The sequence below is a fragment of the Helianthus annuus genome, chromosome 3 (assembly GCF_002127325.2).
Source record: "Helianthus annuus cultivar XRQ/B chromosome 3, HanXRQr2.0-SUNRISE, whole genome shotgun sequence".
Classification (NCBI taxonomy): Eukaryota; Viridiplantae; Streptophyta; class Magnoliopsida; order Asterales; family Asteraceae; genus Helianthus; species Helianthus annuus.
This window is the reverse complement of record NC_035435.2, coordinates 109,933,863-110,067,238: the sequence shown is the minus strand read 5'-3', so window position 1 is coordinate 110,067,238 and position 133,376 is coordinate 109,933,863. Positions and strand designations below refer to the sequence as shown.

The following is a 133,376-nucleotide window of genomic DNA, read 5'->3' as shown; positions in this document are numbered from 1 at the left end:
CAACAACATACTACCATTATTTCATCTAGATTTCATCTTATTTCATCATCATGTTAGCTTTATGTTCAAGACTTATGTTTATGATCTTTTAGTGTTCTTGAGATTTCATCATAATATAATTATTAACCACCATAAACATGAAGTAATTAAGGATCAAAGAAGCTTACTACTAGCTTTTAAGCTAGGGAAGATCAAGCTTGGAATTGTAGAGGATAAAAGCAGTCCTTGATGATCCGTGAGTTCCACACTTTGTGATTCACCTTTGTGCACCTTGTATTAACCTTGGAATACTTGAACAAAAATCGAAAATGGTGGTGGTGTCAAGGGGAGTTTCGGCCGAGCTTTTTGTAAGGGAGGAAGAAGAAATTGTGTTGATGAAGATGGAGAGATAAGGTTATTTATAAAATTTAAATCCAATGTCCAATGGTCCATGTGTCGTCATAAGTACAAGACAAATCTTCATTAACTCCAAGAGAAGATTATTAGGAAGATTTAGGAAGCTTGTAAAATCTTATGGTGGGGCCTCTTGGTGCCGTAAATTTGTAGGGGGGGGGGTAAATGAAAAATGTTGTGGCAAGTGGTGATTAATTAGGGGTTAAGATGTAAAGTCTAATGTGTAGTGGGTACTATGTATTATGTAGTGTGTTTAAGTGTTCGGGAACCAAGACTAGCTCAGAAAAAGTGAAACAATGTGTTTAACAATATTTTTGTGTTCCGGGTAATGTCCGATTGTCCGGCTGGATACCGTTCCGTTAAAGTGCTAAGTGATATCGTAAAGTGTCATTTATGTATCTTTTAGTGACCCTTTTAATTCCTAACACTTAGGAAAGCATACAGGACCATTTTGCCATATTTTTGCAAGTGACTAGCATATTTAAATGCTGAATTTTGTTAATAAATGCAGAATTTTGCATTTTAAGCGGGTTTTAGGCACTTTCCGGCACCTAAGCTATCACCTAGTGACGCAGTTTCATGGTCCTTACTTCCCTACACTCCCTACTAGTGTAGTACCTTGTCCCTGGCTTATACTGGGCCTCAATATATAGTCTGTCTATGTGCTGGCATTGTCAGCATGTTTCTGAGTTATCCGCTCACCGTGCTAACTGTGCTTTGTGCATCAAGTTTGTCACTAAGGTTGTATGTAATAAATGGAGTGACAGTATGAAATGTGATGCATATGTATGTATGATGCAAAAATCATAAAGCAGTTTAATCATCAGTTGGAATTAAGCACAAATTTAATATTAATTAATTGTATGGATACATGTAATTGTGAGGGTTGTCACAGCAATGGCCAGAAAACATAAAGAAATGTGTTATTTCTAAAACGCAATAGCCTAAAAACTCAAAAGAAAGTGTAGTTTCTAAAACGCAATGGACTGAAAACACATAAAAATGTGTTTTACCTAAAATGCAATGCACCAAAAACAAAAACACATGTCTTATTTCTAAAACGCAATGGCCAGAAAACACTTAAAATGTCTGTTTTCTAAAACGCAATGGACTGAAAACACATAAAAATGTGTTTTACCTAAAATGCAATGCACCAAAAACACAAAGAAAAGTCTTATTTATAAAACGCAATGGCCAGAAATCACTTAAAAATGTCTCATTTCTAAAACGAAATGGCCGAAAAAAAACAAAAGAAAGTGTTCTCTGTAAAACGCAATGGACTGAAAACACCTAAAAATGTGTTTTACCTAAAACGCAATGACTAAAAACAGTTCAAAAATGTGTGACCAGAAAACGCATAAAAATGTCTTAGTTTTAAAACGCAATGGCATAAAAACACCAAAGAAAGTGTTCTTTTTAAAACGCATTGAACCAGGACAATAGTTGTCTGTGAATTGTCTGAACCAGGAATGCAGTTCTAAAACGCAATGGCATAAAACTGTCTACGGATGCAGTTTTCCAAAGACAAATTTATAGAAAATTATTTTTTCTCATGCATTTTTATTAAAGCAATTTAATCGAAAAAAAAATTTCCGAGCTGACCTGGCCAGGGGCTCTGCCCCTTGGACCCCGCCAGGGGCTGCCGCCCCTGGGACCCTGCTACAAGGGGCTGCCACCCCCAGACCCTCGCCAAGATCGTAAAACGCAATGACTAAATCAAAAACCCAGATCGTGAAAATGAAATTAAAGAATTTCTTACATGGATCGAAGCCAATTTTTTCATCGATTGACGAAATTTGAATGATAGAAACACTTATCAACGATTGAATTGAACGGATCAAGTGATTATCTTCAAAATCACGGGAAAAAAACGAGATTTTGAATGAAATTAAACTGGGTTTTCTTCAAAAAAAAAAGCTGAAGAACACGTTGATCGGGTGTTTGAATCATTGATTGATGACGAAAATCGCACTATAATGTAGTGATTATTGAGATAGCAAGTGAAGAAAAGGTTGGAGATGATGTGTTTTGAAAATGGTGGGTTTTGAAGTAACTAGGGAGAAGAATGAAGAAGAAAGGATGGGATTGACTAAAATACCTTTTCTCTTTATTTTAAAATTTGCCACAGGTCATAATCCTATTGCTTCCTATCCTTCATAGCCAAAATAAACTTATTATTTGATCCCCACCCTTAAAACAATAAGATACATATCTAAAGTGGTGGATGTAAAATGAAGCCAACGGTTGAAAAGGAGTTTATTATACATTACCAGTTTACCACATATAAATAGGAAACATTTTGTTGCTTTTGTTGTTATACTATATAGATATAGAGTGTTTAAAAAAAATTGATTTTTTAGTTTCAATCCAAAGGTTTTTATCTTTTTATTTTGATCCTTTTAGGTTTTTAACTTTTAACTCAAAGTTTTCATTATTTGTAATTTAATTAAAACACTTTTTTTAATTTTCAACTTTGATCGCCTATACTTTTTATCTTTTGCAAATTTTTCGTTTTACATTGCATTTAAAATTTCACGAGTCAACACGCCACAACTGTGTGTATCTGTGGTTCAACGTTTTTTTGTCTGTTTTTCCCGTTTGATAGACCCATCGCAACACGTCTATTATTCTACGTTTGACAAGTTCGTTCCAATGCGCGGGGCCCTAAATCAACTTAGTTTTTCTTTCTACGTTTTACGTTTCGATCTAATTTCTTCACATTAACACACCGCAACGGGTGTGCGTGATTCAACGATTTTACGTATGTTTTTCATTAAGTGTTATTTTTTCTTTTTTTTTACTTATTTTATTTTATGAGCTCTTCTGTTGTTGGTTGTATGCCATTGGGGATACTTGGCACGATTTTACAAGCGTATTTAAGCTATTAATTTTTTTACTAAAAATAATTTGTTTCGAGTTCATCCCTATACCTCCTTAACTTAAACTAGCAATAAGACCTGCGCGCGTTGCAGCGCGGGTACGTCGCAAACATCGAATGGATTAGTCCAAATGTTATGTGATGCGTTAATCATATAAAACACGTGTTTCGACGTTTCCCGATTGAACTCAATGTAACCTGTATAAGCATTGCGATTGGATCAAAACATAAAGTAGATCAAATTTATATCGTACAATCATAATGTATTATATGTGACCCGACTTATACATAGAAAACGTAACACATATAACGGAAAAGTTGACATGTATAAATTAAAAGAGATTTATTAGAACTTTAAAAAAAAAGGAAAAAAGAAACCCCGATTTGACTCCACTCAATTCGAAACAAATTTTACCAAACATTCATAAACTAAGCACAAAAACATATTATATTTGACCTGACTTGTTTCCCAAAAACGTTTATGTCGAAACATACACCAACTTGAATGTATACCGAAACGTACATAAAAATGGTTTTTTATACGAAAACGTATTATATTTGACCTATCTCATTTTTAGAAAAAGTTTATGTCGAAATATAGAGCAAATCGAATTCATACCGACAAATACATAAAAATATGCACGTAAAAAATAGTTTTTTTTTTAAGTAAAGGAGATATAGGGGTAAACTCGAAACAAATTATTAGTAAAAAACTTAATAGGTTAAATACATTTGTAAAATCGTGCCAAGTAGCACCAATGGCACACCACTGCCAGCGACTACCAGTATCAGGAAAGCTCGTAAAAATAAAATAAATAAAAAAGGAATAAATAACACCGAATGAAAAAACATACGTAAAATTGTTGAACCACGCACGCCCGTTGCGTCATGTTAATGCGAAAAATTAGACCGTAACGTAAAACGTAGAAAAGAATAACTAAGTCGATCTAGGACCCGCACGTTGCGATGAACTTCTCAAACGGAGAAAAATAGACGCATTGCAATGGGCCTGTCAAACGGAAAAAAATAGATAAAAAACATTGAACCCCACACGCACATTGCGGCGTGTTGACTCGCAAATTTCGAACGAAACATAAAACGAAAAATTTACGAAAGATAAAAGTATGAGGGACTAAAGTTGAACATAAAAAAGTGTCTGTGTTAAATTCCAAAAGATGAAAACTTTTGGATTAAAAGTAAAAAAATATCAAAGGGGTTAAAATGTAAAAGATAAAAGACTTTTAGGTGGAAAGTAAAAAATCATTTTTTTTAAAAACACCCTATGCATAGGGTACAACCATATGAAGCAAGAACATCTTGCTTGCTTATTTATAATGAGGTAATAAACCTATTTTTACGTGCATATTTTTATGTACGTGTCGGTATGAATTCGATTTGCTCTACGTTTTGACATAAACTTTTTTCTGGAAACGAGTTAGATCAAATATAATACTTTTTGTTTAAAAAAACATCTTTTATGTGCATACTTTATGTACGTTTAGGTATAAATTCGAGTTTGCGTATGTTTCAACGTAAACTTTTTTTTGGGAAATGAGTGAGGTCAAACATAATTTGTTTCCGTGCTTATTTTATAAATGTTTCGTTAATTTTTTTTCGAACCGAGTGGAGTCAAAGTGTGGTTTCTTTTTTTCAAAAGTTCTAATTAATCTATTTTGATTATACGTGTCAGCTTTTCCGTTATACCCGTTACGTTTTCTATGCATGAGTCGGATCCTATATAATACGTTATAATTCTTCGGTATAAATTTGATTTACTTTATGTTTTGATCTAATCGCAATGCTTATATAGGTTACATTGAGTTCGATCAGATATGTCGAAATACACGTTTTCATATGATTAACGCATCACATAACGTTTAGACTAATCCATTCGATGTTTGCAATGTAACCGCGCCGCAACGCGCCTAGGTGTTATTCCTAGTTATACAATTAAATCAAAATGCAAGCTTAAACCATCTATTTTAACTTTTTTTAGAATGTTGTACTTACACACTCATTAATATTACTTATAAAATGACACCTTTATCCACTACGGAACTAGAACCCTCAATTGTCACATTACATTTTGGTGACCCTTTTATCACGTTATATTTGGATGGTCTTTACAGCTTAAACTTACCTTAAATTAAGCTATAGATAATAGACACAAACTTTTGGCTTCAAATGTAAACCAACATTGGTTCACCGGAACCTATGGTGAACTCGTAACAAATTTGGATGACGACCCTAGCTACATACTTACATGTAAATACCTATTCGATCCCAATGTCACAATTTTCTTAATCGTTTTACACAATATGTTTGAGTAAACATCTATAATGAATATAAATGTGTTTGTGCAACATCCCCACCTCACGCTCACTCCTATCGCGATCTTAATATTCAAAAATCCAACTTATATACCTAATAAACTTGGTATTTTTTTGTTAATACTTACACAACCATTATTTCATACATTATAACTATGTTGTGAGGTTCAAAATGCAAATACCTCTTCTCTCAAAGATCATACTTTTCAATCTAAGACACGGCACGCATGTAAACTTCCACGCACTAACTCATGAAGATCTTGTCTTCGTGATTAAATTTGAGATTCTTCATCTCCAAAAATATGTTAACTTACAACTCAAATGAAATACTTGCAACGTTTACTACTCTTCATTCAACTCGTGAATGTTAAGTGAATATTAAAGTGTTGAAGCACACTTGTGAGGTTCATTGGACTCAAATGTGAAGTACAAAGCCTTCAAACCTATAGAAGATTTTTATTGAACTCAATTAGGAAGGTCAAAGCCTTCAATTACACTTACTTACCTATATAAATAACCATTAACTACCACAATCACCCTTAATGAGTTATTTTTGTGTACTTGGATAAACGATGCAATTTGACTCATTAAACAAACAAAATATATATGTGGAACTCCTACCGATTTAACTTGCACGACACATATAGGTATGTAGTGCAACTTAGTATAGATTAACTATTTAATCAGTTAATGGACCATTAAACCATAATTATGCAGTTTTAGTGTGTTTCGGGCACTTTCTGGCACTTAAAACGTCACTCGGAAGGCAGTTTTATAGTTACTACTTTCCTACATACTATTCTAATGTAACTCTTGGTTCCGGGGCTCATTCTGTGTCTTAACATCATCTCTGTCTGAGTACTGAACTCCCGTCAGTACTTCTAGTTTGTCTGATAATTGTGCTAACTTTATTCTGTGCACTAATTGAACCACACTGTGTTGCATGTAATAATGATAAAAAAATCTCGCAACATGTAATGCATTTATATGTATATGACAATATTCAGGAAATCATTCGTCTTGTTAATTCAATCATGCACAGTCATCAAGGTACAATTTACTGTTTATTATTGTATGAAATACATGGAAAAGTGCCATTTGTCACATAAAAGGCTGGGGCGGTTTGGGGACTTGCATGTGGGCCGAAAGTATGGTCATATTGGGCTGGAATTTATGGTGGGGTTTAGGCTGATTATGTTCACAAAACGTAGATGAGTGGAGGGTGTAAATGGCAGCGATTTGTTGTTTATGTATATATATATATATATATATATATATATGTATTTTAAAACATATAACCACTTAACTATAAAATTATAAATACTCAACTCAGCTAATATAAAGTGTAATAATCAAGTTATGGTTCGGGCCTCATAAGTTTCGAGTTACACGAGTTATGCCATGGTACTTCAAATGGTTCAGGTCGGTTAATCACGATATGGAATTAACTTCGGGTACTCGTTTGTACGTTATAAACTACATAAGTATAACTCTAATACATCTAATAGATAAGTCTATAAATTGATTTACAAAGCGAACTAATGGTTTTTACCTCAGAATAATCTCAAATCTTGAAGGAAGATTACAAAAGTTAGTGTCTAAGTTATAACTAGAAAATTGTGTTGTTTATAGTGAAGTGAAACAAAAGTTCTAGAGTAACGTCGTTTGAGTGTTGCCTAGTCTGTCAGTTCTCTTGATATTCACATTAGTTTGCTACCAAGTGCGAGTCGGTTTGGTTGCAAGTTTGGTGACATCAGTTTGGTTTGGTTCAGATAACATGTATAGAGCTGAAATCGAACTGAAAAAGTCGGTTTTCAGAAATTAGTATAACCGAACCGTCGATTTTTCTTTTAATTTGCGTAGGCTATTTTGGTTCGGTTATTTGTGTTCCAATGTGGCTATTATTTTGTTACTCACCCCAAAATGAAGGGGTCTAGGGTGCGCAATGGCGCATGGGTCAGTTTTGCACTCAAATCAAACTAGGAACTGAAAGTTTGGGTATTGGATTTTTTATGAAACTATTTGGTTTTGGTTACAATTTCATTCCTTGAGGTTTACACCTAATCGCATGTTTAGCCCTCATTTGAAAAAATTCAACAGTCCGGTCTCTATGATTGTCAATTGCTGGCAATTAAGTCCCTCCCACAAATTTATGTTAGTCAACTATTAGTTGACTTGGTTATTTGTGTCTTTTTACTTAGAAAATCAAGGGTAAAATTGTCTTTTCGTCGTGTATAACCTTAAACAGCAAGCATACTCTTCTCCATAACCCCACCTCCACCCTCCACCGCCTCCACCTTTCACCACCACCACCATCCACCTTTAAACCCGTAATTTCAATTTCTTGAACTCAATTCTCAAAGTTATCAAATCTTTATCCAATTTTTCACTAAAATCTCACACCTTTAAACTTGAGTCTTCAATTTCTTGAACTCAATTCTCAAAAAAATCCAATTTTTCACAAAAATTTCATACTTTTCAACTTGGGTTTTCAGTTTCTTGAACAAAATTCTCAAAAAGATCCAATTTTCTACCTTTAAACCTGGGTTTTCAGTTTCTTAGACTAAATTCTCATAAAATCCATCCTGGTATCTCAAATTCATTCCAAAAATGGGTGTATACATCAGCAAAAGCAAGAATTCATCAAGAACTAAAGTGTGTATTACTTACAATCATAGAGTTGATGAACCAAACATTGTGTACACCAAATCACCAGCTCCAGCAGACCAAATTCCACCCAAGAAATCACCACCACCCAGCCCTAAAAGGGTATTCAAATCAGACACAATTCTTAACAAACCATTTGAAGATGTTAAGGATCACTAGACTATGGGTAAAGAACTGGGTAGGGGTTAGTTTGGTGTAACATATTCATGTACACAGAATTCAACTGGTGCTACATATGCTTGTAAGTCTATATCTAAAAAGAAGTTGATTAGACCATCCGTAGTGGGGGCTTTTGGGCGTTTTTCCCAAAAAAAAAAACGCCCCACAACGCCCAAGGACCGCCCATAGGGGCGTTTTTTTCAAAAAAAATCCTCCAAGGCGTGCTTTTATCAACGCCTTTCTTCAAATTGTTTGGTCAATGAGATCATTTCAAATCAAATATCATTAGTTTTAAATTAAAAAATAAGAAAATAATAATTGGGTAATCATTGATAGGGCATTATTGGGCATTATCCTACTACGCCCATTTGTGAAAAACGCCCCATAATGCCCCTTTCCTGACTAGGATGACACGTGTCGCACAATGCCCATGGGTGAGGGCATTATTCATGTGTACCACTACACTTGGTCTTAGACCATGTGTAGTGGGGCGTTTTTTTTTAAATTAAAAAAAAACGCCCGAAAACGCCCATGCCCCATTACATAGGGCGTTATTTTTAAAAAAAAATCAAAAAAAGCCCATTTAGCGTTGTTTTAAAAACGCCTTCCCCCACTTTTATCTGCCAATCATCTTTCACCTCCTTGTCCAATAAGATTTTTTAGGTTTTTTTTTCTTTATTTTATTTAATGCCCTAATAATGCCCAATAATGTCCCATCCCCACTACACCCATTTTAGAAAACGCCCAATAACGCCCCTCTGCTGACTGGACCGCCACATGGCGTAAAATACCCTAGGGTGGGGGCATTATTTTCCCCTTCCACTACACATGGTCTTACAAATAGTGATAAGGAGGATATGAGAGAGATTCAGATTATGCACCATTTGAGTGGTCAAAATAATATTGTTGAGTTTAAAGGGGCTTACGAGGATTACCAATCTGTGCGTTTGGTTATGGAGGTGTGTGAAGGTGGAGAGCTTTTTGATAGGATTATTGTTAAAGGTCATTATAGTGAGAGTGTTACTGGAGGTGTTTGGGTTCTTTATAAAGAAGACAAGACTATTTCGATTTGCACTTTCAGTCCCTAAGGGACATTAAGGTCATTTAACATAAATGCCAACGTTAAACTAACAGGCGTTTGTTCCAGGGACTTGATTGCTAGAAATTGACAATCACAGGGACTGACTGTTGATTATTTTTCAAATAAGGGCTAAATCTGCAATTGGGTGTAAACCCCAGAGACTGAAACTATGCTTTGTTTTCCTGATTGAGTTTGGTTTGTTTTTAAGTTTTGTCATTTTAGCTTGAATTTTTGGGCCGGAAAAAATTGGCCCATAACAAGCATTAACAGTTAAGTAAAAAATAAATCATATGGTAAAAATAATGAAAACGATACTACTGTTATAAACCAGACATTTTCGGCCCAACTCATTACTTATGGGCTTTAGGGTTTATAGTTATGTTTATCTATATATTGTAATGTTGAATAGAATGAAGGATGTGAATTCAGTTTATCTCTATTTCTCTTTAATTGTTTTCAACTACCATTTTTTCTCAAGTCTTCAATTATTTTAGTACACAATGTCGCATACTCGTACTTGTTAATTTAAGTTGTACATGAGTTCATTAGTCATCTCAATTTAGTCAATGGACTAATTTAAGTCTACTAAAATTAGTTAGCGGGTCAAGATGGACAAAAGTTATAAATCTTGCTAACTTGATGAGATGTAAATTACCATCTTCTGCATGGGGTCATGCTATTTTGCATGCCGCTGCACTGATTAGATTGAGACCAACTGCTGATCACGAATACTCTCCATTGCAACTGGCCTCCGGACGAGAACCAAGTTTGTCCCACCTTAGAATTTTTGGTTGTGCGGTATATGTACCAATACCGCCACCACAACGTACTACAATGGGACCCCAAAGAAGACTGGGTATCTATATTGGTTTTAACTCCCCGTCCATAATTAAATATTTAGAACCAATGACGGGAAACATGTTTACAGCACGGTATGCTGATTGTCATTTCTGATGAAACAATGTTCCCAGTCTTAGGGGGAGATAAGGACAAAGAAAGACTGGTACCAAAAGAAATAACGTGGAATGCATCATCGCTATCAAATCTCGACCCCCGAAGTGGTCAATGCGAAAATGAAGTCCAAAAGATTATACATTTGCAAAGAATAGCGAATGAATTACTAGATGCATTCACAGACACGAATAGAGTAACAAAGTCACATGTACCAGCTCAAATGCACCTGCTCAAATTGAAGTAATCCCAGAAGCGATTACTATACAACTAAAGCGTGGGAGACCAATCGGTTCCAAAGACAAAAACCCACGGAAATGAAAAGAGCAAAGTAATGCAGTTGGTGAAAATTCACAAAAGATTATAAATGAAACCCCGGTAGAGGTAAATGTCCCAGAAGAGACAACTATGAATCCAGAGGAAAATGAAGTTTCAGAAGAAACACCGGTACCAAACGAAAATGAGATCTCTATAATTTATGTACAAAATAGTACAATATGGAACCGAAATGAAACACGTGTTGATGATATATTTGCATATGCTATAGCAACGGATGTAATCAATGAAACTGATTATGTACCTAAAACTCTAGAAGAGTGCATGCACAGAATTGATTGGCCAAAATGTCAAGAGGTCGTAAAGGCTGAGTTAGGTTCGCTTGAAAAGCGAAATGTTTTCGGACCTGTAGTCCGGACACCCATAGACGTCAAACCAGTTGGTTATAAATGGGTGTTTGCTATAAAAATAAACGAAAAGAATGAGATTGTACGATATAAGGCACGCCTTGTAGCACAAGGGTTTTCCCAAATCCCAAGAGTTGATTATAAGGAAACGTATTCCCCTGTAGTGGATGCGATAACCCTTAGATTTCTAATTGGCCTTGCAATCTCAGAAGGACTTCAAATGAGACTTATGGATGTAATCACTGCATACTTGTATGGGATACTAGAAAATGACATCTATATGAAAATCCCTAAAGGATTAAAATTGCCTGAAACATTAAAATCAACACCTCGAGATATGTGTTCTATAAAGCTCCAGAGATCTTTATATGGTCTCAAACAATCTAGTCGTATGTGGTACAATCGACTTAGTGAATATCTAGAAAAAGAAGGATACAAGTCTGATGTAATCAACCCATGTGTTTTTATAAAAAGAACACTCTCAAATTTCACTATAATAGCAGTGTATGTTGATGATATCAACATCATCAGATCTCCTGAAGAGATAGAGAAAGTTGCTCAATTGTTAAAGAAGGAATTTGAGATGAAAAATCTTGGTATGACAAAAATATGCATCGGACTACAATTTGAGTATCTGTGCAATGGCACATTTGTCCATCAATCAAACCACATCCAGAAGATGTTAGTACGTTTCAATATGGACAAAGCACATCCGTTTAGTGTACCTATGGTTGTCCGAACGCTAGATCCACAAAAGGATCCTTATCGCCCTCAAGAAGAAGGCGAAGAAGTACTTGGTCCAGAAGTACCGTACTTAAGCGCGGTCGGTGCTCTTATGTATCTCGCAAATAACACAAGACCTGACATTGCATTTGCAGTACATGTACTAGCGAGATACAGTTCGAATCCAACATGTAGACACTGGAATGGTGTAAAACATATATTCCAGTATATTTGCGGGACACAAGACTTAGGTCTTTTCTATCAGAAAGATCAAAAGTCCCATCTTGTTGGGTATGGTGATGCCGGATATCTATCAGATCCTCACAAAGCAAAATCTCAGACAGGTTATGTATTCACATACGGCGGCACAACAATTTCTTGGAAGATAACTAAGCAAACGCTTACAGCAACATCATCAAATCATGCCGAATTGATAACACTATATGATGCTGGTCGAGAATGCGTGTGGTTGAGATCAATGATTAATCACATACAAGAAGCATGCGGATTAGAATAGATCAAGAAGGAGCCGACAATTATTTATGAAGACAATGTTGTTTGCATAGTTCAGATCAGAGAAGGTTATATCAAGGGTGATCGAACAAAGCACATCTCACCAAAATTTTTCTCAACATATGACTTGCAAAAAGAAGGGGAAATTGATGTTCAAGTGAAAATCTAGCTGACATGTTCACGAAATCTTTACCTAGAAGCAGTTTCGAGCAGCTATCACACAAGATCGGTCTTCGTAGATTGAAAGATGTTTGTTGAATTCAGGGGGAGAATTATACACGCTGTACTCTTTTTCCCTTAACTAAGTTTTGTCCCACTGGGTTTTCTTAATAAGGTTTTTAATGAGGCAGCATAGCTGATCCAGTAGTATCAGTTTATTTATTCAGGTCCTGAAGTACCTATTTAACATCATCCTGAAGTATGTTGTTAAACTGTGTATAATTCTAAATGTCTGAGGGGGAGTGTTATAAACCAGACATTTTAGGCCCAACCCATTACTTATGGGCTTTAGGGTTTATAGTTATGTTTATCTATATATTGTAATGTTGAATAGAATGAAGGATGTGAATTCAGTTTATCTCTATTTCTCTTTAGTTTTTATCAACTACCATTTTTTCTCACGTCTTCAATTATTTTAGTACACAATGTCGCATACTCGTACTTGTTAATTTAAGTTGTACATGAGTTCACTAGTCATCTTAATTTAGTCAATGGACTAATTTAAGTCTACTAAAATTAGTTAGCGGGTCAAGAGGGACAAAATTTATAAATCTTGCTAACTTGAAAAGAGTCTAAATGGGTTAGCACCACCCATGACCATTGTTTGCCTCTACCACATAGCTCGTTGCACCGACACTGTCGCAACCCCTGTCCCCTAATAAACCCGGGAACGGGCGGCCGCGGCCAGTTTGGGTGGTATCTGTTTTTATCCATTTTGGCAGCGGAAATTTCATCAGGACCGTAGTTAGGAAATATTTTATTAGAGTAAAATACCACACTTTTATAATATTAAACATGTGGGAATAATCCCAAGTTTTAAGTACACACATTTTCATAGGGGTAAACGCTATTTTATTTAATAAAACATCTCTTTATTTTTAGGTAACTTTACTGCCACTTTTCCAAGCCTTCAGTGTTATCCAGCTGGCTTCTAATTGGCTTTCACATTTTGTTACCTAAAACGCGTTTAAAAACATTTTGTCAGTGGGAAATACTGGTGAGTGAATCCCAGTTTAATCAAGTTTAATAAAGACCATTGTACAGTATTGAGGGCGGTCGCGCAATTACATTTGTTTCCATCTATTCAATTACCACCCACGGTACTGTCAACCCGACTTGTGGTCATGTTACTCCTCGCAAGGTAGTCACAAATTTTGTATATAAAACCCCAACATACCAACGATAATTGTAGAATACAAATACTCAATAATTGTTTAATATAGTATTAATTGTGTGAGGTTTTGTAAAAACAATTTGCAAAAAGGAGATTACTCACATTGCTGTCTTAGGTTTTCTTTAAGGGTTTCCTGGTGATTATCTATAATTTACACAAATGCACACGTGTTAGTATAATAACTCAATATTTATATTAACGATACCCTCCCCGAGACGTCATTCCAACGACTACGTCGGGCAGAACCACGATAGCCGTTACGGAACCCTGGATCAATCGGGCTGCGTATCTAATACGTAACCGAGGTTATGATACTTACAACGGAGCAGAACTTCATTATTTAGGGGGGTATTATACCCGAGATTATGCCTACGATTCAGAAATTTTGAGAGAGAGAGATTTGGGACGAATTGAAACTCAAGGCCGAAGCCCTCTATTTATAGGTGACCCTTCACCTTCCCTCGCCCCGTAGTAGGGGTGTAGACCCTAGCTCTGACTGGTCATCACAACTAGCTTTGACACGATCGTGACACGTGTCGGCTCAGGGCTGCGCCTCGTTGCAGGGTTGTCACGCCCCGCGTAGGTCAAGGGGGTGGCTTACGCGGCCAGCCAGAGACCCATTTTTCTTGTTTTTACTTAATTTTTTATAAAAATAAAGGTATTTGGGCTCGGTTTTCACATACGAGGTATATTTTAGGACATATTGGGGTATTTTAATATATTTTAGAGCGTCGAAAATATTTTGGAGGGTTGTTATAGACACCACCGCTGCCGTCACTCCACCATCAACACACCCATTGCCCCCACCACTACCGACAATCCACCGCCACGTCCATTGCCATGTGGATGTGCCCACCACCGTCGCCACTCTAGCAGCGATGCAATGCGCCTACCACCGTCGTCGCCACTCCACCACCAACACACCCATCGCGTCTGCCACCTCCACCACCTACCGTCACCAACGCCACCACCATCGTCGTCGCCTCCACAGCTGCCGGCACTGCCGCCGCCGCAACAAGCTCTAACAATGTCATCACTAGCCACCATAAAAAATAAAGCCATTTTAACCTATTTTGGTATTTTTATTTTATTTCTATAATGACACATTTTAACCCAACTTCATTTTGGCGAAAACCATTTTAACCCAAACTCATTCTCCTCATGCCCATATTAACCCACACACATTCTAACTCGACCCGTTTTAAACTGTCATCCAAACCCGTCTGACCCACTCAGTTTGCTAGGCTTATATTATAGGAAGTGATCACTGATCATAACATTTAAAATTCGAAACCAGGTGAGGGTTCATGAGTTATAAATTTGGATTTAGATGGCAACCATCATGTAAAGAATCAAAAACTATAAATGGAAAAGAAAAACAAAAATTTAGGAAGCTTATTAATAGGAGGTTTTATGGGGATAGAAACAAGTCACACATTTTCTTTGTTGAGCAGGAAACCATGCAACATGTTTTTCTCCCTGCTTCCCTTGACAATCAGCACTACCCTAACCTTCTCCGACGGCTATCTTTCTCCTACATTTGTTTCCTATTTCTCTCCTGCACCACTGCAAATCAAGACCACCTATTCATTTCAATCAAATATTTGCATGCATATTTGCCAGTTTTGTCCATTGTACAACAAATTTATGTCATTTTATGCAAGGGTTTTCCAAGATTGATCGATCTTTCTATCGTTTGATTTTTTTCCTTATCATGATATGTCGTTATCTTGACCGCGGCCATCGAGTTTTAGGGGAGCCTTTAAGGGTAAACTAGAATCTAAACAACTTTGATTTCAAAATGCCCTCAGATGAGGATTATAACAGCAACGACAACAACAACGGCGACAACAACAACAACGGCGACAACAACGGCAACAATAACGACAATAACAACAGCGGCAACAACGACAATAACAACGGCAACAACAATAACGGCAACACCAACAACAACGGCGATAACAACAATAACGGCAACAATAACAACAACGGCAATAACAATAACGGCAACAACAACAATAACGACAACAACAACAATAACAACAACAACAATAATAATAACAACGCCAACAACAATAACAATAACAACAACAACAGAAATCAAAAGGCTCCACCGCCACCACCGCCGCCACCACCACCTCCACCGCCGCCTCCACCACCACCACCCCCACTACCACCTGGACATCCTAACTTATCCCCTCCACGTCATCATTCGTCTGAAGAAGCCAATAATGACATTTTAATTACAGTAGGAGCAGTAGCTGCGGCTGGATTGATATTCTTTATCATGATATTATGTGTGATGGCAGTCCTCAAGAGGAGGAGAAGAAAGCGACCGGAAGAGATGTATTACTTTAAAGACAATGTTCACACAAACGGTATGAATTTTATTCCGTTAGTTTATGATGATGCGTATTGGATGTTAATTTTCGTGAGGTTGAGGCTAAACGTACCCCTGCATATGTTAACTGCACCCAACTGAATTTACTAAGGGGTACGTTTAGCACAACCTTTTTAGTAATTGTGGCTAAATGTAGTGATGAATCAGAATTTGTGGTGCAATGTTTTGTTGCAGATAACCACATGCAAGAAAATCATTCGACCCAACCTCAACCTCAACCTCCAAACGACATTCATCTAAAGATGCCGCCGGTGCCACCACCGGCTAGCGGACCAGTAAGTTCTGAGTTTTCATGGGTGGCGGCACCACCGCCGCCGCCACCTGGGATGCTCAGTAGCGAGTTCAACTCCAGTACATTCTCTGGGCCATACCAAGCCCCCTTGCCACCTCCACACCCAACTGTGGCTCTTGGGTTCAATAAGAACACTTTTACCTATGATGAGTTAGCCGCAGCCACCAGAGGGTTTGATCATTCTCTGCTTATAGGACAAGGTGGTTTTGGGTATGTGTACAAAGGAATTCTACCGAATGGAAAAGAGGTAGCTATTAAGAGCCTTAAATCTACGAGTGGTCAAGGGGAGCGTGAGTTTCAGTCTGAGGTGGAGATTATTAGTCGTGTGCATCATCGACACCTTGTATCTCTTGTTGGATATTGTATCGCGGGACGACAAAGATTGTTGGTTTATGAATACATTTCCAACAAAAGCCTTGATTATCACCTTTATGGTATGATTTTGGAACCACATTAATTTCTTCAATATATATTTATTTGTCTCTTATATATCATATATAATATATATAGCCACTAACTCTACACATACATGTTAGTCATAAGTTGTTTATTTTACAGGAAAAGGTTCCCCACTTATGAATGGCTCAACAAGGTTAAACATTGCATTGGGAGCAGCCAAAGGTTTTGCATATCTTCATGAAGATTGTAAGCCCCACTCCTCACTTTTGTATATCTGTATGTGTATACATATGCGTATGTGTGTGCGTATGCATATGTAGGGAGGACTAATGAGCTGTTATGGCATGTAGGTGAGCCTCGTATCATCCACAGAGACGTTAAGGCAGCAAATATATTGATTGATGAACACTATGAAGCTAAGGTACCAATGATATTTACATAGTACCATGGAAAAATTACTTTAAAAGTAAAAAAAAAAAAAAAATCTATATACACCAAATGACCAAAGAAAGCATGCATATAATTAAGGATATTGATTTATGAACTAGGTATCAGATTTTGGACTAGCGAAGCTTTCAACAGACACCAACACGCATGTGTCAACACGCGTTATGGGAACATTTGGGTAAGTTCAATTATTATTGCGTTACTACTTAAAGACTAACAAAGAAAAAGAATAACGGGTATGTAAATGAAGGTACCTGGCTCCCGAATATGCATCCACGGGTAAGCTTACAGACAAGTCAGATGTCTTTTCCTTTGGAGTTGTGCTCTTGGAATTGATTACAGGCAGACGACCTGCAGATTCAAATAGTGACGATGATAGCTTAATCGATTGGGTAAGAGTGACCTATACCGTGTTAGATGACTCATCTTCTTTTATATACATGTATTCGTTTCATACGTTGTTGTTCTTGTTTATGTTTATGTCATTCAGGCTAGGCCTATACTAGAACAAGCAGTAGAGGGTGGAAGCTATGTAGAGTTGTTGGATAAACGTATAGAGAATAACTATACACACGAGGACATGAATCGAATGGTGGTATGTGCATCGGCTTGCCTTCAATACTCTGCAAGAAGACGGCCCAAAATGAGTCAGGTATGTTACATGTTTAACGGGCCATTTCTAGTACGGATCACATAGAATGAGTGGATTAAGTTGATTTGAATGCAAGAAAACTAGACATTAGGCGGCTTTAATTGAGACCCATTTATCACATTTTCTTTTATCTAGTTTGAAATAAAAGACGACCAAAAGTGGCCCGTCAATAAAAAAATGAAACAAGTGTTGTGTAACACATGAATCAATCACCAACAGGTTGTGCGTGCACTGGAAGGTGAAGCTACATTGGATGATCTAAACGTGGGAGGCACGAGTGGCATGTCAAGCACAGGGAGCTCAGCCGATTTGACTAAGAAATACTCTTAATCGGCCAAAAGAATACGCAAAAAATTTATAGCAAGAGTGCCACATTGAGCATTGTCATAGCAACTTATCTTATACACTACACGCGTTGTGCAAGAATCTTGTTGTGAAAGTTGGCTTGAATTTCTTTGCGGCAAGTGGTAGGGGTCGCCTAGCTGTTAGATTAGTAGAATAGATTGCTTTGAGCCTTAGACCAGTCAGATTGCAAAGTCATTTATTGGATTTGTAGAAATTTTGAATGCACATGTATATATATGCTTAAAAATTTGATTCATATTGTACATTGTTTTCTAGTGAATTCAAAACTGGGTACACAGAGATGAGAGCTAAATTGGGGGGGGGGGGGGGGGGGGGGGTTTAACAGCCAAAAAACTGAAAAAAAGAAAGCCTGCCTTTGAGGCTCAGCCATATAAAGTTTACTGCCACCACCACTTTGGTGGGGTGATAGAGGCTTTGTGCCTCTTGAGGAGAGACCAAGGTTCAATTCCTGGCATTGTGTAAATTTGGTGTAATTTAGAAATAGGGATTATGTAACCTTTGTTGTTAAGAAAAAACAACAAAAAAAATATAAAGTTTACCTTTGACTTTAGCAAGTTTTTTAGTTTGCACTTTGGCATATTATGTCAGTTCATAACAAGGTGTTAAATGGATAGTGTAGGAGGGTTGCCTAATAAACTAGGAGATTTTCCCATATTGTACACCCTTGGGTTACCAAACCTTCTGAAAGACAGTAGTCGTGTACTTAAATATGACGCACGGTTCCGTTTTTTCAGTTCTACAATTCGATTTTGTTCAGTTTTTATGCTAGTCTATCACAATTCATTAATGGGATATTGGATTTTGGTAATCCTAAGTTTCACCTGTTGGCCGATAATAATCCCAACTTTAAAAATTCCCTCCAATAATCCCAACTTGTAAAACTTTGGCCGCCATTGATCATTTTCTAACATAGATGCACTTAATAAGGAGCCTAGGTGTAATTGAATCTATTGAGGACACCAAATTCTTATATGTTTGAAAAGGATCAATGTTAGAGGGAATTTTTAAAGTTGAGATTATTATCGGCCAACAGGTGAAACTTAGAATTATTAAAATCTAATAACCCTTCATTAATTCGACCCTCATAACAGCCTCTATCATCTCCAACCCACTCTACAAAGCGTGTCTAGGGTTCTATTGTTGATTTCGGGCATGTCCTCTCGCTATTTTTAGTGTTACAAGAGCTGTTGTTCGGGTTACACAAGTGGCATTGAAGATGATGGGTCCTTCAGCTATGAGAAAACTCGGTTTGGTAGCTATCGGACTAGTTTTTCACTATGTTGGTACAGTCTTTAATGGATCTTAATCCTATTTTTACAAGGATGAGTAAAGACTCTTAGAGGGTGCCTGCTTTTTTTTTTTTTTCTAAATAGTGGTAAAATAATCATTTTATATCGACTTTCTGATGCTGCTAGTGATAAGAACTTAACATAAATCAACGGTGAGAACAGTAAGTATAACTTCTAGATTTTGAAAAGAGACATTTAATATACACAAACCTGAAACCAAACATTTAAACTGGTACTATATTACACAAAAACTAGTCCAAAACCACTAACCAAATTATCATAATAACAAATAGATTAGGCGGGTTATTTGGTACCAACTAACTATCTAATCTCACCATCTAACTATCTAATCTCACCATCCAATTTCGCCACCCGGCCATTTATATATGATTAACTTGAGAACTATCCATGCCAATAACTCCAAGATTTACAAAGACACCAATAGATTCTTCAAGATACGTTACATACCCAACAAAGCAGTTGTACATACACGATACAAACTTCCAAAACCAGAGTTAAGTTGAGCAAACTTCATGGATTTTGATCACACTAAATCAGGCCTCAAGAAAGTTGGTAGTGATCACCTTGTAATTGTCTGTTTGCACGGCGGAACCAGGTGGTGAATGCGGAGACCAAATGAGGGCAGTCCTCCACGTTTCTGGTCGAAAAACTCAAGCATTGCTGCAACAATTCTTGGGCTTCAGACATGGGTAGTGTTGATATGATTTTCAAGAATGTTTCTTCCAGCTCAAGGTACAGTGATTTATGATTCGTCAGCATTGGTGTCATGTTGTCTTTACATACAATCAGCACTGGAAGCCAATCTTTCACCAGCTTCATTCTAACCTGCAGGCGAGATTAACCAAATAATATACAATATAGCAGTTATTTCATGTTCGCAAGGAAACATGAACAAAGCTCGGCTTGATCATACTCAGAACCTAGAAGTGCTAATTGCAAGATAATTGGTACCCGGATGAATAAGCTACCACAAAATCCTATAAGATTATAAGCAACCAATATGCACAGAACAACAAGCATTTAAAATACAAGGCAAAAGAGATGACCAAACCTGTCTAGACGCCAAAATAACCCCTGCAGCGACCGCATTTGCAAGCTTGCAAGTACACCGCATAACAACAGAAGGAAGACCAGGAACCATATTCCTCCACGCATCATCCCGAAACGCGCGCTGCAAATTCGCGGTAAAAGACGCCTGCTCACTCCACTCCTTCACCGCCGTATCTGCCGCTCTCAACTCAATCATCCTCTCAATCAACCACAACAAATGCCTCCCATTCGTCATCGCCGTATGCAAATTCAACCTCTGAATAGCCTCCATCTCATTAATCTCTCCACGAAACACTTCTGGACTCGAATATTCCTCCAACGACTCCTTCACCACATTCAAACTCGTCTCAAACGACTTATCCAACACTCTCCTCGCCGACTCCCTCGACGAAAAGTCTCGCAACAGTTTCGCCACAAACGCCTTCGCAAACGCCATATTTGGATGATTATGAATCGCTGTCAGTATCAATCCGTGCAACATCTCCTCTGATAGATCCGATTTCGGAGGCGAAACCCTAGCCAACAGTTCTGCACTCTCCTCTTCACGTAACAACGGAATCAAACTCAACACCGTCCGCTCCTCCTCCTCCGTCCACGGCACAGCCTCTAGATACCGTACACACGCCGTTACACAGTCCTCAAATAACAATTCTAAAGCAATCGGAAGCAGTTCTAATGCCGTTGATGCCGTATCAATCGCACTAGATAAATCATTATTATACAATAACTGCAAAACCGTCACATGATTATTAATCGAATTGCTAACCGAATTGTTAACCGATGATGACGTCACAGCCAGATTAAACCGATAATAATCAATTTCGCCGGAATCTTTCTTCCACCGGTCGGATAACAGCGCGGCGAAGTACTTCGATCGCCGGAGAACGGAGGAATGGAGATAGATCTGAAACTCCGACGAGGAATCAACGGCGAGTTGCGTCTCAGAATCGTCGGAATCGAACGGTGAGGATTGATCAAGGTAGAGACGGAGGATGACGTCAGCGGTGGTAGGATCGTTGAAACCGTTGGAAACGGTTGGAGCGAGAGGGAGAGGTGGATGATGACGTGTGGTTGAACGGCGGATGGAGGAGGATGACGGTAACGGTTTGTGTGAGACTTCCGTTAGGGTTCCGTCGGGGCGGGAGGAGTCGATGATTGCAGCGGTGGAGGAGAGGCGGCTGTTGGTGGCGATACGGTGTCGTTTTTTTGTTCCAGTGGTGTTGCCGATCATCGTGTTCGGATTGGTTGTGAAATGAACAGTGAAACGGAGAACGCTGTGGATGAATGTTAATCGTGAATGTAATTTGTTTGAGCGGTTTAGTTAGTGTGTGGAGTTGTGATTTGTGTAACGGGTTTGATGGGGTTTTCTGGCCGTTGGATGTTGGAGAAGGTTCTGGTGATGTACACGTGGTGGTTGATTGTTGGTGGTGGTTAGGTCCACATGATAAGTATGGTGGAGGCGAGGTTAGCGAACGATTATTAATGTAAGTGGATCATTTCCTACATTTACATTTACATTTCCCATAGCAGTGAATACTCTTTCTCTTTCATTGGTAGAAATAGATTGAACCAACTATTTTATTATTTTTTATCCATTTTAAAATTTATGTTTCGGTTCCCAGTTTAAAATTACGTTTTCGTCCCACATTCAAAAAGTTATTACCCTGTTGCTCCCAGCAAAAAATTACAAATATGCCCTCGGTTCAAATATTACGATTTTACCCTCCGCCAAAATTACGTTTTCGCCCCCAGCTCAAAATAAAATTATGTTTTCCCTCTATCTCAAAATTACGCTTTTACACCAGTTTATTATTTTACACCCACTTTAAAATTACGTTTTTGCCCCCAGTTTAAATTTACGTTTTTGCCCCCAGTTCAAACTAAAAATATGCTTTTGCCCCCAGCTAAAAATTTACGATTTTTCCCTCGGTTCAAAATTACACTTGCACCCTCAATTCAAAATTATATTTTTCCCCCAGTTCAAAATAAAATTATGGTTTTCTCCTTGCTAAAAATTACGAATTTATCCCCGCTAAAAATTACGATCTTGTCGTCGTTTTAGTTTTCCTTTCTAACAAAACTATAGTACTGTTTTTTTAATTGGTTGAGAATTATTCGGCTATCGCCCCACAACACAGGCGGGGCATCAACTAGTTAGTTACAAATCAAAGTTTTATGATTATCCTACTCATAATAATTAATTAAATAATATTACGATTTAAGTGGGTTATAAAATCAATAGGATTTTTCGTGATTGTAGTGGGTTTTCAATCGGTTTGGTTCATTATTTTAATGGTTCAATTTGTTACGTTACTAGTATAATGCAGGCACTCAGTATAGCAACCAAAATAGATATGTTTGACAAGATATTGATATATGTTTTACGTCGATCGAAAACAACGAAAATAAATATTGGTTCCGACACCAATCTTCTTTCAGCGGTACGGTTCGATTCGCTCATATACCACCACGTCAAGACAGCCTTATAAATGAATACGATACCGATGATGATGTTTTTCAAATAGTGTTTGATCGGTTCTTACAGTTAAAACAAATGACTTCAATGTTTGACACTTTGACCAAGTTGAAAACTATCGAATAAAGATACTTCAGCTTTCACCAATTTAGTATCCAATAACAACCTTAGAGCATTCACATCGTGCCCTCTATATACCCTTTATCTCTAGCCTTAAAGAATGATTTAGATAAACAATCCAAAACACCATTTTCATCTAATTCTCTATATTAGAGAACAGTTTAGAGAAAACGGAAACAAACCTCAATAATTAGAGGCCTAAATCAAGCCTCAATAATGTATTGTGACTTGTGAGTATATAAAAAAGTGAAAAAAAATAATAATAAAACAAGTGTTTGTGAGCATGATAAAGATAGAGATGAAGAATGAGTTGTGTGAGGTTTTTAAAAATATACAGTTTTTTTTTTTGGCTTAATTATGTCGATAGAAAAAGAATGGGATATGGATGCTCTTAGTAACAACGTAAGCCAACCTTCAATATTTAACAAAAAATAACAGGTGTCTACTCCAAGTACTAATACAAAAAGAGGCATTTGCTATGAAATTTTGCTACTAAAAAAATGATAGCAAATTTTGCTACGAGTTAGCTACGGATTAGCTACAAACACATTTTGCTACGAATTAGCTACGGATTAGCCACAAACTTTCGTCGCAAATGAATTTTGTAGCAAAACTCATAGCAAATCCGTAGCAAAATTGACGAAATTAATATAAAACTAGAATTTAGGACCCGCGCTTTGCGGCGGGTTCGTTGAACCACGCATGTGCGATGCAGCGTTCACAAAAATTAGTCCGAAACGTAAAACATAGAAAATAATAAATGAGTCGGCTTATGACTCGCAAATCGTAAAAAAATAGACATAAAAATGTTGAATCACACACTCGCGTTGCATCGTGTTTACTCGCAAGAATTAGACGGAAACGTAAAATGACAAATTGGTAAACGATGAAAAGAAAAGAGGACTAAAGTTGAAAATGGAAAAATGTTGGGGTTAAATATGAAAAATGAAAACTAAAAGGGTTGCAGTATTTTATCAAATACAATAGCTAAATTATTTTGGTTTCTTTTCAGGATTTATGCATCAATGTTTTTTTTAATCAAGAAACCTATAGATATTATATTTGCATGAGTGTGAAATCACCAAATTCTTCTAAACAAAGTATTATCATGTAGTTTTGTTTTGATCAAAATCCTTAAATAAAATCTAACGACTCTCCTCAACCTCCTCCAATCGATCCATCACAACACCGCCAAAAGAAATTAAACCCCAAACCACAATTGCTTCAAAATCAATTATCCTCTCAATCTTCCTCTGGCGACTTCCTCCTCACCAAACTAATTGCCACCCCCATATTCGACAGCCACCAACCCCCATTCTTAGCCCTATACAAATCCATTCTTTACCAACAGATCATGTACAAAGCTGGCACATCAATTTACATGCGCATTGTGACACTCTGCCGCGGCAAAACGGCGTCGTACCGGAAACGGTTCTTATTCTCTCTGTTTTGCCGCTTAAGTTTTGAGGCAAGATTAAAGAAAAAACTAAAAACAAAATGCGGTACCATAAATAAAGAATCTCTCACTGATAGTCGTCTCCGTTGGTCGACTAACTCAACATCATCATCATTCATCCCTACGGTCAGATATTTGGATTTTCTGAAAGAGCTTGTACCAAGCATAAAGAAAGGCACGGCGAAAGAAAAAGCTTACATTCCTCGCCCTTCTTCTTCCGGCCGCTACGGCGGCCGGTGGTGGTGTTCTTCTGCGACGTCTAATGGCTGTCGATGGCTCCTTGCGTATTCATCTGCGAGGGTAACTGTCTGTGAAGGGATATATATATTGAGATAAGATATGATTTGATGGTTAGGTAGGAAGAAGAAGAAACATTAATGCATTATGTACTTGTAAAGCTAGCTTTAATGTTGGTAAAAAATTGAACAGTATTTTTTCCTCACAAACCAAATTTGAGGATTAATATAGGGAAATAGGAAGAAGAAGAAGAAACATTAATGCATTATGTACTTGTAAAGCTAGCTTTAATATTGGTAAAAAATTGAACAGTATTTTTTCCTCACAAACCAAATTTGAGGATTAATATAGGGGAAATATATAATGTAGCAAAACCGGTAGCAAAATCCGTAGCAAAACCATGAAAATAAGTATTTAGAAATAAACTAAAAAAAGTAAAATAAAATTTGTAGCAAAATCGATAGTAAAATTGTGAAAATAAATATAATAAAAAAAAACTTAGTAAAATTGGTAGCAAAGTCCTAAGCTAAATCATAAAAATAAATATTTCAAAACTAACTAACTGAGGTTTAAAAAACGGTAGCAAAATCGGTAAGTAAATAGAGTCCGTAGAGAAATTGGTAACAAAATCTATAAAAAATTCTTAAAAACTAACCTAGCAAAATCTGTAGCAAATCCATAGAAAAATTCATTGCAAAATAAGAAAAAAAAAGTATTCAAAAAATAATTTACTAATATCTATCGCATCATCCATAGCAAAATACGTTGCGTAAACAAAAAAAATAATAAAATTAATTAATAATAGTGGTAGCAAAATCCATAGCAAAACTAACAAAATAAATATCCAAAAAAGAATAGAAAAGACACGTAAGAAAAACCATAACAAAAATGAACAAAAGAAAAGTTAAAAAAAAAATTAATAATATATACAACAGAAAAATAAAAAGCAAAAATATTAATTACTTAAAATAGTAAAAAAAGTCAATTTTACACGGACTGATGTAAACATAAATATATTTAATATAGTTATCTCATACAAATAATATGTACTAAATTAAGCATAGGGATGAGCAAATGTTGCTAGGTATCGGTACCGAATATATTTGGTACCGACTTTTGACGTTTTTGGTACCGGTTTGGTACGGTACCAGTATTTATCGGTTCTACCACTCAAATACCAGTACCGTACCATGTATTTTCGGTACTGGTGCCTATTCTTGGGATTTTCAGTACCAGTTGACATCGAACTCATCCCTAGTTAAACATATTAGATCATATGGGTAATTGATTTCTATAACGTTTTTATATTATTTGCACTCATTTTATAAATATACAAAATCCATAGAGGGGAATAGTGCCAGGCAGCTGCTTGACACTTCTCCATTGACCCGAACAAATTATGATTTTACCCCAGCTTAGAATTATGATTTCGACCCCATTTAATATACAAAATCCATGGATGGGAATAGTCAGGCAGCTAGCTGCCTGGCACTTCTCCATTGGCCCGAACAAATTACAATTTTACCCCAGCTTAGAATTACGATTTGCCCGCAGTTCAAAATTTCAATCTTACCATCGTTGAAGATTTTGACAAATTACGATTTTACCTCAGTCAATTTACGATCTTGCCCCCAGTTCAAAATTACAATGTTGTCACAGTTGTAGCTTTTGACAAATTATGATTATATCAATGTTTTAAAATCCGTTTTTTTATATCGTACCGGATTTAGCTCAAAAACGGTTTAACCGAGTGTATTGGGCAGTTCAACCGGGTGTATCGGGCCGTTTAACCGGTTTTACCAGATGGTTCAATCGGTACAACTAGTCGGTTTGAACCGGTTTTTAAAACATTGGATTATACTCCAGTTGAACTTACGATTTATCCCCAGTTCAGAATTACAGTCTTTTCATCGATTTCGCTTTTTTTCTAGCAAAACGTTGATAGTGTTTTGTTTTAATTGGTAGAGAAATATTTGGCCGAGCGCCCCGCAACGCGGGCGGGGCATAAACTAGTATACTACAAAGACCATGAGGGGGAACAATGCCAAGCAGCTCCCGTCACTCCCACATTGGCCCGAACAAGTTACGATTTTACCCACAGTTTAAAATTACGATTTTCCCCTTTTTCAAAATTATGATTTTGCCCCTAATTCTAATTTAAATTCTTGCCACTCTTTTAGCTTTGGACAGATTACGATTTTACCCCAGTTAAAAATTATGATTTTGCCCCCAGTTCGAACATACGGTCTTCCCATCGTTTTAGTTTTTTTAGCAAAACTATGGTTGTATTTTATTTTAATTAGTTGACTCGATATAATTTATATTCGTGTCGGGCAGCTGCCTTGTACTCGCTCACTGTTTTGACAAATTTCAGTTTTGCCCCGAGCTAAAAGTTATAGCCTTGCCATTGTTTTAGTTTTTGTTATCTATAGCAAAGCTATGATAGTGTTTTGTTTTAATTCGTAGAGAAATATTCAACCTAACGCCCCGCAATACAGGCAGGGCATAAAACTAGTTCATTTACATATATGATATCTATTTAGTTATATGCAATTAACACTTAATCATGTTTAAATAGAGGTGGCAATCTTGACCCAAAGGCTTTCAAGTGGGTTAGTTTGGGTTGCTTTTAAAATTATATGAATTAGTTTGGGTAAGATATTTTAACTAAACGGGTCACAATGGGTCAATTGAAATTTCATCTTGTTATTTTCGAGTGAAAGCGGGTTGACAACTTTAAAGAAATGGGTCGATGTGGGTTAGCACCTTAAAGAAACGAGACAGGTTTCAGATCAGAAAGGGTTTCGGGCCGACACAAGTATCCGCGTAAGACGGGTTACGACACGAAACAGGTTTTGGATCGGAACGGTTTCAGTTCGAATTGAGTTTCGAACCGAGAGGGGTTTTGGCACGGGGTGGGTTTTGGATCAGAATGGGTCGGTTCGGATTGGGTTCGGGCCGACACGGGTTTTCGCACGGGATGGGTTTTGGATCGCAACGGGTTTTTGGCCGACACGAGTTTTTGTACGGGACGGGTTTTGGGTCGCAAGGGGTTTTAGGCCGACACGAGTTTCCTCACGAGACGCGTTTCGGGTCGGGACGGGTTTCGGTTTGGTTTCGTTTGTTGTTTTGGTTTGGTCGGTTTTTTCGGTTTCGTTTCGAATCGGTTTCAATATTTTCAGTTATTTTTTGTTTTATTTCGGTTTCGGTTTTTTGTTTCCATTTGGTCAGCTTATTCGGTTTCGTTTCGGTTGAGTTGTGATTTTTAGTTTCGTTTTAATCGGGTTTTTTTTGTTTCCTTTCAGATCGGTTTTGATCTTTTCAGTTTTTTGTTTCGTTTTAGTTCGGTTTTTTTGTCTCGTTTTGGTCGGTTTTGATTTTTTATTTCGTTTTGATCCATTGTTTGGTTTCGTTTCGGACTGCTTTCAATTTTGTCAGTATTTTTATTTCATTTCGGATCGGTTTCGATCTTTTCAGTTTTTTTTTGTTTCGTTTTGGTTCGGTTTTTTTGTTTCTGTTTGGTCGTCTATTCGGTTTCGTTTCGGTTCGGTTTTTTGTTTCTGTTTGGTCGTCTATTCGGTTTCGTTTGGGTTTTGATTTTTTGTTTCGTTTTGATGGTTTTGTTTCGGATCGGTTCAATCCTTTCAGTTTTTTGTTTCATTTCGTTTTTTTCTTAAAGTACAATCTTTCATTTTTTTAAAGAAAGCAATTTTTAACCAACCCGACCCAAAACCCACTCTGACTCGGACCATTTCAACCCGAACCCGTTCCGACCCGAACCATAACAACCTTTTTTGTAATTGACCCGTTTTGACCTTAACCCGTTCTGACCCATGACCCGACCCGAACTGACCCGTTTGCCAGGTCTAAGTTTAATATGTTATAAATAATTATTCAGTTTATACAATAAACACTTAATCATGTTATAAATAATTATTTAGTTTATAAATTATCTATAACTAATCAAGAATTAGGGTTTACTTTTGCATTATCTCTTTCAATCACAAACCACAATCAAAAATCAAAACACGGCTATTTATTCTTTTATTATTGTTGCCCAGTTTCTCTATCTTCTTTGTTTAATCTGTATTGCTCATCTTCCAGGTTAATTTTTTTCTACTTTGTTTAATCGATCTGGTGATTTAATGATTACCAGTTTAAAAATTTTGATTGTTCAGTTTATTATTGATGATTAGTGATTATCAATCTACCAGCTTATTGACTTTGTTTAATCTGTATCAGTGTATTATTGCTCATCTTGTAATTTAGATGCTCATTTCAGTTTATTAAGTATTGATTTTTTTGACTGCGATCAGCTTATTATTGATGATTAGTGCTTAGTTTTTTAGGAAATAGATCCTTAGTTCTTAAGATTGATCAGAAAGACACTTGTATAGAATCTGTTAAGATTATGTTTACTGTATAGAACCTATTTAATTTGTTGTTTATGCTGTAAATTAGAAACTATTTGTCTTTTTTTGATGTTTTAAACTATTTGTGTCTTTTTTGATGTTTTAAACTATTTGTGTCTTTTTTGATGTTTTATTGTGGCTGAGTTTCTCATCCTCATGTTTTAGGACGTGCATTGATTTTATAGGTCATGGAGTGGTATACTGATCGAGCATGGATGTATAAAATGACCAATAGTGACGGATTTATTAATAAGGAATATTGTGACAACTTGAATAAGTGGTTAGACTTCGTCTATTCTAAAGATTCAGTTGTGGATCGAAGGGTGACTAAGCGTCGTAAGATAGTATATGACATTAGATGTCCTTGTTTAAGATGTCAAAATTCCATCTACTTAGATAGAGAAATAGTTCAAAAACACTTGCTTAAAAAGGGTTTCATGCTTGATTACTACACATGGTATGAACATGGTGAAACTTCCACTCGTGAGGTAGGACAATCTTCTACTATGAGGGAAGTTGATGATGACGATGATGGTTGTAGACGCATGGTGTTGGATAGCATGTGTTCGTTAGCCGATAATTCGACAATAAACTCAAATCTAGATTCAAGTACTCTTGAAAGGAATGTTCCGAATTTAGAAGCAATGGGATTCTATAACATGTTACAAGCTGCCGATGAGCCTTTGTGGGAGGGGAGAAGGCCACCGACTACTTAAAGTTGCAAGCTGTTACAAGTTTTCTAAATTGGAAATCACTTTATAATGTATCTACTGCATGTTACGACCACATCATTTCTATGGTTAAAGAATTGATGCCTGAAGGGAATAAGCTACCAGAAAACTTTTACTATACAAAAAAGAGTTTAGAAAAGCTTTTTCTTCCTAAAGAAAGGATTAATGTTTGTAAAAATCACTGCATGTTATTTTATAAGCAAGACATGACATTGACACAATGTAAATGGTGCGGAGAATCTCGTTACAAGAGTGGCCAAAATAAGGTACCTCATTTGGTGATGACATACATGCCGATTGGTCCTAGACTTAAAATGTTGTATAACAACGACTTCTTTAATGGATTATATTTATTCAGTGACTTTAATTTAACATGGCCGATTCAATTAGCGACTTTCTTAAAGTCTTATTTTCAATCAGCGATGTCATCAAAGTCACTGTTTGCATCAGATATGTTAAGGAATGTTGCGGTTTCAAACATCAACTTTAAGGGACAAAACTACATATGCCATAAAGTGGTCAGCTTTTGCAGAATTTGTGATTGAAAGTTGCTGTTTGAATCAGCGATTTACCTATTAACACTTTGATAATCCAAGGTCACCTATTTCTGCAAAATATTCCCAAATGTGTATCCTTAAATAGTTAAATTAGTGCCGAGAGAACCCATATGCAATCTAAATTACATTATGATACTATTACCAACAAAAGAAAGCTTGCAATCCTACCTATTTTATATGTAATTCGATGCTTGAATAACAGTGACCCATTTTAAGTTTGCTACTTTCTATGATCGAAATGCGACCTGATGTATAAACTGAAACTGACCTATTATAAGTTTAAGATTATATCATCATATTTCCTGACCTGAGACATCTTGACCCGTGTTAAAAGTGTCTCATTCGGACCCGAACCCAATACCCAACCTGCCCAACCTACCTATCTTCCCACCTCTATTACTAATTCCCAATCTCATACTACCTCTCCCACATGAAACATAATGTCTTATTTCAATGTTTCTTGAAAATTCCCACATTTTCTTTCCTAAAATGTTTTCATGTCATGATTTTCTAACCGTCAAATAATAATAATAATAATAATAATAATGATAATAATAATAATAATAATAATAATAAAGTGGTCAGCTTTTGCAGAATTTGTGATTGAAATTTGTTTTATAAACATTATGATTTTATAACCATATATAAAGTCTTGAAGATATCTGGAAGCATTTTTACAAAACTCCATATAAGTTCGTAAGAATATTTGTTTTAAGTATTTTACTTTTTTATAAAACGTAGTTTTAAATTCGTAAAGCTTCCTTAAGTGATCGTTTATTGCTTTTTGTCGCTTAATATTTCAATGTTAAAACTTCAAGTCCCAAAACAAGAACAAATAAATAATGGGCTTTGACAAAATAATGGGCTTTGAGAAAACCCTAATATCTTCTACACCATCCAGATAACCAACAGTCGAATAAATCAGATAACCAACTACAACACGATCAGGACCTCAAACCACGTTCCCAGCCAACCCTAATTCGTCTACTCACATCCTACCTATTGCACAATGCGCATCATTCGGCACTTTCATCCTTCTCAACTCTATATCAATGTTTTCGCTGTGAACGGTTGTGAAGAAGCCTCCTGCACTAGTTGTTGTAATCGGAAGACCTGCAGGTAAGATTGAACTTCGTTGTTGAGTTGTTTCCATTTACTTTTTATGATACGTTGTAATTAAATATGATATTTGTGATTCTTGAATTGCTTCCTGGAATTGGAATTTTTAGATCTAACAAGACCTAACACTAACACTAACACTAACACTAAGACCTCATCACAACCTCTTGAAAGTAAATACGAATGTGATGCGTGCTAGTGTGTATATGTTTTAAGTATATATTTTAAGCCCTTTTTACACTTTCGCCAAGTTTTAAATTTATAAAACACGATATTTACTAACACTAAACACACATATGGGCAAGTGCACCCATCGTGGACGTAGTATAGTGTTGGTAAGATACCGAGGTCGTCCAAGGACACAAGAGCTTTTAGTACCGGTTTATCCTCAACGTCTAATCAAACCAAAATGTTAGAAAAAGATTTTTAAACTAAGAAAATAAAACTAACTAAATGCTGAAAAATAAAATAAAAATAAAAACAGAGACAAGATGAATCACTTGGATCCGACTCGTGTGTTAGTATAACCTTTGATTATTTTCGCACTTTTGCACTTGTTTAAGAGATTATCTTAGTTATTGTAGTAGGCCCCTCTTTTGAAGGCGACATTACCCTCAACCCAGTAGTTTGAGTCAGCAAGGATACAATCCTAAAGGGTCGGATTATTGAAAGATAATTAATTAAGTTATTAATGCAAATTATGGTAGGCCCATCTTTTGGAGGTGAGGTTACCCTTGACTAAGTAGTCTGAGTCAGCAGGGATACAGTCCTAAATAGCCGGGTTATAGTATTAATAGTAGTTAACTTATGAGGGGATCAAAGAGTTTGGACCCCTGCCATCCAATACCTTTGGGTATTGAAGGAGGTCCTACTAAATTTGACCCAGGTCCCTTGCAGGACCTCTAAACGCTGAACAAGGGCAAGACCCTTACCAAACCGTTCCCTTAACCCACGACCAGGTAGCCAACATACCTCCATATAGACCGTGGAGATATGAATGGTGAAAATCTTTTATTTTATATAGACAGTAAAATAATGCCAAGACACCACAGACAAACGATAAGGAAGAATCACCTTCAACATAAGCAACTAGTTATTAAAGTCATTAATACAAAACCAATTAAAAAGTGCAAAAGATTAAAAATAAAAAGTATTATACTAAACACTTGTCTTCACCAAGTGATGTAAGAGACTTAGGCAAACATGGCCTTGATTGTCAAGAACTCTTACGATCAATCTTGGATCCCGAGACGACTCACACACTCTATGATGGACAATGGATGATGATGGTGGATGATGGTGTTGTGATGGTGGTGGGTGGTGGATAAAGTGTGAGAGAGGTGGTGTGCCAAGGGATGAGTTGCAATGGCTCCAAGCACTCCTATTTATAGGCTGAAAAGAAGCCTGGGCATGGCCCCGTGCCCGTCTGATACTATGGCACGCCCCCGTGTTCACTGGGCACAGCCCCGTGGTGAGCAATAGAAGCTTCTACAGGTTTGTCTTTTCTGCTGCTTCTTGGGCACGGCCCCGTGCTCGCTGAGCACGGGGCGTGTTCAGTCTTCTGCCTTCTCTGTTTTGCTTGGGAGGATGCTGTCGAGGGGTCGGGCAGTCCACTTTTGTTCCCTTTCTTGTATTTATATTAGATTTAGCTGTCTTTTTGCTTCTTTTGTTAATTTGAGCTCATTTAATCCTGAAAATACAAAAGGAAGACAAAAACACACTTTTTCCAACATTAGTACTTAAAAAGGGTTAGTTTTATGCCTCATTTGATGTAATTTATATGTTGCATTTTACACACATCAAATATCCCCACACTTTAATTTTTGCTTGTCCTCAAGCAAAACTCTTTAATATGTGGCTTACACTTCCAAATGGAATGGGTAGAAGAGAAGGTTTTGGGCTTGTCATAGAGTGTCAGGATTTTCCAAGATTGTTTAGGTTTTATTTTTACTTATTTACAATCCTATTCGTCATGATTTATTAAAAACTTTTCATAAGGTAAATTATTTATTAAGGCATAACATACCTTTCTAAAATTTCATTTATATACAAGTTCACATACCTCACGGGAGAAATCACTCACACTCGGCCGAAGGTGTAATTTTTTTTAGTGAATCACTCGAGAGCGGCATGGAACTTATTCCTACCATAAGCTTGCCAAGCAATCAATCCTCCTCCTTTTTAACTTTATACCTTTGTAAATATCAAGAGGACTTTTTGGGTGAAGGGTTAGGCTTGGGCTAAAGGTGGGTGGTTGGGTTAGTGGTTAGTAGAAAAGGGCAAAAAACGTAAAAAGCGTCGGTTTTCGTAAAACATTTTGTTTTTGTGACTTTTTATTTTCAATGAAGTATTTATTGAAACAAACTTTTGTTTGAGGAGCTTTGTTTGTTTATTTCAAACTTCATTGTAATATATATATATATTTAGTCACACGAAGACCGAGCTTGTTACTAAAATAAAAGGTAAAAATAAAAAGGGTTTTTGGTGGGTAAAAAGGGTTTTGGGTTAAGAAATGAAAAAGTTTAGGCTCAAACGGGCTAACTAGGGGGAATTTTTGGGTAGGTGAAAAGTAAAATAAAAATAATGGTGTTCAAAGAAAAAGGGTTAGTCCTAATGCCTCCATCATTTACTTACTTGGGTTTAAGTTGGTAAGGACCGGGAATGAATTGTCGTGGCAAGTTCTAGAGTCGTAAGAACCAAGCGGCTATTCACACAAGAAACGAAAAATGAGCATTTAACGTAAAGATGTATATTTGTATGCTCAAGAAAGGCTCAAAACTCACTTTTGTGGGAATGGGTTTTTTATGTAATCAAGTATATATAATCAAATTTTAACTAAGCTTGTCATGCCGTTTCATAATTTTCTTATGTTGGTTCTTTTTATCACGACGCTATCTGTTGTAAACTTATAAAAATATAGCCTTGTTAGTCTTAGAATTCCCAACTTAAACTTAGACAAGTAGAAAAAAAAAATGAAAATTTTTGAAAAAAATTTGGGGTGATTAGCGGTTCCAATAGAGTTTTGTGTAAGGCTTGTTATTAGGACTTGCAAAATTCAAGGTTTTAGCATCCCCCCCACACTTAAATTACACATTGTCCTCAATGTTTCCAAAAAAATAAATTTTTAGGTTGATTGAATGTGCAAAATGGTGTTAAAAGCAAAATTTTAGGTTACTGGCAGTCTGGACACGGCCCCGTGGTGACCGGGCACGGCCCCGTGTTCAGGTGCCAGTAAAAATAATTAAAGAAAAGAAACAGAAGCCCGGACACGGGGGCGTGTTCGATGAACACGGCCCGTGTCCAGTTACCTGAACTGGGCATTTGTCTGCAGGATGTTCAGCACGGGGCCGTGTTGGCTGGGCACGGCCCGTGCTGAGCTTACTGTAATGGAGAAATTGTTGTCGGATGGCCTTTTTTTGTGCATGGGGCTATGTTTCTCGTTTCCCTTGTCATCCTTGACCACCATGAGTGTGTTTTATTTATTTCAACATCACCTTAAAACCATCATTTCATTAAAACCATAGAGAGATCTTACATAACGTTCCTAAAAATAAAAAGAAATAAAAGAAAAACTTAACTAATTAGGTCAGGAGGTACACAAAGTTATCATAACGAGTTCTACTTTTTTGTTAAGAAAATTTCGGGAATAGTTTCCCGATGTAGTAGGACTCTTGGCCGATGGTTTTTTTTTTCTTCCTAGATGTTGTTAAAGCCATTCTTCTATCTCCCTTGGAAGGAAGAAGGTGGCTTCATTTTCCTCAACATCTTGCGGAGCAGGGGGAACAACCACCGGGACTCCTCGTACTATCCCTCGCGGAGGCTTCGGTTGTATGTCGTACCATTCGGCGGGTATGATGACTTCGGGGACCACGTTCCATGCCCTTTTGTCACAACCCCCGATCCCTAGTTCCAGGGAACGGGCGGCCGCGAGCCAGTTTCGGTGGTATCACGTTTATTTATCCAATTTGGCAGCGGAAATTTTCATCAGGACCGTAGTTAGGAAATATGTTATCAGAGTAAACCACCACATTTTATAATATTAAACACATGGGTAAAACCCAAGTTTTCAGTACATATAATTTCATAGGGGTACACCCTATTTTATTTAAGAAAAACATCAATTTCTTTTTAGGTAACTTTATTGCCACTTTTCCAAGCCTTCAGTGCTGTCCAGCTGACTTCTATTTGGCTTTCACATTTTGTTACCTAAAACGCGTTTAAAAACATTTTGTCAGTGGGAAATACTGGTGAGTGAATCCCAGTTTAATCAAGTTTAATAAAGACCATTGTACAGTATTGAGGGCGGTCGCGCAATTACATTTGTTTCCATCTATTCAATTACCACCCACGGTACTGTCAACCCGACTTGTGGTCACGGTACTATCCTAGCATATTCAAAGAATGTGGTAGTGTAACCCTTACTGTCTACCCCGGTCATTCTAAGATTCAGAAACTTATTTGCTATCTGCTCTTTTTCATTGGGAGGGCAGACCTTCCTTTCTACCATGTCTTTGAATTCTTCCCATTCCATGTTATAAATCCTATCACTTCCTCTTGACTGGAGGATAGTGTTCCACCATTCTAGGGCTGCATTTTTAAACAGATTCGAAGCAAACATTATTTTGTCTTCTTCAGCACACTTGCTTATTTTTAGAACAGCCTCAGTTTTCTCTATCCAGCGTAGAGCTGCAATGGGTCCTTCATTACCCGAGAATTCTATTGGTTTGCAGGACCAGAATTCTTTATAACTACCATATGGCATGGTTCTTCTTCTTTTGGGAATGGGTGCTTGAAGTACGAGTCCATTGTTCACGCTGTGTTCCGGTTCACTTGGTCGCTTACTGCTATGCTTACTTTTATTATTCGCTTCTTGAACCGTTTGAATAATAAATGGCATTGCATCTATAATTCCTTGTGCCACTATGTGTTGAACGACACTATTATCCATTTGGTTCCCATTGTTGTTTGGATTTTCGTTAACCACGTTATTGTTACTCTGGTTATCGTTATTTAGATTATCTTGATTTCCCTCATCGGCCATCTGAATTTTAAACATTTACCAAATATTAATATCACAAATAATATTTGAATAATCACATGACACACACTTTTAGCCAAAAGCGTCGAGCATTGCGAATTTTACTCTATTCGTATATTATGCATCATTACACACTAGTACTGAATTTAAAATTACAATACCGACTGAAATGTAAAGCTACAATACTAGTAGTATGCATCCGTAGTTTTTTTTTCTAACACATACACACATATATTATTTTATTATTATTATTACTACTACCGTCTCCACAATCGATTCAGGGATATGGATTCATCCAAAAATCCATATTGCGCTCATCGTATTTCCATACGAGACGCTCTCCCACTTGTCGCATTCTCTCACTGCTTTCTAAAATTTCCTCACCAAATGTCCTAAGTTCTTGGACATTTTCTGCACTCATTGGGGGTGCAGGTTCTAGGACTGGGTTTGGAATTTGGGGTGCGGGTTCCTGGTATGGAGGGATAGGGGCCTGGTATGGGTATGGATTCTCTAAAATTTCCCTAACATATGCATCACTAATGTTGTAGGGATCTTGAGGATCTAACCCTGGGTAGGCTCCTAGGTTGAACGTTGGCACATTTTCCTGTATTGGGTTTTGTTGCACATAGTCCCTAATTTCATCCCACCAGGGGTCATAATTTGGGTCTAGGGGGTTTGGTGCAGGTACCCTAGGTATCTCCTCCGGGTTGAAATCATGCATTTCTACTTGATTTCCAGGGTTTTCTACTTCCATGGGTTGGTCAGGAATTTGTGGTTGTGGTTGGGGTGCTAGCATTTGTTCCAGGTTTGGGTCAGCAGCAGTGGTTGCTAAAATATGGATATTAGCTATACCCCTATTTAGCATATCCTGGTTATAGGCATCAGTTTCTATTTTTGCTGCGGCTAACACTCGCTGTTCCTGCAATTTTTTCATACGTTTCCTACGCTCGTGTGCTCCCCTACTGAACCATCCCCTCTTTTTATGAGGAAATGGCTCTTCAGACTGAGCCTTAAACACAAAGATTCCTTCTTCCGTATCAGCAGAGTACCCTGAGAGGGCAGGCTGAGAAGAGGAGGTGCCTTCGCTCCTAGGCGAACCAGACAATTGACGATACGCGTCAGAGGGTCCTTGGTCGCTCATACTGTAAACTAACAAATAGTCAGATAACACATAGCAAGTAAATACAATTATGCACGTATTTCCGTAATTTATTTCCTAATATTTTGAATTTTGATGTCAGCGGAACACTTCTGTGGCTGAATCAGTGGCATAGCTCTGATACCACCTTCTGTCACAACCCCCGATCCCTAGTTCCCGGGAACGGGCGGCCGCGAGCCAGTTTCGGTGGTATCACGTTTATTTATCCAATTTGGCAGCGGAAATTTTCATCAGGACCGTAGTTAGGAAATATGTTATCAGAGTAAACCACCACATTTTATAATATTAAACACATGGGTAAAACCCAAGTTTTCAGTACATATAATTTCATAGGGGTACACCCTATTTTATTTATGAAAAACATCTATTTCTTTTTAGGTAACTTTATTGCCACTTTTCCAAGCCTTCAGTGCTGTCCAGGTGGCTTCTATTTGGCTTTCACATTTTGTTACCTGAAACGCGTTTTAAAAACATTTTGTCAGTGGAAATACTGGTGAGTGAATCCCAGTTTAATCAAGTTTAAATAAAACCAATTTGCAGTATTGAGGGCACATCCGCAATTACATTTGTTTCCAAGACATCACAATTAACATCAGTGGTACGGTCATACTCAACTTATGGGATGTTACCACGCCAGTAACCAATTTTGTATACAAAACCCCAACGTACCCACTATAATTGTATTCTTACAAATACTCAATAACTGCTTTTTATATATTTCATTTAGTGAGGTTTTGTAAAAATAGTAAACAAAAAGGTTTACAAAAAGTGGATCAACTCACAAAAATGAGTTCATAAAAAGAAGGATCACTCACATTGCTGTCTTAGATTACTTTTTAAGGTTTCCTGGTGAAAATCTATAAATTACACAAATGCACGTATGTTAGTATAATAACCCATTTTAACATTAGTAATACCCTCCCCGAGACGGCATTCCAACGACTACGTCGGGCAGAACCACGACAGCCGTTACGGAACCCTAGATCAATCGGGCAACGTATCTAATACGTCTCCAGGGGTTATAATACTTACATCGTAGCAGAACCTCACTATTTAGGGGGTATAATGCCCGGGTATAATAACTCTACTTCAGAAATTTAGATTGAAAGAAAGAAATGGACGATCGGAACTGAAGGCCCGTTGCCTTCTTATATAGGGCTGAAATCTGGTCTCCACGCGGCCCGCGTAAAGAACAGGCCAAGCTCACGCGGCCCGCGTCAACGCTGGGTCAACGTGTAGCTTGGCTGGGTCACCACTAGGCTTGACACGATGTCGACATGTGTCAGCACCGGATGTATCCGCGTTTTATGAGTCCGCGCGGCCCGCGTTAATGCAAGCTTAAGCTTACGCGGCCCGCTTGAACTAAAGAATTCAGCGGAGTCCGTTTAGTGCTCTCATACGGCCCGCGTGAGCTTGAGGTGGGATCCTACTAGGCCCGCCTCAGCTCTGAATTTAGATTTTTATTTTATTTTTATAAACTATAACGTATTTCAGGCTTGGTTTTCATATACGGGGTGTAATATAAGACATATCGGAATATTTCAATATAATAGGGTGTTGGAAAAATATTCAAGGGTGTCGGTTTACGTTAGGGTTATTATATCCTCCCCACCTTGTTTTAGAGCTCGTCCTCGAGATCTACTCGAACAAGTGCGGATATTTCTTTTGCATTTCTAACTCGAGTTCCCATGTGTACTCAGGTCCTCTTTTGGAGTTCCACTTCACTTTGACCAGAACTAGTCTCTTGTGCTTGAGATTCTTAATTTTCCTATCTTCAATTTGCAGAGGCCTTTCTATAAACTTGAGTTGTTCATTAACCTCTATATCCTTGAGAGGTACTACGAGTGATTCGTCAGCTAGACACTTTTTGAGATTAGATACATGAAATACGTCATGTATTCCTGCCATTTCCTCTGGCAGTTGTAGCTGATAGGCTACAGGTCCTATTCTTTTAATAATTTCAAAAGGTCTAATGTACCTGGGACTTAGCTTTCCTCTCTTGATGAATCTTACCACTCCTTTCCAAGGAGAGACTTTTAACAATACTTTGTCACCTACATGAAATTCTAATGGTTTACGTCTGTTGTCAGCGTAGCTCTTCTGTCGATCATGTGCTGCTTTTAGTCGTTCCTTGACTTGAATAATTTTGTCAGTAGTTTCTTGTACTATCTCAGGTCCAGATAATTGTTTTTCCCCAATTTCTGCCCAACAGACTGGGGTTCTGTACTTTCGTCCATAAAGTGCTTCGAATGGTGCAGCATTGATACTTGTGTGATAACTGTTATTATAAGAAAATTCTATCAAAGGTAAGTGTTCGTCCCAATTACCTCCGAAATCAATTACACAGGCTCTAAGCATGTCTTCCATGGTCTGAATTGTCCTTTCACTTTGCCCGTCTGTTTGAGGATGATAAGCGGTGCTTAGATTCAACTTAGTTCCCATTGCCTTTGGGAAACTTGACCAAAAATGAGAGGTAAATCGGCTATCTCTATCAGAAACAATTGATAAAGGAATGCCATGTAAAGAAACAATTTCATTTACATACAATTTAGCTAATTGTTCCATGCTAAAGGTTTCCTTCATTGGTAAGAAATGAGCTGATTTGGTTAGCCTATCTACAATCACCCAGATTGTATCATTACCTTTTCTTGTTTTGGGTAATTTGGTAACAAAATCCATTGTTATCAATTCCCATTTCCAGACTGGCATTTCTAATTGCTGTAATAAACCTGAGGGTTTCTGATGTTCAGCTTTAACTTGTGAGCAAGTTAAACATTTAGAAACATAGGTTGCTATATCCTTTTTCATTCCTATCCACCAGAAATTTTTTCTTAAATCCTGGTACATTTTATCATTTCCTGGATGCATCGTATATTTAGATTTATGAGCTTCTTCTAATATACGGTGACGTAAATTTCCTAATTTAGGTATCCACATTCTCTTTTTATGGAACCTCCAAATTCCATCCGTTCCTTGTTCTAACTCCTTACTCATTCCTTTTAATTTTTCAGTATCTTCATTGATTACTGATTCTTGTTGAACTTTCCTAATTTGATCGTTTAAATCTACTTGTAGATTTAATTTAAGAGAACGTACCCTTTTTGGCTTTTCGTGATACTTTCGACTTAAAGCATCAGCCACCACATTGGCTTTTCCTGCATGAAACTGGATATCACAATCATCATCGCTAAGCAATTCCATCCAGCGTCTTTGTCTCATATTCAACTCTTTTTGCCCAAAAACATACCTTAAGCTCTTATGATCTGTGAATATGGTAAACTTACTACCATAAAGATAATGTCTCCAAATCTTAAGGGCAAAAATTATGGCTCCTAATTCCAAATCATGGGTTGAATAATTCTCTTCATGACTCTTAAGCTGTCTAGATGTGTAAGCTATAACCTTTTGACGTTGCATCAACACACATCCATAGCCTAACTTGGAAGCATCACAATAGACTACAAAGTCTTCAGTTCCTTCTGGTAATGCTAGTATGGGTGCATGGGTTAATCTTTGCTTCAGGATTCTAAAGGCTTCTTCTTGTTTTGGTCCCCATTCAAACTTAATAGATTTACAGGTTAACTTAGTTAAAGGGATGGCTATTCTAGAAAAATTTCGAATAAATCTTCTATAATAACCAGCCAATCCTAAGAAACTTCTAACCTCAGTTGGTGACTCAGGAGTTTTCCATTTGGTAATTGCCTCGATCTTTGTTGGATCCACATGGATTCCTTCATGATTAACTAAATGTCCGAGGAATTGCACCTGTTCTAACCAAAACTCACACTTTGAAAAATTAGCATAAAGCTTTTCCTTTCTTAATAAACTTAAAAGTAATTGCAAATGCTTTGCATGCTCCTCTTTACTTTTAGAGTAAATTAGAATATCATCTATGAAGACAATTATGAATTTATCCAAATATGGCTTACATATTTGGTTCATCATGTCCATAAATGCGGCTGGGGCATTGGTTAAACCAAATGGCATGACAGTAAATTCATAATGGCCATACCTTGTTCTGAATGCGGTTTTAGGAATGTCCTCTTCCTGTACCTTTAATTGATGATATCCTGATCTTAAATCGATTTTAGAGAAAAATCGAGCTCCTTGAAGTTGATCAAACAAATCATCAATCCTCGGTAATGGATACCGATTCTTAATCGTGACTTTGTTTAATTCACGGTAGTCAATGCACATACGCATTGATCCATCCTTCTTTTTGACGAACAATATCGGTGCTCCCCATGGCGATGAACTTGGTTGTATGAATCCTTTCTCCAACAATTCGTCTAATTGTTTCTTTAATTCTTGCATTTCAACGGGTGCCAAACGATAAGGTGCTTTGGCAATTGGTGTTGTCCCTGGTAGCAGGTGAATTCTGAATTCAACTTCCCTGTCTGGCGGTAGTCCTGGCAATTCTTCTGGAAAGACATCTGAAAACTGGGACACTACTAGAATGTCGTTTAATTCTTTTTCTTTAGTGTTAGTGATCATAGAAATCAGATAAACTATAGATCCTTTTCTTATACAACTTGCAGTTTTCATCACAGAGATGAATTTAGTGGATCTAGATGGTTTATCTCCTTTAATTGTGATCTTTTCACCTCTTGGTGATTTTACCTGAATTGACTTTTGATCACATAAGATATTGGCTTTATTGGCTATTAACCGATCCATTCCTAACACAACATCGAATCCAGCCAGATTCATTGGGTAAAGGTTTGCAATAAATTTTTGATTAAAAATTTCTATTCTTGCTCCCTGCAGGATTTCAGAAATCCTAAAGGTTTCTCCATTTGCTGTTTCTACTAGACATTCTTGTGGTAGTTTAGTTAATGATTGATTTAGGAGTTTGCAAAACGAAGTATTAATAAAATTTTGGTTTGCACCAGAGTCAAATAATACTTTAGCAAAAATATCATTAACTAAAAACGTACCAGCAATGACGTCCGGGATCATCTTGGCTTCATCTGCAGTTAGAACAAATGCTCTAGCATTTTTAGGATTCTTATTGTTTGCAACTGGAGCCAATTTCGGACAATTTGTCCTGATGTGACCTTTTTCTCCACAATTGAAACACATTCCATTACTGGATTTCTTCTTGCAATTTCTGCAGTATGGTGCAGAGGTAGAACCTACATTCCTACAGTTGGAATTTCCAGAACGGAATTCTTGGGTAAACCTTTGGGATAGGTTTCTTCTCTGGTCTTCTTCTCTAGTACGGATTAACTCATCTGTCAAGGTATTAGCTAGTTCTACAGCTTCTTCTATGGTTTGGGGTCTAGCTGCCTTGACTACATGCCTAATTTCTCCAATTAATCCCCAGACGTAACGGGAGATTAACACTGGTTCAGGTGATGCAAGGGTTGGTACTATCCTAGCATATTCAAAGAATGTGGTAGTGTAACCCTTACTGTCTACCCCGGTCATTCTAAGATTCAGAAACTTATTTGCTATCTGCTCTTTTTCATTGGGAGGGTAGAACTTCCTTTCTACCATGTTTTTGAATTCTTCCCATTCCATGTTATAAATCCTATCACTCCCTCTTGACTGGAGGATAGTGTTCCACCATTCTAGGGCTGCATTTTTAAACAGATTCGAAGCAAACATTATTTTGTCTTCTTCAGCACACTTGCTTATTTTTAGAACAGCCTTAGTTTTCTTATCCAGCGTAGAGCTGCAATGGGTCCTTCATTACCCGAGAATTCTATTGGTTTGCAGGACCAGAATTCTTTATAAGAACAACCATATGGCATGGTTCTTCTTCTTTTGGGAATGGGTACTTGAAGTACGAGTCCATTGTTCACGCTATGTTCCGGTTCACTTGGTCGCTTACTGCTATGCTTACTTTTATTATTCGCTTCTTGAACCGTTTGAATAATAAATGGCATTGCATCTATAATTCCTTGTGCCACTATGTGTTGAACGACACTATTATCCATTTGGTTTCCATTGTTGTTTGAATTTTCGTTAGCCACGTTATTGTTACTCTGGTTATCGTTATTTAGATTATCTTGATTTCCCTCGTCGGCCATCTGAATTTTAAACATTTACCAAATATTAATATCACAAATAATATTTGAATATCGCCAATCACATGACACGCACTTTTAGCCAAAAGCGTCGAGCATTGCGACTTTTACTCTATTCGTATATTATGCATCATTACACACTAGTACTGAATTTAAAATTACAATACCGACTGAAATGTAAAGCTACAATACTAGTAGTATGCATCCGTAGTTTTTTTTTCTAACACATACACACATATATTATTTTATTATTATTATTACTACTACCGTCTCCACAATCGATTCAGGGATATGGATTCATCCAAAAATCCATATTGCGCTCATCGTATTTCCATACGAGACGCTCTCCCACTTGTCGCATTCTCTCACTGCTTTCTAAAATTTCCTCACCAAAAGCCCTAAGTTCTTGGACATTTTCTGCACTCATTGGGGGTGCAGGTTCTAGGACTGGGTTTGGAATTTGGGGTGCGGGTTCCTGGTATGGAGGGATAGGGGCCTGGTATAGGTATGGATTCTCTAAAATTTCCCTAACATATGCATCACTAATGTTGTAGGGATCTTGAGGATCTAACCCTGGGTAGGCTCCTAGGTTGAACGTTGGCACATTTTCCTGTATTGGGTTTTGTTGCACATAGTCCCTAATTTCATCCCACCAGGGGTCATAATTTGGGTCTAGGGGGTTTGGTGCAGGTACCCTAAGTATCTCCTCCGGGTTGAAATCATGCATTTCTACTTGATTTCCAGGGTTTTCTACTTCCATGGGTTGGTCAGGAATTTGTGGTTGTGGTTGGGGTGCTAGCATTTGTTCCAGGTTTGGGTTAGCAGCAGTGGTTGCTAAAATACGGATATTAGCTATACCCCTATTTAGCATATCCTGGTTATAGGCATCAGTTTCTATTTTTGCTGCGGCTAACACTCGCTGTTCCTGCAATTTTTTCATACGTTTCCTACGCTCGTGTGCTCCCCTACTGAACCATCCCCTCTTTTTCTGAGGAAATGGCTCTTCAGACTGAGCCTTAAACACAAAGATTCCTTCTTCCGTATCAGCAGAGTACCCTGAGAGGGCAGGCTGAGAAGAGGAGGTGCCTTCGCTCCTAGGCGAACCAGACAATTGACGATACGCGTCAGAGGGTCCTTGGTCGCTCATACTGTAAACTAACAAATAGTCAGATAACACATAGCAAGTAAATACAATTATGCACGTATTTCCGTAATTTATTTCCTAACATTTTGAATTTTGATGTCAGCGGAACACTTCTGTGGCTGAATCAGTGGCATAGCTCTGATACCACCTTCTGTCACAACCCCCAATCCCTAGTTCCCGGGAACGGGCGGCCGCGAGCCAGTTTCGGTGGTATCACGTTTATTTATCCAATTCGGCAGCGGAAATTTTCATCAGGACCGTAGTTAGGAAATATGTTATCAGAGTAAACCACCACATTTTATAATATTAAACACATGGGTAAAACCCAAGTTTTCATTACATATAATTTCATAGGGGTACACCCTATTTTATTTAGGAAAAACATCTATTTCTTTTTAGGTAACTTTATTGTCACTTTTCCAAGCCTTCAGTGCTGTCCAGCTGGGTTCTATTTGGCTTTCACATTTTGTTACCTGAAACGCGTTTTAAAAACATTTTGTTAGTGGAAATACTGGTGAGTGAATCCCAGTTTAATCAAGTTTAAATAAGACCAATTTGCAGTATTGAGGGCACATCCGCAATTACATTTGTTTCCAAGACATCACAATTAACATCAGTGGTACGGTCATACTCAACTTATGGGATGTTACCACGCCAGTAACCAATTTTGTATACAAAACCCCAACATACCCACTATAATTGTATTCTTACAAATACTCAATAACTGCTTTTTATATATTTAATTTAGTGAGGTTTTGTAAAAATAGTAAACAAAAAGTGGATCAACTCACAAAAATGAGTTCATAAAAAGAAGGATCACTCACATTGCTGTCTTAGATTACTCTTTAAGGTTTCCTGGTGAAAATCTATAAATTACACAAATGCACGTATGTTAGTATAATAACCCATTTTAACATTAGTAATACCCTCCCCGAGACGGCATTCCAACGACTACGTCGGGCAGAACCACGACAGCCGTTACGGAACCCTAGATCAATCGGGCAGCGTATCTAATACGTCTCCAGGGGTTATAATACTTACATCGTAGCAGAACCTCGCTATTTAGGGGGTATAATGCCCGAGTATAATAACTCTACTTCAGAAATTTAGATTGAAAGAAAGAAATGGACGATCGGAACTAAAGGCCCATTGCCTTCTTATATCGGGCTGAAATCTGGTCTCCACGCGGCCCGCGTAAAGAACAGGCCAAGCTCACACGGCCCGCGTCAACGCTGGGTCAACGCATAGCTTGGCTGGGTCACCACTAGGCTTGACACGATGTCGACACGTGTCAGCACCAGATGTATCCGCGTTTTATGAGTCCGCGCGGCCCGCGTTAATGCAAGCTTAAGCTTACGCGGCCCGCTTGAACTAAAGAATTCAGCGGAGTCCGGTTAGTGCTCTCATATAGCCCGCGTGAGCTTGAGGTGGGATCCTACGCGGCCCGCCTCAGCTCTAAATTTAGATTTTTATTTTATTTTTATAAACTATAACGTATTTCGGGCTTGGTTTTCATATACGGGGTGTAATATAAGACATATCGGGATATTTCAAATAATAGGGTGTCGGAAAAATATTCAAGGATGTCGGTTTACGTTAGGGTTGTTATACCTTTGGTTTATTATAGGTACCAAAGGGGGAGAGGCGAGAAGGTTTAACCTCTGGTGCAAGAGGTTTACCTCTCGGAGACATCCTTCCAGTCCCACCGTCAGATGGTTGATACGGTCGACCAATGCTTCTTCCATCCCCGTCATTTCATCAATAGCCTCTCTTAGGGCGTAAACATAGTTTACAAGAGAGTCTTCCGCCGTTGATGATCTCCTCCCCTGTCGGTTATTTCTTGATGAAGACGTTCCGCTTGTTCTGCTTGCTATTTCTGGGAAATAGACCGAAGAGAGTTCAATCTTCAGGAAACAGAACCTCGGACACGGCCCCGTGCTCGCTGAGCACGGCGCCGTGTCCACTTGTCTGCAGGATTTTAGACTAAGGAATCTTGGAGTTTTAAATTATTTTTATGGTTTTTAGCCGAGTATTAAGCACAGATAATTTAAAACAAAGTTATACAACTAATTTTAAGTAAGATTCCTTAGATAATAACCTTACAAACTTCACATTAAAGGTTGGAATCATGGAGTTTCCAAGCTTTCATGGAGGAAATGTTTGAAAAAAAATTGAAAGAGGAGGCAATGAATAAAAGTGGAAAAGACAAGAGGGTTCTTTGGAACCTTCTTTTAGAACTTACCTAGGATAGTATGAGTGAAGATCCCAGGAATCTCTGTCTTTTGAAGTGGTTAAAAATGAGCAGGAATCAGGCTGCATTTAAAGAAAACGACAGCGCGCTGGACATGGCCCCGTGTTGGTTGGACACGGCCCCGTGTGCAGTTAAAATCCTGACACATTTTGTCCGTATTCTGACAAAATCAGCAGAGAATCTTTTAGGTGGGCACGAGGGCGTGCTGACCTGGACACGGCCCCGTGTCTGGAAGCTGTCTTAGGGAGTTTCTCCATTTTCTAAGGAACTATTGATATCGGGTGGTTCCTTACTGGATGGAACAACCCCAAAGTGCCTAAGATACCTTAATTGTCCTAGACTAAGACGAGAACGCAAGAGGTTGTCGGTGAGGGTGATTCCTATGTTTATTTTAGGTGGACAAGTCCAACCCTTTTCCGGGCTCTGGTTAAAGAAGGTATATGCCGAATCGCTCAGGTCTATGTATGCACCGAACGAAGTCGATGGAGAGTCCTTCACGGCACAATCGGCACAGGGACGACTATCTTCCATGTCTTTGCTAGGTATGAAGGTAGGATTGGGAACAACGAGGTTGTTTTCATGCGACCCCAACATTTCTTCTTGGTCATCGTCTTGGGATGGATTAATGAAATCCTTCCTAAGCTCTTGTAACCAATTTAGAACTAGATTTTCTAGTTGAAATAATTCGTCAAGGAGCATTTCTCCTAGAATATCTGGCTGGGCGCATTCGAGGGAGAGATAGTGATAATTTTTACTTTCGCCCCTCTTAAGGTTATAGGGAGACGATGGGTCTATATAGTGGGGCTTATAATTTAGAAAGTAACATTCTAATTCTTTATGTTTGCCTCCACATAATTGACACCATGTACCATAAGAGTGCCGAAAGTAAAAAGAATTACCATCACTCATGTTTGTGTCAGAAATTACCAACCGCCGGGATCTAACGGTTCTGTTTTCAGTAACTGAATCTTGGGCATGGGGGTGTGTTGAGTGAACACGGCACCGTGTTCAGCTTACTGTCTGACTTAAAACAAGATTGCCAGTTCCAATGATTTGGGCACGGGGCGTGTTCAGCGGGCACGGCCCGTGCTGAGTTCTGAAGAAGCTGAAAAATTTAAGAAAATCCTAAAAAAAATAAAAAAATGATTAGGCCGTTGATTCCTAACTTTCTTAAAATCCTTGTGTCCCCGGCAACGGCGCCAAAAACTTGATGCGTGCTAGTGTGTATATGTTTTAAATATATATTTTAAGCCCTTTTTACACTTTAGCCAAGTTTTAAATTTATAAAACACGATATTTACTAACACTAAACACACATATGGACAAGTGCACCCATCGTGGACGTAGTATAGTGTTGGTAAGATACCGAGTCGTCCAAGGACACAAGAGCTTTTAGTACCGGTTTATCCTCAACGTCTAATCAAACCAAAATGTTAGAAAAAGATTTTTAAACTAAGAAAATAAAACTAACTAAATGCTGAAAAATAAAATAAAAATAAAAACAGATAGACAAGATGAATCACTTGGATCCGACTCGTGTGTTAGTATAACCTTTGATTATTTTCGCACTTTTGCACTTGTTTAAGAGATTATCTTAGTTATTGTAGTAGGCCCCTCTTTTGAAGGCGACGTTACCCTCAACCCAGTAGTTTGAGTCAGCAAGGATACAATCCTAAAGGGTCGGATTATTGAAAGATAATTAATTAAGTTATTAATGCAAATTATGGTAGGCCCCTCTTTTGGCGGTGACGTTACCCTCGACAAAGGAGTCTGAGTCAGCAGGGATACAGTCCTAAATAGTCGGGTTATAGTATTAATAGTAGTTAACTTATGAGGGGATCAAAGAGTTTGGACCCCCGCCATCCAATACCTTTGGGTATTGAAGGAGGTCCTACTAAATTTGACCCAGGTCCCTTGCAGGACCTCTAAACGCTGAACAAGGGCAAGACCCTTACCAAACCGTTCCCTTAACCCACGACCAGGTAGCCAACATACCTCCATATAGACCGTGGAGATATGAATAGTGAAAATCTTTTATTTTATATAGACAGTAAAATAATGCCAAGACACCACGGACAAACGATAAGGAAGAATCACCTTCAACATAAGCAACTAGTTATTAAAGTCATTAATACAAAACCAATTAAAAAGTGCAAAAGATTAAAAATAAAAAGTATTATACTAAACACTTGTCTTCACCAAGTGATGTAAGAGACTTAGGCAAACATGGCCTTGATTGTCAAGAACTCTTACGATCAATCTTGGATCCCGAGACGACTCACACACTCTATGATGGACAATGGATGATGGTGGTGGATGATGGTGTTGTGATGGTGGTGGGTGGTGGATGAAGTGTGAGAGAGGTGGTGTGCCAAGGGATGAGTTGCAATGAAACCAAGCACTCCTATTTATAGGCTGAACAGAAGCCTGGGCACGGCCCCGTGTTCACTGGGCATGGCCCCGTGGTGAGCAATAGAAGCTTCTACAGGTTTGTCTTTTCTGCTGCTTCTTGGGCACGGCCCCGTGCTCGCTGAGCACGGGGCGTGTTCAGTCTTCTGCCTTCTCTGTTTTGCTTGGGTGGATGCTGTCGAGGGGTCGGGCAGTCCACTTTTGTTCCCTTTCTTGTATTTATGTTAGATTTAGCTGTCTTTTTGCTTCTTTTGTTAATTTGAGCTCATTTAATCCTGAAAATACAAAAGGAAGACAAAAACACACTTTTTCCAACATTAGTACTTAAAAAGGGTTAGTTTTATGCCTCATTTGATGTAATTTATATGTTGCATTTTACACACATCAGAATGCGGTTTTTATCAGGTATATTTTTAGAGATAGCCCAAATTTGAAAATCTAATTTATATTTTGTAACAGTTATCAGGTATATTTTTAAAGGATAAAACCTAATTAATCGAAACCAAACTATCCCAAGCTTGAACAACATCCATACATTGAATATTGTTTATTTACACTTGTTTTATGTAACAGTCCTTATTTATGAATATTAATAAGTTTATTTTTGTTGTAGAAAATATGGCACGCAGTTCAGCAGGACGTGGTGAGGGTCAAGGTGCTAGTAGGGGTCAAGGTGGTGGTCGAGGTAGCGGATGTGGTGGGGGTCAAGGTGCTGGTCAAGGTGTTGGTAGGGGTCAGTTGCAGCACGAGCTTAATGATGTTGATGAGCATGTCGCTGCCGTTGGGCGTGGACCTGTTATTCCAGCTCCACTACCCACATTCGAAAATCGCAGTTGGATTTGGGTTGAAAATGATGAGTAAGTTTTTATATGTTATTATTCTCTTTATACGTGAATAAAATCATTACTAATGTTCATTCTTTTCGTTTTGTAGATTCAATGATCATGATAAAGTTTCTCGGACCATTGGATCCAACTTAAAGTCTATGTGGTTGGGTCCATGGAAAGGATGGAAAGATGTTCCTTCCCATCACCGCGAACGCTTGTTTGAGCGTTTTCAGGTGTATACTTACTACCCATTTGTATATGATAATGCTTATGACTTGATAAATAATTAAGGGTAAATTACTTTTTGAGTCCCTGTGTTTTAGTGGTTTTAACCATTTGAGTCCAAAATCAAAAAGTTTAACGCCCTGAGTCCCTAGTCATTTATTTTATAACGTTTTGAGTCCAATTTTGTTTATTTTATAACGATTTGAGTCCAAATAATTGGACTCAAAAGGTTAAAATTTGGACTCAAAAGGACTCAAATGGTTAAAGAAAATGCTTATAGGGACTCAGGTCGTTAAACTTTTTGATTTTGGACTCAAGTGGTTAAAACCACTAAAACACAGGGACTCAAAAAGTAATTTACCCAATAATTATATATTATTAATAAATGCTTTTATGTAGCAATACTATCGATGGGAAGATATTTCGAAATCATCAATTCACTCATGCTGGGAGAAGTGCATTAAGGGGAAGTTTCCTGATTTGTTGAAGAGGGCTCGTGATAAAGCCAAGGCCCTTGCGATCCAAGAGGGTGCGGAAGTTGAGAACGATTTGACTCCAATTCTTCCATTTAAGCCACTGTGGATGAGTCAAGAGTCTTGGGAATCGCTAGTGCATGCTTGGAATACTGTTTCATGGAAAAACAAAGCTTCTCAAAATAGCGATAACAGAGGAAAAGCAACGGGTGGCAGGCATACCCTTGGCTCGAAGAGCTTTCTCACGGTTAGAAAAAACATGGTGAGAAACGTTAATTTGTCATCTTTAAAACACACACACACACATATATATAGACACCGGAGTAAACACTAGTAGGACCCCCCGCACTTTGCGGCAGGCATTTGTTCGGCCTCTAGGGGTGAGCATAAATAGGGCTGACCCGAAAAAACCGATACCTGAACTGTAAATTACCCAAAACCGAACCTTAGCTATTAATAGAGGTATTAATTCGGTTCTTGTATTTTACAATTTTTGGGTTTCGGGTCAGTTCTTGAACACGAAAACCGACCAAACCTAGTGGACCGACTTTTACCAAGCAAATAGAATGGGCCAACCAGGCCCAGCAGCAATATAATGTTTTAACCTAAAGTCTTAAATCGCAACATCAGTTTGTTCATCAATAACAATGAATGCGGAACTGTTTCACCTACAATCTATAATTTATACTTATTTCTTCAAGTAATCCATCAATCTGCAATCTAACTTGGGTGCTTCTTTCAAGATATTATGGTAATCATAAATTTACTCGCCTGGGTTTGAATCTTCCTTTTAAATCATAGCATTATTAGTGTTTGATTATGCTGAATTGAATCAGCTATGAACTACTGTCACACCCCGATTTCCACGTGTATCACCGGTGGGCCCGGTGGGGGATTACCGTGACGTAGTTGGCAACAATATAGTCAAACCACACAATATTTAAATGCACAGCGGAAGCATAAAGATAGATTATATTTTAACCATCAAATGTAATATCCAAGTATCACAAGTAGTTGAAATGAATCCACAGGGGATCAAAATAAAAATAAAATATTGTTCATCAGATATTGGCATCCCAAGCTTGCGAGACTCTAACGATGCTAAGGAGTGGCCAGCCTATTACGTGTAGATCCTGCATTTAATCTTTTGGGGAAAATACGTCAGTTTACACTGGTAAATACATTCAACCGACACTTTTGAAAAAGGTTTAATAAAATTGATTTGAATGCACAAGGCACAAACTCTTTATAACTTGGGATAATTTATCAATTAAATCTTGTAAAAGAATTACATGTTCACTAAGCGTTCGGTCGCCCGTGTCATGCCGGGTTTAAGTTTAATAGACACGCCACAGAGCATAAAGCCGTGGCGGGAAAACCAACGGTTATACCTTTAATAATATAGACACATTTTCGGGTGTACGCCTACACCCGTGTGTCGGGGTCGTGGCCATTTCGTAAAATGATGCCAAGGATATCCGGGACATGGTCATTAAGCTCCCTAAGGCGTAAAGCCAACAAAACCAATTTTTAAACGGGTCATATTGATAATAACCAACTACTAATGAGTTGGGTCAATTGCCCGACCAAGCGGTATCTTTATATACCGTAACCCAAGCCCGTATAACGGAAAATAAGTTAAAAGTATTTACCTGAGCAAGTAATAACCTCAATCAAACAAATGCCAGTATCTTTTACTGGTCTCCTATTCTAGAACGAAGGTTTATAACAACCTATTAGAATCCTAACGGGTCTTTAATTTAGCCTTAGCTTAGACCGGTCAGTTTCAAAGGATAATTACGGTTTAATCGCGTGAAAAGCGAAAACCGGGAATGGAATGTGGTTTGGGCCCAACAAGTTTGAAGACTTGTTTTATATGGGTATAATAACCACACTCTGGAGTTTGAAGTAAAAACGATAAGGTTTGACCCGTTTCGGCTAGTTTATGTAAACTAGTTACATAAACCGAACCGTGCGCGCAAATGGCGTAACGGGTAACCGTAAGAGTCCTACACAGGCTTCCTAAGTTATTATGCTCTAAAGAGGTTGTGGTATCAGTAGGATACCTTCCTTTACGCCCATAACGAGTTTAAATCCAATATACGCCCCGTAGGGGTATTTCGGTCTTTTTAAAGATTATAAAAGAGGTTTCCGAGTTCTACAGGGAATCTGAGTTTTCCGAACAGTTTATAAAGTCCAAAATACTCCATTTATTATTTAAAATCAGTAGCAACTGGAATCGGGTCAAAATACCATGTAGAACTCAAGTTATGTCCGAAAAGGGTATATTCGGTAATTACCGAATCGATGCCATAACCGCAGGTTATGAGCAGGTTAAAAATAATTAAAAACCTTTAAAAATCCCAAAATATTATTTTACATCAGTGTGTAAAAGGTTTGGTGTCAAAATTTGGGTTTAGATAGGTTTTACGCTAAATGCGCCGTTTAATTACTAAAGTTTCCGTAATTGCGCTATTTAGCATAACTCCTATTCTAGACCTCGGATTGACGTGAAATTTTAGGGACATGCTTAGAATTAGTAACTAAGGTTATTGTCCTTTCACATGTCCAAACTTCTCGTTTTAAAGTAACAAGGGCATTATGGTCAACTTTTGAACTTTTAACGGAAATGTGTGAAAAACTCGGACAAACGATGAACCGGTCACAGAGGGTTATACCATCATGTAACCTGGTCCTAAGAGAGTCCTAAGGCATATCTAAATCATACCATAACGGGTCAGAACTGAAATTAAAGCAAAAGTCAAAGTTTTGCGACTTTCGGTTCCGAACCGGGTCAAAACAGTAAATGGTCGGATCAAACAAGCTTAGACTAGTTAATATACTTATTATCATGTTATATGAGTGTTAAAATAGGTTACACGCCATCTACATTACTGATTATGCATGAAATCGCAATTTAGCATTCTGTTGACTTTTTCTAAGCAAGTTTGACTCGACATTTGGACTAGTTAGAGTGGGAATCAGAGGGTGCCCTTTTAGGGGTTTAATGCCCACATAATTACCAACATATAACTACCTTTGATTCGACAAACCACTGGACCATTTGTGATTTATCGTTAAGTCAATTGTTAATTACGACGGATTGACTTTTGGGCTATAACTAAGCAAAACTTAACCAAGAAAGGGTGGAGCATACTTACAAGAGTCCTATGCACGACTAGGGATGAGAGATGAAGGCACTTGAGCTCCAGGAATGATCAGAAGAGTTGTTTGAAGGTGTGAAGAACAATGGTGCACTAAATGGCCTTTTATAGTAAACTTCACACCTTAGATCATTGACAACTAAGGCTACAAGTGTTCTTGGATGATCACCAAGTGTCCCTGAGTGCTAGGGGTCGTTTAGGGGGCGCCCATACTCTCATTATTGGCTCTAAGGTCGGTTAAAACACCAAACAGTGCTTCTGTCCACGTTTTCTGCATCTGGGGGTTGACGCGGCTCGCGTTAGTGATACATCAACTCTTACGCGGGTCGCCTGAATCCTAATGTCAGAGCCCGCATCTATACTGCCCGCGCGGCTCGCGTAAGATCCTTTGTTTCTTCAACGCGGCCCGCCTGAGACTTGTTTTTCAAGATTTTCAAATCTTTTGCAATTATTGCCCTGGCCTTTCGGTTTCGAAGGGGTAACTTTGCGTTTTGGGCCTTGTTTATTTACGAATAAGGGCCCCGTGGCTTTTACCCAACTTATTAACCCTTGGTTAATTTATTATTACCCGAAAAGTCATAACTTTCAATGTTTGACGCTTTTAACCCCTCGCATACGAATTTGATTATAACTTTCTCGTTTTAAAACGGAACTTCGCGAAATTTATATCGTACATTCTAGTGAGTGTAATTTACTGTTACAAAGTCTCGGGTTCGTTAAAGGGTCACTCAAAGGTACAACTTAAACATGTTGATACATTTAACCCCTGTAGTTTGTAATCTCTCGCTTTCTTCCATATCTCGTTTCGTACGATCCATGATTTATTCGATTGAAGGTACGAGCATCATTTCGGGGTACTATACAGTATATTTATCCCTTGTTGACATTTCAAACCCTCGAATTCACATACTTTCAATGTTTGTCAAATCTAGTCCTTTAATTAGTATATATTACCACGTGTAAACCTATGACACGTGTCAATACATCATTGGACGCAAAATTTCGAGGTGTTACATCCTCACCCCCTTAAAAGAAATCTCGACCTAGAGATTTATTGAAACAAATGAGGGTGCTTCTCCTTCATCGTGGACTCTACCTCCCACGTATATTCGGGACCTCTACGGGCATCCCATTTTACCTTCACTATAGGTATATACTTCTTGCGAAGTTTCTTAACCTGTCGATCCTCGATCGACACAGGTCTTTCAACGAACTTTAAGCTCTCGTCGATGTGTACATCTGTATGCGGTATAAACAGTGATTCATCAGCGAAACACTTCTTCAAGTTACAGATGTGAAACACATTGTGGATACCACTGAGCTCCTCCGGTAAGTTTAATTTGTAGGCAACCGATCCGACACGTTCGATTACTTCGAAGGGTCCAATATATCTCGGGCTTAACTTGCCTTTCTTACCGAATCGCATCACCCCCTTCCAGGGTGATACCTTAAGCAAAACCTTGTCGCCTACTTCGAAATTGAAAGGCTTACGCTTCAAATCTGCGTAGCTCTTCTGCCTGTCTCAGGCAGCTTTCAATCGATCGCGAATTTGGACAATCTTGTCCATTGTTTCGAATATTATACCAGGTCCTGTCATCTGGACATCTCCGACTTCTGCCCAACAAACGGGCGTTCTACACTTTCTACCATATAGAGCTTCAAAAGGTGCAGCCTTAATGCTTGTATGGTAGCTGTTGTTATAGGAGAACTCGACCAATGGTAGGTGGTTATCCCAGCTACCACCTAAGTCGATCGCACATGCATGAAGCATGTCTTCCAACGTTTGGATTGTACGCTCACTCTATCCATCTGTCTGAGGGTGGTAAGCCGTACTGAAGTTCAAACGTGTGCCCAAAGATTGTTGGAAACTTTTCCAGAAGTGTGACGTGTATCTGGTATCTCTATCAGAGATGATAGACACAGGCACGCCATGAAGGGCTACAATCTTATCTACAAACAACTGGGCTAGTATATCGGAGCTATGAGTCTCCTTTATGGGTAGGAAATGTGCTGACTTGGTCAGTCTATCAACTATTACCCATATTGTATCGTTTCCCTTCTTTGTCTTTGGCAACTTGGTGATGAAATCCATCGTCACCATTTCCCATTTCCACTCAGGAAGTTCAGGCTGTTGTAGCAAGCTCGACGGCTTTTGATGCTCGGCTTTTACTTGCGCACAAGTCAAGCACTTTGCTACATAGGTGGCTATAGACTTTTTCAAGCCTATCCACCAAAAGTTTGCTTTCAAGTCCTGGTACATTTTATTAGTTCCAGGATGAACAGAATATCGGGAACTGTGGGCTTCCTGAAGGATAACGTCACGAAGACCTCCATAAACAGGAACCCATATCCTTCCATTCAATCTCAGAATTCCATCTTTGCCATAGGATAACTGTTCTTCAATTACTCCTAGCTTCTCGTGAGGATAGTTAGCTTCTGACACAGCTTCCTTCTGTGCAGCTAACAATCTCTCATTCAGACTGTTCTTGATTCAATGCTCTTGGCATTGATCCTTATTGGTTTCACTCTTTCTTTTCTGCTTAAGGCATCTGCGACTACGTTGGCCTTGCCTGGATGGTATCTTATTTCACAGTCATAGTCGTTCAGAGTTTCCATCCAACGTCGCTGCCTCATATTCAGATCTTTCTGGTTGAACAGGTGCTGGAGGCTTTTGTGATCAGAATAGATCACAAATTTAATGCCATATAAGTAATGCCTCCAAAGCTTTAGTGCAAATACAATGGCACCCAACTCCAAGTCATGGGTGGTGTAATTCTTTTCATGCACTTTCAATTGTCGTGACGCATAGGCAATCACCTTGCCCCTCTGCATAAGCACACAACCTATACCGGTGTGCGATGCATCACAATATACGACAAATTCTTCCATTCCGTTAGGCAATGTCAACACTGGAGCATTGCTTAGCTTCTGTTTGAGGATATCAAAAGCTTCTTGCTGCTTAGGGCCCCAATTAAACTTTATACTCTTTCTAGTTAAGGAAGTTAGGGGTGCAGCAATTCTTGAAAAATTCTCGATGAAGCGTCTGTAGTATCCTGCTAGACCTAGGAAACTGCGAATCTCTGTAGGCGTCTTCGGCTCCTGCCAATTCATGACGGCTTCAACTTTGGCGGGATCCACTTGGATACCACACTCACTGAATACATGTCCAAGGAATTGGACTTCTCGTAACCAAAATTCACATTTAGAGAATTTGGCATAAAGCTTTTCTTGATGGAGTAGTTTAAGAATACATCGGAGATGCTTCTCATGGTCAGTTTGACTCTTCGAGTAAATGAGGATGTCATCGATGAAGACAATGACAAATTTATCCAAATACGGCTTGCAGACGCGATTCATGAGATCCATGAATGCGGCAGGTGCATTAGTGAGCCCAAAAGGCATCACTAGGAACTCGAAATGACCATATCGAGTCCTGAATGCAGTCTTGTGCACATCTTCATCCTTGACCTTCAATTGATGGTACCCTGACCTTAGGTCAATCTTGGAAAAATAGCTTGCTCCTTGCAACTGATCGAATAGATCGTCGATCCTGGGAAAAGGATACCTATTTTTGATTGTAACTTTATTCAGCTCACGGTAATCGATGCATAGACGCATCGAACCATCTTTCTTCTTGACGAACAGGATCGGTGCTCCCCAAGGAGATGAACTGGGTCTAACAAAACCTTTGGCTAGCAGATCATCTAGCTGCGTCCTCAATTCTTTCATTTCCGTGGGTGCCAATCTATATGGTGCTCTCGCAATAGGCGCGGCTCCTGGAATGATGTCGATACTGAATTCCACTTGCCTATCCGGTGGCAAACCAGGCAGTTCTTCCGGGAAAACTTCAGGATAGTCAGAGATGACTGGGATGTCTTCAATCTTGGGTTTCTCCTCCCCAATAGTCACCTGTGCCATATAAATGACACATCCTTTCTTCAAACATCTGGATGCCTTTAGCATAGATACTTGCGCAGGCAATCCATGTCGAGTATCTCCCTGGATGGTAAGTGGTTCTCCAGACGGAGTCTTGATTACCACTTGTTTCTTGTTGCACACAATTTGGGCTTGGTTATGCGATAACCAATCCATACCCAACACTACGTCGAAACCAGCGAGTTTAAAGGGTAATAGGGATAAAGGAAATGAGTGATTCCTAATGGATATAACACATCCATCTAAAACAGTTGAGACTGTTCCCATAGTCCCATCAGCTAGTTCTACTTCATATTTCACATTCAAGTTTTTAATAGGCAATTTTAACAACTCACAGAACTTATCATCCACAAAGGATTTATCCGCTCCAGAATCAAATAACACTCTTGCGAATACATTATTGATAAGGAACGTATCGGTTATGACGTTGTCGTTCTGGATAGCCTCTTGAACATTCATCTGAAAGACCCTCGCATTGGTCTTTTTCCCCTCTTCAGCCTTCTTCACTATCTTCGGGCAGTTAGTCTTGATGTGCCCTTTTTCGTTGCAACTATAACAAGTTGCATCCTTGAGTTTCTTGCACTCAAGAGTCCTATGCTCAGAGGACTTGCATATCCCACATGCCTTCGGCTGGGATTTCTGCTCATACCTGCACTTTCCGAAGTGGTGCTTTTTGCAAACATTGCACTTGGGCCTATCGCCCGACTGTCGATCATTCTTCTTGTTCTCTGACCCCTTCTTGTGGTCACGATTCCCCCGGTGCTTCTTGTTAGACCTACGTGAATCATCATCTTCACGTTTCCTCTTCTCACTATCAGCATTTCTCAGAGATCTCTGTCTCACTGCATCCAGTGTGAGAGACAGAGATATATCTGCCACGGATCTAAAAGTAGCAGGCCTAGAAGCCTTCACGCTAGCTTTTATCTCTGGGGCCAAACCCCCAATAAAGCGCGCGATCCGTTTAGGTTCCAGTGTTACAAGGTACGGAACCAATCTCAACAGAGTGTTGAAACTCGTGAGATATGCCTGGCAATCCAGGTTCTTCATGACCAACGATAGGAAATCAGATTCTATCTTCTCAACCTCGTGCTGAGGGCAGTAGTTTTCTTTAATGAGAGCAATAAATTCCTCCCATGACATGCTATACAAAACAGCCTTCCCAGAGGCTTGAACCAATGATCTCCACCACGCTAGGGCTTCACCCTTAAATGACTGGGATACAAACTTCACCACATCGCTCTCAGCACAACCACTAATGTCCACCACGGTGTCCATTTCGTCTAGCCAGGTCATACAATCCACCGCGCCTTTTTCCCCAGTAAAATCTCAGGGTTTGTAGGAAACGAAATACTTATACGTGCAACCCCTGGCGTGAGGTGCATCATCGACCACTTTCTTCTTAGGATGGACACTATTCTCATTTGATGAGTGTCGATCGTCATCCTTCTTAGGTTTAGGCTGGGTCGAGGGTGGTTTGCTGTGAGGTTCAGAATGGGTTTTTGGTTTAGAGTGTGGTGCAGATCGGGTCCTGCTTCGAGACTCGGTGTATTCTTCGTACTGCCGATCCAAGGCCGCCTTAACAGCGCCGTCTACTAGAGCTTTCAATTCAGCGCCTGTTATATGAATTTGGGCGTTATCATTGTCATCCTCCTTTGAATGACTAGTAGCTCCATTTGGGTCAGCCATCGCGATCTTGATCTGCTACAAGGAATATGATAGAATTTTATTTAGGAGTTTATTATGGAATTGTCTTTTATGGCAATTCATTAACCATGGTAAACATAGACCATATTCGGTTAATTTGTTACTCACTTTTATTTAGGATTTGAATATAACTTATCCTAATTACAACAATATTGTTAGTGGCACAAAAGCCTAGTCACAAGGACGTTTTATAATATAAGCCAGGATTTCAGAGAATCAAGGCATGAAGGTTTGAACCAGAGTTCTTTTACCCTTTTCTGACAGGGAGTCATAGACTACAACTTTCTGTTGTCTTATATGACAATAAATATGGCCCGTAGGCACTACATCGCTAATGGATGATTTAACCCATGATTTATAAATCATTAACTTCGGTCTTGGAATCCTTTGAAGGATTCTTATATCAGAATGACGCGTGTGATTTTAACGAGTCACATCTACCAAGAATGTTAACATGTTTACAGAGGTTAACAGGAATCTGAACCTTTTACTCAGGTCTCACCATCTTGGCCGGGTCTTTTAATGACACCAGACTAGGTCTCACCATTAAAATTCTTTATTTAGGCAGACTTGTTTAAAAGGAATGATTTTTAATTTATTTCATATAATAATGTATTAAAATGACAAAAATGAAATTTATAAACTTAACATTCCATTAATCATAATAATGATTACACACTGCCCTAAACGGGAATTTTAATAGACAAATACCTATGCAGAGGTTTACAGAAAACAAGTCCACGCAGGGACCAAATACAAGGATAGATGTCCGCACAGGGACAAAAAGATAAGTCCACGCAGGGACTGAAAGGCAACTGTCCACGTAGGGACTAAACACAAATAGATGTCCACGCAGGGACTTGATTAAAATAGGAAATACAATAGAACATATAAAGACTAATGATCTCGATTCTTCTTCCCCTTTAGCAGGTTTGCTAGGCCTTTAAGTAATCCACGATTGTTCTTACGTTCTTGCTCAAAGTCTCGTTCTACCCTATTTAAACGGTGAAGGATCTCTTCCTGCTCCGGTGGGGAAAATCGTGGCTGCTGCGATGGTTGTTGAACCGGAGTTCTAGTAGGTGTTGGATACCCATGAGCTGCGTATCCTAATCCCCAAGGGTTTCCACAAGGTCCTTCGTGATGGAGGGCGTTGTAATTGGCCGCTACCACGTATGGGTCGGCATCCGCATAATTATAGTTATAGTGCGTGTGAGCTGGCTGCTCAAACGGGTTGTACGCTGTGGAACCGACGTACGCTGATGGGTGGTCCATTGGACAACCCTTAAGCGTGTTAAAAGATGAAATAATCCTTCACTTAATCGATCTTGAAGTAGATAACTACTGTGCTTATGTTTCAGGTGCGGTTCGGGAGCTAAAAGACGGATTAAATGCAGCTTTAGAGATTTTGGTGATGAACGGGTCGAGCATGGAACAAGAGACAAAACAAAGAAGACAAGTCCGCTCACCACCATAAATTACGGTCCTACCGTAATTTACGGTGGACCTGGATTTCATATGTTCCCCACCGTAACACAGCTTCTACACACCGTAACATTTTACTGTCCACCGTAATTTACGGTGGAGCCGTAAATTACGGTGGAATCTGCGAGAAAACATGTAACTGCCACAATTAAGTAGTTTGATGGTGTCTTTTCATCATTCCTCATCATTGGACGGTTGGAGAACATCTTGGGGGCGATTTTTGCTGTTTTTGCTTGGTTTTGAACAATTGCTATCATCCGGTTTGTATTTTCGATTCGTATGAACATTGGTTTGATTATGATGATGATTCACCAAGCCATGTCCGGCTAAACTCTTCGGTGATCATCTTAGGTGAAAGTTTCTTGAACTTTTGTGTGTTTTATTTCTGAATTTCTAGAATGATAACTTGCGTTGCTTGAATATCATGGTGTATGTTTGATTGCTTGTAACTTGTTAATCGATATTGCAATTTCTAGTCTTAATCGTACGTTCTTGGTGCCGTTGGCAATCGAGATATCACGGGAAGGGTTAGGGGTGGTTATTGATTAATTGGTCATCGGGAAACAACCTCGCGTTTATATAATCCAAGTACTTTGTTCCCTTTTATCACTTCAATCATCTATACATGAGTTATGTCTATGTAACTCTTTCTAGTTGGAATTACACACAATTGTTTAAAGAAACTGAAACCTAAGGTGATCATTGTTCTCTCCTAATCTGTTTTACAACCAACATTTGATTTGAAATTAGTTTTTAATTTAGTTTTCTAAAACAACAATCCAAACTCTTGAATTCTAATTTCTGCAATTTAGTTTAATTTTAGTTTAAGTACAAAGCTATACAATTGACATACCTTCCACATACTCCCTGAGTTCGATACCCTCTTACCACTATCTATAGTTGTTTGGGGATTAAATTTGCATGACCCACGACATCACGTCAAATTTTGGCGCCGTTGCCGGGGAGTAGTGCGCAACGTGTGTTAGTTTAATAGTTTTGTTTGTTATTTTCGGGTTTACGTTGGTTTTTAGTGTGCAGGTACTTCAGGTGTATGCATACTAGAGGCTCTCACAGGTCATCACCGCTATCGTTTGATCCGGAAATTGAAAGAACACTAAGACAAAACAGAGTTTTAGTACGAGAAAACAAAATCATTGGTTCACCCACTTCACCCATTACACCAAGAAACATCATGGTTGATTCTCAAATTCCACCTACAACGGGTCAAACGACCTCATCCTTTATACCTACTTCCACCCAACCATCACCAAACACCACATTACCTAATACCACTGCCGAATTCACACCACCCAATGTCACCCAACCAATCACCACTCAAGCTGAACCCGCCATCACCTACAACCCATCCACCACAATCCCACCATTATCCCACTTCTTTCCCCCAACTACGGGTCAATCATCATCCACCTTCACAATTGCACCCAATTCAACTATTGTGCATACTACTTCATCTTTTAGACCACAACAACAACAATCGGGTTTTCAGTATTCGACCATCCCATTTGGGCAAACTTCGGGAATTCAAGGAGATGGTTATGATGAGGGATTTGAAGATTTTGAGGGTTATGAAGAGGATGGGTATTTTTATGGAGGTTATGGTGATCAAGGAGATTTTGGATACATTCAAAGTCAATCCCAAGGGATGGCAAGTGTTGGTGGAATGCCGCAACAACAACTTATACCACAACACATTCGGCCGAGACCACAAGGGCCACCAATGCAACAACCTATTCCATTGCAACAAGTCCGGCCACAACATGTACAACAACAATTTCAAAGACCACCTCAACGCCCACCGATGCGACAACAACAGTTTCAACAACCAATCGCACCACAAGGGCAAGTACCAAGGCCAAATGGTCTTATTATTCCAAGAGGTAGGTATGGTGTACCAAGGAGACACCTTAGAGAAAATGTGAGGGGCATTGAAGCACATTTTCGGCCGGTAATCACGCAAAACCCTTCACCGGTAGTCATTCCTCATAATGATCAAGGGCGAACATTTGAAGTAAGAACCAACTCTTTGCAAAGTTTACCAAAGTACAAGGGGTTGGCAACGGAGGAGCCTTATTTTCATTTAGAGGCTTATGACTCGATTTGCAACACTCTTGGGAGTCAAGGGTTTTCGGCTGACGATATTAAATTGGTTTTGTTCCAATTTTCCTTGGAAGATAAGGAGAAGAAGTGGTTTTACACGTTACCTTCGGCATCCATATATACATGGGGAGAGATGCAACAAACTTTCTTGGATGAGTTTTACACCGCCCAAAAGACCAATGATGCAAGGAAGGGGTTGAGAAGCTTTCAACAGCAACATGGTGAGATGTTTCATGAGGCGTTCGAGCGCTTCAATATGATGATTAAAAATTGCCCTCACCATGTAATTGAATTGTGGGAGTTGATGAATGCCTTCCACGAAGGGTTGAGTGCCGAAGATGCACGTGATTTGATGTCTATTACCGGTGGGACTTTTGGAACAAATTATGGGAACGAATTTGGGAATTGGTAGAGGAGGGTTGTTCAAGCAATGGATAGCTAAACTCTTTATGTTCATCTTTAGTTGAAGGTTTGTAAAGACAAGTGTGCTTGATTTCATATTTCTAGAATGGTAAATTGAATTTATGTTTTATTTATCATGGTGTGTTCTTATTTGCTTGTAAATTGTTGATGCTTATGATTATTCTATTTTGAAACCATACGTTCTTGGTGCCGTTGGCAATCGAGATATCATGGGTAGAACTAGGATCGGGTAAGGGTCAATTGGTCATCGGGTAACAACCTCACGTTCTAGGAATCTGAGTACTTAGTTCCCTTTCATCACAACAAGTAATTGCACATGAACTATGTCTATGTAGTTCTTTCTAGTGAATGATAGCACAAATGTTGAAGCAAACCGGAAACTAAAGATGGTCACTCGTCTCTAATTGTTTACAACCAAAACTTTTCTTTTGCAATTTAATTAGTTAATCTTAGTTTTAAAAATCAACCAATCAAACCCACTCTTGAATTTATTTTTCTTTCAATTTAGTTTACTTTAGTGAAGTTAGACATACATCGAGATAGCACATATTCCACAAACTCCCTGTGTTCGATACCCACTTACCTCTATCTATATAGTTGTTATTGGGATTAAATTTGGCTGTGACCACGACATCACGTCAAATTTTGGCGCCGTTGCCGGGAACTGCATAGTTGTTCTTGGAAAGCATGGCAACTACATCAAAGAGGAAAGCTCAAGCTTCAAGAAGAGCCCGACCGACCACTACCCGACCTCAAGTGCACGCTATAGATGATGGTAATGTTCAAACCACTAACCAAATATATGATGTTTGTGCTTTATGTAATGAAATAGGTCATGCGGCTGAAAATTGCCAAGGGATGTTGGACGGGCAATACGAGGAAGTCCATGCGCTTCAAGGTCAAGGTCAAGGAGGAGGTGGTAGGAACTACAACAACATGAACTCTAATACCTACCACCCCGGGTTGAGGAACCACCCGAATTTTAGATATGGGAACCCTTCAAATCAAGCAAACCCGAATTTTCAAGGTAGCCAAGGTAACTTTGGTTCACGCCAATCTTACAATAACCAAGGTGGATACCGAGGCGGAAATAACCAAGGTTATCAAAAGCAATACCAAACGGGTCAAGAACAAGGGGGGTCTTCGGGTGGAAATGAGATGATGGAGATGCTAAAGAGCATGCAAATGGAGATGCAAAAACGGAACCAACTTGATGAAGTGCGAATGCAAAAGGATGAGGTTCGTGATAAAAGCATCCAATCACTAACAACCCAAATGGGTCAATTAGCAACCGATGTGGCGGAATTGAAGAAAGGTAAGGGTCAACTTCCAAGCGACACTAAGGTAAACCCTTCACATGGTTCGTCACGAGGTAATGTTAATATTAATCATGTTAGTGTATTAAGAAGTGGGAAAGAATTTAAAGCCAATTTGTCACCCGAATTGGTTGAGGGGGTAGTTGAGGATGTCACGGGAATTGAAAGTGATGATGAAATTTCACCGGTTAAACTAAAAGAAACAATTGTTAAAAAACCGGGTTTGGGTGAAGATGAAAAGAATGAAAAAGTTGAGGGTGAACCGAGTCAAGTTCCGTTTCCATCGGCCTTACTTGACCCGGGAAAGAAAAATTTTATTGTGTCGAGGGGTCCTCAAAAAGAGGAGATGTGGGATATGTTTAAACAAGTAAAAATAAATCTCCCACTCCTCGATGCAATAAAACAAGTCCCCGCTTATGCAAAATTCTTAAAAGAATTATGTACACAAAAAAGGCAAAACAAGAAGAAAGTGCCTAAGCGGGTGGATTTAACCGGGCAAGTAAGTGCGGTGTTAAATGGGGAGCTTCCTCCTAAGCTCCAAGATCCGGGCACGCCATTGATTAATGTACAAGTTGGTAATTTTCAAATGGCTAAGGCGTTGCTAGATCTTGGAGCCGGAGTTAGCATTTTACCGGGGGGCTTATATGACCAATATGACTTTGGTCCGTTAGCAAGGGTGGAGACAACGGTTGTTTTGGCCGATTTGTCTCATAAGTTGCCTCGGGGTATGGTTCAAAATGTAATTGTGAAAATTGATGAGTTTTATTACCCGGTGGACTTCTTAGTCTTGGATTACTCATCGGCGGACCCTAAGCAACAACAAAATATAATTTTGGGTCGGCCATTTTTAAGCACCGCACATGCTATTATTGATTGTAGATTTGGTACAGTTGATATGGCTTTTGGAAATAGAAAAATGCGTTTGAATGTTTTTACTAATAATTCTAATGCTAACGGTGTGGATGAGTGTTTCATGGCAGATATAGTAGATGGATGCAACCCGCATGAGTATGAGGAGGATGGTTTGGATATTTGCCTGTGTGACTTTTCTGAACAGGTACATGCTTATGCACTCCGGGTTGAAGAGGAAGCGCAAGATGCTATGGCGTTGAAAGAAGGTAGACCACCATGGACCCACCAATTCGAGGGTCTACCGGCGGAAATAGACTCGGGTACTAAACCATCACTAGAGGAACCGCCAAAGTTGGAGCTCAAAGACTTGCCGAGCCATTTGAAGTATGTGTTTTTAGGGGATAATGACACTTTACCGGTCATTATTGCCTCTAATTTGGAGTTGGCCCAAGAGCAAGCATTGTTGGAAGTCTTGAAGGAAAACAAGGGAGCTATCGGATGGACAATTGCCGATCTCAAAGGAATTAGTCCATCAATTGTCATGCACAAGATCATCACAACCGAAGATGCCAAACCGACACGAGAAGCTCAAAGGCGGTTGAACCCGAACCTAAGGGAGGTAGTTAAAAAGGAGGTAATTAAATGGTTGGATGCGGGAATCATCTATCCAATTTCGGATAGTGCTTGGGTGAGTCCCACCCAAGTTGTGCCTAAGAAGGCCGGCATTCAAGTGGTCAAGGATGAAAGTGGTGAACAAATTGCCACCCGACCGGTTACCGGGTGGCGTGTATGTATTGACTACCGAAAATTGAATGCCGCCACTTCTAAGGACCATTTCCCGCTACCTTTCATTGACCAAATTATTGAAAAATTGTCGGGTCAAAAATATTATTTCTTTTTAGATGGGTATTCGGGTTACAATCAAATCGCCATACACCCGGATGACCAACACAAGACCACCTTCACTTGCCCATATGGCACCTTTGCCTTTCGGCGAATGCCATTTGGCTTGTGTAATGCTCCGGCAACCTTCCAACGATGTATGATGAGTATCTTCTCAGACATGGTTGGAGAGTCGCTCGAAGTATTTATGGATGACTTCTCCATTTTTGGCACTACTTTTGATGCTTGTCTCAACGAATTACAAAAGGTTTTAAAAAGGTGCGTTGAGAAAAATTTAGTGTTAAGTTGGGAGAAAAGTCATTTCATGGTGCAAGAGGGCATTGTGTTGGGCCATGTGATTTCTGAAAGGGGGATGGAGGTGGATAAGGCAAAGATACGGGTAATATCATCTTTGCCACCTCCTAAAAATGTTAAGGGTGTAAGGTCATTCTTGGGACACGCGGGTTTTTATAGACGTTTCATTAAGGGTTTTAGTGTTATCACCAAACCCCTATGCAACTTGTTATTGAAAGATGTCCCATTTGATTTTACTAACGAGTGTATGCAAGCTTTCACTGTTTTGAAGGAACATTTGGTCAAGGCGCTTATTCTGCAACCACCCGATTGGTCAAAGCCGTTCGAGATAATGTGTGATGCGAGCGACACCACTATTGGTGCAGTTTTGGGTCAACGGGTTGACAAGAAACCGGTGGTTATTAACTATGCAAGCAAAACTTTATCCGAAGGGCAACTTAATTACACCACAACCGAGAAGGAATTACTAGCGGTGGTGTATGCTTTGGATAAGTTTCGCTCGTATATTTGGGGAAGCAAGGTGGTGGTCTATTCGGATCATAGTGCGGTCCGGTACTTGATGGAGAAAAAGGACGCGAAGCCACGGTTGATTCGGTGGGTTTTATTGTTACAAGAATTCGATCTAGAAATCCGAGATAAAAAGGGAAGTGAGAATGTAGTAGCGGATCACTTGTCTCGGATTCCGGTGGAAGGGACCGATGATGTGAGTGAAATTAATGAAAGTTTCCCTGATGAGCAACTTTTAGCCGTTTCCACTTTCGTTACACCGTGGTATGCTCATTATGTCAACTATTTAGCCACGGGTGCCATCCCAAGTCATTGGACCAAAAAGCGTCGACAACAATTCATGGTTCAAGTGAAGCAATACATTTGGGATGAACCGGATCTCTTCAAGATTGGACCGGATCAAGTTATACGAAGGTGCGTGCCCGAAACAGAAGTGTTGGAAATTTTGACCCATGCTCATTCGTCCGCATGTGGGGGTCATTTTAGTGGGCACAAAACAGGCTATCGGGTTCTTTCTTGTGGGTTTTATTGGCCCACCATTTTCAAGGATGCAATTAAGTTCGCTAGAAATTGTATTAATTGTCAAAAGATGGGAAGCATATCGAAAAGGGATGAGATGCCATTACAACCAATCTTGGTTGTGGAGATATTTGATGTATGGGGTATAGATTTTATGGGTCCCTTCCCGAATTCAAATGGCTTTCTATACATTTTGGTAGCGGTGGATTATGTCTCGAAGTGGATTGAGGCTATTGCAACACGAACAAACGACCATTCGGTTGTTTGTAAATTTGTTCAATCCAACATCTTCTCTCGCTTTGGAATCCCGCGGGTTATTATAAGCGATGGTGGTTCGCATTTCAAGAACTTCAACTTTGGGAAATTATTGAAGAGGTATAGCGTGAACCACCGAGTTGCCACACCTTACCATCCGCAAACAAGTGGACAAGTCGAAGTGTCCAACCGTCAAATCAAAGAGATCCTCATGAAGACGGTAAGAACGGATAGAAAGGATTGGTCGAGCAAGTTAGATGATGCTTTGTGGGCATACCGAACGGCCTACAAGACTCCTATTGGTACAACACCTTACCGGATGGTGTATGGTAAGGGTTGTCACTTGCCAATGGAGTTGGCGCATCGGGCACATTGGGCAATCAAGACGGTCAACGCGGATTATGATGAGGCGGGTAAGTTGAGAAAGTTGCAATTGAGCGAGATAGAGGAGATTCGGGATGAGGCATACGAATGTGCATCGGCCTATAAAGATAAACTCAAGAAAGTGCATGATGCGAAATTGCGAAAGAAAACGTTCGAAGTGGGTCAGAAAGTTTGGTTGTATAACTCACGATTGAAGATGTTCGCGGGCAAGCTTAAAAGCAAATGGATGGGTCCGTATGTCATTCGGAGAGTTGGACGATTTGGTGATGTAGACATCCAAGACGAGCAAACATTGAAACAACAAACGGTGAACGGTCACCGCTTGAAGCCGTACTTGGAGGGAAACGACATCAATAACTTGGAGCTTGGCAAAGCGGGCTACATCTTGCGCCCGGTCGATGAAGAACAACCATGAGAGGCCCAGGTTCGGTAGTGTATATAGTAGTATTTTGTTTTGTTTTGTTTTGTATAATTTGCACAATTGCCATAGTTCCTCGAAATCCGTGTTCGAAACAAGTGTGGGGATGTTCGGGTCACGAATTACTCTAACATTGTGTTGAGGACAACACGGGATTTTTTGAGGGGGTAGGGTAATTTTTACAAGTTTTTGAAAAAAAAAATTAAAAAAAAACATAAAAAAATCGAAAAAAAATTAAAAAAAATCTAAAAAATTTGCACTTAAAATCTCAATTTTTAGCGAAAGCAGGGTTGCCCAGTGTTCACCGTAATTTACGGTTCTACCGTAATTTACGGTGAAAAGGAATCATGGTTGGTATTTACGGTAAAACAGTACTGACTTACGGTAAAATTTAATGATCAGGTCTCACCGTAAATTACGGTGAGACCGTAATTTACGGTGGAGCTAGGAAATTTTGGGGTTTTACGGTATTTCAGTACTGATTTACGGCACAGAATAAAGGTTCAGGTTTCACCGTAAATTACGGTGAGAACGTAATTTACGGTGCGGGGAATTTTCATGTCCGTCGTTTGGGTATCCGGTTTATACATAAAAAATAATAATAATAAAACACAAAATCACGTGCCTTCACCCCAACCACACAATTTCTTTTCACTCTACATCCATCCATCTTCTTCTTCACATCCCCATCACAACTCTCCATAATCTTCTTCTTCTTCCCATAATTCCTTCAATTTTTGTCCAAATCAAGTGAAATTTTAGTCTAACTTGACTAATTTTTCACAAGCTTGTTGATTTTGACGAGAGATTTAGGAGAAAACACTGTCTTTGGGTCCGAATCCCAAACCCTAGTTCGAGATTTTTGGGGGTTTTTGGAGTTTTGGGTTTCACAAGCACTGGTGCATCTTCAAACAAAGGTATGAAAGCTTATTTGTTAGATTTTGATGCTACATTGTGAAAAGTAAGGTGACCTAGGTTATTTGTTCTTACTCACTTGCTTGTTTGTAGATATGGTTATGAAATTGATTATTTGAACATAGATATGGTTATAGATGTAGGATTTGTGGTTAAAGTAGTGAACTTTTGGGTGTCTTTACATTGTAGAGACACCATGCCCAATTTTTGAAAAATTTTTTGATATACTTTTGGTTCACTAACATCTACAACCATGATAACAAGCAAGTGTGGGGATGTTTTGGAAAAGAGGGTTTAATTTTGTGTTTGCTTTTGTTGCTTGTCTAATGTGTGTAGGAAATGGCTAAGACAAAGGAACAAGCGGGATCGAGTTCATCATCATCAAAAGGGAAAGGCAAACAAAAAGAACAACCACCGCGAAAAAGGCAATATATGGGTCGTATAAGTGAAAGCGAGAGTGGGAGTGAAGAAGAGATGGAGTTGGATCCGAGTGAAAAGCCGGTGTGGAATTCGGGTCCATTAGATGATCAAGCAGAGGAGTGGCAACCGACACTTTACCATGACTGCATGAATAAGTTGAAGAACAAGGCGGCGGCCTTCATTTGTGAACGAGAGGTTCGGGAAGTGGAGTTTCAGCAATTTGGGGTGTTTGATAAGTTTCGGGCGCTAGGATGGGAATCGGCGCTCAAATGTTTCGACAAAGACAAGAGTAACCTGTTCATGACAGAGATACAAGAGTGGATGGCAACCTTGAAATGTCACAACTTTAACAAGCCGTCACAGATGAAGTTGATTGGAGAGGTACACGGGGTACCGGTGGAGATGTCATTCGACACTTTGAAGAAGCTCGGGAAGTATGATAGTCTCCCGGCTCGTGAGTACATGATTCCCACTCTCGATGATCTCTTGCTCAAACCGGAGAAACATGTTAGATGGAATGATATGTTGGCAGCAATATTTTTACCCGGTAAATACAGTGGTATTCTATACCGGAAGAATTTAAAGATAGAAGCTAAATTGTTGCATACAATCTGTCTTCTCAATGTCCTTCCACGAAGGGGAGACAAAGAACAGGTGAGGTTTCCGGAGGTACCCGTTCTTTATTCGTTGATGCATGGGGCTCCATGTTTCCCGATACGTTACCTTATTACGCACCACTTATGGATCTGTCGGAATAAGTATGGAAGAGACATCGTCCCGTATTGTCGAATAATTACGGGATTGATGAAACAACAGAAGGCGATAACATCTGAAGATCGGGGGGTAACAAAAAGGCACCAGCCTTTTACGTTGGATAAGTTGGGGAATGTTTGGACGTATACTCAAACGGAGCGTTATCACAAGTTAAAGTCGGAAGGCCAAAGGTGGAGAGCTCTTAAGGCGAATGCGAGAGATTTGTTACCGGGTGAAGAGGATGAACCCGAGAGTGAAGCAGAGATCCCAAGCGGGGATGAAGATTATGAGGAGCAACCGCAAGGCGGGGTGAACTTGAATGTGGGTCAAGGGGGTTATGGTGGAGGTCACGGTGGTATGTTCTATGACTATGCGCAACAATCTTATGAGCCGGGGTGGGCTTATAGTGGTACAATGCAAGAGGTGATTGAAAGTCAACGTCCTCCGGTATCTATTTTTGATACATGGTCGGGGTCGGAGAGGTCGTTGTATGATCAAAACACGAGGAATAGCGCAAGTATAGAGCGGGCGTTAAAACATAGATTCGATCGCCAAGAGGCATGGAACCGTACTTTCGCATACTCTAGAGAAGTGGACACTAATAATAGATATCATGATGATCAGGCGAGGAGGATGCATGCGGATTGGCATGCCGGAAGGCCGGTTGTTAAGGATCCACAACATGTGGACTATGCCTCATTACCGCCTTATGATGGTAGCATTTCATATCCGACTCCACCACTTCACCATTCTCAATGGCTTGACCCAAGGCAACAAGAGGGAGCACAACAAGAAGGAGGGAGTAGCAGCGGTGCATTTGGATTTGGGGAATGGAATGATATGATGTCATCCATCTTTGGACCTCCAGGACCGCGCTACTATTAATCAGGTGGTATTCTCTCTCTTTTGTATAATTTGTATATATTTGTGGTTTTAGGTTGATTATGGCTGGGTGGATGGGTGGTGTATGTTTGTTTTGTTTTGTTGGGTTGGTGTTAGTTGGTGGTGTCGTGTGTTAAAAAGAAGAAAAGCATAAAAAAAATATATAAAATGAAAAATACAAAAAGAAATTTGGGGTTTGAGTAAAAAAGCTTTTGTTGATGTTGATTGAGTTAGTGATCAAAGCCTCCCAAAGCCATACATTGGGGTCAATGTATCCCAAGTGTGGGGATGGGGGGGAATTTTTGGAGTTTTTGAAAAATTTTGAGCCAAGCGAAATGATGTGAGAATTTGAACGCCCTAATTTAACCCCAAATAATGCACCGGCAACCCTTGATACCTTTTTCATTCTTGGTGAGAGTTGTAGTCACACTTGTATATAAATAATAATTGTCTTTGATGAGAGTGGCTACGGGTGGGGGTGCATTAGAACTTGTGCTTGAATGCGATTTGAGTCCTTAGTTAGACATGAATGTAGAAAGGATAAGGGCATTTAGGTAGCCTCGTCGTTGGTGTGAGCGAGTGTGGGATTTGGGGGGTTGGACCTCATAAGTATATATATGAGCATGGTAGTGAGAGGGGCGGGGGGGTTGGACATTTAGTTGCCCATTTTGTGCCTTAAAAGCTTATCATTTGTTACCCCTAGCTACTTACTTAAAATTTTACCCAAATTTGACCCGGTCTTATAGTGTTAGTGATGGTATTAGTAGTTTTGCTAGTTTGAAGTAGATATGTTTAAAGCTTTATTGTATGGTTGCTTGCTTTATTGAAAAAAAAAATCGAAAAAAAAAGAGGAAACAGAGAAAAGCAATGAAAAAAAAAAGAAAGGTTAATTGTCATGTATATAGTAGTTTGTTTGTTTGTTCGTTTGTTTTTGTTTGTAATAAAAAGACCGGGTCGAATTTTCGCTACTTCATATATATTCCATTTCCTACATATACACCTAGCCGCGTTACAACCTTGAAGTCCCTTTGATTTGCATTCATGTTTGACCCATTTTAGGAGAATGATCGATTTAGGTACAAGCTTATGATTGTGCAACCACCCGTTTGCCTAGTGTGTGTCTAGCTTATCTTTGCTAGTTTTCACTTGTAGCCGAGAGGAGAGATTTAGAGAGGGGTGCATCGCTTGGGTGTTAAAAAGGGGTTAGTAAAAAGATTACATGTTTGCTTGGGTTAATTTGATCACTTGTTTTGAAATTGATTTGATGAGTTGCTTGGGACAAGCAACGGTTAAGTGTGGGGATGTGACGGGTGGTCCATTGGACAACCCTTAAGCGTGTTAAAAGATGAAATAATCCTTCACTTAATCGTGTAATTATCTTGAATTAGATAACTACTGTGCTTATGTTTCAGGTGCGGTTCGGGAGCTAAAAGACGGATTAAATGCAGCTTTGGAGATTTTGGTGATGAACGGGTCGAGCATGGAACAAGAGACAAAACAAAGAAGACAAGTCCGCTCACCACCGTAAATTACGGTCCTACCGTAATTTACGGTGGACCTGGATTTCATATGTTCCCCACCGTAACACAGCTTCTACACACCGTAACATTTTACTGTCCACCGTAATTTACGGTGGAGCCGTAAATTACGGTGGAATCTGCGAGAAAACATGTAACTGCCACAATTAAGTAGTTTGATGGTGTCTTTTCATCATTCCTCATCATTGGACGGTTGGAGAACATCTTGGGGGCGATTTTTGCTGTTTTTGCTTGGTTTTGAACAATTGCTATCATCCGGTTTGTATTTTCGATTCGTATGAACATTGGTTTGATTATGATGATGATTCACCAAGCCATGTCCGGCTAAACTCTTCGGTGATCATCTTAGGTGAAAGTTTCTTGAACTTTTGTGTGTTTTATTTCTGAATTTCTAGAATGATAACTTGCGTTGCTTGAATATCATGGTGTATGTTTGATTGCTTGTAACTTGTTAATCGATATTGCAATTTCTAGTCTTAATCGTACGTTCTTGGTGCCGTTGGCAATCGAGATATCACAGGAAGGGTTAGGGGTGGTTATTGATTAATTGGTCATCGGGAAACAACCTCGCGTTTATATAATCCGAGTACTTTGTTCCCTTTTATCACTTCAATCATCTATACACGAGTTATGTCTATGTAACTCTTTCTAGTTGGAATTACACACAATTGTTTAAAGAAACTGAAACCTAAGGTGATCATTGTTCTCTCCTAATCTGTTTTACAACCAACATTTGATTTGAAATTAGTTTTTAATTTAGTTTTCTAAAACAACAATCCAAACTCTTGAATTTTAATTTCTGCAATTTAGTTTAATTTTAGTTTAAGTACAAAGCTATACAATTGACATACCTTCCACATACTCCCTGAGTTTGATACCCTCTTACCACTATCTATAGTTGTTTGGGGATTAAATTTGCGTGACCCACGACATCACGTCATACGCAGGTATAGGGTTATCATACCCAAATGGTGGCGGAGGTGGTGCAACTGGTGCAGAATTCACCTCTGCAGGGTGGCTCGAAGGTTCACCCATTTGTGGTTCTTCAGGCAATGGCGGAAAATGACTCGCACTCGAGTGGCGAGGGGTGCTGAAGTGAAATTCCCCTCCTCGGGTGGACATCCACGCGCCTGATCTCCTACGCCTTGGCGGATCTGGAGGTGCTTGTTGAACTGGTGGCGGTGGAGGCGGTGGCGTAACTGCCACGAAACGCGAATCCTCGGAAGGATCCTGTTGCTGCTGCTGCTGCTGGTGAGGTGATGAGTGGTGAGAGGGTGTGAAGTACCAATCACACTGGTTAAACCTCGCCTGATAACTGTCGGGACCTTGATAGGGTGTTCCATGAAAGGATGACCCATCAGAGATCTCGATAGGATGGTTGGGAGTACCTCTTGCAGGTTCGATGGGATCCGTGTCCTCGTCCATATCTACCACATTATCTTCGGAGAAATGGTCTTCGGGTCATAAAGGGTTATAACCTATTGGTTCCTGGACATAATCAGCCGGGTTGAACTGGCCTTGGAAGAAAGGAGTGGGATCGCCATAGGAACGGTGCGAAAAAGATCGCTGGAGAGGTATAAACGAAGGTTGAGGGTTACTGGGCTCGTTCTCCGAATTTGGTCCAAAAGAGTGACGGTATGAAGGTGTCGAACTGTGTGAGGTAGACCGTCTTGCGGGCTCAAAGAGGTTTCTTCTACGCCTCTGAGGTTCTTCACTCCTTGTGCTGGAAGGAGCTCTTGGAAGGTCCGGCCTCGTGATCATTATGAGTAGTGATCGGCCCTTTGCCTCTTCCTCCTCTTCTAATTGCTGGTGGCATATTTCCTGCTTAAACAGATTTTAAAACCAATAATAAACAATAAAAGACAAACTAGAACAACAATTCGAATTTGTCCTATGTTCTTGTCTAGACTCGAGTATGTGCAATTGTGTCATTGAGATTAAACACATAAGGATAGTGTTTAATTCACTCAACGTTTGCTCTGATACCAACCTGTCACACCCCGATTTCCACGTGTATCACCGGTGGGCCTGGTGGGGGATTACCGTGACGTAGTTGGCAACAATATAGTCAAACCACACAATATTTAAATGCACAGTGGAAGCATAAAGATAGATTATATTTCAACCATCAAATGTAATATCCAAGTATCACAAGTAGTTGAAATGAATCCACAGGGGATCAAAAATAAAAATAAAATATTGTTCATCAGATATTGGCATCCCAAGCTTGCGAGACTCCAACGATGCTAAGGAGTGGCCAGCCTATTACGTGTAGATCCTGCATTTAATCTTTTGGGGAAAATACGTCAGTTTACACTGGTAAATACATTCAACCGACACTTTTGAAAAAGGTTTAATAAAATTGATTTGAATGCACAAGGCACAAACTCTTTATAAGTTGGGATAATTTATCAATTAAATCTTGTAAAAGAATTACATGTTCACTAAGCGTTCGGTCGCCCGAGTCGTGCCGGGTTTAAGGTTAATAGACACGCCACAAAGCATAAAGACGTGGCGGGAAAACCAACGGTTATACCTTTAATAATATAGACACATTTTCGGGTGTACGCCTACACCCGTGTGTCGGGGTCGTGGCCATTTCGTAAAATGATGCCAAGGATATCCGGGACATGGTCATTAAGCTCCCTAAGGCGTAAAGCCAACAAAACCAATTTTTAAACGGGTCATATTGATAATAACCAACTACTAATGAGTTGGGTCAATTGCCCGACCAAGCGGTATCTTTATATACCGTAACCCAAGCCCGTATAACGGAAAATAAGTTAAAAGTATTTACCTGAGCAAGTAATAACCTCAATCAAACAAATGCAAGTATCTTTTACTGGTCTCCTATTCTGGAACGAAGGTTTATAACAACCTATTAGAATCCTAACGGGTCTTTAATTTAGCCTTAGCTTAGACCGGTCAGTTTCAAAGGATAATTACGGTTTAATCGCGTGAAAAGCGAAAACCAGGAATGGAATGTGGTTTGGGCCCAACAAGTTTGAAGACTTGTTTTATATGGGTATAATAACCACACTCTGGAGTTTGAAGTAAAAACGATAAGGCTTGACCCGTTTTGGCTAGTTTATGTAAACTAGTTACATAAACCGAACCGTGCGCGCAAATGGCGTAACGGGTAACCGTAAGAGTCCTACACAGGCTTCCTAAGTTATTATGCTCTAAAGAGGTTGTGGTATCAGTAGGATACCTTCCTTTACGCCCATAACGAGTTTAAATCCAATATACGCCCCGTAGGGGTATTTCGGTCTTTTTAAAGATTATAAAAGAGGTTTCCGAGTTCTACAGGGAATCTGAGTTTTCCGAACAGTTTATAAAGTCCAAAATACTCCATTTATTATTTAAAATCAGTAGCAACTGGAATCGGGTCAAAATACCATGTAGAACTCAAGTTATGTCCGAAAAGGGTATATTCGGTAATTACCGAATCGATGCCATAACCGCAGGTTATGAGCAGGTTAAAAATAATTAAAAACCTTTAAAAATCCCAAAATATTATTTTACATCAGTGTGTAAAAGGTTTGGTGTCAAAATTTGGGTTTAGATAGGTTTTACGCTAAATGCGCCGTTTAATTACTAAAGTTTCCGTAATTGCGCTATTTAGCATAACTCCTATTCTAGACCCCGGATTGACGTGAAATTTTAGGGACATGCTTAGAATTAGTAACTAAGGTTATTGTCCTTTCACATGTCCAAACTTCTCGTTTTAAAGTAACAAGGGCGTTATGGTCAACTTTTGAACTTTTAACGGAAATGTGTGAAAAACTCGGACAAACGATGAACCGGTCACAGAGGGTTATACCATCATGTAACCTGGTCCTAAGAGAGTCCTAAGGCATATCTAAATCATACCATAACGGGTCAGAACTGAAATTAAAGCAAAAGTCAAAGTTTTGCGACTTTCGGTTCCGAACCGGGTCAAAACAGTAAATGGTCGGATCAAACAAGCTTAGACTAGTTAATATACTTATTATCATGTTATATGAGTGTTAAAATAGGTTACACGCCATCTACATTACTGATTATGCATGAAATCGCAATTTAGCATTCTGTTGACTTTTTCTAAGCAAGTTTGACTCGACATTTGGACTAGTTAGAGTGGGAATCAGAGGGTGCCCTTTTAGGGGTTTAATGCCCACATAATTACCAACATATAACTACCTTTGATTCGACAAACCACTGGACCATTTGTGATTTATCGTTAAGTCAATCGTTAATTACGAATTGACTTTTGGGCTTTAACTAAGCAAAACTTAACCAAGAAAGGGTGGAGCATACTTACAAGAGTCCTATGCACAACTAGGGATGAGAGATGAAGGCATTTGAGCTCCAGGAATGATCAGAAGAGTTGTTTGAAGGTGTAAAGAACAATGGTGCACTAAATGGCCTTTTATAGTAAACTTCACACCTTAGATCATTGACAACTAAGGCTACAAGTGTTCTTGGATGATCACCAAGTGTCCCTGGGTGCTAGGGGTCGTTTAGGGGGCGCCCATACTCTCATTATTGGCTCTAAGGTCGGTTAAAACACCAAACAGTGCTTCTGTCCACGTTTTCTGCATCTGGGGGGTTGATGCGGCCCGCGTTAGTGATACATCAACTCTTACGCGGGTCGCCTGAATCCTAATGTCAGAGCCCGCATCTATACTGCCCGCGCGGCCCGCGTAAGATCCTTTGTTTCTTCAACGCGGCCCGCCTGAGACTTGTTTTTCAATATTTTTAAATCTTTTGCAATTATTGCCATGGCCTTTCGGTTTCGAAGGGGTAACTTTGCGTTTTGGGCCTTATTTATTTACAAATAAGGGCCCCGTGGCTTTTACCCAACTTATTAACCCTTGGTTAATTTATTATTACCCGAAAAGTCATAACTTTCAATGTTTGACGCTTTTAACCCCTCGCATACGAATTTGATCATAACTTTCTCGTTTTAAAACGGAACTTCGCGAAATTTATATCGTACATTCTAGTGAGCGTAATTTACTGTTACAAAGTCTCGGGTTCGTTAAAGGGTCACTCAGAGGTACAACTTAAACATGTTGACACATTTAACCCATGTAGTTTGTAATCTCTCGCTTTCTTCCATATCTCGTTCCGTACGATCCATGATTTATTCGTTTGAAGGTACGAGCATCATTTAGGGGTACTATACAGTATATTTATCCCTTGTTGACATTTCAAACCCTCGAATTCACATACTTTCAATGTTTGTCAACTCTAGTCCTTTAATTAGTATTTATTACCACGTGTAAACCTATGACACGTGTCAATACATCATTGGACGCAAAATTTCGAGGTGTTACAACTACGTTTGAAAATTGAGAGGCCCTTGACCCTGAATTTCAACAAGAAGATCAACTGCAATGGCAGTCTTGGGTATTTTACCAAAACTGAGGACCCGATTTCACAGTGGACTGATACCCGATGAATAGCATAGTGTCTAGTGTTCGGTTCTTATATTCTATGCAGTTCGGGTATTGGTTCGGGTCGGTTCTATCCCGGGTCGGGTCGGTTTTGTCTCTATGCTCACCCTTATCGGCACCGATTCAATTTATTAGCCCCCCTTTAATTCAAATATTTAACTTTCGTCACTAGTATTATATAACAATGAAATGTAAAGTGTACCTCTGAAAAACATCAATTATACGAACTTTTTTTTACGACTTTGATAAATTTGTATAAGTAAACTTTGTTTTGAGCTAAATTTAAACATAGAGATGAAGCTCCGGTATTTAAGGGTGCTAAATGGATCAGGTTGGCGGGTTCAACCCGAACACGGAAATTTTAAATGAACCCAAACCTAACACGAACCTGAAAATCTTATCATGTAAAAAAAATTACCCTTATACTGTAGCAAACATGTACCAATTGATATATATATATATTATAATTTTGGGTTTTGATGTAGGAGAAGACCTTGAAGCGGCGCGTCAAGTTCGGTGAATTCTGGTTACAAACACATGCAAAGAAAGGGTCGAGACCCCTAGATGGGTTATTGGGGTCTAGCAGCTCGATTGAGCACGGTTCGGGAGAAGGCGGTGACATGGAAGAGAACATTCATGAGCATAACGTGACTAGGGTTGACACGAGGGCGAGTGAAGCTTATGTAAGTTCTGTTATTTTGTAAATGCATGTTTTTAATGATCTTTTGCATATTTCCCCATATAAATCATCTTAATTGCATATTTATCCAATCTTAAACTAAAATTGCATATTTCCCTTTCCTTAATTAAAACAAATGCAAATTTAACTATTTTGATTTATTTTATTAAAAATAAATTATGTAATGACCTTTTTACCCTTACTTATAAGTTATACCAAAAATTCAAAAATTACATATTTAAGCATTTTAACTAGTTTTTTTTTCTATTTGTTATTTGTTTCATAATTATTATTGTTGTTATAACAACAATGTTTCAACTTAATCATCCTTTTCACGTATTAATATTTAACACTTTTTTTACTATGAATTTTTATCACCTCAATTTTTTAATTAAAATACAATTTTATTACATAAATAAAACTGCTGGATATTCCTAAAACCAAACCTAAAAGTGTTGCTTCTCCTCCTAGCCAAGATTACCCTTAATTCATTCATATATATCTACTTTAATATAGATGAGTTGTAGGTTGTTTAGAGCTGACTCTGGCTGAAATATTGCCAGAATCCAACAGAAAACTTGCTGGAATTTTAAAATATATCCAGAACTGCGTAAGGACTGCTGTGATGTGCTTTTCGAGTGACTCGCCTCACCTTAGTGCAAAATGCAAACGCTTATAATAGAAATACTTTATTATATAAATATATAAAACTAATTTATTGATTGTTTTATGCGCCCATCACAGGAAACTTACAATAAATATGTTGTCGACAAATATGGAGAGGATACCAGCTTGCATCCGGAAATTGACATGGAATTGTTGTCGCAAACTGTTGGAGGCAAGAAAAAGGGTAAAATGTATGGGATCAGCACTATCGCTGACTCGCGTGTCGTGATGATGGGTACACAAGAGAGAAATGACAACAATGAGGTATGTATTAACTCCTTTAGTAGAAAAAGTCTATGTTCATGTGATAACGATTATTAATGGGTGGTTTAAATCTAAGCAGTTAATCTCGGCGATATATCGGTAATATATCACCGAAATATCGGTTATCGGGTCTCAGTAAAATATCGGTTCAAAATCTCGTGATAATATCGGTAGCGATAATATCGGCGATATATACCGATATATCGCCGATATTTTGTCTTCGTAATATCGGTTATCTCAGCGATAATATCAGTTGGCCCAATTTTATTCTTTTTCTTTAAAGCTTGCTCTCCAAAGTCCAAAGCCTATTCCCTTTTGCGTTATTGTTGGCCCAATGTTGGCCCAAATATCATTAACCAAACTATATTCACACCCTTCACACGCATCGGCAGCAACAGCCGTCCCTTCCAGTCACTCAACCTAAATCTATCACACAACCTAAATCTATTACACAACCTACAATCGTCTCTCCCAGAATGTGTGTTTAAATTAGTTTATCATTTATCAATTTATCATAGAATGTTAGTGCTAGAATCATTTATCAGTTTAATTTAGTGAGCTATGTTGATTATCATTTATCAGTTTACCACACTTGGTGTTAGAATCATAGAATGTGTGTTTAATTTATTAGGTATGTCACATATATTTATAAATAAACAAGAAAAAACGTTGAACCGATATATTGCCGATATCCCACCGCGATAACCGATATCTCAAATATCGGTCCTTAACCGATATCCGATATTTTTCCGCATTAACTGCATAGGTTTAAATGAATTATTAGTTTGTACCGAGTTAGTTTATTTGTAATATTCTATAACTATGGGTGTAATAGCTTTTATTAGGTTATATTTGGTTATAACATAGTGTCATAACTTTTTTTTTTGAACGGCCAACAAATATATTCATTCACAAAACAGCTAGCAGGGGACTAGCTACAAACCCTCATACAGCCAAATAAAAATACCCAGCAATATATAGCCAAACAGGCTACCACCCAACCTTATATACATTGTGTCATAACTTATTAGGTATCATAATGGATATTAATGGGTTAATTTTTTCTTTTGATGTTATAGGTGGAACGGTTGAAGGAAAAAATAGCGGAGTTGGAACAAGATAAGATAGAGAAACATGCTATGATGGAGAAAATTGAAGAAGGTGCGAGGTTGCATGCCGAAATGAATGAGAAAATTCAAATGTTGTCACAAAACCCGCCACAAAACCGGCCACCAACTTAAAATGCGTTGAATTTTATTATATTGCTTTTAGATAATTTGGATTTCTATCATTTAAGTTTAGTTATGTTTGAATTATTTGGATTTTTATCGTGTTGTATTCGGTTATGTTTGGATGATTTGGATCTTTAGTATGAGTTTTTAATATTTATTGTTATGTTTGAATTATTATGTTATATGGTTTGAGTATTTATTTTTAGTTTTAGTTTTTTATATTTATGAAATTTGAATATAATATTTATAAAGGAAAAATAGAAAACAATATAAAAAAATATTTGAAAAATTCCAAGCAAATCGCGTAGCTAAATTTGTTGCAAAGACCTTCTAAAATTGATAGCTATATCTGTAGCAAAGTCAAGCGAAGTTCGTAACTAAATCCTGTTGCAGAGTTGTAGCAAAACACTACAAAAATTTGTAGCCAAATAGTAGTGAATTTGTAGCTAAAGTATGTAGCAAACCCGATAGCAAAAAACATAGCAAGTTTCATAGCAAAAAAAAAGTGAAAGGTAGAAAATTCTCGTAGCTAAACGATAGTGATGTGCACAAAATGCAACATATAAATTACATCAAATGTGGCATAAAACTACCTCTTTTTAAGTACTAATGTTGGAAAAAGTGTGCTTTTGTCTTCCTTTTGTATTTTCAGGGTTAAAAGAGCTTAAACGAACAAAAGAAGGAAAAATGCAGCTAAATCCAACATAAATATAAAGAAAAAGAAGAAACGTGGCATGCCCGACTCCTCGACAGCATCTCCCAAAGCAAAAACAAGAAGAAAGCTGAGAATGGGGCTGTGCCCAGCTGAGCATGGGGTTGTGCCCAGCTCAACACGGGGCGTGTCCAGCTCAACACGGGGCGTGCCCAGCGAACACGGGGTCATGGTCAGCCTTGGCACAAAAGACAAATCTGTAGAAGCTTCCATCGCCCACCACGGGGCCGTGCTCAGCGGACACGGGGCCGTGGTCAACTTCCTGCAGGCGCATTTATTGTAATTGCGAATTACAATTAATGAAGAGAGAGAGTCAGATAGACACGGGGCCGTGCCCAGGGTTCTGTTCAGCCTATAAATAGGAGTGCTTGGAGCTTTTGCAACTCATCCCTTGGCACACCACCTCTCTCACACTTCACCCACCACCCACCACCACCATAACACCATCATCCATTGTTCATCATAGAGTGTGTGAGTCGTCTCGGGATTCAGGATTAATCGTAAGAGTTCTTGACAATCAAAGGCTATGTTTGCCTAAGCCTCTTACATCACTTGGTGAAGACAAGTGTTTAGTGTAATACTTTTTATTTTTAATCTTTTGCACTTTTTAATTGGTATTGTATTAATGACTTTAATTACTAGTTTCTTATGTTGAAGATGATTCTTCCTTATCGTTTGTCCGTGGTGTCTTGGCATTATTTTACTGTCTATATAAAATAAAAGATTTTCACCATTCATATCTCCACGGTCTATATGGAGGTATGTTGGCTACCTGGTCGGGGGTTAAGGGAACGGTTTGGTAAGAGTCTTGCCATTGTTCAGTGTATAGATTCTGCAAAGGACCTGGGTCAAATTTAGTAGGACCTCCTTCAATACCCAAAGGTATTGGATGGCGGGGGTCCAAACTCTTTGATCCCCTCATAAGTTAAACTACTATTAAAACTTTAACCCAGCTACTTAGGACTGTATCCCTGCTGACTCAGATTACTTAGCTGAGGGTAACGTCGCCTTCAAAAGAGGGGCCTACCACATTATGCATTAATAACTTAATTAATTATCTTTCAATAATCCGACCCTTTAGGATTGTATCCTTGCTGACTCAAACTACTGGGTTGAGGGTAACGTCGCTTTCAAAAGAGGGGCCTACTACAATAACTAAGATAATCTCTTAAACAAGTGCAAAAGTGCGAAAATAATCAAAGGTTACACTAACACACGAGTCGGATCCAAGTGATTCATCTTGTCTATCTGTTTTTATTTTTATTTTTATTTTTCAGCATTTTAGATAGTTTTATTTTCTTAGTTTAAAAATCTTTTCTAACATTTTGATTTGATTAGACGTTGAGGATAAACCGGTACTAAAAGCTCTTGTGTCCTTGGACGACCTCGGTATCTTACCAACACTATACTACGTCCACGATGGGTGCACTTGCCCATATGTGTGTTTAGTGTTAGTAAATATCGTGTTTTATAAATTTAAAACCTGGCTAAAAAGTGTAAAAAGACTTAAAATATATACTTAATATATATAACACCTCGCACACATCAATAGCAAGTTCGTGGTTAAATTTTGTAGCAAAAACAGTGCAAATTATCATAGCCAACCCATTCGTAGCAAAACTAGTCCGTAGCTAAAAATAACCATAGCTAAAAGTATTCCTAGCTAAAAACATCCGTAGCTAAAATTTTCCGTAGCTACTAGTATCCGTAGCTAAAAACAATCGTAGCTAAAAAACAATCGTAGCTAAAAGTTTCCGTAGCTAAAAACATCCGTAGCTAAAAACCCATAGCAAAATTTAGTAGCAAACTTCTTCATAGCAAATTCGTGGCTAAAATACCGACGCCATTTTTTGTAGCTAAATTCGTCGCAAACATAATTTCCGTAGCTAAAGTTCATAGCAAATAATTTCGCGACGGGACTTGTAGCTACGAACCAAATCCGTAGCAAATCCGTAGCAAACAACCTTTTTGCTACGGATTTCGCCGTAGCAAATGCCTATTTTTGTAGTAGTGAAGGTCATTATCGATATTCTTTTAAACTAGAAAGTGAAAAAGCTCATGTCACGTTATAGTAGATATATGTAATAAGGCTTTAAGTAACTAAACCTCGTAAAGTGTGTAGTAGTTTAATAAACAACTTTATTAAAACAATGTTATAATAAAATAAACAAAAAGATAAATTAAGTCATGAGGCATAATATTTTTTATTGAATATGGAAATTAAGTGGACGGTAGGTGAGGGGCAAGGAGGCGTTAATGGGGGTGGCGGCCAAAGGGGCTGAAGATGGTGATGTGGCTTGGTGCCCCGTTGCGTTTTAGTTAGGTGGAGGCAAAGGTGGTGAGGTGGCTTGAGGGCTGGGGTGTCAACCACTACACTGGGTTGTATAGTGTAAAGGTTTTATAAGCTATAATGATCAGTTTAAAATCTAAATGGCAAACCATGGAGAAAATAACAAAGCAGAATATGACGTGCCTACCATTAAAAATATCATCCAAATTTTCTTTCAATTGTAGGGCCGGCTCAACCATTTTAGTGACCTAAGGCGAAGTAAAATCTTGTGACGTTTTTCCAAAAAAATGTATGTGATTGAAAGTGAAACTTGAAGGGCCCAAGTGTAATTATTTGAAAGATTGTGTTAAAATTTAAAAACAAGAAAAAAATGGTGAACCAGGGATTCGAATCCGGGTCTCACCAACATCAATACATACACAAAACCACTACACTATCAACCATCAATCTGTTGATAACCTACACTCTAAATCTTTTATAAATGGACTGTGGTTTCATCAAATAATTGTGGAGGCCCTATAGTTTTGGTGGCCCAAGGCCCAAGGCTCATTTGGCTTACCCTTGGGTCGGCCCTGATTCAATTGTGTTTGTGAGATGTCAAAACTAAACCACCAATACATGGGTAGGCCAAACGTAGAACTTTTGGAGTGGAAGTCACTCAGTCAGATGTCCTATGGTCGAGCGAAGTATGAAGATGGGTGCAAAAGAAGAAGTTGTCCTATGGTCAAACGGATTATGAAGATGGGTGCAAAAGAACAAGAATGACTAAAAGAAACTGTATATTCTAGGTATGATATGATACTATATAATTTGATTAAAGAAAAACTTGTAAAAGTAAGTGTATCTATAGAGAAATTTAAATAGTACAAATAAAAAAGTGTCTATTTTATACCAACCTTACTGTACTAATTATTTTGTTAAGCAAGTAATGTAAGAAGTTATGTACGTTTCATTGATCAAGATTATAGATGAAACAATAAATTGCCTATTAAATCCATGCAACCTAACTCATATTGTTATAACAAAAAATAGGTAACCAGCACATCAATCCATTGTCGTCCAGCGGTTAGGATATCTGGCTTTCACCCAGGAGACCCGGGTTCGATTCCCGGCAATGGAACCATTTTTTTTTCTTTGATTTTGCCATAAGCATATGAGCAATGACATAAAATTAAGTCCAAGTACATTTTCTATAAATAATAACTTTTTCGTTTAAAAAGATTATTTGTAGCATTAAGAACAAAAAGAAATTGTTATATTTTGGAACAAAGCTATCAAATGGGCGGTCTATATTATTTTGATAATTCGTATAGAAAACAGACTTCCATCGACGAAACCTTATTCCTATTGACCATTTGGTGACAAAAGTAAAAAACAAAGAGGGTGACCAAAGACGTACACCAAAACAACTAAGAACCACGACAGATCATAGCTATTTACATGACGACAACACCAACCCTGTTAGTAACTAACCTACAACTACGAGACCAACTACTTTAAAACTCCACGGATTTCAACCAAAACTTCTAAAGCGGGTGCACTTGCACTTGTGTCGTCTAGGGGTAGAATTGTAAAAACCCATGTCAAATAAGCCGCCTTGCAAAGTTTCTAGTTGTACGATGGTAGGTTCGGGCTAGTAACCCAACACCAATCCCGACCCCTAGACAAACACTTAAACCAATCCCGACACCCACTCTCACGCCAGCGTTGAACCATGATAATTCCCCATCTTCATTTTCATAGTACTCCATTCTCGGGTAAAGACTATGATGCTCGTGTTCCGGCTTGTACCTCGGGTAATCTTGGTCCTTCATGATCATCAAGCAAAATGACATAAACAAACAAGAAATGAGTTAACAAGCAGGAGAAGCAAGGTAACCTATTAGTCTATTACTAATCCAACAAATTTGGTAGAAATATTATATCACTATGTAAACATATAACAATCATTTAACTATTTCATTTTGAGCAGAAAATTTTAATTCAAAAGAGGAAAATTTTAAATTGTCAAAAAGTTTTTCATGCACACTTTGAAACCGATTGAATCACCTAAATCCAAGCATATTAGCCGATTCGAGATTTATGTGGTTCAGTTTTCGTTTGAAAAGAAAACCTGATTTAACAGTTCGGGAATCCTACGTGTTTGTCTATCAAGGATCAAGTATTTTGAGGCTTGGGCTTTAAGCCTCCAAATTAATAGGGCTTCCAACTTTAAAAAAAATATATATATGATATTTGGACTCGGCTAAACTTATCTTTACACATACAAAAAAATATATAAAAATACAAAAAAAATTAAATTAACTTCGCCAGCAATAAACCTTTTAGTTTATTTTGCCGGTCCCAAGCCCGGATAAAGGAGAGTTTTTCTCAAATAGTGTTTTTTTTGGAAAAAAGGTCTTAAATTTTTAATTCGCTTTAGGCTATTTTAATTCGCTTTAGGCTACCAAAATGGTTGAGCCAGACCTCTTGTCTATATTCCTTAACTTAGTATGCAATTGTGCATACCTAAAATATTTATAGTTTAAGAAGCTAGTAATAGCCAAATGGTTTTGTCGTTTCTCAAAACTGTAGTTAGTGGTTCAGTTCAGAATTTACGAGTAACACATTTTGGTAAAATTTGAAGAGTTTAACTCGAACCCACTCCGTGTCCGTTAACCTGCTGTAAGGCATTCATTATTGAACATGGAAACAAGTGCCAGAAGCCATGCTGGTCCGGACCCTCATCAAGATAAGGTTACAGAACCTCGTTACATGTGAAGCACTTGTCTTCACTCCCAAAAGGCAAACAATTTTCTATGGGGTTAAAAGTAGTGTTCTTGTCGGTCCCATTACGGTTTAAAAGTCAAATAACTCGTGTGAGGTATTTGAAACTGACTCGTTAAAAAATTTGAATCAAATTTAAGGTTATATCAAAGTTCATTTAACATAAGAGGAGCTTGTAGGCTTTTCAGCGACTGGCTTCCTGACTCTTTACATATAGATATAAAGTGATTTGTCGTTAAAGAAACATAAGACCTCGAGCCCTTGCTTTACATATTGAGGTTATGAATCTAGACGACCTTATTAGTGGTTTAGTGTAGGGTTGTTCACGAGCCGAGCGGACCTTTGCTCATGCTTGGCTCGTTTACAAACCGAGCCGAGCGGAGCGGCTTATTTAAAACCGAGCCTCAAATCAAGTGAGCATTTTCCGAGCAGTAAATATTCCGAGTGAGCGTAGAGCGAAGTTCGAGAGATAGAGACAATGTTGGGTCTCAAGTTTTTATGTCTTTAACTAAAACAGAAACATTTCATGGCATAAAATTTTTATTATGAATAACAATGTTGTGGCCGACGAGACGATGATAATATTGCACGAACAATGACGTTAAGAGCAGGAGACGATCGACTTAGGGTAACGGCATGAAACATTAAGGCGATGATCAGACTGTCGTTTATTGGTTTAGGGTTTAACTTTTAGATTTGATATTAATTTTTTATTTGCGTGATTGGGCTAGTACGTATAGATATAGTTGTAAATTTGTATATAGTGGACAAAAATCTAATAGCGTGGTATATATAATACTATAAATGTAATCTATTTTTAAGTAAGTATGTATGTGTGTGTATATATATTTATAATTTATATTTGTGTATATACATGTTTATATATGTATGTGTATATGTATATATACTAATTAAAACTAATAATTCGAGCCGAACTGAGCCGAGCGGCTCGTTTACAACCGAGCGTCAAAGCGAACGAGCATCTTCCGAGCAATTTCCGAACGAGCGTCGAGCAAGGGACGAGCAACAAGCGGTTTGAATGGCCCTAGTTTAGTGGTACAACTTTTGCCTTCACAAAACTCATTATATTATAATAATTATTATATATAAAAATATGACAAGACAAAAACTAAACACCATATATCATCTTATATATTAAATTTATGAATATTAACATATATAAATAATCAATAATTATTAAATAAATAGTAAACGAGCAGACCCGAGCCGAGCTCGAGCTTAAACTACTCACAAGCAGAACGTGTATGACATACGAGCCCGTCACTTCTAATAGTGATGTCCCAATAACACCACCCTATTGAATTAGGTATTTAACCTTAATTCTAATTCTAAACTATTGCCCATGGCTTTATAGCCTAGTGGCATCTTAGTGGTGTGATAAGGCTTTGGGACCAATATCCTGGGTTCGATTCTCACAAGGGCGTTTTTCCATGTTTATTGGGTTTTCTCCTGAATTGGTGTGGTCCAGTGGTCCGTCAGTGATCCAAATTTGCCGTTCAAAAAAAAAAATTCTAAACTATTAATTTTGAACTCCTAAGATTGAACAATACCTACCAAAAATATAATAACAGTACGAACTTAATATAACGACTGTATTAATTTAGAAAACTTATAGTTTTGTTCCTTTTTCTTTGTTTCTGCTTGATTCTGTGTCAAGACCTAAATAGTTTTGAAAAATCGCCTGTTGTGTTATCAAATGCTTAAAACCTCACAAATTACATTTACTTCAACTTAGTACCATATAAACGATATAAATATATAAATATACAAATTATTCATAAATAAAAATAAAAACATAACAAGAACGTACCTTCAAAACAAGGCTAGAGCCAGATGAGGAACCTTCATCTTCATTTGCCATTGTTTCATTTTCTGGTATAGCTTCAAGAACTCCTTTCTTTGCTTGCTTCTTTCTACAACTAAGTTGTAAAGTTTTCGTCAATATTATCGGGTCACCAGCAAAACTACCCGCCGAACAAACCTCAATCGACGGCGGATCCAACTCAAGCCCCATATTATGCTTCCCTTTCAAAAACCCGTGTCCAGCAACCATATCCGTCTCACATTCCATTCTCCATTTCGAAACATAACCACTCGACTCACCATGCATTCCATTACCATGACACAAATCAAAAACACCCGAAACTAGAAGAACATCCTTATCAAACACCTCAAACTTCAAACTTCCTGTCGTCCTAAGACTGTCTGTACTAACAAATGTAACTTCCTCGGATTTTTTGTCTATTCGGTCTCTTCTTAAAAGGGTTGTTACTCCGTCCGAGTATATACTAGTTCTAGCACCATTAACTTCTAGTAAAGTATCGCGGTTAAGTGGGACATGGTTAAGTGTGAGATACTCGGGTGTTGATTCATTGTTGATGTCACATTTGCTAATTCTAATGTAGAAAACTCTTAAATCTAGCCATGCTAGAGATGACTTTGGGCTGTGTTGGTAATAGGAGTTGTGGGTTGGCCCGTTGTAGCCGTTTTCTAAACGGGTTGGAGTGTCCATGATCTTTTCTAAAAGATGAAGCCCCATTCTTGAGAGCCTGAATTCACCATTACTTGATATGAGTACTTTGGAAAGCCCATGTCAATATCAGCTAGTGAACCTGCTTAATGCTAATCAAAACAGAAAATTTAAACTAAAAAGTGAACGAAAAGGCGAATTGGAGATCATTGGAAGATAATCTTGAGGTCGAAAAATTTGAAACACGTGAAGTAAAACGTCTAACGAAATGAATCTTGAAGCGAATTTTATGATGTTGTCTAAGAAAGGGGGAAGATCTATTTGTAGCACATTAGAAAGAATGAAGGCCAAAACCAGAAGCAAGACAAAGAAGACAAAAGTTAAAGAGATAGGAATAGGGATGGGAGGCCTGAAAAATATATATTGTTATTAAAGGGTAAAAGCTGGCATGTTACACACGTGATGTTAGTGGGTCGAACACGAAATCGTGTCAGATGTTTGAACCTGAACACGACATATGTATTCGTGGGCTGAGACGAACAAGAGTTTTTCAACCCATAGAAAGAAATTTATCTAAATTTATTTACATACTAAAATTAAATTTTTCTTTTTAGTTTTTACTTGTTTTTGTAGCAATTTTGTTTAAGTAATTCCAACTTATTTATAAAATACCCTAATAGTTTAAGTTACTACATAAAATACATTTTCTAAAAATATAAAATAAATGGGTTAAATGGTACAATCCGCGAACCCTCCATGTTGAAAAAAAAGACCCATTTAGCTAAACATGTTTGTAATTCGATCTAAAAATGACTCAAACCAAGCTTATACCTACTATATATGGTTAGACTTAACAACTTGCATGTTTAATTGAGTCGCGCTTTGACAAACCAAGCTTGCAAAGTTACATAACTCACTTGTGATTTTTCTAAACTGAATGACTTGTTCAATCCATACCATGCTTCATTTTTACCAATTTTCAAAAAGTGCTTGAGATTACACGTCGCGTGACATTTGATAAATGCAAGTTCTCTAAGAAAAGATCACTTGTGCAAACTGGAACTGACTGTTTTTTCATAAACATGTATCGGTCGGCTTGTATGACATTAATCAATGGCATTCTGCCACACACTCAGTTAAAATAAAGTGGAGGGCTAAGATTGATAATGCATTCTAACTTTCATAAGTTGGTTTGCTTCAAGTTTTACTTTAAGTGTTTAGTTTTAATGTTACAAGGGAAGGTGATTCTCAGACGAATAAAATTATTGTGTACACGACTACACATTAAATAACATATGTGCTACCTTATGTGTACCAAACATTTTTTATCGTGTTAAAACCAAAAACAGAGAGACACGTCTACATGAGTCGAAGTAATTGACACAAGCTGAGTCAAGGGGTGGCTCATTTTGGCCATTCGTAAATCATGTTCAAACAAAGATCTACACAGCAAAAGGGTACCCACTACAAGGTTCTTTGGATCACTTCAAGAATCACCAACCAACCAGTTGATCAAAGATTTACACTTAATATAACTAACTTCAAGTTTTATCATAGTTCTGAAGAATCAATTAAAAAGTTCAAATTATATATAAAAGAGTTAAATGTCATTTTAGTCCATGTGGTTTGAGCCATTTTGCAAGTCTAGTCCAAAGGTTTTAGTTTTTGCCTGTGGGTCCAAAAAGGTTTCACCGTCGCCATTTTAGTCCACTAGGTTAACTTCATCCATTTTTTCTGTCAACGAGAAGGGCAATTCGGCCATATAAAATGACCGAATTTCCCTTCTCGTTAACAGAAAAAATGGATTAAGTTAACCCAAGGACTAAAATGGCAACCGTGACTTCACCTTTTTGAACACACAGGCGAAAAATGAAAGCTTTGACAGAAAAATGACCCACAGGTACTAAAATGGTATTTAACTCTGTATAAAAGAAAGCATACCTTTAATGGTAAAGATCCAAACCACCACCAGCAACAACTGATACACAAATCTAAGCTGCAAATCAGATACATAAAAAAAGATTCAGTTTTACTCAAAATATGAGGCTTTCTTGCACATAAAAACCATAAATGACAAGTATCTACAATAAGTGAACAATTTCTGCTCAAAACCCACCAAAAAAGAACAGGTTTTTAACAAGAAAGATCCACACCCATGAAGCTCCAGCAATAATACACAACCATACAACTAAAAGTAGACATTAAAATTCAATCAAATACAACTTTATAGCCAAGAATCATACCAAGAAACAAGCCAGAAGCCAGATCAATATGAAGCTCAACCTTCTCTATTCACAATCAAACAAAATATCAGATTCTATGTAGTAGAGATTTTTTTTGTTATTATTTTTTATATTTAAATTTCTACACTAAATGTTGGCAATTGCCCTAAGTTATGAATGAAGTTTTTTGTAACTAAGATATTTAAAGGAAAGAAAGAAGCCAAAAGTCATGCAGGCGCACAAACGTGGAGGGTGATGTCAAAGTAAAAGACAAAGTAACACAAATAGACAAAAACCCTCTGGTGATAATTCAGTATGTTGGTGTGAGAATGATCATACAAGAGCATGGGGTTGATTTTAGTCCCAACAAAACTACCAATCATTATTTGTTGAAAATTGAAGAAAACTTTTTTTATAAAAAATTTTAACCGTAAACTAATCTACTCCTATTAATTATTAATGAAAAAAAAAAAATACGGCTTACCGCTTATAGGAGTTTCCTCCACTTATAGAATATAAGAAAGATGTTTTTTTTTTTTTTTTTTTTCGAACGACAAATTTCTTTTATTTCATATCGTGTTATAGGAGTTGAATCCGATAAAAACAATCAATGCATCTAATAGAAACAATCAAAATGCATCATTCACCAATGTGTTGGGAATATGTTGGTGGGGGTGAAGGGTGGTCCCTCTGGAATCTAGTATGACTGCTGCCATCTTATCGAAGAAAAGGACAATAGAGTACAATAGCATATTCAAATATTTAATGCATAATTTCTATCTACGTTACACGTAGTCCCCCCTTGTATTCTTTAGAGTAGATTACTCGGCAATGTAGTTTTTATTATTTTATTATTATTATTCCCAAATATAAAATATATTAAAAGAAGTTTATTAAATGCATACTAGATTTTGTCCGCTCGTATTACGGGGCACTAAGTCGAATATTTCTCTTTCATAGTATGTACATCTATCTTTCGGTTAGGTGTATATACTACTTATAACACAATCTAAAAAAAAATTACATCGACTCAACCAATTAAAACAAAACACTACCATAGTTTTGTAAAAAAAAAGAATAAAACGATGGCATGACTATAGTTTTACACTGAGAGCAAAATCGTAATTTGACAGAGAAAAAAAGAAAAGTGATGGCAAAAATGTAAATTTGAACTGGGGGACCAAATCACAATTTAGCTGGGAGTGGGAAAAACAAAACCAATGACAAAACTGTAAATTTAAACAAGACAAAATCGTAATTTGGCTGGACCAATAGGAAGTGTCAGGCAGCTGCCTGACACTATTCCCCTTCATCATGTTTGTAGTATATATAAATATAAATATAAATATAAATATAAATTTGTTGATGGAAAATATAACTTTTTAGCACATAGAGAGCCAGATAGGCCAGATCGATAGCATGGACACGTAGTATCATGCATCTTCGTATTTATTTTTTATTCTTATTTTAAACTAGTAGTTTACATTCGTGCTCCTTGACGAAGGTGTGACGATCTTTTAACAAATTTTAAAAGAAAATTGTTTTGGTCAAAAATCACGCTAAGGATAATGTAACCAAATCTATTTGTGAGATAGAGTGCTTGTATGAATACAATGATTACAAAACTTGAAATGTAGAATGAACACAAGGATTTGTACAAGAAAAAGTCCTTGATCACTAGTAGATCACCGGCATAAAAACCTCGGGTGGTGAAAACTATCAACCACCAAGTATATCAGCTTAGTAAAATTAAATACAACTTTGGAAATTGATCAAGTTTGGTACAATGATGAGTGTGTGTTTGCCGAGAGTGTTTAGTGATGTATACTCAATGTGTATTATGTGTATGTGTCTGTGTTACTTGATCAACCCATTTGAATATAAAAATAACAATTAAGTGCGATATTCTTGCTAGACCCACGCCCTCTCCCATAACCGTTTGAGGAATAAGCATGTGCAAACTTCCAATGAATCCTTAGCGATATTCCAGCTTTGACTTGGTCTACCACTTAGTTTCCATGCATATAAACATAAGAAAACATCAAGAACAATTATTAGTAACTATAGTAAACATTAAGGATCCTTGATCCTCTAAGGTCCCGTATTACACATTAAGGATAATTTATCCAGAATATGCCTCAGAATATGGGATCCATAATAAATAAAACTTAGGCCCTAATAATTGCCCCCGTTATGGCGGATGTGATAGTTGATCACAACTGTCATATTGCTTTTAATTTCAAACTAGCCGTTATAAGCTATCGATGGGACTTGCAGACTCTTAGGGGATAATCTTGTTATATTATTGGACTAAAATTTATGATATATACTATATAAAATATATAATATATAATATCCATAGTAACCAAACCTTTGATGATAATCTAGTGGTTATTTGTCAAAATACTAAGTTACATCTTCTAAGGACTTAACTCTCGTTACGATTCTAATGGGTACTTTAACCCATGAAAACATTTAAGCCCCCATGGGTTTCATAGTGTCAAGAACGAGTACTAGGTGCTAGATGATTACTTTTCTCATATGTTACTTTCCATATACTTTAAATTCCGAATTCAGAATTTAAACATACCTTGAACTCCAATCCGTGTACACTCAACCTCCTAAGCTCATTCCCTCGTCAACAATAGGATAATCAGACGAATTAGCAATTTTATGAGTATACCTGACCCATTTTGTGACATCTGTGCCCCTTTGACCATCAAAAAAATACAAAACCAATGAAATATTGTGTTTCATACTTGGGATTTGTATAAAAATGTGTATCTTATGCACATATCAATTCTCGTTCGATTTCGAGCTCTAAATCGCTTTCTGAAAAGTTATACGCGAACTGATGCGTAAACGTAATCAGTTCAATGCAACAAACACTCCGGAACAGTGACATAGGCTTAACATACCTTAAATAACCTATACATAACTTAGAAATAAGTTTTGGAGGGTTTGGTGTGTTGAAATCAAGTTTATTCGATCGCAGGGACTATTTGCGTCAAACTGCGAAAGTCCGCCGATTCATATAGTGACGTACCTTCCGGAATATGATCATAAGTTAAACATACCATAAATATCCTTTACATAGCTTAGAAATAGGCTTTGAGGGGTTCGTTATGCGAAAATATATAATATATGTTACTTAACTCTCGTTACGATTCTAATGGGTACTTTAACCCATGAAAACATTTAAACCCCCATGGGTTTCATAGTGTCAAGAACGAGTACTAGGTGCTAGATGATTACTTTTCTCATATGTTACTTTCCATATACTTTAAATTCCGAATTCCGAATTTAAACATACCTTGAACTCCAATCCGTATACACTCAACCTCCTAAGCTCATTCCCTCGTCAACAATAGGATAATCAGACGAATTAGCAATTTTATGAGTATACCTGACCCATTTTGTGACATCTGTGCCCCTTTGACCATCAAAAAAATACAAAACCAATGAAATATTGTGTTTCATACTTGGGATTTGTATAAAAATGTGTATCTTATGCACATATCAATTCTCGTTCGATTTCGAGCTCTAAATCGCTTTCTAAAAAGTTATACGCGAACTGATGCGTAAACGTAATCAGTTCAATGCAACAAACACTCCGGAACAGTGACATAGGCTTAACATACCTTAAATAACCTATACATAACTTAGAAATAAGTTTTGGAGGGTTTGGTGTGTTGAAATCAAGTTTATTCGACTGCAGGGACTATTTGCGTCAAACTGCGAAAGTCCGCCGATTCATATAGTGACGTACCTTCCGGAATATGATCATAAGTTAAACATACCATAAATATCCTTTACATAGCTTAGAAATAGGCTTTGAGGGGTTCGTTATGCGAAAATATATAATATATGTTACTTAACTCTCGTTACGAATCTAATGGGTACTTTAACCCATGAAAACATTTAAACCCCCATGGGTTTCATAGTGTCAAGAACGAGTACTAGGTGCTAGATGATTACTTTTCTCATATGTTACTTTCCATATACTTTAAATTCCGAATTCCGAATTTAAACATACCTTGAACTCCAATCCGTATACACTCAACCTCCTAAACTCATTCCCTCGTCAACAATAGGATAATCAGACGAATTAGCAATTTTAAGAGTATACCTGACCGATTTTGTGACATCTGTGCCCCTTTGACCATCAAAAAAATACAAAACCAATGAAATATTGTGTTTCATACTTGGGATTTGTATAAAAATGTGTATCTTATGCACATATCAATTCTCGTTCGATTTCGAGTTCTAAATCGCTTTCTGAAAAGTTATACGCGAACTGATGCGTAAACGTAATCAGTTCAATGCAACAAACACTCCGGAACAGTGACATAGGCTTAACATACCATAAATAACTTAGAAATAAGTTTTGGAGGGTTTGGTGTGTTGAAATCAAGTTTATTCGATCGCAGGGACTATTTGCGTCAAACTGCGAAATCCGCCGATTCATATAGTGACGTACCTTCCGGAATATGATCATAAGTTAAACATACCATAAATATCCTTTACATAGCTTAGAAATAGGCTTTAAGGGGTTCGTTATGCGAAAATAAACTTATTTGGTCAAACAGGGACTAAAAGCGTCAAAAAGTGCATAAGTTCGCATTTACGCGCATATCTTACGTTCTGAACATATCCGGACATCCAAAAATTTTTGTAATCATTAAAATACTTTATTTTAGTGATTGGAATGCAAAAATACCACTCGTCGCGTAATTTGGATCGCTTTCGCGTCCGTTTGAGTTTTCGTCGTAATTAACCGAACAACGCGACCGTATGGCCAAATGAACCGACATCCGAGATATTTTTGAGCATATTTCATGTTTCCTATACTTTAACTTCATTGTAGAGCCTTGAAATGGGGTTAACGAGGCTTAAACGTGTCAAAAATGCATCAAAAACTAAGTTTCAAGACTGCAGGGACTAAAACTGACAATCTGTCAAAGTTGGCTTAGGAGGGGCGCGTAAGACTGTGTCTGGGTCTATGCGGCCCGCAACGACCTGCCAGACAGAAACATTGAATTTGGTCATTTCAGCTGAATTTGATGGTTTTGATCCCTGATTTTGAATGCTATGGACTGGTTTTGACTCTCCCCTTGTATTGAAAACAATGGGCAACACTTGGATGGTCTAGATTAAAGCTCATTTATCAAGAAACGAACCTAACCGTTCTTCGAAATCTATAAATACCCACTTGGTTTTCAAGCATTCCTCACATTTGTTCTCATTTCTACTCTAAGTTGAAGTTCTCAAGCTTCATACCTGAGTGTTTTGAGTTCAAATCTTCCTAGCTTGGACCTTTCGTAAGTTTCTTTCATGCTTTTATGCATTTTTAAGCACGAAAGTCAAACAGTGTTTGACTTTCTGCTTTGACCAGTCAATGGTCAACACGAAGTTCGTTTGAACTTCGCAACATGAGCGTAATCACGATGGTCATAGTCCTTTGTGACTATACCTACTGATTACCACGTTATTTAGGCAGAGTGACGAGTCATAGTTTCGGTCAAAATACGCGTTTATGCGTATTTTGCAACCAAACTATTCTTGGGTATCAAAACCCTTTGTTTTAATATCAAACTTGTTTTCTAACTTAGTTAAACATGTTTTAACATGTTTAGCTCGTCACTTTTAGTTTAGTGCTTATATAGGGTCGTAAGATAAGCGGTCTAAATAACCGCTTAGACTTTCGAACCCGACCCGTTTGGTCGATCATTAGGATCCAACCAAACATATTTTGTGACCATAGTTGTATAGGGAATAACCTTCCGAGGTTATACCTTATGGTCACTACGTTTAGTTAGTTGTATGATAGGTAGTTTATATGCCTTGGGAAAATGACCAAAATGCCCTTTTTACGCATAATTTCATTTTAAGCATATGTAACCTAAATTTTGACATTTAAACTGATTAGACAATATTATTAGACTTGTTGAGGCATATAATACTTGTCATAGAACTAGTTAGGCGGTCTGAACGCGTTTTACGCGAACGACCCGTTAAAGTAGCGTAAGCTACCTAAACGAGTCGTAATGGGTCGTAAGCACTTAAGATAGGTTCCGATTTAGAACGTAGGCTTTGTTAAACTATATTATATTAGTTCCAACACTCATTTGGTTTACAAGACCTCATTCTATCCGATCTTCCAATTTAGGTCCGGTTTATTAATGTAGTTACCTATATTAGGTGTCGATTGATTCCGTGATCCTTCTAGCTTTGTTTGGTTGTTATTTCAAGACTTCTAAGCATTATCAAGTGAGTACATAGTTCCCCTCTTTTACCGTTTTCAATTGTTTTGGGGTGATTCATATGTGCTAAACGATTTCGAGTTTTCTAAACAAATGTTATGGTTTATATTAAACTATCTGAACTATCTGAACTATTTGATCTATGTGAACTATTTGAACCATTGGAACTATTTGATCTATGTGAACTATTTGAACTATTTGAACCATTGGAACTATTTGGTCTCTGTGAACTAATCGAACTATTAAACGATTGGGTTAGGGAAGTGATTAGGTAACGGGGCGGGTGTAATGTGATAAAAGCATGGTGGATACGCCGCTGGTACTTCCTATATATATGTGCTTTTAACACATTATATATCGTTGCGTTATCTAGATCACTTGGGAAAATGTTTTCAAAACGAAGTTACATTACAAGGTTATTTTCTAACAATATAAACCATTCGAGTTTTATTACAAAAACGATTTACGATCTGGGTTTACATAAACAAATGTTTTGAGTTAAGATTCATGGCATCGAGGTTTTATAAACAATAACTAATCTGTTTTGACTTGGTTATTTCAATTTACAATACAAACATTTTACAAAACTAGGTTTTCTAATATCGATTAACGAAGTTGTTCGAGTTATTTCAACATGTAAACGTGCCATGAATCTGACACTCACACAAAACCTATGTACTCGCCGACATTTTTATGCTGACGTATTTTCACATATGTTTCAGGTACCATAGTTGATGATGTTTGATGATGATATTGATGCATGCTCACATAGGAATGGACGAGGCCTTAGTGACTTAATAACAATAAAAGACAATTGTTCATGTTTTGTTTCTGATTTCAAGACAATGTAATAAACTTAATTCAATAAAACAGAACTTCAATCCATGTGTTGTGAAACAATGATTCTGTTACGACACTCCCCGACGTTTCCGCTGCGGTTTGTTGTTTTAACGCGGTCGGGGTGTGACAGAAAAGTTGGTATCAGAGCTCATGGTTATAGGGAATTAGGTTATTAGTAATGCTTTGACCTAGACTATAACCTTCCTAGGACCCTAACGCGAGTTTACTTGCGTTTAGTCTTAAAACAATACCGTTACCTATCTTTAGGTAACAACCACAACAAGAACACGAAATATGAATCCGATTTAGAAACTAATCATCTCCTCGTAGATGATTTATTATAAGGTTTTGAACCTTCAAAGTTTTCAAAATCTCGATAGAGTTTGGGTCTTATTAATGTGAACATGTGCAATCTAGAAGGTTGGGTGCCTGTATCCCGAGTTTTCTGTCTAAGGCTAGAGTGTTCGTACAAATCCACATAATCGAACCAGTCACTCTTACTTGGGAACTCTTGGGATGAGTGTCTACTTATAGGCTAAAGCATGTCTTCGCGATACATTATAAGGACCTATTTACTTTGTTCAGCTTCTGTACGTCACTTGTTTGTTCGAGGATGTCTTCTCATCACAGCGATGCTCAAAGGACCGAACTGGCTGCTACAATTGCCCAACAAATAGGCGTAGTATTCCAGAAGACTGCTGAATTAGCTTTTGCTATGTCTCGTCTCAAGGATGAAGCCACCCAAGAAACACCATAGGAAACAGAAGCCAAGCCTTCACGAAGATCAAGAAAGCGTAAAGCTTCAAAGAATCTTCCAGCAAATGCTCCAAATCAAGCGAGACCTAGCCAGGTGGCAACCCCACCAACCAAGAAGCCGTACAAGGGAATTGCTCCTTTGTGCAATCAATGCAATGGCCATCATCCGAATCAAACACCATGTCTCAAATGTACCCACTGTGGACGATGGGGACATTTGGTTAACACATGCCGGTTTGCTATCCAAAACAAAGCTGTTGCAGATCCTACTGCTGGTCAAGCACCATACGAAGGAACAACCCCTTTGTGCAATCAGTGTAACCTCCATCACCATGCCAGTGTCAAATGCCGAAAATGTTTCAACTGTGGATATTTTGGTCATACGGCAAGAGTCCGTCGTTCAGTCACTGCATTAAACCAAGCTATTCGGAACCCTGTTTAACTTCAAGCAGATCCAGCGCAAGCTCGTTTTCCTCCTGGTACTTGCTACAACCATGGCGAGACGAGTCATATCAGGAACAAATGCCCAAAGATTGTCAATGCAAATCTGACCCACGAATGAGCATTTGGCTGATTAGAAGATGCTGCTGCTTTGAAATAATTTGAATCTTATGCTTTTGTTTCTTTTGTTTTTCTTGAACTCTAAAACAATCTGTTTGGTTTATAAATAAATCATTTTTCACAATTCTGATGTACAAATGTAGTTACATGTGTGTATGGCATACCCTACGATAGCTACACCAAAGAACTATGTTCTTTACAAAACAAACTACTCTAGTAGTTCTCCCATTCATGTGATCGCTCACGATTTCCTCGAAAATCCTAAGTACCCGTTTCTTCCAAGGAAACGAAGTACAAGGCGCAAGTTACAACTCTGGACGAATACTCAAAGTACCACTATAAATCCTTAATAGGATACTTAAGGGTACTTCCGTAAGCCCTTGATTGGTCTTACATATCATATCTTCCCGACTTCACAATATTTTACACAACATATGATTTCAAAAGATTGTGCATGTTTTCAAAAATCTCATACATATTTTCAAAATCATCTCACGTGGTTTTAAAACATTTCATAAAAATGTTTACTTAATATACTTAGTACGTGATTTCAAAAGCATTACAAAAAGGTTTTCAAAATCAATTTTTTTTTACAATTCCTAGCATAGCTTTCAAAAACAATTTTGCTCGTATGTTGCCTTAACATACGTAGCACGCGATTTCCAAGAACACCCTGCTTCAAACGCCGACTTAGCATGCTTAGCACAATGATTTCAAGGATCCGTTTGCTTCATATGTTGTCTAAGCATATATAGCATCTTGATCTCATAAACACTATGCTTCGTATGTTGTCATAGCATACCTAGTACAAGATTCCCAAACTCTTCCCGCTATACGAATTCCAAATCCTTATAGGATCTTCTTCATAGTTAGATCCTCGTGGATGTTCAAAGCGCAGAATCAAAGTCCTTAATTGGATTCTTTGTGTGCATTAATTCGAATGTAACGATTCCTGATAAACGAAATCGAATTTTTATAAGATCATCCTATCTTTACAAATAGATTCTTGAGGATGTTGAAGTCCATTGACTGGATTCCTGGTCTACTTTGAAGACCCATGTACAAATCGACAACAAATTAATAACAATTAATAACAAACTGATAACAAATTAATAACCAAATGAACAATTATGTGCTTATGTGTTATGTGTTGACCTAATCAAAGTTATCTCAAGCTTGTTCAACAAATTCTATCCCCTACACATTATAAAACAAACTGTGCAAACTGTGCAAGGAATTACATAATTATGGATGCATACATAATTATGGAATTTAGTGCACAAAAACCACAGCAAGTTTTGTCATGTATCTAAAGTTAACGCTATTCATTTCCACTTTTGACGAAGAACCCATTGAGGAAAATGAATCATCCATTCATTTTCGCTTCTGAAGAAATATCCATCGGGGGAAATGAATATCCTTTCGATTATTCCTTCATTTCCACTTCTGACGAAGAATCCATTGAGGAAAATGAATCATCCATTCATTTTTGCTTCTGAAAAAATATCCATCGGGAGAAATGAATATCCTTTCAATTATTCCTTCATTTCCACTTCTGACGAAGAACCCATTGAGGAAAATGAATCATCCATTTGTTAGGGATAGATTTTCTAAACCTAAGGATCACGGATCCTCAAATACTGCCAGGATCACGGATCCTCAATTCTGTTTGAATTAAGGATCCTCAGAAGGTGTTATAGGATCAGGATCCAGGATCCTCATTGTTATCCTTATACTAACGGTTGCTCTCACCATGTTTAAGCTTATTTTGCAGGAGTATACGCATTGGACCAAGTCTTGCCGATATTCTTGGGGAATATGCTCTTGTATTCTGCACGTGTTCAGCTAGAGTAACCGTTATGGAAGTAGTGGGAGGCTGGCATGATTTGCGGAATGTTAGTTAGTTAGATTATTTCTATTTTTAAAGGGGATAACAAAGCTTGAATTAGAACAAGTGAGAAAACACACACACTCTCGCAAGCTCTCTGCAATACATTGGCGATTTCATACACTTTTGCACAATAGTGATCCTTGTAACAAGCTTATTATCATCCCGAGTTGTATCAACTATTTTTTTAATTATAGTTGGTGATCGGTAGTTTCCATCACCCGAGGTTTTTTATGCCGGAGATCAACTCTTGATCAGGGGCTTTTTCCTCGTACAAATCCTTGTGTCACTTGTTCATTTTATTTTGCAAGTTGTTCATACATTTGTTCATTGATTCAAGCATCATTCCTCACAACAGAATATTTGGTTGTATTATCCTAGCTTGATTTTTGACCAAAACAGTTTGGCGCCCACCGTGGGGCAATTGGTGCTTCATTCCTAAGAAACTTTTGTCATTGTGTTCATTATCTCCTAGCAGATGGCTTTTTCAGCAAAGAGCACTTCAAGTTCATTGCCGGCAGTCACTTCTTCACAGGGCATTCCACATTTGCCTCCACCACCTTTTGGATCTCAGAAGAATACTGAGAATGCTGCGAAGAGACAGAGCCCCATTTTCCCAAGACCACCATCTTCTACTGTTTCTTCTAATCCTACTAACAGTGATCTTTTTACTTTGATTTTGCAGATGAGGGATCACATACAAGAGCAGGATAATACCAACGAAAGGATCCTCAGGGAGATTGGTGACATCAAGAAACAGAAGAAATCAGTGGAGGATCACTCTCCATTGATGCCTAGATCGCTGAATTTTGACACTCCGGTCATAACTTCCCAGCATTCTGCAGCTCCAAATGTCCAATACCAAGGTGGATCAACAGGAATGCGTTCTGGATCATCGGCAATGACTCAGGCTCAAGGATCCTACTTTCAACCTTTAGGATCCTCTTTTTTGCCTCAAGGATCCTTCTTCCAGCATCAGGGATCCTTCACCAGTTCAGGAGGGTACATGGGGACGCAGTCGGTTCAAGGATCCTCTCAGGTTCAAGGATCCTCGTCTCAGGTTTTCGGATCCATGGATTATCCTCCAAGACCCCCATCTACAGATATCCCGTTTTGCACCACCTCTTTGTGATGCAGAAATCCCAAAAAGGTTCCAGATACCAACCATGAAGTTATATGATGGTTCAACAGATCCAGAAGAGCATGTGGCTTAATACAGAGAAATGATGGAGATCAATCCAATTCCTGAGAGGTTAAAAGAAGCATGTCTATGCAAGGGTTTCGGATCCACACTCACAGGATCAGCTCTTAAATGGCTGCTAAGTCTTCCCCCTTACTCTATTACTTCATTTGCTAATCTAGTTAACCTGTTTAACAGTCAATTCTCATGTAGTAGAAAGTTTGAACGATTAACTAGTGATCTATATAGGGTAACACAAGGTCAAAATGAATCACTTAGGGATTATATCACTAAGTTTAGTAAAGAATCCTTGGATATTCCTAATTTGGATATTGCTACGGCTGTAGAAGCCTTCAAAATGGGTTTACTTAGGGATTTATTGTTCTATGATGATCTTGTCATGACCCCTTGCAGGAATCTTGATGAAGTGAGAACCAGGGCCCTTAGATTCATCTGATTAGAGGATGATAAAAGGATACAAGAAAGGCTGGTAGGATCCTCGAAGCAGGAAAAGCAAGGATCCTACTTCAGGAACAACAAGTCCAAGTCCTACAACAAGTCTGATAACCAGAATGTGCATGCAGTAGAACAGGAAGGGGATGATGAGGATTATCCTCCAATTTCTGAATATTGTTTTTCTGTTGATAACAATGAACTAATCCTTGCTATGTAGAACCTAGGTGAAAAAGCAAGATGGCCTAGAAAAAGTGATAAGCCAGTTGCAACAAAAGACAAATCCAAGTGGTGTGCATACCATGAAGATTTTGGTCATCTCACTGAAGAATGCATTGCATTGAGAAAGGAGATTGGTTACTTGTTAAGCAAAGGGCACTTGAAGGAGCTGTTGGGAAGAAAAACGTCAGGGATCCAGGATCCTTAAAAAGTTCCAGAAAGAGCTCTTGCTCCTCCTGCTGATGCACAAATCATTAATTTCATATCTGGAGGATCAGATATATGTGGCACTTCTTTTTCAGCAGCTAAGAGGCATGCAAAAGAGACCAAGATGGATAATGGGGATAGACCCATTCGAACCTCTATAGTTACACAGGAAAAAGTTATAACTTTTGATGAGGATGATCGAGTTGATGTCCAGGATCCTCATCATGATGGTCTTGTTATTACCCTATTTATATCTAACCATTTTGTTCGCAGGATTTTGATAGATGGTGGAAGCTCTGTAAACATCATTCAGCTCGATGTCCTCAAGAAGATGAACATCCCTGAATCGGACACTGTGCCAAGATCCTCAGTTCTTGTGGGATTTAGTGGAGAAACCAAGAACACATTGGGGGACATTAAACTTCCCATCTTCATAGAGGGTCTTCATTCTTATCAAAAATTTCGTGTTATAGATTGCTTATCCTGTTGCAATGTTATCCTTGGCAGGCCATGGATACATGACATGAAGGCAGTCCCATCGACCTATCATCAATGTGTAAAGCTTCCTAGTCCATGGAGAGTGGTGAAGATTAAGAGTGATCAACAAGAAGCGAAGAACTGCTACACCTCATCAATGAAGCCTGCCTCAAGACCAAGGGAGCAATAGCAATTAAAGCATCCTCCAAGAGATGTCTTGGAGGCAAGGGAATAGGATGTGAAATATATCCTTATGGATCCTCAGGATCCTGAATCCAAGATCTTCATAGGATCAGGGATCCTCAGCAATATTGAACAGGATCTAATATCCTTCCTAAGGAAAAGAAAAACTACCTTTGCCTGGAAACATGAAGACATGACAGGTATCTCTAAAGATATAATTACTCATAAACTTGGCATTGACAGGTCATTCAAACCCATACATCAAAAAAGGAGGAAGTTTGCACCTGAGAGAAATGCCACTATCCAGGAGGAGGTAGATAAACTGCTCAGAGCAGGTATGATAAGAGAGGTTAAGTATCCAAGGTGGTTAGCCAATGTGGTCGTTGTTCAAAAGAAAAATGGAAAGTGGAGGGTATGTGTCGATTTTACTGATTTAAACAAGGCATGTCCCAAGGATCCTTTCCCATTACCCCACATTGAATTTTATGGATGCTTCATCTGGATTTCAACAAATTCAGATGGAACCATCTGATCAAGAGGATACAGCCTTTATGACCCCAACTGGTATATATTGTTATATTGTTATGCCATTTGGACTAAGTAGTGCAGGTGCTACTTATCAAAGGCTAGTCAATATGATGTTCAAGGAACAAATTGGACACACTATGGAAGTCTATATAGATGACATGGTGGTTAAGTCCAAGAAAGCTGAGGATCACCTTAGAGACTTGGAGGAAGCATTCAATATCCTTGATAAATTTAATATGAAACTAAATCCTTCCAAGTGTCACTTTGGTGTTAAAGCAGGTAAATTCTTAGGCTATATGGTAACAAAAAGAGGCATTGAGGCAAGTCCAGTGCAAATCAAGGCAATTGTCAATATAAAATCTCCTGCCAATGCAAAGGATGTGCAAAGATTGACAGGTAGGATCGCAGCCTTGAACAGGTTCATATCTAAGTCATCAGAGAAGTGCAAGGAATTCTATGACATTTTGAGAAAGAACAAGAAATTCGAATGGACTGAAAAGCATGAAAATGCTCTCAAAGCCCTTAAGGATTACCTATCCTCAGCCCCTGCCTTGATGAAACCAGAAAAAAAGGGATGTATTATCCTTATACCTAGCGGTATCCTCTAAAGCAGTAAGTGCAGTCCTTGTTAAGGATCATGAAGGTACACAACATCCTGTCTATTATGTAAGTAAGAGTTTGCTTGATGCTGAATCCAGGTATTCACATTTAGAAAAACTTATCCTTGCTTTGATTATGGCATCTACTAAATTAAGACATTATCTTGAAACTCATGCCATTATTGTTAAGACTAATTTTTCAATTAAGAATGTTCTCAGGAAACCTGAAATGTCAGGAAGGATGGCTAAATGGGCAGTGAAGCTCAGTGCTTATGATATAAGATATGAGCCTAGAACTGCCATTAAATCCCAAGCCTTAGCTGACTTTGTGGCAGATTTCAGTAGTGACTTACAAAGGGAAGCTGAGTTAGAAGTCCAACAGCTTGAAGAAACTAAGGATCCTTGGATACTCTTCACTGATGGAGCCTCTAATGTCAAAGGAACTGGACGTGGAATACTACTAAAATCGCCACAGGGGGACATAATACCCCACTCCATAGCTTGTGAGTTTCAAACTACTAATAATGAGGCTGAATATGAAGACTTGATAGCTGGTTTGCAAATTGCCAAGTGTTTTGGTCAAAAATCTAATGAGGATAATGCAACCAAACTCTTAGTTACGGGGAATGATGCTTGAAATGAAGAACAATAATAAGGATCACTTCGATGTAAATTGCACAAACAACACAAGGATTTATACGAGGAAAAAGCCCTTGATCAATGAATGATCTCCGGCATAAAAAACCTCGGGTGATGGAAACTACCGATCACCAAGCTCAAATAAATCAATAAAAGTTTACAACTTCGGATAGTGACGAGCTAAGTACAAGGATCACTATGGTTAATCGTGTAAAAGTGTGAGTTTTGTTAAGTGTTTGCTGAGAGCTTTGAGACTGCAATTGCACAAGAGTGTGTGTGTAACCGAAGATGGCTAAGTGTTCTAATTTTAGCTCGTCACCCCTTTAAAAATGAAAGCTAACTAAGCTAACTAATTGTCCGAATTTTGTGCCATGCTCCCACGTTCTCCACAACATCCATTTCTATTCAAATGTGTGCGAAATACCCGTGGAATATTCCATAGTTACGTTGCCAAGACCAAGTCAAGCTCAATACTCCTGCAAAACAATATGAAACACAAACAGCCAATCGTTAGTATGAGGATCCTTAGGGTGATCCATGATCCTGATCCTGAAGATCTTCTGAGGATCACTATCTGTCACAGAAGTAAGGATCGCTTATTAGGATAACAAGTAAGGATCACTAATTGTTAGAAAATCCTCCCCTAACAATTGCCCCCAAAATATAAGGAGTAAAATGTAAAATTAATGAGTTATATTTTCTTGATCTTATCTGCAACAAACTCAACGGATATATAGCCGTTAAAATCGAACTATCCGTTGCATTATGACATCCCTGAAGTGACACCCCTGCAAAAATCATGATTATAAATAGGAGATATGGATATGATCGTATGCATTTAAATTCCAAAGCTACTCCCTTTATAACCGCATTCAGAAGATCAAACAGGTATTCTCCTCTTCATCTTCTTTCTTTGCTTGCTCTGTTTTTCTTCTCTTTTCAATTATTCTGTTCAAAATGTTGCTCCGGAACTCCCCTGCTAAGGATCACCAGAAAGAAAGCCCCTTCAAGAGTCAAGGGATCATTACAGATTCCGCTAAAGAACGCTGCATTTTCACCGATCCTCAAATTGACAGGGTCCGGTATTGTTTTCCCCCAAACACCGTGTTCAAACCCTATGATCCCACTGCCCTGAGCGATCACACTTCTAATTCATGGGTTGCCTTCCCTGTGACCCCGTTTGCCATAGGCTACACATATCCCTTTCCAGCTTTCACCCAATCCTTCTTTTCCCTGACCGGCATATCTTACATCCAAGCCATGCTGATGATCTGGAGGGTTTTGTATACCCTTAAAAGGATCATCGAGCAGGAGGGGATAGATTTAGGCATGGCTGAGTTGGGAGAACTGTATGAACTTACCACCTTCGGTTCCCATCGCTATCTGTTCAAACGAAAACCTGGGGAGGAGCACCGAATCTTCAAGGCTACCAAAAACGATACCAACTGGAAGCGGCGCTTCTTTTTTGTGAGAAGAGATACCATCCCTGATGGGAAGGATTTACCCAAGAAGTGGGCTACCCATGGTAGGATGGAGGATCCTGAGGAGGATCACCATAGAACTTATCCTTCAGAATAAGGATCACTGACATTCTTTTGCTTTCTTGTTGTGCAGCTATCTCCGTTTCACACCTCAGATTGACTCCTGCTGCTAAAGAGAGACTCTTGGCCTTCAAGAGACTTGACCCTGAAACAAGAACTTTCAAGACTACCACCCAAGATTCTCAGGAAGTATCCTCTGGTTCTGTCACAATGTCAAGTAAGTATCCTTGTTTAAAGATTCAATTAAATAATGAAATTCAAGTAAAATTATGATACTTATCTTGTTTTGGTTGTGTAGGTGCTGGAAAATCCACCAAGTCTGCTTCAAAGTTCAGCATCACCGATCTCACCAATGTCAAATCCTCAAGGAAGAAGACTCCTACTAGCCCAACTGCTTCAATCCCCAAGGCACCCCTCAGAGGAAAGGGAGGCAAGAAGAGAAAGGCCTCCGAAGCTGAGGATCTGCAAGGCCTCCCCTTGATCCGCCAACAGTTCCTGGACTACTTCAACGAGGTAAGGATCACTGTCCCTGCTTGTATATCCTGCTCGTTTGAGGATCATTTGGTTCTGACATTATCCCTTGTCTTCCTTGCAGAAATTTGCTGAGATCGAGACCTATGTTGGCCACGTTGAGGATCAGGATAGCAAGATTGCTGATCTTCAACAGGTTGTCGTGCTGAAGGACCTCAAGATAGCTGATCTTCAGAAGATCTCCAGAACACCAAAAATGAAGCTGCCAAGATGCTGATCAACTTTGACTATGAGAGGCACGAGATCACCCAGGATGCCAAGGTCTCCGCCGCTATAGCAATGTACAAGACCCAGCTGCAAATGGCCTTGGAAGCTCAGGATCCTGCTTTTGATAAGAGCACCTGGGATGTGGAGGGCTGGAAGGCAAGGCTGGCTGAACTGGAGGACGATGAAGAGGCTGAGGAGATTCTGACACTTGAGGCTGGAGGCAGTGGCAAAGATCAGGGTGGTGAGGCAAGTGGAGCTGGTGGTGAAGATGCAGCGAAGGTCTAAGCTGCAGGATTGGGCGATGAAGGAAACTTCTAGACATAGCCGGAGCCCAATTTTTTTGTTTAGTGGTTGTTTTGTTGAACAATGGTGGTCTGTACTCTTGAACAATAGTTTTAGGTTTAAGGATCAAGGATCCTTCAGACAATAGGCAGGATTGCAAATGGTGGAGGGATCCTCTGTTTGGGGGATGAAACCATTGTGATCCTACCGCCTTTATGTTCCTGCACAACTTCAAACCTATTATCATGGACACCCTTTACCTACCCCAACGGACGGGCCACGTTTTGCTGGTAGATGCTTGGGGTAGGTAATTTTGACAACCTTTGAAGGGTTAGTCTTTTTGTTAATAAATAAAATCTTAACCTTTTATCGCTTATCCTGTGTTGTTGTCCTTTAAGTTCCTTTAATTTTCAATTGTCTTGATGTACATTTATTAAATAAGCAATTTTGAATAAGTCAGACTGAAAACATATAGGATATGATCCATGATCAAATATCCTATGGTTATAAAATCCCAAAAAGTAGCATATGTTTTAAGGATCATAAGTTCAGTTGTCAAAGTATAAGGGTTATTCAAATAAGCAATGAATAAGATAAAAATAGTTAAGGATCATACCTGAGGATCCAAGTTAGGATCCTAACCATAATCAGGATAACTAAAAGATAAACCTTAGAGAGAAATAAGGATCAAGGATCCTTAGTTGTTTAACTTCAAGGACCTGAAATAGAGCACAACTTGGGACTAAGCCAATAGAAGATAAGAGTTAGCAACTGGGGACAAGCCCAAGGATAACTGGGGACAAGCCCAAGGATCGTGTGTAAACTGGAGTATGGCCCTAACTGGCGACTATCCAAACTTAGTGACATGATAATGCCAAAACCTTAGCTAACGTGAAAACGTTAGAAACCTTAGGAATGGATGTATGGTACGTCTACCATTATACGTAGGATCCTAGGTATAGCCAGTACAATGGAATTATCAGCCCCTAAAGCGAGTACTGGTCCCAATGCCTTGAACTATACCAGGATCATCATGCGCTACAGGCGAAACTGGGGTCAAGCCCAAATAACTGGGGTTAAACCCAAGGATCTGGATTGCTTCTGTAGATAATCAACATTATGCTAAGGATACCTGAACTTTCAAAACTCAAAGTCTTGTGAGAGAAGGATAAAGGATACATGATCCTTATCCTTGTATGAGAAAATAAGTAAATGAAATAGTTCAAGATTAGGACATTACCAAAGTAAGGATCATTGATGCTTTAAGGATCCTTCAAGGATACCCCTAATGTAAGGATCATACGTGCCAGGAGGATCCTGCTCACATGAAATATTTCTTCAAATGGACAGCATTCCAAGCTCTTGGTAACAAATCACCTTCCATGGTCAGCAATCTATATGCCCCCTTTCCTGCTTCAGCTTCAATCAAATAAGGGCCTTCCCACTTTGGTGCCAACTTTCCATCAGCAGGATTGGTGGTATTCTAGAATGCTTTCCTCAATACCATATCTCCAACTTGAAACTTCCTGATCCTGACATTTTTGTTGTAAGCACCAGCCATTCTTTGTTGATAACTGGCCATCCTTATCCTAGCCAAATCCCTGATTTCCTCAATAGTATCCAGGTCTTGAGCCAAGTTCACATCATTTTCCTGAGGATCACGGGTACTTGTTCTAGCAGTTGGAACTACCATTTCTGTTGGGATCACTGATTCTGCCCCAAATACCAAAGAGAATGGTGTTTGACCAGTAGCATTCTTAGGGGTTGTCCTATCAGCCCAAAGCACATAAGGTAATTCTTCTGCCCACTTCCCTTTCTTGGATCCAAGTTTCTTCTTCAAATTGTTGATGATGATCTTGTTGGATGATTCTGCTTGACCATTAGCTTGTGGGTGGACTGGTGTTGATGTTATCATCTTAATCCCCCAGCTGTTACAAAAGTTAGTGGTTCTGCCCCCAATAAATTGGGAACCATTATCACATATAATTTCAGAAGGAATACCAAATCTAGTTATAATATTTCTTTTAATGAATGATATAACTTCCTTTTCTCTGACTTGGGCAAAAGCTTCAGCCTCTATCCACTTGGAGAAGTAGTCAGTCATAGCAAGCATGAACACTTTCCCACCAGGTGCTTTAGGGAGTTTACCAACTATATCCATCCCCCATCTCATAAATGGCCAAGAGGAGGATATAGGATGTAGAAATTCAGCCGGCTGATGAAGGATATTGCTATGTCTTTGACAAGGATCACACTTCTTAGCATATTCCACAGCATCTCTTTTCATGGTTAGCCAGTAGTATCCTGTCCTTAAGATCCTTGAGAACAATGCCCTGCCCCCAGTGTGGTTTCCACAATCTCCTTCATGGAAGTCTTTTAAAACTTCTTGGACTTCAGGATCCTCGATGCATCTTAAATATGGTCCTGCAAGAGATCGCTTATACAATATATTATTTAAGATTGTGAATTGAGATACCTTAATTTTGAAAGCCCTAGGATTTTCTCCCATATGAATCTCTCCGTGTTGTAAGTATCTCATGATTGGTGAGATCCATGATCCTGAATAAGATTGAGTATCCTCACTAGGGATAATTGGAGAATCCTCCCCTATTTCCATGGCCACATGATCCTCGATGGCAGGAGCTAAGATATGGATAATGGGAATGCTTATATCCTCCGGGATCTTCAAAGATGATCCTAAATTAGCCAATGCATCAGCTTCTGTATTTTCTTCCCTTGGTACCTGTGTCAAACTAAAGGAAACAAAAGAGAGTGCCAATTCTTTGACTATCTCTAAATATTTGGTTAGCTTTTCACCTTTAACAGTATAGGATCCATTAAAATGATTTGTAATTAATAATGAATCTACATGTACCTCAAGGTACCTGATCTCCATATGCTTAGCAATTTGTAAACCAGCAATCAAGGCTTCATATTCAGCCTCATTGTTAGTGGTTTGGAACTCACAAGCTATGGAGTGGGGTATAATGTCCCCCTGTGGCGATTTTAGTAGTATACCAAGCCCTGTGCCTTTGACATTTGAGGATCCATCAGTATAGAGTACCCAAGGATCCTTGGTCTCCTCTAGCTGCTGGACTTCTAACTCGGCTTCCTTTTGTAAATCACTACTGAAATCAGCCACAAAGTCGGCCAATGCTTGGGATTTGATGGCTGTCCTAGGCTCATATCTTATATCATAGACACTAAGCTTCACTGCCCACTTAGCCATCCTTCCTGACATCTCTGGTTTCCTGAGGACATTCTTAATTGGAAATTAGTTTTAACAACAATAACATGAGTTTCAAAATAATGTCTCAACTTAGTAGATGCCATAATTAATGCAAGAATAAGCTTTTCAAGGTGTGAATACCTGGATTCAGCATCAAGTAAACTCTTACTTACATAATAGACAGGATGTTGTGTACCTTCATGATCCTTAACAAGGACTGCACTTACTGCTTTTGAAGATACTGCAAGATATAAGGATAACACATCTCCTTTTTCTGGTTTCATCAAGGCTGGGGCTGAGGATAGGTAATCTTTGAGAGCTCTTAGGGCATCTTCATGCTTCTCAGTCCACTCAAATTTCTTGTTCTTCCTTAGGATATCATAGAATTCTTTGCACTTCTCTGAGGATTTGGATATAAATCAGTTCAAAGCTGCTATCCTGCCTGTTAGCCTTTGGACATCCTTTGCATTGGCAGGAGATTTGATATTCACCAAGGCTTTGATCTGTTCCGGGCTAGCTTCAATGCCTCTCTTGGTCACCATATATCCTAAGAATTTACCTGCTTTAACACCAAAGTGACATTTTGAAGGATTAAGTTTCATGTTGTATCTGTCAAGGATATCAAATGCTTCCTCCAAGTCTCTTAGGTGATCCTCAGCTTTTATGGACTTTACCACCATATCATCTATGTAAACCTCCATAGTTTGTCCAATCTGATCCTTGAACATCATATTCACCAGCCTTTGATATGTTGCACCTGCATTCCTTAATCCAAACGGCATAGCAATATAACAATATATACCGGTTGGAGTCATAAAAGCCGTATCCTCTTGATCAGATGGTTCCATCTGAATTTGTTGGAATCTAGATGAAGCATCCATAAAAGTCAACAGTTCATGACCCGCCGTTGCATCCACCATGGAGTCAATGTGGGGTAATGGGAAAGGATCCTTGGGACATGCCTTATTTAAATCAGTGAAATCGACACATACCCTCCACTTTCCATTTTTCTTTTGAACAACAACCACATTGGCCAGCCATCTTGGATACTTAACCTCTCTAATCATACCTGCTCGGAGCAATTTTTCTACCTCTTCCTGGATAATGGCATTTCTTTCTGGTGCAAACTTCCTCCTTTTTTGATGGATTGGTTTGAATGACCTGTCAATGCCAAGTTTATGAGTGATAATATCCTTAGATATACCTGTCATATCCTCATGCTTCCATGCAAAGGTAGTCTTCCTTCTTCTGAGGAAGGATACAAGATCCTCTTTCATTTTGCCAAGGATCCCTGATCCGATATAGATTTTGGATTCAGGATCATCAGGATCCATGAGGATTTCTACCACATCCTGCTCTCTTGCCTCCAAGACATCCCTTGGAGGATACTTTGATTGCTATTGCTCCCTTGACTTCGAGGCTGGTTTCATTGATGAAGTGTAGCAATCCTTAGCCTCCTGCTGATCACTATCGATCTTGACTATTCCCCAAGGACTAGGGAGCTTTACACATTGATGGTAGGTAGATGGGACTGCCTTCATATCGTGTATCCAGGGCCTGCCAAGGATAACATTACAACAAGATAAACAGTCAATAACACAAAATTTTTGATAATTATGTAATCCTTCAACATAAATTGGGAGTTTAATGTCCCCCAGGGTGTTCTTGGTTTCGCCACTAAATCCCACGAGCACGGAGGATCTTGGTATGATGTCTGATTCAGGGATACCCATTTTCTTTAGAACATCGAGTTGGATAATGTTCACTGAGCTTCCTCCGTCAATAAGGATCCTGCGGACAAAATGGTTAGAAATAAAAAGAGCAATAACTAAACCATCGTGAGGATCCTGGATGTCAACACGATCATCCTCATCAAAGGTTATGACTTTTCCTTCAGAGACACTCGATGTTCGAACAGGTCTTTCTCCATTATCCATTTTAGCTTCCTTTGCATGCCTTTTAGCTGCTGAGAAGGATGTACCACAGATGTTTAATCCTCCAGAAATAAAGTTTATCACTTGTGTATCTGCTGGAGGGGCCGGAGCTTTCTCAGGGATCCTTTCAGGATCCTGAGTCCTTGACTTTTTTCTACCCAGCAATTCTTTTAAATGCCCCTTGCTCAAGAATGTTAGGGCAGGATTTTTATGACCTATGATCCTTACATGATATCCTAACAAGTGATCCTTGTTTCTTTGACAGATAGTGATCCTCAGAAGAGCTCCAGGATCAGGATCACGGATCATCCTAAGGATCCTCATACTAACGATTGTTCTCTTTGAATTTAATGTTGTTTTGCAGGAATTACGAGTTGGACCTGATCTTAGCAACGTAAACAAGGAATCAGTCACGCTAATTTCGCACATGCATAATCAAAGATGGACGTTATGAAGAATATGGAAACTCAGCACAATTCAAGGGCGATTATTTAGGCTAAATTTACTTCTATTTCTAAAGGGGTAACGAGCTAGTAGTTAGGTGATTTGCCTAAAATAGAACCACACACACTTGTATAAAAGGCACTCTTGAACATTCGGAAGACACAACACACTTCTCACACGCTTTAGCATACGATACTATAGTGATCCTTGTACCTAGCTCGTTACCATCCGAAGTTGTAACCATTATTTGTTATATGAAAGTTTGGTGATCGGTAGTTTCCATCACCTGAGGTTTTTTATGCCGGAGATCATTCGTTGATCAAGGGCTTTTTCCTCGTATAAATCCTTGTGTCACTTGTGCATTTTACATTTGAGTGATCCTTCACTTTGTTCATCATACCAAGCATCATTCCCCGTTTACATAAAGTTTGGTTGCATTATCCTTGTGTGATTTTTTGACCAAAACAGTTTGGCGCCCACCGTGGGGCAATTGGTGCTTCATTCATAGGGAAATTTTTCTGTTGGTGATCATTCCGGAAGTGTTGCATGGCTTCATCGTTGAAGAATACTTCCACAGCGATGTCTGCAGTCAACTCATCTAATGGCATTCCACCTTTGCCTCCACCACCAGCTGGATCTCAGAAAAATGCTGAGAAGAGACCAACTCCTATCTCCTCTAAACCATCATTTTCTGCTCTAACTTCTTCTGTTCCCAGTACTAGTGATATATTTACTTTGATTTTGCAGATGAGGGATCGTATGCAGCAGCAGGATGAAACTAATGACAGGATCCTCAAGGAAATCGGAGATCTCAAAAGGCAAAGGAAGACGGCAGAGGATCATTCCCCACTAATGCCCAAATCTTTGAATTTTGATACTCCGGTGATTACTTCTCAGCCATCAGAGGCCCCAGACATTCAACATATGGGTGGATTAAGAGGAGTGCATTTCGGCCCAGCAGTAGTGACTCAGGCATCAGGATCATATTTCCAACCGGCAGGATCCTATACTCAGCATATGGGATCCTTCATGAACTCAGGATCCTCCTTCGTTCCAGGATTATCCCAGGTTCAAGGATCCTCCTTCGTTCCAGGATCATCCCAGGTTCAAGGATCCTCCTTCGTTCCAGGATCATCCCAGGTTCAAGGATCCTCCTTAGTTCCAGGATCATCCCATGTTCAGGGATCCCTTCAGATACCAGGATCCTTGAAGAATTTGCAAACAGGAAGTCCAGATGTCCATCAAGGAGATTTTATTCCGATGCAGACCATTACTTCCACTGGTCCCTCCATCATCCCAGAATCCCAGCAATATGGATTCACATCCAATGTTCCTAACTTGAACTCGATGGGAGGTAACACTTTTAATAATTCTCTTACCACTAACCATGGATTCATGCAGGATACAGGTATCAATCATGCTATGGCCAGAGAACTACAAAAACTGAAGGATATGATATCAAGTGTTCCAGGGGTAGTCAAACCTATCCCGGAGATTGCAGATGGAAGCCATAAGGTATCTCGTTTTGCACCACCAATTTGTGATGCTGAGATACCCAAAAGATTCCATGTCCCTACTATGAAGCTGTATGATGGTAGAACGGATCCTGAGGAACACATAGCACAATACAGGGAGAGGATGGAGATCAATCCTATTCCAGAAAGGTTAAAGGAAGCATGCCTGTGCAAGGGATTTGGATCCACTCTTACTGGATCAGCTCTTAAATGGCTACTAAGTCTTCCCCCTTACTCTATTACTTCGTTTGCTAATTTAGTTAACTTATTCAATAATCAATTTTCTTGTAGCAGAAAATTTGAACGATTGACTAGTGATTTATATAGGATAACACAGGGTCATAATGAATCATTAAGGGATTATATAACCAAGTTTAGTAAAGAATCCTTGGACATTCCTAACTTGGATGTGGCCACAGCTGTTGAGGCCTTCAAGATGGGATTGCTTAAGGATTCATTGTTCTATGATGATCTTGTTATGACACCGTGCAGGAACCTAGACGAAGTAAGAACTCGGGCACTCAGGTTCATCTGGCTAGAGGATGACAAAAGGATCCAGGAGAGACAAGTAGGATCCTCAAAACAAGAAAAGCAAGGATCCTCTTTCAAAAGCGACAAATTCAAATCCTACAATAGAACCGACAACCAGAACGTGCATGCTGTTGACCAAGAAGAGGATGATGAGGATTATCCTCGGATTTCTGAATACTGTTTTTCCGTTGATAATCATGAACTAATCCTTGCAATGCAGAATCTAGGAGAAAAGGCCAGATGGCCCAGAAAAAATGACAAAACAGCTGCAACTAAAGATAAATCAAAGTGGTGTGCATACCATGAAGATTTTGGGCATTTGACAGAGGAATGCATCGCATTACGAAAGGAAATTGGATATCTGCTGAGCAAGGGGCATTTGAAAGAATTGTTGGGAAGAAAAAAGCAAAGGACTCAGGATCCTGAAAGGATCCCTGAGAAAGCTCCAGCTCCTCCAGTAGATGCACAAGTGATTAACTTTATATCTGGAGGATCAGACATCTGTGGTACATCCTTCTCAGCAGCTAAAAGGCATGCAAAGGAAGCTAAAATGGATAACGGAGAAAGACCTATTCGAACATCAAGTGTCTCGGAAGGAAAAATCATAACCTTTGATGAGGATGATAGAATTAACATCCAGGATCCTCATCATGATAGTTTAGTTATTACTCTTTTTATTTCTAACCATTTTGTCCGCATGATCCTTATTGACGGAGGAAGCTCAGTAAACATTATCCAGCTTGATGTTCTGAAGAAAATGGGTATCCCTGAATCAGATATCACACCAAGATCCTCCGTGCTTGTAGGATTTAGTGGCGAAACTAAGAAAACCCTGGGGGACATTAAACTCCCAATTTATGTGGAAGGATTACATAATTATCAAAAATTTTGTGTTATTGACTGTTTGTCTTGTTGTAATGTTATCCTTGGCAGGCCCTGGATACACGATATGAAGGCAGTCCCATCCACCTACCATCAGTGTGTGAAGCTCCCTAGCCCATGGGGAATAATCAAGATCGATAGTGATCAACAGGAGGCTAAGGATTGTTACACCTCATCAATGAAACCGGCTTCAAAATCAAGGGAGCAATAGCAATTAAAGTATCTGTTAGGGCTGGATTTTTATAAAAAATGATCCTTACATGTGATCCTAACCAGTGATCCTTGTTTCTTTGGCAGATAGTGATCCTCAGCAGAGTTCCAGGATCAGGATCACGGACCATCATAGGGATCCTCATGCTAACAGTTGCTTTCATTGAACTTAATGCCATTTTGCAGGAATGTCTAGCAGGATCCGCTCTTAGCATCACAATCAAGGGACGCGTCTTTACAACTTTGGCATATGCTTAATCAGAGATGAACGTTGTGAAGGATATGGAAACTTGGCATGATTTAAGGGCGATAATTTAGGCTAGATTTACTTTTATTTCTAAAGGGGTAATGAGCTGATTATTAGTTTGTTTACCTAAAATAGGCCACTCACACTTGTATATATAACACTCTTCCCCATTCGGAAGACACACAACACAATTCTCACACGCTTAGACACTCGAAACTATAGTGATCCTTGTACTCAGCTCATTATCATCCGAAGTTGTAACCATTTTTCTTATATTGAAGTTTGGTGATCGGTAGTTGCCATCACCCGAGGTTTTTTATGCCGGAGATCATACATTGATCAAGGGCTTTTTCCTCGTATAAATCCTCGTGTCACTTGCATATTTCTAACTAAAGTGATCCTTTACTTTTTCAACTAACCAAGCATCATTCCCCGTTTACATAGAGTTTGGTTGTATTATCCTTGTGTGATTTTTGACCAAAACAGTTTGGCGCCCACCGTGGGGCAATTGGTGCTTCATTCATAAGAAAACTTTCTGTTCGAAATCATTTCAAAGAGTTACATGGCTTCATCATTGAAGAATACATCCACAGCGATGTCGGCAGTCAATTCATCTACTGGCATTCCACCTTTGCCTCCACCACCAGCTGGATCTCAGAAAAATGCTGAGAAGAGACCAACTTCTATCTCCTCTAAACCATCATCTTCTGCTCTAACTTCTTCTGTTCCCAGTACTAGTGATATATTTACTTTGATTTTGCAGATGAGGGATCGTATGCAGCAGCAGGATGAAACTAATGACAGGATCCTCAGAGAAATCGGAGATCTCAAAAGGCAAAAGAAAACGGCAGAGGATCATTCCCCACTAATGCCCAAATCTTTGAATTTTGATACTCCAATGATTACTTCTCAGCCATCAGCGGTCCCAGACATTCAATATATGGGTGGATCAAGAGGAGTGCATTTCAGCCCAGCAACAATGACTCAGGCATCAGGATCATATTTCCAACCGGCGGGATCCTACGCCCAGCATTTGGGATCCTTCATGAGCTTAGGATCCTCCTTTGTCCCAGGATCATCCCAGGTTCAAGGATCCTCCTTCTTTCCGGGATCATCCCAGGTTCAAGGATCCTCGTTCGTCCCAGGATCATCCCAGATTCAAGAATCCCTACAGATACCAGGATCCTTGAAGAATTTGCAAACAGGAAGCCTAGATGTCCATCAAGGAGATTTTATTCCAATGCAGACCATTGCTTCCACTGGTCCATCCATTATCCCAGAATCCCAGCAATATGGATTCACACCCAATGTTCCTAACTTGAACCCGATGGGAGGTAACACCTTAAATAATTATCTTACCACTAACCATGGATTCGTGCAGGATACAGGTATCAATCATGCTATGGCCAGGGAGTTACAGAAGCTGAAGGATATGATCTCAAGTGTTCCAGGGGTAGTCAAGCCAATCCCGGAGATTGCAGATGGAAGCCATAAGGTATCTCGTTTTGCACCACCAATTTGTGATGCAGAGGTACCCAAAAGGTTCCATATCCCTACTATGAAGCTGTATGATGGTACAACGGATCCTGAGGAGCACATAGCACAATACAGGGAGAGGATGGAGATCAATCCAATCCCAGAAAAGTTAAAGGAAGCATGCCTATGTAAAGGATTTGGATCCACCCTTACTGGATCAGCTCTTAAATGGCTGCTAAGTCTTCCCCCTTACTCTATCACTTCATTTGCTAATTTAGTTAATTTGTTCAATAATCAATTCTCTTGTAGTAGAAAATTTGAAAGATTAACTAGTGATTTATATAGGGTAACTCAAAGTCATAATGAATCATTAAGGGATTATATAACTAAATTCAGTAAAGAATCCTTGGACATTCCCAACTTGGATATGGCCACGGCTGTTGAGGCCTTCAAAATGGGACTGCTTAAGGATTCATTGTTCTATGATGATCTTGTTATGACACCATGCAGGAACCTAGATGAAGTAAGAACTCGGGCACTCAGGTTCATCCGGCTAGAGGATGACAAGAGGATCCAGGAGAGGCAAGTAGGATCCTCAAAACAGGAAAAACAAGGATCCTCTTTCAAGAACAATAAGTTCAAATCCTACCATAGAAATGACAACCAGAACGTGCATGCTGTTGACCAAGAAGAGGATGATGAGGATTATCATCCGATTTCTGAATATTGTTTTTCTGTTGACAATCATGAACTAATCCTTGCAATGCAGAATCTAGGAGAAAAAGCCAGATGGCCCAGAAAGAATGACAAACCATCCGGGACTAAAGACAAGTCAAAGTGGTGTGCATACCACGAGGATTTCGGGCATCTAACTGAAGAATGCATAGCATTAAGAAAAGAAATTGGATATCTGTTAAGCAAGGGGCATCTAAAAGAATTGTTGGGAAGAAGAAAGCAAAGGACTCAGGATCCTGAAAGGATCCCTGAAAAGGCTCCAGCCCCTCCGGCGAATGCACAAGTGATCATCTTTATTTCCGGAGGATCAGATATTTGTGGTACATCCTTCTCGGCAGCCAAAAGGCATGCAAAGGAAGCAAAAATGGATAATGGAGAAAGACCTATTCGAACATCAAGTGTCTCGGAAGGAAAGACGATAACGTTTGATGAGGATGATCGCATTAACATCCAGGATCCTCATCATGATAGTTTAGTTATTACTCTCTTTATTTCTAACCATTTTGTCCGCAGGATCCTTATCGACGGAGGAAGCTCAGTAAACATTATCCAGCTTGATGTTCTAAAGAAAATGGGTATCCCAGAATCAGACATCACACCAAGATCCTCCGTGCTCGTGGGATTCAGTGGAGAAACGAAGAAAACTCTGGGGGACATCAAACTCCCAATCTACGTGGAAGGATTACATAATTATCAAAAATTTTGTGTTATTGACTGTTTATCTTGTTGCAATGTTATCCTTGGCAGGCCCTGGATACATGATATGAAAGCAGTCCCATCCACCTACCATCAATGTGTGAAACTCCCTAGCCCATGGGGGATAATCAAGATCGACAGTGATCAGCAGGAGGCTAAGGATTGTTATACCTCATCCATGAAGCCAACCTCGAAGCCAAGGGAACAATAGCAATTACAGATTCCTCCAAGGAATGTCTTGGAGGCAAGGGAACAAGATGTGGACGAAATCCTCTTGGATCCTAGTGATCCTGAATCAAAAATCTATATCGGATCAGGGATCCTTGGCAAGATGAAAGAAGACATAATATCCTTCCTCAAAAGAAGAAAATCTACCTTTGCATGGAAACATGAAGATATGACAGGTATATCTAAGGATATTATCACTCATAAACTTGGCATTGACAGGTCTATCAAACCAATCCATCAAAAAAGGAGGAAGTTTGCACCAGAAAGGAATGCCATTATCCAAGAAGAAGTAGAGAGACTACTTCGAGCAGGTATGATCAGAGAGGTAAAATATCCAAAATGGTTAGCCAATGTGGTTGTTGTCCAAAAGAAAAACGGAAAGTGGAGGGTATGTGTCGATTTCACTGATCTGAATAAGGCATGTCCCAAGGATCCTTTCCCACTACCCCACATTGACTCAATGGTGGATGCAACGGCGGGGCATGAACTGTTGACCTTTATGGATGCATCATCTGGATTCCAACAAATTCAGATGGAACCATCTGACCAAGAGGATACAGCCTTTATGACCCCAACCGGTTTATATTGTTATATTGCCATGCCTTTTGGACTAAGAAATGCAGGTGCAACATATCAAAGGCTGGTGAATATGATGTTCAAAGATCAAATAGGACAAACTATGGAAGTATACATAGATGATATGGTAGTCAAGTCAAAGAAAGCTGAGGATCACCTAAGGGACTTGGAGGAAGCATTTGATATCCTTGATAATTATAACATGAAGCTTAATCCTTCAAAATGCCACTTTGGTGTTAAAGCAGGTAAATTTCTAGGATATATGGTAACTCAGAGGGGCATCGAAGCAAGCCCGGAGCAAATTAAAGCACTAGTGAATATCAAGTCCCCTGCCAATGCTAAGGATGTGCAAAGGCTAACAGGCAGGATAGCAGCTCTAAACAGGTTCATATCAAAATCCTAAGAAAGATGTAAAGAATTTTACGATATCTTAAGGAAAAACAAGAAGTTTGAATGGACTGAAAAACACGAGAATGCTTTACAAGCCCTTAAAGAATATATGTCCTCAGCACCAGCATTAATGAAACCCGGAAAAGGAGATGTGTTATCCTTATACCTGGCGGTATCCTCAACCGCTGTAAGTGTTGTCCTTGTTAAGGATCACGAAGGTACACAACATCCTATTTACTATGTAAGTAAGAGTTTACTTGATGCAGAATCCAGGTACTCACACCTTGAGAAACTTATTCTCGCATTAATTATGGCATCAACTAAGTTAAGACATTATTTTGAAACCCACACTATTGTTGTTAGAACTAATTTTCCAATCAAGAATGTCCTCAGGAAACCAGAGATGTCCGGAAGAATGGCTAAGTGGGCAGTAAAGCTTAGTGCCCATGATATAAGATATGAGCCTAGAACAGCCATTAAATCCCAAGCACTAGCTGACTTTGTGGCTGATTTCAGTAGTGATCTACAAAAGGAAGCAGAATTGGAAGTCCAGCAGCTGGATGAGACCAAGGATCCTTGGATACTACACACTGATGGATCCTCAAATGTCAAGGGCACAGGGCTCGGGATACTACTAAAATCGCCACAGGGGGACATAATACCCCACTCCATAGCCTGTGAGTTCCAAGCAACCAACAATGAGGCTGAATATGAAGCCTTAATTGCTGGTTTACAAATTGCTAAGGATATGGGGGTCAGATACCTTAAAGTATACGTAGACTCATTACTAATCACTAATCACTTTAATGGATCCTATGCTGTTAAAGGAGAAAAACTAACCAAATATTTAGAGATAGTCAAAGAATTGGCACTCTCTTTTGTTTCCTTCAGTTTAACACAGGTACCAAGGGAGGAAAATACAGAAGCTGATGCATTGGCCAATCTAGGATCATCCTTGAAGATCCCAGAGGATATAAGTATCCCCATCATCCATATCCTAGCTCCTGCTATTGAAAATCAGGTGGCCATGGAAATAGAAGAGGATACTGCAATGATCCCTAGTGAAGAAACTCAATCTTATTCAGGATCATGGATCTCACCAATCATGAGATACTTACAACACGGGGAGATTCCTATGGGAGAAAATCCTAGAGCTTTCAGGATTAAGGTATCTCAATTCACAATCTTAAATAATGTATTATATAAACGATCTCTTGCAGGACCATATTTAAGATGTACGAGGATCCTGAAATTCAAGAAGTGTTGAGAGACTTCCATGAAGGAGATTGTGGAAACCATACTGGGGGCAGGGCATTGTTCTCAAGGATCCTTAGAACAGGATACTACTGGCCAACTATGAAAAGGGATGCTGTAGAATATGCTAAGAAATGTGATCCTTGTCAAAGACACAGCAATATCCTTCATCAGCCAGCTGAATTTTTGCATCCAATACCATCCTCTTGGCCATTCATGAGATGGGGGATGGATATAGTTGGCAAGCTCCCTAAAGCACCTGGTGGAAAAGTATTTATGCTTGCCATGACCGACTACTTCTCCAAGTGGATAGAAGCTGAAGCTTTTGCTCAAGTCAGAGAAAAGGAAGTTATATCCTTTATTAAGAGAAACATTATAACCAGATTTGGCATTCCCTCTGAAATTATATGTGATAATGGTTCCCAATTCATTGGGAGCAGAACCACTAACTTTTGTGACAGTTGGGGAATTAAGATGATAACGTCAACACCAGTCCATCCACAAGCCAATGGTCAAGCAGAATCATCCAACAAGATCATCGTCAACAACCTGAAGAAGAAATTAGGATCCAAGAAGGGGAAATGGGCAGAGGAATTGCCTTATGTGCTGTGGGCTGATAGGACAACTCCCAAGAATGCCACTGGTCAAACACCCTTCTCTTTAGTATTTGGGGCAGAAGCAGTGATCCCAACAGAAATGGTGATTCCAACTGCTAGAACAAGTACTCGTGATCCTGAAGAGAATGCTGCAAACCTAGCTCAAGACTTGGATACTATTGAGGAAATCAGGGATCTGGCTAGGATAAGGATGGTAAGCTTCCAACAAAGAATGGCTGGTGCCTACAACAAAAATGTCAGGATAAGGAAGTTCCAAGTCGGGGATATGGTGTTGAGAAAAGCATTCCAAAACACCATCAATCCTGCTGACGGAAAATTGGCACCAAAATGGGAAGGCCCTTACTTGATTGAAGCCGAAGCAGGAAAGGGGGCATACAGATTGCTAACCATGGAAGGAAATTTGTTACCAAGAGCCTGGAATGCTATTCACTTAAAAAAGTATTTCATGTGAACAGGATCCTTCAAGCATATGATCCTTACATCGGAAGCATCCTCGAAGGATCCCGGCGACATCAGTGATCCTTTACTCTGGTAAAGTCCTTATCTCAAAACTTTTCCATTTTCTTATTTTTACCTAAGGATAAGGATCACGTATCCTTCATCCTTCTCTCACGAGAATTTGAGTTCTGATAGTCCAGGTATCCTCAGCATATTATCGATAGTCTTCAAAAGCATCTCAGATCCTTGGGTTCAACCCCAGTTATCCTTGGGCTTGTCCCCAGTTTTCGCCTGTAGCGCACGATGATCCTGGTATAGTTCACGTCTTTGGGACCAGTACCCACTTTAGGGGCTGACAACCTCATCGTACTGGCTATATCTAGGATCCTACGTATAATGGTAGACGTACCATACATCCGTTCCTAAGGTTTCTAACGTTTTCACGTTAGCTAAGGTTTTGACATTTTCATGTCACCAAGTTTGGATAGTCGCCAGTAAGGGCCATACTCCAGTTTACATACGATCCTTGGGCTTGTCCCCAGTTATCCTTTGGGCTTGTCCCCAGTGATCCTTTGGGCTTGTCCCCAGTTATCCTTTGGGCATGTCCCCAGCTATTAATTTATCTTTTACATTGGCTTAGTCCCAAGTTATGTTCCATTTTTCAGGTTTTCGAAGTTAAACAAATAAGGATCCTTAATCCTTATTATCCGTTAAAATTTCACTTATGGTTATCTTAATTAAAGGTTAGGATCCTAACTTGGATTCTCAGGTATGATCCTTGACTATTTTGATTATACTCACTATTCTGAACAACCCTTACACTATGACAACTAAGCCTATGATCCTTGAAATAAGCTACCCTGAAAATTTTCAATGATAGGATATTTGATCTAGGATCATATCCTAAATTTCTTAAACATGATTTGCTCAGCTTTTGTCACTTTGACAAATATGTTTCTAAAATAATTGGACAACAAGAGGATAAATAAAGGATAACGAAACAAGGTAAGCCAGAAAGATTAAAGTTATTTTATTAATAAAGGATCTTAAACCCTTTCAAAAAAGTTGTCAAAATTGCCAACCCACGTCTCTACCAGCAAAACGTGGCCCGTCCACATGGGTTGGCAAAGGGTGTCCATTGTCTATGCGGTCATAGCAGGTGCAGGAAATTAAAAGCGGCAGGATCACAAAGGCTTCATCCCCCAAACAGAGGATCCCTCCACCATTTGCGATCCTACCTATTGTCCAAAGGATCCAGGATCCTTAACCCTAAAAACTATTGTTTGAGTTACAGACCATAAATTGTTTCAAAACATCACAACCACAAAAAACCACTACCAAATTTTAAAAAATTGGGCTCCGGCTATGTCTAGAAATTTCCATCATTGCCCAATCCTGCAGCTCAAACCTTCGCTGCACCATCACCACCAACTCCACTTGCTTCCCCCTGATCCTTGCCAACATCACCGCCCTCAAGCATTGGGATCTCCTCAGCCTCCTCATCATCCTCCAACTCTGCCAGCCTCGCCTTCCAGCCTTCCACGTCCCATGTGCCTTTGTCGAAGGAAGGATCCTGAGCCTCCGCAGCCATCTGCAGCTGGATCTTATACATGGTTATCGCAGCAGAGACCTTGGCATCATGGGTAATGTCATGCTTCTCATAATCAAAATTGATCAGCATCCTGGCAGCTTTATCCTTGGTGGCCCGGAGCTCCTTCTCAAGATCAGCAATCTTGAGATCCTTTAGCACACCCATCTGGTGGAGGTCGGCAATTTGGCGGTCTTGATCCTCAACGTGGCCAATATATGCTTCTATTTCAGCGAGTTTCTGCCAAAAGGGAAAAGGGTAAGTTCAGGACCAGATGATCCTCAAACAAGCAGGATATACAAGCAGGATATACAAGCAGGAGCAGTGATCCTTACTTCGTTAACGTAATCAAGAAACTGTTGGCGGAGCAGGGGAAATCCTTGAAGATCCTCAGAGGCCTTCCTCTTCTTTCCTTTACCCCTAATAGGTGCTTTAGGGGCTGAAGCGGTTGGATTGGCAGCAGGGGTCTTCTTCCTCGCAGATTTGACATTAGCAAGATCATCAATGCCAAACTTGGAGGCAGATTTAGCAGATTTTCCAGCACCTACACAACCAAAATCAGATAAGTATTCTAACTAATTTAAAAAATCCTACATGAAACTACTTTTTAATCAGGATACTTACTTGACATCGTGACAGAGGCAGAGGATACTTCTTGGGAATCTTGAGTAGCAACCTGGAAAGTCCTTGTCTCCGGATCAAGCTTCTTGAAGGCTAAAAGTCTCTCTTTTGCAGCAGGTGTCAACTTCAGACGAGAGATGGAAATAGCTGCACAATAAACAAAAAACAAAAGAAAATGTTAGTGATCCTCAGGAACAAATCTTATGGTGATCCTTCCAGGATCCTCTATCCTACCATGAGTAGCCCACTCTTTGGGCAGATCCTTCCCATCAGGGATGGTATCCCTCCTAACAAAGAAGAACCGTCGCTTCCAATTCGTGTCGTTCTTGGTGACCTTGAAGATAGGATGATCCTCTCCAGCTTTTCGCTTAAATAGATAACGATGGGGTCCGAAAGTGGTAAGATCGTACATCTCAGCCAGCTCCGCCATACCAAGGTCAATCCCTTCTTGTTCAATGATCCTCTCAAGGGTATACAATACCCTCCAGATCATGGGCATAGCCTGGATATAGCAGATGCCGGTGAGAGAGAAGAAGGATTGAGTGAACTGTGGGAAAGGATATGAATACCCTATCAAGAACGGGGTAACAGGAAAGGCCACCCAAGTATCAGAGATAAAGTCACTCAAAGCAGTGGGAGTGAAGGACTTGAAGATGGTGTTCGCCGGAAAACAGTGACGGATTCTATCAACCTGAGGATCAGTGAAACAGCACCTCTCGGTGGGAGAGTCTTTGATGATCCCTTGACCTTTCAAGGGACTGTTCTTCTCAGGATCCTTATGAGGAGAATTCCGGAGCAACATATTTGCAGAAGAAAAACAAAGAAGCAGAAAAACAGAGTAAGAGAAGGAAGAAGGAAGAAGAGAGATACCTGATTGATCTTCAGACGAGATTATAAAGGGAGTTTCTTTGATTTTAAATGCGAATTGATCCCATCTCTATCTCCTATTTATAATGATGATCTGCAGGGCTGTCACTTCTGTGACGTAAGAATTGCAACGGCTAGTTCGACTTTAACGGCTAATTATCCGATTAGCTCGTTACAGATAAGATCAAGCAAAATATAACTCATTTATTTACAATATCACTTCATATATTTTGGGGGCAATTGTTAGGGCTGGATTTTTATAAAAAGTGATCCTTACATGTGATCCTAACCAGTGATCCTTGTTTCTTTGGCAGATAGTGATCCTCAGCAGAGTTCCAGGATCAGGATCACGGACCATCATAGGGATCCTCATGCTAACAGTTGCTTTCATTGAACTTAATGTCATTTTGCAGGAATGTCTAGCAGGATCCGCTCTTAGCATCACAATCAAGGGACGCGTCTTTACAACTTTGGCATATGCTAAATCAGAGATGAACGTTGTGAAGGATATGGAAACTTGGCATGATTTAAGGGCGATAATTTAGGCTAGATTTACTTTTATTTCTAAAGGGGTAATGAGCTGATTATTAGTTTGTTTACCTAAAATAGGCCACTCACACTTGTATATCTAACACTCTTCCCCATTCGGAAGACACACAACACAATTCTCACACGCTTAGACACTCGAAACTATAGTGATCCTTGTACTCAGCTCATTATCATCCGAAGTTGTAACCATTTTTCTTATATTGAAGTTTGGTGATCGGTAGTTGTCATCACCCGAGGTTTTTTATGCCGGAGATCATACATTGATCAAGGGCTTTTTCCTCGTATAAATCCTCGTGTCACTTGCATATTTCTAACTAAAGTGATCCTTTACTTTTTCAACTAACCAAGCATCATTCCCCGTTTACATAGAGTTTGGTTGTATTATCCTTGTGTGATTTTTGACCAAAACAGTATCCTCCAAGGGGTGTCTTGGAGGCAAGAGAGCAGGATGTGGACGAAATCCTCTTGGATCCTGATGATCCTGAATCCAAGATCTACATCGGATCAGGGATTCCTTATAAAATGAAAGAAGACATAGTATCCTTCCTCAAAAGAAGAAAATCTACCTCTGCATGGAAACATGAGGATATGACAGGTATATCTAAGGATATTATCACTCATAAACTTGGCATTGACAGGTCAGTAAAACCGATCCATCAAAAAAGGAGGAAGTTTGCACCAGAAAGAAATGCCATTATCCAGGAAGAGGTAGAAAGATTACTACGAGCAGGTATGATCAGAGAAGTGAAGTATCCAAAATGGCTGGCCAATGTGGTTGTTGTTCAAAAGAAAAATGGAAAGTGGAGGGTATGTGTCGATTTCACTGATTTGAATAAGGCATGTCCCAAGGATCCTTTCCCATTACCCCACATTGACTCCATGGTGGATGCAACGGCGGGTCATGAACTGTTAACCTTTATGGATGCATCATCTGGATTCCAACAAATTCAGATGGAACCATCTGACCAAGAGGATACGGCTTTTATGACCCCAACCGGTTTATATTGTTATATTGCTATGCCTTTTGGATTAAGAAATGCAGGTGCAACATATCAAAGGCTGTTGAATATGATGTTCAAAGATCAAATTGGACAAACCATGGAAGTGTACATAGACGATATGGTGGTGAAATCCAAAAAAGCTAAGGATCACCTAAGGGACTTGGAGGAAGCATTTGATATCCTTGATAATTATAACATGAAGCTTAATCCTTCAAAATGTCACTTTGGTGTTAAAGCAGGTAAATTCTTAGGATATATGGTAACCCAGAGGGGCATTAAAGCAAGCCCAGAACAAATCAAAGCATTGGTGAATATCAAATCCCCTGCCAACGCTAAGGATGTGCAAAGGCTAACAGGCAGGATAGCAGCTCTAAACAGATTCATATCCAAATCCTCTAAAAAATGTAAAGAATTCTATGATATCCTAAGAAAGAACAAGAAATTCGAGTGGACTGAAAAGCATGAGAATGCTTTACAAGCTCTAAAAGAATACATGTCCTCAGCCCCAGCATTGATGAAACTAGAAAAAGGAGATGTGTTATCCTTATACCTTGCGGTATCCTCAAAAGCAGTAAGTGCAGTCCTTGTTAAGGATCATGAAGGTATACAATATCCTGTCTATTATGTAAGTAAGAGTTTACTTGATGCTGAATCCAGGTATTCACACCTTAAAAAACTTATTCTTGCACTGATTATGGCATCTACTAAACTAAGACATTATTTTGAAACCCATGTTATTGTTGTTAGAACTAATTTTCCAATTAAGAATGTCCTCAGGAAACCAGAGATGTCCGGAAGAATGGCTAAGTGGGCAGTAAAGCTTAGTGCCCATGATATAAGATATGAGCCTAGAACAGCCATCAAATCCCAAGCATTAGCAGACTTTGTGGCTGATTTCAGTAGTGATTTACAAAAGGAAGCCGAATTGGAAGTCCAGCAGCTGGATGAAACTAAGGATCCTTGGATACTACATACTGACGGATCCTCAAATGTTAAAGGCACGGGGCTTGGTATACTACTAAAATCGCCACAGGGGGACATAATACCCCATTCCATAGCTTGTGAGTTCCAAGCCACTAATAATGAGGCTGAATATGAAGCCTTAATCGCTGGTTTGCAAATCGCTAAGCATATGAGGATCAGGTATCTTGAGGTATACGTGGATTCATTGTTAATCACCAATCACTTTAATGGATCCTATGTTGTTAAAGGTGAAAAACTAACCAAATATTTAGAGATAGTCAAAGAATTGGCACTCTCCTTTGTTTCCTTCAGTTTGACACAGGTACCAAGGGAGGAAAATACAGAAGCTGATGCATTGGCCAATCTAGGATCATCTTTGAAGATCCCAGAGGATATAACTATCCCCATCATCCATATCCTGGCTCCTGCTATTGAAAATCAGGTGGCCATGGAAATAGAAGAGGATACTGCAATGATCCCTAGTGAGGATACTCAATCTTATTCAGGATCATGGATCTCACCAATCATGAGATACTTACAACACGGGGAGATTCCTATGGGAGAAAATCCTAGGGCCTTCAGGATTAAGGTATCTCAATTCACAATCTTAAATAATGTGCTATATAAGCGATCTCTTGCAGGACCATATTGTATCGAGGATCCTGAAGTTCAAGAAGTGTTAAAAGACTTCCATGAAGGAGATTGTGGAAACCACACTGGGGGCAGGGCATTGTTCTCAAGGATCTTAAGGACATGATACTACTGGCCAACTATGAAGAGGGATGCTGTGGAGTATGCTAAGAAGTGTGATCCTTGTCAAAGACACAGCAATATCCTTCATCAGCCGGCTGAATTTCTACATCCTATACCATCCTCTTGGCCATTCATGAGATGGGGGATGGATATAGTTGGCAAGCTCCCTAAGGCACCTGGTGGAAAAGTATTCATGCTTGCTATGACTGACTACTTCTCCAAGTGGATAGAGGCTGAAGCTTTTGCCCAAGTCAGAGAGAAGGAAGTTATATCCTTTATTAAGAGAAACATTATAACTAGATTTGGTATTCCTTCTGAAATTGTATGTGATAATGGTTCCCAATTTATTGGGAGCAGGACTACTAACTTTTGTGACAGTTGGGGGATTAAGATGATAACATCAACACCAGTCCACCCACAAGCCAATGGTCAAGCAGAATCATCCAACAAGATCATCATCAACAATCTGAAGAAGAAACTTGGATCCAAGAAGGGGAAATGGGCAGAGGAATTGCCTTATGTGCTTTGGGCTGATAGGACAACTCCCAAGAATGCTACTGGTCAAACACCCTTCTCTTTGGTGTTTGGGGCAGAATCAGTGATCCCAACAGAAATGGTGGTTCCAACTGCTAGAATAAGTACCCGTGATCCTGAGGAGAATGATGCAAACCTGGCTCAAGATTTGGATACTATTGAAGAAATCAGGGATCTGGCTAGGATAAGGATGGCTAGCTACCAACAAAGAATGGCTGGTGCTTACAACAAAAATGTCAGGATAAGGAAATTCCAAGTTGGGGATATGGTATTGAGAAAAGCATTCCAAAATACCACCAATCCTGCTGATGGGAAATTGGCACCAAAATGGGAAGGGCCTTATTTGATCGAAGCTGAAGCAGGAAAGGGGGCATATAGATTGCTTACCATGGAAGGTAATCTGTTACCAAGAGCCTGGAATGTTGTCCACTTGAAAAAATATTTCATGTAAGCAGGATCCTTCTGGCATGAGTGATCCTTACATTGGAAGTATCCTTCAAGGATCCCTGAAGCATCAATGATCCTTACTCTGGTAATGTCCTAAGCTTGAACTCTTATTTACATATCTTCTTATTTAAGGATAAGGATCATGTATCCTTCATCCTTCTCTCACGAGATTTTGAGTTCTGATAAGTCCAGGTATCTTTAGCATAATGTCGACAATCTTCAGAAGCAACTCAGATCCTTGGGTTCAACCCCAGTTATCCTTGGGCTTGTCCCCAGTTTTCGCCTGTAGCGCACGATGATCCTGGTATAGTTCACGTCTTTGGGACCAGTACTCGCTTTAGGGGCTGATAACCTCATCGTACTGGCTATACCTAGGATCCTACGTATAATGGTAGACG

At 38.9% G+C, this 133,376-nt stretch overlaps 4 protein-coding genes and 2 non-coding genes across 7 annotated transcripts; 3 read left to right on the top strand and 3 right to left on the bottom strand.

Moving 5' to 3' along the window:
* Positions 1-16,409: 16,409 nt before the first annotated feature.
* LOC110928529 (putative proline-rich receptor-like protein kinase PERK6) lies at positions 16,410-18,292 on the top strand. The gene is made up of 7 exons (XM_022171542.2): positions 16,410-16,898; positions 17,023-17,109; positions 17,214-17,284; positions 17,412-17,488; positions 17,561-17,702; positions 17,801-17,962; positions 18,182-18,292. The coding sequence occupies exons 1-7, from the start codon at positions 16,415-16,417 to the stop codon at positions 18,290-18,292; spliced, it is 1,134 nt and encodes a 377-aa protein (XP_022027234.2). The 5' UTR covers positions 16,410-16,414.
* Positions 18,293-19,869: 1,577 nt separating this feature from the next.
* On the bottom strand, positions 19,870-22,018 carry LOC110928528 (BTB/POZ domain-containing protein At3g05675). The gene is made up of 2 exons (XM_022171541.2): positions 20,690-22,018; positions 19,870-20,463 (listed from the first exon to the last, which is right to left on the bottom strand). The coding sequence occupies exons 1-2, from the start codon at positions 21,917-21,919 to the stop codon at positions 20,179-20,181; spliced, it is 1,515 nt and encodes a 504-aa protein (XP_022027233.1). The 5' UTR covers positions 21,920-22,018; the 3' UTR covers positions 19,870-20,178.
* Positions 22,019-50,218: 28,200 nt separating this feature from the next.
* Positions 50,219-82,428, top strand: LOC110931134. The gene is made up of 7 exons (XM_022174540.2): positions 50,219-50,234; positions 50,443-50,686; positions 50,763-50,889; positions 51,281-51,616; positions 80,064-80,261; positions 81,002-81,187; positions 82,267-82,428. The coding sequence occupies exons 1-7, from the start codon at positions 50,219-50,221 to the stop codon at positions 82,426-82,428; spliced, it is 1,269 nt and encodes a 422-aa protein (XP_022030232.1).
* On the bottom strand, positions 63,940-64,046 carry LOC118490967. The gene has a single exon (XR_004890192.1). It is a non-coding gene; the product is annotated as a small nucleolar RNA R71 (small nucleolar RNA).
* Positions 82,429-86,469: 4,041 nt separating the features above from the next.
* Positions 86,470-86,541, top strand: TRNAE-UUC. The gene has a single exon. It is a non-coding gene; the product is annotated as a tRNA-Glu (tRNA).
* A 152-nt stretch (positions 86,542-86,693) lies between these two features.
* On the bottom strand, positions 86,694-93,063 carry LOC110928527 (uncharacterized protein At1g01500). Of its 2 annotated transcripts, none has more exons than XM_022171540.2 (4): positions 92,922-93,063; positions 92,620-92,674; positions 90,019-90,830; positions 86,694-87,229 (listed from the first exon to the last, which is right to left on the bottom strand). In XM_022171540.2, exons 3-4 carry the CDS (start codon positions 90,745-90,747, stop codon positions 87,005-87,007), a joined length of 954 nt encoding a protein of 317 aa, XP_022027232.1. In that variant the 5' UTR covers positions 90,748-90,830; positions 92,620-92,674; positions 92,922-93,063; the 3' UTR covers positions 86,694-87,004. The 2 variants fall into 2 exon arrangements, with proteins under 2 accessions (XP_022027232.1, XP_022027231.1); XM_022171539.2 differs by having other exon boundaries at positions 90,019-90,757.
* Between the last annotated feature and the right edge of the window lie 40,313 nt (positions 93,064-133,376).

Bases quoted from the DNA above. Each gene is read 5' to 3' on its own strand.
- LOC110928529 (XM_022171542.2), top strand. From the start codon at position 16,415: ATGCCGCCGGTGCCACCACCGGCTAGCGGACCAGTAAGTTCTGAGTTT. The intron at 17,110-17,213 runs GTAAGCCCCACT...TATGGCATGTAG, and splicing joins TGCATATCTTCATGAAGATT to GTGAGCCTCGTATCATCCAC. The intron at 17,285-17,411 runs GTACCAATGATA...TTTATGAACTAG, and splicing joins ATGAACACTATGAAGCTAAG to GTATCAGATTTTGGACTAGC.
- LOC110931134 (XM_022174540.2), top strand. The intron at 50,890-51,280 runs GTGTATACTTAC...GCTTTTATGTAG, and splicing joins GCTTGTTTGAGCGTTTTCAG to CAATACTATCGATGGGAAGA. The intron at 51,617-80,063 runs GTGAGAAACGTT...GTTTTGATGTAG, and splicing joins TCACGGTTAGAAAAAACATG to GAGAAGACCTTGAAGCGGCG.
- LOC110928528 (XM_022171541.2), bottom strand. From the start codon at position 21,919: ATGATCGGCAACACCACTGGAACAAAAAAACGACACCGTATCGCCACC. The intron at 20,464-20,689 runs GTTTGGTCATCT...TCTCGCCTGCAG, and splicing joins TTATTTTGGCGTCTAGACAG to GTTAGAATGAAGCTGGTGAA.
- LOC110928527 (XM_022171540.2), bottom strand. From the start codon at position 90,747: ATGGGGCTTCATCTTTTAGAAAAGATCATGGACACTCCAACCCGTTTA. The intron at 87,230-90,018 runs GTACGTTCTTGT...ATGATCATGAAG, and splicing joins GCTCTAGCCTTGTTTTGAAG to GACCAAGATTACCCGAGGTA.